Genomic DNA, 126,928 nt, shown 5'->3' on the forward strand with positions numbered 1-126,928 from the left:
GTTGCCCCACATGAATGGCAAAGCGGATGATCGATGGGTTGGTTGCCATTAATGTGCAACAACCATTGACAATAGCTGCAGCTGCAGCTGGAGTTGCACCAACCATGGGCACCCATCCAAAATGTCAAAGGTTGGCAGCCACTATTGTTGAAGAAGAGCTGGAGTTGGCAGCCACCTTTGTTGAAGAAGAGTAGGAGCTGATGGCACCATTATTGCCTATAAAAGGGCACCGGGAGTGAGAGCAAACCTGCTGCCATGTGCAGCAGTGTGAGAGAGCTGAGAGTAGAGTTTGAGTGAAGTGAGCCTCCTCATCCATGTGTGTTGTAATACTTTCTCTATCTGTCTCTAATAATATTGACTTCTCCTGTGGATGTAAGTGGTTTAGCCGAACCACGTTAAATATTGTGTCTCAGTGTTCTTTAGCCTCCTTTGAGCAAATATCAGAACACCACCGGTCCGCGCATGGGGGAGCCGGAATCCCCAACAATTAGGACCAGGACCTCCCCAAAAGATCTTACTAAACACAGATTGCTTGACCCATGATTTCTTCGGCTCTTCCATTAGCATAAGCCTCTGCGTTATCAAAGAAATTGACACCATGGTCTCTGCAACATTGCAACATTGCAACAGTGATCTCGCTTCTTTAACATTTAGCTGGTTCCCAAAACTTACCCAAGCTCCTTAATTATGAGAGCTGGCTCACTTTCAGCCCTGATCTCCCTAGATTCTTGTATTGTATTTTTTATTTTTTCCTTTTGGGGTGGATTGAAGAGAGAGAGAGAGGCGTGGAAGAATGGAGGAAGTGAAGTGTAATAGTGGTGTGTAATGGTTGTTATGGCTGGCTGAGGTGAAGGCTTTTGGTGGTGACTTACGGTGCTTGCGAGTTAGGGAAGATGATGGAGAGGGTTGTTGGTTTGGGTTGTTACGGGTTGGTGCTCGTTTTGCTTACTGGGTCTAGTTTTGTGTGTGTGTGTGTGTGTGTGTGTTGTGTGGGTGATTGCGAGCTGGTAGATGTTCACAGAACACGAAAAATTCTAATTCTAATTCTAATTCAAACACACATTAAATATTTATAATCCAGAACGACCACACATTAAACATTTATAATTTACATTCAATTTTATTAACATGTAACTGATTGAAGCAAGCTTGAAGGCCTGTAATCATACCATTCAAATACCAACCTGTGACAAACTATATATAATACATACTGGCTTCAAGGCCGTCATTGAAAACAGCATAACCACATAATTAAATATCACGAAACTGAATAACAACCATACATGCAATAAAACACAATATATAATGATCTATGGTAGAGGTTCAAACCAACTATAACAAGGAAAAACCTCGATGCCACTTTAATCTCCAATATTAATTAATCAAGTCGAGCTTTTTTCCTTTTTCTTAAGACCGAGCATTTTCCCCCACGGTAGGCAAGGGACAAGAAACGGTGTTCGAGCTTTCCTGGTTTTCTTGAGAATGTTGAATGTAGAGCCCATAAATGAGACGTACAGACGAAATTGCATTATTGCAAATACTAAGACCGGAAGGAATGCAGCAATGGAAAGGAGTAATGTTGTCAACTTTTTCTCTGACTGAATGAGTATCAAGATTGTGGCCCCAAAAGATAGCATGGTCGTTATCACAGCAAAGAAGAGGAAGGTGAAGCCAACAAGAAGTTTTCGAGGAAGAGAGATGTGAAATTCTTGTAGCTCAAATGGAGAGGTCAACAAAGACAGAAATACCACAAGCGAAGTCAAGGAGCTTGCTAAGGAAAGAACATCCGAGACAGTGAAAACCAGAAAATAGGGAGAGTTGATGAAGTTGGGCTTGCCATTCTTATCAGAACCTCCGGGCACAGTGTATGCAGCAGCAAAGACAACAGTAGCAACAAGTGCAGCTACTGTGGAACATGACTGAGTCGTTTCCTTTATCCATTTTTGTGCATTTTTCAGTTGGTCCTGGTGACTCTCTTTGAAGAGCTCATCTGCAGTCTTGCCTTCATCGTTCCGAAGCGTGACATAATGAGAAGGAATCACCTTTTGCACTTGCTGCAATAATCGGGTGATAAATATGATTGTTATATAAATGGAGTTTGTAAATAAAACAACGTATTATTTAATTGTGTATAATTTTTAATAATATTTAAGTTGTTGGTTCGGGTGACAAGGAGAACTAGATCAGCCTGATGTCTTAATTAGGTGACATGTCTACGTTTCATTAGCATTAAAATCGATTTTTTACAGTTCGACGGTTTTTCTATAACCTTAACTGGATTGGATAATTTGATTGAAACAAATGTTTTAATAGGTTTGGTGCTCTAATACACAAGACGGATAATCCTGTACCAAGTACATGAATAATTTTTATCAGGAGGTAAAGAAAAAGGGAAGAAAAGGTCTCACCTCAAACCATTGCAACTCCTCCTGAAGTTTAAGTGCAGGCCCAGGCTTGGTTCCTCCTCTGTAATGCTCCATATCTGCAACATGGTGCAACAATGTGTTGCCCGTCTTATCAACAACTCGATGCAGTCTAGCCAATGGTATTTTCTGATGCTTCACAAGACTGAAGATGTTTTTCTGGCGATGCTTGACGGCCACATTCAAAATGCTCTGCCCCTCCTCATTGAGATGCTCAACAGCGTGGGGATATTGATTTATTATCTCCCACACAATCTCTTCTATTCCATTTATAGTTGCAATAAACAATGGGATATGCTCCTGCCTAGTTAATGACGAGTTCGTTTCATTGAGCAGCACAATAGCATCGGGATATTTTTTCATTATCTCCAACACAATTTCTTCTTTTCCATTTTTGGTTGCAATAAGCAATGGGATCTTCTCCTTCAATGATGAGTTCGTTTCAGAAGTTTCTTCTGTTTCTTTTCCTTTGCTATTGAGTTCAGAGAACTGGTTTTCGCCCTTCCTATGTTCTTTCCCACCCAGTCCTTCCTTTGTTATGCTGACTTTTTTCAATGACTCATCGTTCTCTATTAGGATTTCGGCGAGTCTCAAAGCAAATACATGCTTTATTTTCTGGTTCCAGAATCCATCTAGCCAACATCGTACTTCATGTTCATGCGAAGGGGAATGAAATTAAAAATGGATGAGAGGTAGGCGCCATTTTTAAGAAACAGAAAGAAATGTTAACAATTAATGATAGTAGAAGGATGAACAAAAAAATATCATGATTGTAGAAGGTGAAAAAATAGGGACATGTTAAAGGTGAAAAAAGATAGTGACTGTCTGGTTTTTAACCTTTATATCAGCAATACTTTATATTGGGTAGTCAAAAACTATACGGCTAACTTTCCGTTTTATAAAAAATTTGTAGAAAACAAAACAACACCAACATAATTAAAAGAGAAATCGTACGTAGCTAGAAGAAATGAATCTAAATCGTGCAACCATAAAAGCGAGCCTCAAAATTGTAGAAAACAAAACAACACCTACATAATTAAAGCGAGTTTGATATTTACAGAGAGTTTATCTAAAAAATGAATTATTTGCATAAGTATCTAAAAACAGGATGTGAACCAAAACCTCTTGTTAAGTTAATGAGGATGTAACATCCAATCCCCTTTTTTTACAAGTTCAAGTATAAGGATTATTCAAGTAAAAAAGAAAACATGTCAATGTAATGCACCTTTTTAAATAACAGTGAGATGGTGCTCAATCGGTGGTAGAACCACCAGTCCTAAGTAAATATTGTGAGTGATGCATAAAACTTGAGTCTTTTGAATGAAATATAGAAATAATAATCAAAATCCAAATAGCAGGGGAGCCAGTAAGGACTTAATGGTCCAGTGAAGATCACGAAATTCAAAAGCAAGTTACAATTACAAAGCAATTTAGTTTTGAAATATACACTGTTTTTTGCTGAAATTGTTAAGTTAATTGAAAAAATGAGTGTTACGATTCGAATCGGTAAACATTTCTTATTAAAATGATATTTATTTTTTTATTTTAAAAATAATTTTTTATAATTTTTTTATTTACTTCAAATTAAATATTTTTTTTTGATGTTTTTAAATTATTTTGATGTGCTAATAAAAAAATAAAAAAAATATTATTTTAATAAATTTTCTTAAAAAATACTTTAAAAAATAACTACTATCACAATATCAAACAGAATCTAAATCATTACTAATATAAGGAAGCTAGAATTCAAATTCATGATTGTGTTATAATATCATTTAAAAAATCATTTCAATAAAAACAATTTAAGTTACTTAGTAATACTTATAAGAGAACAACAACAAAAGGTGGTTGTATCATATTAAAATCTGCAACGTGATAGATTATTACTTGTCATTTTTGACGCCGCAAACTGGAAATACAACACTTGTAAAATTTGGAGGAAGGAACATAACCAGTCCATTAAATCTTCCTTTGAAAAAAAAAATGAGAGAGAGAGCGAGAGACTTAATGTATAATACTGGATTCAAATATTGTAATATCTCAAAGGTAGCTCAATATATAATACCACCTAGCCTTGAAACCAAAAAGAACAGGCCTCAATTGTGTCCAATACCTTTAGGGACCTTTAAATATTTGAGTATGCCGCCTCTTTGATTCCTATCCAGCATCTTGCTTTCCTTCAACCAAGTTTCTAGTACCTGTGATTTTACCTTGTGGTGACGTTTAACAGGAAGGCCTGCAACATAATATAGAGTTCAAATTGTGTGTGCATACACATATATACACATAAGAGTATGTGTGTGTGTGTGTCCATGGTATACAGACAAGAAATATGTAGGCAATATTGTAAGGTCTAATAACGTGGTTAGTTTAGGCATACAGCAGTAGATGAGTCTTTCACATATGCCCATGGGAAATCCACTCTCAAAAGCGGTTGGCATTTGGGCTAGAAGTTGAAGAGCAGTTACGCCATTATTGTCCTCCAAGCTGTGGAGCGAGTCATCCAGTTCTAGCAACATTAAAGCTGTTTCTGCATTCATGAAATTAGGCATAGAAGAATTATACGATTTCTTATATATATGAGTATACTTTTTAAAATTGAGAATTATGTAAAGAGAGTAATAATTGTTACCAAAGTGTTGCCCTCTGATAGCATTGCTAAGGATGGACAGGTCATCTTTCGTTCGCTTGATGTGAATTGATAACAGGCGGCCATTATCATCCACGCATTGTTGGGGTTTGGAACGGATTAAAAACTCCACTATTTCTGCCTCAGCAAATCCAGCGGCTGTAAACAATGGAGTTTCACCGTAGTTATTTGTTTCCTTAAGGAGGTCTTCAGACTCTTCACAACTATCTACCAAGAGTCTTACAGCCTCATAATTCCCGAAGATGGTTGCCTCGTGAAGAACCGTATTTCCAAATTTGTTTTTTCTCTTGAGAAATTCAAACTTAGGTAGAATGGACTCTGTCTCAGTTACAAGGGATTCTGTCTCATCAGGTACAAAGAACTCATCACCCTTCACGATTTCAAGTAAATCTTTAAGTGGTTGCTCTTGTTTGCTGTACACAGCTAAATGAAGTGCAGTATCCGCAGAGAGCGTAACTGGCAAGGGCACATCTAGGACACGTTCCTGATAATGGTCAAGCATGCTTTTCCAATCTCCATTCATGGCTGCTCTATAAGGTGTCCCCCTTATAGGAAGAGAACCCATGTTTTCTCTCTGCAAAAAATGATGTAAGTGACTATTGTTAATGAAAAATCTCAATTCAAAGCTAATTAAGGTGAAATCCTAAAAAAAAATTTATATTATATAACTCATTAATATAATGGAAAACAAAATTAGGAAGTGAGCACTCAAGGAGAACTGTAAGTATTTCATACCTTTTAGTAATGGAAATGATCGAAATGCTCCTCCACCTGCTTCTTGGTAAAATCAATGTCAACAAGAAAACTTGTTTCCGGAGAGATGACTACAAAGAAACAACCTAGCCTGTAGTTTTTTTCTGAATTAAGTCGTTTGAGAACCCTATATATACAATCCCTTAATTCCTTTTTCAGAAAAAAAAGTAAATTAGGATCTGTGTGTTGCTTGTTTGGTTTATAAAGTGAAACTATTATGAGAATATAATAAAGATATGTTGATTCTCCTTTCGCTTAAAATAATTTTAAATTTAAATTTTATAAATAATTTTATATCTAACATTCCATACTATCAGCACCCATCTAAGCTTATTATTTATTTTAAATAATTAAATAATGCTTTGTATCGATCTCTTAAAATACACTTTTCCTTTATGGTGAATTCTTGCTGATGAGCTCCTCCTTTGCAGGGATATTTTCTTCCATATTAATAATTTAATTAATCCGTTTCCAGAAGTATATATTAGCTTAAGAACTTGTTTAAATGATCATTATAAAAATAAATATATTAAGATTAGATTTTGGTCAAAAAAAATTTTCTTAGTTTCAGTATGAGTGAAAAATGTATTGCATTTGTTAAACCATAATATTAATTGCAGCTTGAAATCAAGATTAACATTCTTGCTCCTAAAATAGGCAAGCAAAAAAGAAGAAATTAATTTATTACTTGTTTAACCTTTTTTCCTTTTGGAATAATCCTATTTTAATTGTTCTTATTTGCTTCTTTTAGTTAATTTGTTATTTCTTTAATGGCATTGCCTAAATCTTATTAATATGATCTCTCAATTACTATAAAAAAAAAATTTCATTTGCTTTAAAGAAGTATAGAATATAAAATTGTATAAAAAACAACTCTACCCTTAAGTTCCATATCCATCAGTTTCAAGTTAAATTTATGAGGTTTGAATTTCTAATTATTTAATCATTAAGTTCTCATAACATATTAAATTAAATTATTGAAATGGGGTCATTAAAAAAAACTTCAATTTTATAATGTATAGTCCGTTCAACATTTTTTATATTCTCTCAATTGAAATTAGTTGTCTTATATTTTTTTCTAATTTAATTAAAAAAATATAGAATATAAATTTTGAACTCTTCACAGTTTCATCGATATAATTTTGATATTATATTAAATAATTATCAGATTTTTTTTTCTTAGTTCATTATATATGAAAAAATGTATTGCATTTGTTAAACCATAACATCGCAGCTTGAAATCGAGATTCACATTCTTGCTTCTAAAATAGGCAAGCAAAAAACAAGAAAGTAAATTAGTACTGGTTTCCCCTTTTCCTTTTGGAATAGTCCTACACATGTATCATCACCTATCCTTAATCTAATGTCTATGATCATTTGACGGAGTTGATCATAATCCGTCAAGAGTCATTCATATTGTTGTTTCAAGGCCATGAACTCCTCAGATTGGGTGCTCGATACTGATGGAGAGCTTCCAACGGTTGAGACACTACGAGCCGCCCGCAAATTTTTGGTCGTAGTGTTAGAGAGCCCGTAGACCCGATTTTTATTGGGTCCACCAAATGATCCTACCTCCATCCACAAATCCAGATCGAAATCCGGATGGATCGAAGGATCGTCCCCATATCTCTCCCTCAGCCGGCTATTATAGGTCTCCTGAAATTTTTTTAAAAAAAATCATCATATTCAATTCAAGAAAATAATAACTTACAAAATAAAATGATTGAACGAACATACCACGAAGTGTTAAGTACGGTTGTCCACGAACTGCTGCACCCCCTTTTGGTGGTCTTGACTCCGCACGTGCGTCTCTACAAACAGCTCCATTGGGCTCGGCTCACGTCCAAGAGACGTAGTCTGTAAGGAAAAAAAAAGTTGCAAGTTAAATATATTTATAAGCAACAACAAATTAATTAACGATATATTGCATTTAAATTAATTTTACCATCTACTTCGCATGTGCACCGAACTGAACAGAGCCGCTGGTGTGCATGGTCACCGAACCATGAATTTGCCGGTCCGATTGTCGGCACCAAACTGTGAGCATCGTGCGAACTGCTCAGACATCACTTGCTCTTGTGTCCATATATCTCCCGAGATGAATGGCGGTTTGAATTCCCGCCAAACCGCCACCTCATTCCAGCCTTCTAGATCGTTATCTCTCGCATATCTTTTTGCTTTTTTTATATGTCATACCAAAAATCACGCAACCTACTTCCATAGTAACAAATTAGAATTTAGAACAAAAAATTATATTATTTTTGATGTTACCTAATTGCCGCGTGATTCTCCCATACCCTCCTCACAACATTGTTGTTCGCTTTATCCCACTCAAATTTGTATTGTGTATAAATAATTTATTTAAAATAAAAATAGTACAAGATATAAAATTATAAAAATATTTTATGAAAAATAAGCTGGAAATTAAAAGTTAACACCTACCTGAAATCGTCGAAACCATGCATCGATATTAGGTCTCCACTCAGGATGTATGAAACCTGACTCCATTGAAAAAATAGAATCTCCATCGACGATTTAAACGCCGATGTTACTGTCCGGGCAGCCTCAATGTTTGTGAACCTAAAATTAAATAAAATTAATAAAATATTAATTAGTTGTTCATAAATTATGTTATAAGTATATAAAAAAAAAACTAAAACCTAAACAAACTAACATTGAAAAGTCATCCTTCCATTGTGTCTGGTACTTGCGGGTGAATTGACCCCGTTGTGAAGGCACATCGTCTCTGCGCCGTGAAACCGCTCTAGAAGAGGCAGCATCACAAGTTGGTGCAGATGCCTCTTCGTGATCAGCATCTAAGGATAAGTCATCCTCGCTGCTAGAAGAACTAGCTACAACCGTCTGCTGACGACGTACTGTTGATTTCATTCTATGTATCTACACAAATTTATACGAATAATTACATAATTAACTTCGATTATTTAAAAAAAATTCGGCAGCACCTCCTATATATATACTGGAGACTACCTACAGTTTTCAAATTTGCAAATATTTACAACAACCACAAATCAATTGACTCCGTTGGAAAATCTTATATACATCCTAACATCTATAGAAATTTATCTATATATTTTCAACTAACATCTATAGTAATACATAAATGACAATTAAAATTAATAGAAATAATAAAAAACATAACAAGCAATAATAGAATAAAATTGAGATAAAATAATTAAATTTAATTCTTCATTTTCAATTACCATTTCCATGGTAATTAAATTCAACAATAACAATTAAAATTCAACAAAATTTTCAAATAATTATTACAATACAAACAATAAAATAATTAAATTAGTATCTGTGTTTTGCTTGTTCAGTTTATAAAGTGAAATTATGACAAGAATATAGTAAAGCTAAAGTTTTATTTATTTCTTTTATAAGAATATAATAAAAATATGTTGATTTTTTATCAATATTGAAGAATTATATAGAGTTGGTCATCTAATGGATGGAAATCCGGCATGGTAGCATATTACAGGTATTTATTACTCCAATCTGCTACACACTCTCTATTTTTTAATAGAACCATAAAATTATGTATAAAACTAGGTTTAAAGAAATGAATCCAAGATGCTGTGAAATAAAAAAACAAAAAATCAGGGATATTGATTGCTTCTAATAAGAATTAGCTTTAGCATTCCAAATTATAATCTATATTATTCCATATATAAAAGAGTCCTTGCCATACCTTTCACTTGAACTTTCCTTTCATCAATCCTTTCCACTAATGAAACAAATCATCCAATAAATGAGTTATGAACCATGAAAGTCCCCACCAATAAACTATTTGTTCCAGATTTTTCAAGACATTTAATTATAATGAAAACGGATGTGATCTGTAGTTTCTGACCTGGAAATACAAAATGAATATAAATATTCCTGCATTATGATAAAATATTTTTAATTAAAAAAGGTTGGGTGCAGAACTTATTTTCTATAGCTAATCATTATCTTAACTAAAAAACTTAAGTTTTTATATATATAATTTATATCAACTTTTAAAAAACTATCAGCACACATCTTACTTTTCTATTTCTTTTTAAATAATTAAATAATACTTTGTATTGATCTCTTAAAATGCACCTTTTTCTTTTCGGTGACTTCTTGCTCGGATGAGCTCCTCCTTTAAAAATTATACTAATTTAAAAATTACTCTGCTTTTTGTAGCTTAAGAACTTGTTTGATTGATCACTATAAAAATAAATATATTAAGATTAGTTCAGTATAAAAAAAAATGCAGATTATTTGTTAAACCGTATTAATATTGCAGCTTGAAATCGAGATTCACATTCTTGCTTCTGAACTAAACAAGCAGAAAGTAAATTCCTCATCTTTTTCCCTTTTCCTTTTGGAATAATCCTACTTTAACTGTACATACATAGACGCATAGAATATACAATTGTGTTTCACGTTCATGAAAAATTGTCCTTGAAATCTATATATTTCCAACAAGCCATGGGGCTTCATTTCCTTCTACTTGGAGTATAGAGTGCAATGGAAGTGATCACTAACCAGCTACTAGGCTAAAGGGTAATTCCCCTTGCCGCGAAACATCAAGTCAAAATCATTAAAGTTTCAGTCAAGAAACTACATTCTTGAACAAGGCAGGCCGGGAATAATAATATTGCAGTTCTCTTCTATATTTCTGATTGACCAGAATACTATAAATTCTTTGTTATCTTATGTTCTTAGAACTATTTCTTAGACCCTGTTAAGAGTTTAAATTTTGAAGTTGAGATTATTTTTTATATTATATTTAAATTTAATAGCAAAGAAATTAATGTGTCATGGGTTCTAATCTCATTATCCTCTTTATTTTTTATTAAATTGATAAAATCAGTTATAAGATAGTGGTGAGCATGTATAAATTTTTAAATTCAAATAGGTTTCAAGTATTAAGAGTTATTTTAAAATTATTAAATAAACCTCATTTAAAAATTGAAGATTTTAAGTTGAAATAATTGATGTGCAAATGATAAAGGGGTAAATTGTGAATCTTATAAACAAATGATTGGTTTAAAATGGAAAGAGTGATTTTTCGATCAGCTTGTCCGAAAATTCCTACATTATTTTGGTCTACGTTTGATAGAATGAGGATCCATGTTATAAATAGAGAGCAATAAAGCATAGAGAAATGTAAAAGATTTCTACCTTTGACCCATTAATTTAGCTAGCCTCCATCTGCAGATTTTTCTTTTTTTATAATAATCGAAATTTTATAAATAAAACATAGTCTTTACATAGAGAGAAATGAAAAACTCATATATAAAACAATTAAACCAAAAGATATTCAGCAGTTGTTAATTTGTCCAGCATCAGATATTTCTATCGGACTTCTGTAAAGATCCATCCCTGTATATGAGAAATTATTGTCCACAGTGTGCAACAATAGTGCTAGGTGGTGAAGGATTAGTGTAAACACTGCATTCCAATCGGTTTTTTGTTTTCAAAAATTAGTTTATTTCTTGATTTCCAAATGCCCTATAAAATGCCATGCGAAAGCAAAATAAATGCTTTTCGTTGGGAGTATCCCGGTCACCAGTGCACTCCTGAAGCATAATCCAGCTGCAGTCTAACCATTTTGTGAACTTCACCCACAGTTTCCACACATCATCACAGTGCAAGAAAAGATGAACAATTACTTTGACCGGTGTCTATCAGATTCCTGTGGAGAAGAAACTCCCGAGTGCAGACTCTATTCTGAAGCAACATCCAAATGAATTGAACCTTCCTTGTGAGTCTGCCTCCCATACTCTAGTGTCCTTTCTATTCAAAATAAATTGAACCCCACTTAACATATGCACGTAATTCTGGAAATTGATTCGATGGATAGATGGTGGCCATTTCTTGAATTTTTATTTCCAAGAAACAGAGAAGGTTTTCCGGAAACAGAGTATCAAAGATAGGGAAAGGTACAGTTACAACGGCTCAGCAACAAGAAGTTAGATCTTAGAGCTGTCTGGTATGTGCCATGCTTGCATGTAGATGCAGAGAGTAGGTGTAGAAAATATTTTAACACACCAAGTAGGTTACAATTAGCAAACATGCTCTGCATAATTTAAATTATGTACACAGAAAAATTGTGCGATTCATAGTCCTGGGAAATGAAAAAATATTGAGGTGTTTTCTTGGGACAAGATTGGACATTCCAGGTGAAGACGGGTTAAAAATCCCTGTGTTTGGGTTGCCTGGGGAGGCTTTGGGCTACCAAAACGCTGGGGAGGCGCCTGCCCAGTGTTGCCCAGCCTAAGTGCTGGTTGTTGGCGCTTGGGAGGCATCGATGTGCTTAGACCAGGCTTAAGAGCTGGGCACGACTACACGCCATTGGCCCAAGAATCGGACTTCCAGTGCCTGAAACCTAGGCTTGGCCCAAGCATGAGGATTTTTTTATGTATATAAAATATGCCCCATGAGGTACACTAAAAGTAAAAAATAAAAATCTCTCTTTTTAGGTCAGGCCTAAACTTATAGAATTATGTCCATTATTGGAACAGAAATCTGTCAGTTTAGGCTTGGTCGAATAGAAATCTGTTAATTTTATGACTAGACCAGCCAACCAGACTAGTGTCCTATTTTTTTTTTTCTTAAACACCGCTTACATGGCAATCCAAATGGACCACCCTTTCTCTCGATTCTCAAAAAATATATATTTTTTGAGCTCACTGGACTCACAGAAAATCTATAAATTAGCAGACATGACAATGCAAAGTTACAAGTTTAAATACAGTTAATATGGTGTCATACTCTTTTCAACTTGCTCATAATCTTTTCATTAATGATATAACTATCAACAACTTATTTTTTTCTTTTTATTTACAAGACAAATACAGAGAGAACAGGCAACCCAAAAAAGTGAAAAACAAGAAGAAGCAAAGGAGGGAGGAGGAACAGAGGGTTCAAAGCAAACCACCGTCTTCGACTTCGCCTCCCTGCACAGGTGAGTTCTTCATTTCCCTCTCTTTTGTAATTACATGGGTATTGTATGCAAATTTAATTCACTATTTAGTCAACATATAATTTACTGCATTGTGCATACACGTGTGAATTAGTTCACACGTGTCTTCTCTACAGTCAAGTCACTCGCTTAGAACCGTGATCGGGCTAGGCATTGGGTCTAGGCCAATCTATACAGGTTGACCTAGATTCTGCTTTAAAAAATTAAAAAATAATTTTTTAATTTAAATTTTATGGATTTATTTATTAATATCATAATCAAAAATATTATATTGTTTGGATTATGTAATATTTATCAATATCAAAATTAGAAATATTTATAGTTAAATATTTACCGATGCTCGAGAATATTATAGAAAAACTATAAAAAAATAAAGATAAATTTTTAGTAATTTAAGACAATCACCAATGCAAACTACTTCAGATATGATACTTAAAAAGTAGTAATATCTTTTTATATATATAATTAATCATGTATCTTATAATCTTTATTAACTATTTAGGTTTTTAGTGATAATATTAACCGACGACTCTTAAGTAAGATTATTTCTCCTAAGAATAAAATACAGGTACTTGTTCTTATTTTATTTTCTGAAAAAAAAATTGGTAATTGTGATGAACGGGTGTGATAATTAATTTGACAATTTTATATATACGGGTAAATAATTAATCTTGAAAAACAATGTGTGAATTTGCCTTCTAATCCAGGACAGAAAAAATTTATGGCTCCACCATGCACGATTAACCCTTCTCCATCACCTTCACCTGTATGTCATTAAACACTCTTCCGAGTTCATTTCCTTTTTCTCTCTTTACGTAGCTATATCATATAGTAGCTGTAACTTGTTGAAATATGAGTCAACTCAGTGTGTTATTGCAGGAGCCAGAAAGAGAAGCACAAACGTTTCTTGCATTGCTCAGAGATCATATGAATGGTACTGCAGATTCTTCAAGGGGAAGATTGCGAATGAGTCATAAGGAACGGCTAGGATTAAAAGGGTTGGGTTGTTGTGGGGCCACTTGGGGTTTCAGGGCCACCACCATCACCAATGATGATCTTGATCATGAACAAGAAGACATGGAGCTGGTTATGGTAAATTCGGGTGATCAGGAGGGTACACAGGAGAGGGTTTCTTATCCGGTTTGTTTGGATCCGACCCAACAATATTCTTCGGGTATGAACTTAGCTGCTGCTCTGGAAATAATATCATGGAGCCCACCAATGTTACTAACGAATAATGATCGCCCAAGCTCAATTAAGCACCTATCAAACATACATGATTGCCCAAGCTCAAGTTAAAGAATAAAGTATTTCTTTAAAACGAGAAAGCCAATTTCTGAGTGTCATTGAGATACACGTACATGATCGCCCAAGCTCAAGCACCTATCAAACATCTGAATTAATTGACATTTGATGGCAAAATTAAAGGCATGGACATATCACATACGAACTCAAAATTAGCATATATATTGTGGAGAAGTATGAACCGTGAGGTACGTACGTCTCTTAAGCATAAAGAGAGAACAAGAACATGAAGAACAATAAGATGAATAGCTAAAGGGACGGGGCATATAGCTTTTAATGGGTATGAAATGGATGTTTTCATATGATCTGCGAGGTAATATTACATAATTTTGGAAGAGAATGAAAAAAGCCAAAAAAGAAAAACAAAGTAGCTTCCTTTTAAGTTGATGAACTGGCTCTATAATCCCTTTGCCTCCAATTCCATCTTTTGAGAAAAAAAGCCTGTTTTTTTATTTTTTCTTGAATCATGAGTTCTCTATCTCTCCATTGTTTCTGGCATTCACTGTATTGGACTTTATATATTGTGGTAATCTCTTTCTTATCTTTTTCATTGATGTTGATACGCACAAATCTCTCGTGTTTGTGTTTCTTAGAGTTATAGGTCTGAATTATTAGATTCTGTCTGGGAATTTACCTTGACTTTATCGAGTTTTATTATGGGTTAATTTGTCCAGGTTAATTAGATGATAATTTAACTTATCATATTATCTAATCCTGTGTTTATTAGCATATGCACGACAAGTCCATAACTATGCGGCCACTAGTGCGAACCCTCAAATTTTTTTGCAAAGAGTACCCTATAATCCTTGACTGCTCTCATAGTATTTCATTTGATCCCTCTATATTATTAATACCAGCATATGTTATAGATTGAATGTATACAATAGGCTTTCTTGTGTTGGTAAAATTAAGTTCAAAAATGTTCATTTCTTAAGGTAAATTCTATCTTCAAATACTTAGCGCATTTGCATGATTTTAAAATCAATTTCAATGACCATTGATTGAACCATTCTTTCCCAATAGAAACATAATAATTTTTGTTATGACGAATAAATATTGTGCAATTATGATTGATGATATTTAAAAATTTAATATATTCAGAAATAAGATTTAGTGATTGGATAGTGGGTAACCATACATTTATATTAATATTATTATCAATATTTTTAAGCCTAAGTTTAAACTTAAACTTGGACTTAAAATTAAAATTTAAAAATAGAATGATACATCAATAATAATAATTATAACATATTGCATCAAATTATCTCAATATTATAGCCACGATATGAACTTATACCGTAATCAATTTGTAATTAACCAGGTAGAGAGCTTCATTTAATATCCAGTTACGGATAAAGATTCCACCGGCGCCATGCTTAAATATGATTTCATTACTCCAGGGATTGTGTTTCCTATTTTATATATTATTAATCCCACTCCTGACTCCACCTTTACTATAATCAATGATCATATGAATGAAATTATTGATTGATAAATGAATGACAAGTTAAAGTACAATGATCATATGAAAGAAATTATTGATTGATTTATTTGTTGAATTATAGTCGGAAAGGGTCCCATTTAAACGACTCCATGTCTGGTTCGGCCTTGTTAACCTATTCCTAATTTTGGACGATTAATCGATTGTGCAATGGACCCCTTCTGTAAGGGCCTGTTTTTGGAAGACGTGGGCTCAATCGTGCAGCACATCATCTTGAGTTCTTGATGAGGTAAAGAGACATTTTGGATGAAAGCGATGATGATTTGATCAATAAAATTCTACTGTCCCATATGCCATACGTAATCTGTGCACCTTGACGTGGCATCCACATCTAAATTTTGGCAGTCATTGGATACCAAGTGGGATTTATTTTTTATTTTTTATTTGAAAGAATTATTCGTTCTTTTTCTTATTATAATTAAGCATGAAGATAAAGAAAATGTGTTTTTTTTTAAGCAAGGGAATTCGGATTCTTCTGCAAACAAAAAAAATAATCTCAGTGCATATTACGTGTATGAAGGGAAGAATCGATTCAGAAATAATTAAACTCGTGGTACTAATCCTTTTTTTTATTAGCAATTAATTAAGGAACTAAATTTTCAAAGCTAAGAATATAATGAAATTATAATGGTGCTATTTGATCATATGTTATTCTATCATAGCCGCCATAAATTTAACATATCTAGAGAAAAAATCTAGCTAGGGAATCAATGTATATATCTAGAGAAAAAATTAACCTCGTAGCTCTAATCCAATTTTTTTTCTATTTATATGAGTAATTAATATAAAAACATACTAAATCCTCAAATTAAACATAAAAATCAAAATTAATATGATAATAAAATTACGCAAAGTGTAAATAGTATTAATTCTTATATAGCGCGCCATCACATGCATTGTATTAATTTCTTTTCATTTTTTTAAAAGAAAAATAGTGTTTCATTAATACCAAAAATATACAAATACATAATTATTTTAAAGATCTGCTAGGGTTTCAACCAAACGTGTATCATATGAAATTATATATAATATAATAATACTGGATATATGTACGAACAGATTTTAAAGAATTCTCTTTCAAAGTAATTGACGTAATGGTGGCATGTATAGTCATTTCATAATTATAGAAACAACAGAAGAAATCCCAATTTATTAGAAATTAATTAAGTCGTTGATTAATTTCCAGTCTTGCTGTTGAAGGGTCAGTTCCTAGTTTTGCTAGCTTAATTAGGTAGATCTTAGAAAAAATTCAGAGTGATGACCGCTGACCAAGAACTTGTTAATTTTTAGCCATCACCATATCTCCATCCATAAAAAAATCTTGCACCTATTATAACACGTTACCCAAAAGGTTCTTTGCTCTCTTCTCTTTTTCAATGGAAATGCCATACGATTCATCCATGGAACTGGACTTCAATGAATATTCATGATACACATGGACCTCAATAGTTTTTTTTTTTTCCAACTAGCCGTGTTAGTTCAATGTTTCTCTATCAAAGTCCTACACGATTTTGTGCTACATGATGGAGATGAGTAGCCTAAATTACAAGATACTTAACCTTGACACTAAGAATCTATTTTGTATTTTGCTTCAACTTATATTTTACCCCAATTGCGGGGTTGAAAGGATTTGGTTAAACCTGGTATCCACTGCAGATTTGTATGAGTTTCACTGCAAAATCTTTCTTGAAAACTTAGTTCAGAAAAACCTACAATTTATATAAAAAAAATTCTGAGTTATAACCATTTTGATGAGGTGTGTTCGTATCCGCAGCATGGTAGGTCCACTACGAGGTATTGTCTCACATGGCTTCCAGTGGGTTTTGTTCCTTAAAAAACATCTCGCAATGAGAGAAGTATTCTTGGTATCATATAAGCAATCAAGGCCCTCGTCTCCTAACCGATGTGGGATAATAGCCTCATCAGAGCCTTCCATATGAGGGGTTTGGGTAGAGCACATGACTTGTTCCCACAGACGGCATTAACTGATGAAGTATGTCCCTATCCGCAGCATGGTAGGTTCACCACGAGGTATTGTCACACATTGCTTCCAGTGGATTTTGTCCCTTAAAAGACGTCTCGTAGTAAGAGAGGTGTTCTTGGTGCCCATATAAGCAACTAAGACCTTTGTCTCCTACCCGATATAGGATAATGACATCATCACATTTTATCCTGTATTTTATTTTAATGTTAAAAGTGTTTGGTTAAATCTCATCCACTACAAATTTACTTGGATCCCATTAAAAATCATTTCTTGAAAACTTAGCTAAAAAAACAATTATTTATATTTTTTAAAAAAAACTTGTTTTTTAAAACTATAATCACAAAAATTATCATAATATCACATAAAAAAATGTTTGTTTTCAATTGTATTAGTTAATGCTTGGAACATCCTCTTCAACTTGTGTATAGAGTACATTTTTTGTTTTGTGCCAAACACACAACACATAATTAAGGATGATATATAATTTGATCAATCAAACGTGAAATTAGGGTTTGGCATTGAACTTTGCACTGAATTGATGGAGAGACCGAAAGTGGAAAGTTAATGGTCACCTGATCATAAGCCCATAGCTTCTCTTTTGGTTGAAAGATGAAAAAGCCCCTGGTTTGCTAACTACGCATGAAGCAGTTTTGAAATATTAATTAATCAATTTAGCCACCTAAGTAGACCCAACCACCACCGCGAACTGTCACCCCATAGGTGGTCCTGCTGCCTGCTGAGGCTGTCAACTTCCCCCCCCCCCCCCCTTCAAACAGTAAATTTCGAAAATAATTAAATTAAACATCTATTTTATTTTTCTCTTGATTAGACCGTTACCAATTACTGAAATGAATAGATAAATTTTATTGACATTAAGAATTAAACTACTTAACGGTTCACGTCATTGACTATGGCCAATTTTCTCACCTTTAGCTCTTAAGAAATTCTCTCTTGCAGTTTGGTCATTGCATTTTTTTTTTAATTTTACCCTTTAAAATATTGTTTCAAGGTTTTATTAGGTCTTATTAGGTCCCAATATCTATTTCTATTTATATTCCCTTGTATATCTAGTATGTCATGAAGTATTTTAACATTAAATTAAAGATATATTTTACAAAATATAATTTAAATTTCTTGTCAAAATAAAATTGAAAAAATAAGGATCAAACTTAACACAAAAAATAAAGCTAAATTTATAAAAAGCACGAAGTAAACTCAATTTTAGAATATACATGTTTGGTTCTGGTATTTATATATTTTAATTTAAGTTTAAATATTTATTTTTTTATGTTTCATTCCCTGGTTACAAGCTATTAGAAAGAAAAACATCAAAAAATAATAATGAAAGAGAAAGTGTTTATTAGCCCACCATAATTCAACCATTATAATAATTAACTTAACTTAGTGTCAATTGATTCATCCTAAAAAGTAAAAGTGAAATAGGTGTAAAAGTGGAATAGGTAATTGAACTTAGTGTTTTATGTTTTAAAATGTGTTTATTAAGGTTTATATGATGTTTTTTTATATATATTTTTAAATATAAATAAGTTGAAAATAAGTTTCTAGAATCCAAATATCCAAATCCTGATTTTCCAATCACAAAGATGTGATCATAAATTATAAAAGTAGATGACACAGCATCTACCATACTAGATGACATGTCAACTTTTTCTTATAAGTCAGGCACACCGACGTGGCTTGCTGGGCTTAATAACATGTGAACTCTTCTTCTTTTTCTTTCTTTTTTTAATTTATTTTTAATTAATACCTACTATATTATTTTTAAAAATTTTTAATTTAATTTTTTTTTAAAATACCAATTGATATTTTGGATTGTTTCTATGATTTTATAATACTTTAAAAATATTTTTTAATATTTTTTAATTTTTTTCATCTCAAACTTTAGATAGATAAGTTATATTTATATATTTTATTTAGAAAAATAAAAAAAATGAAATGAAAAAGGATAACTATAGTAAACATTTGTAAGTGTATTAATTTTTTGTTTTTTTTATAGAGAAAATCAGCCTTTTTCTTCATCAATTTTAACAACTCATATTTGATTTATCAATTCTTATATTTTTAGTATATTTTATTAAACATGGATCTTATTTTTATATTTTTTAATTAAAAAATTTATGTTACTGGAAAATAAATTTACAATGTCATTGTTTTTTTTTTTTACATAAAAAATTAACTTGAAATCATATTCACAACATAACGTAGATGTACTAACTAGTTTTATTTTTAAATGATTTTTAAGATAAATAAGTGCCTCCTTGAATTTACATGTATAGCAATATCTATGATATTCTTAATTAACACCATGCATTAACATATAGCCTAGTTAACACAAAAGTTTATCTGGATTCAAAACCGGAAATTATGAAAATGCTTGGTTTTTATCCCCTCGATATTCAAACCCAAATGCTATAAATATTTTAATGGATCCATTCATGCGTATGCATTTGATTGTTCACAAGGTTATGGTATTTATCTCTTCCTTTTCCCATGAATATTTGTGCTTGTTTGTTTGTTAAAAAATATTTTTTTTATTAAAAAATAGTTTTTTCAAAAATAAATTTCTAGAAAATAAATTATTTGTTTATAGTTAGCAGTGTCATAGAAGAAAATAAATTGAGAAATAATTTCTAGTATTTAGCTATATTGTAAAAAAATAAGTTAAAAAATAACTTATTTAATAATATATTTTTTAATTTTATTAAAACAATAAGGATTAAATCTAACAGATAAAGGATGAAATTAAAAAAAATATATAATTTCATAAATTATTTGAAAAAAATACAATCAAAAGAAAATAAATCAAATCTTATAATATATTAAAAAATTAATAAATGATGAAATCGAAAAATAATTAATTTCATAAATTATTTCAAATAAAATAAATGATAATCAAAAGAATATAAATTAAACATGATAGATAAAAAAAATTCAATTAAAAAAATAAAAGAAAACAAATATTAATTAAAATAATTAAGGATTAAAGTTGGTATAAAAATCAAATTGTAAAAGATAAAATTAAAAAAAAATTCAAAACAAAATATATAATAATTAAAAAATTAAAGATCAAATTTGATATCATAAATAATTAACAAAATATTTTTTAATCTTTAATAACTTTTAAAAAAATATTTTTAATTAAAATAAAAAAAATTCTTTTCTAGAAACCGAAACAAATTTTCGTTTGACTTCATTAGGCAGGCAACTTTCCCATCTTTTCTTCATTTTTACTCGAAGACAATCTTTTGTGGCATGCTTTGCTTTTATTTGCACTCGATGGGATGAAATGATGTTACCAATCAAATCATGAACCGAAAAGACATGAACCACGCTCAATGCAAGAAAAATACAAAGTACACAAAATAAGAAAAACATTTTTCGTGAAAAGAGAGGCAGCAGGCAAAGATTCATCGGCTGCTTGAAAAATATATCTGGGTGATTTCCATGTTTTTTTTTTCTTTTCAAAACACAATCTTCGTCTTTTTGTGGGAATTACAAGTGGCAGGGCAGAGCACGGGTGCTCGATTTTTTAACATGATCATTAATATGCTCTCGTGAATATGCGAAAGCATGCTTTTATACTAGGACTAGTAATTCTACTGTGAAAAAAACAGTAAAAAGGAAAAAGAACATGCAAATATACATGAGTGGTAAAAGATAAAAAAATAATTTCTCAAGAAATATATACCGAGAGCTCTTCTCTACAATTCAGAGATTGACTAGATTTTTTAAAAGATTATATGACTAAGTAGGGAGTGTAAAGATTTAGTTCTTTCATTATTTGGTTTTGATCCATCTCTCAGATTATGTTTATCAGGTTGCTAAAGGTGCTCCTCTTCATAAGTCCAAATTCATTACAGAGATGAATTGGAGACTCTTGAAAGTTTTTGCTGTGATGGTTAGCTTGTGTAGATTCTAATGGTGCTTTCTTAGGCTAAATTTGTTATTTTGTTATTTTTGTTTGGACCTTTCTTCGTTCGGTAGTTCCTGCAAAATTAATAAAATACAGGTTTTATAATTTTACATGACACCAGGTTATGATATTCAATGAAATCATATATTTCTCAAAAAAAAAATATCAAAGAAATAATTTATATTCTAAATATATTTATTTTTTTAATTTTAGAATAGTAATTAAACACTACACAAAAAATACCATATACTTTACAACACATATAATTAGCCTATCAACACACTTATTTTCCATATAAAAATATACACAAGAGGGAGACTATATATATATCCATATCTAGAGTGCAAAATCAATCAAAAGCTGAAATATTACCACAATATCAACATGAACAACATTTAATTTGTCAAAGAAGAGTAAAATAGCTTATTATACATAATTTAAAGACTATTACGATTTATATTAGTCTGGCGGCAATTGAACCGCCGCCATGTTTTTGGATTTCAATGGGATGGCTTGTTATCTGCACACATTTCATATTATATATACATGGATTAGATGCATTTAATTAGTTAGGGAAAGATTTATTAAGATAAAAAAAATTGTCAACTTGTTGATTATATACACGTTCTAGGTATGTCCATCCTTAATATTTTAAAACAACAATGCTACAATGTGTGTATAAATTTATTGATTGGTTAAAATTCTGATAGCGGTTGCGATTTAAAATATTTTTTTGTTTAGAAATGCATTAAAATAATATTTTTTTTAAAAAAATTATTTTTTATATCAGCGCATCCAAATAATTTAAAAACACTAAAAAACTATTAATTTTAAACAAAAAAAAATTCAATTTTTTTAAGAATACGGGTTGGACCGCATTTCCAAACATGTTTTTAAACTTAAAGACATAAAATTAAATAATTAATTATTTGTTCTGAATTGTATTTCGTGAGTCCTCTTTCTATTCCTCAGTTTATAATGCATTAATTTTGATTAACGGAAGTTATTACTACTCATTCTCGTAATAAATCGTCTGAAATAGCTAGGTTTTGCACAAGTATCAGGAGTTGAAAAGATTATTAAGGGTGTTTGTTTCAAAAATATTTTTCCACTTTTACCACTAATTATATTTAGTTAATGTTCGTTTCGGGTAAATTTGAAAAATAATTAAGGCTAATAAAAAAAAAGTTTGTGAAAATGTATAATAATAATATTTTGATTTTTCAAATAGATAAATAATTACGATGGTCAAAAATAGAAAGTAAGGTGCTTGAGGAGTAATTTTTTGGAAGGCTAACCCGAGCACAAAAATATTTTTGTCTGGGAATATCTATATTATCAAGGAAATTTACAAAAAAAATTTTGGTGGTACGAAAAAGAATGATAATTCTTAAAACAATATTATCTCTTACGGGGATGAATCCATGCATGCTAATGTGTATTTGTTTATGTTCATTTCTTATAAAATATTTTAAAGAAAAATTACTAAAAATAAGAAATTTTACAATAAATTTTTAAATTTATTTTATTTATTAAAAAGTATTTTTAGTTCAATAAAATATCATGAAATATTTTATGAAAAATAATTTACTTTTAATATAATCTAACAATTTTAACTACCACTACATTATCACTTACCCATCACTAATATCATTATCATTTCTACAACCATCATCTCTGCTACAATTACCATTTCACCACTACATTCAACTGCTATCATCACTTTCATCATCATAACATTATATTTTTCACGTCATTATTTACAAAACATTCTAAAACAATAATGTAAAATATTTTATATAAAATAAATACCCTTTAAATTTAAATAAAGTTTCTTATAAAACTTAAAGAAGTTTTCAAACTTTGAAAAAGACACCAAAGCCACCACTAGGCCACTTCCTAAATTCATCCCTGCTTTAACTAGAGTCATTTTCTTACAAATCTTATTTATTGCACAAATGTATATACTGATTTCAATAAAACCTTAATTATTGTGAGTTTTCAAAAAATGATGTCAAACTTAGTTTAACATCTAATCTTTTTTTTTTTTAATTTAACCATGTGGACTATTTTTATAATAAAGAAATTCATTCATCTAGATTTCGTTCCTTCATTGAGGATCAAGTCAAATTTGATCGAAAATATTATAATATATAGTTTTGATTCATTTAATAAGAGAAGAAAACATTTAACCATATCTACAACTATTATAAACTCTAATAAAGTAGAGTAGGGTAAAAAAAAAAAAAAAGACGAAGCAACTTCCTAGATACCTTCCTTGAAATCTTTATATTCTCTAAACAGTCGACATAGATATGCATGATCCTTCACTCACTCGAGAGAAATATAGGGGCATGCATTGAAAAAGTCATGGCGACTGTTGAGTTATTCGTTTGGTCAAGTCCCAAAGAAAGAAAGTAATTTTCGAAGTGTACAACCACGAATGAAGACGTGGGGTCTCCTACCCTCTAAAAGCATTTATAATAGCTAGAAAGGAAGATAACTCCACATACATGCTCCATAAGTCCTGTTCTTCTTCTTTTTTTACCTTGGATTTGGATTTTCTAAGACCCCCAGCTTTTAAGCTTATTCCTTTTTTTGCCTCTCTAGGGCCTATAAATTCCATCTTCCCATCATCTCATTTCACGCACAACTGAGCTACAAACATTAGAGTGGAAAGAGTTAGCACTTGGTGTCGAAGGAGCTCTTATTTAGTTAGAAAGAGAGAGATAAAATCAAGAATGGAGAGCTTCCCAGTTATTGACTTGTCAAAGCTTAATGGTGAAGAGAGGAAACCAACCATGGAGAAGATTGAAGATGCCTGTGAGAACTGGGGTTTCTTTGAGGTGCTTGCAAAAAAATTTAATGTGTATGTGTTTGTCCATAGAATTCACTGAGTTTTGATTATACTAACAATCTGTTTTATGTGTTTGTTGATGTCTACTACTACTCGTAAAGTTGGTGAACCATGGGATATCTCATGATCTCTTGGACACTGTGGAGAGACGCACAAAGGAGCACTATAGGAAATGCATGGAGCAAAGGTTTAAGGAAATGGTGGCCAGCAAAGGTCTTGAGGCTGTTCAATCTGAAATCAGTGACTTGGACTGGGAAAGCACTTTCTTCTTGCGCCACCTTCCTGAGTCGAATATGGCTGAAATCCCTGATCTTGAAGAAGATTACAGGTTACATTTACATTTTTTTATTTTCAATTCTCTTACGGAACCTTAAAGTTATGTTAGGTTTATGTTTGAAAACAGAAGATATAGATAAGAAAAAATCATAAAATTTTGAGACAGTCTCATTCCAAACAGTTCCAAGTACGGAAAACATGTTTCAACTATCTTCATTACATAGTTGATTTTTCTGTTCGGAGACGGAGACAGTAACCAAAGTCTTCGGTGCCTTAATTTTAACACAAAAGAATTGACTTTTCAATTCAACGTTTCAAAACTTCGCAACAATGATTCACAAAGATTGTATAACTGTGACGTTCGATTTGAATATTGCAAATCAATGATACTTGAAAGAAAACATTATAAGCAGATGACTTTGTGTTTCAACCAAGGTATTTAAATAAGTTGCCAAGAAAAGAAGTGGTTATTGACTAATGATGATCATTTAATATTCTTTGTTTACTTGTTTTTGTGAACTTAACAGGAAGGTAATGAAGGAGTTTGCACTGGAAGTGGAGAAACTTGCTGAGCAACTTCTAGACTTGCTGTGTGAGAATCTTGGGTTAGAAAAGGGCTACCTGAAGAAAGCCTTTCATGGGTCCAAGGGACCGAATTTTGGTACCAAGGTCAGCAACTACCCTCCATGCCCTAAACCAGACCTGATCAAGGGCCTCAGGGCTCACACTGATGCTGGTGGCATCATTTTACTGTTCCAAGATGACAAGGTCAGTGGCCTCCAGCTTTTCAAGGATGGCCAATGGATTGATGTTCCACCCATGAAACACTCCATTGTTATCAACTTAGGTGACCAACTTGAGGTATAATTACACACATAGTCCTGATCATTACTTTATTTTTTTCTGTCACTTTCAAATTATGGTTCTAAAGTGTGAGAATATGTAGTTTTAAACATATCATGAGTAGTGGGGAACTTGGTTTTTAAAGGAATCTACACCATGTTAAGGGATGACAAGAGAGTTACATTAATAATGGTATCATGGTATTGTCAAGTGTCATATTAACAATGTTTTTTGGCCATGTAGGTAATTACCAATGGCAAATACAAGAGTGTATTGCACCGTGTCATAGCTCAAACAGATGGTACCAGGATGTCAATAGCATCATTCTACAACCCAGGCAGTGATGCTGTCATGTATCCAGCACCGGAATTGGTAGAGAAGGAAGCAGAGGAAAGCCAAATCTACCCAAAATTTGTGTTTGAGGACTATATGAAGCTCTATGCTGGCCTCAAATTCCAAGCCAAGAAGCCAAGATTTGAAGCCATGAAGGCCATGGAATCTACAGTCAATATGGATCCAATTGCGACTGCTTGAGTCCTCTTATAGAGGAATGGAAGGGGGTGTTCTGTCCCTACTAATGGGGACTGTTGTCGTTCTAGTGTTGGTATTTTAATTTTGTCTTAGTTTACATGTGTTGGTCTAGTGTGGAGCTTAATTGTTTGAATAAGCCGAAAGCTTGGACTAATAATTAGCTCTTAAGGTATGCTTTGATGTTATTCCTGATCATGTCTAAGAGGTCGGGCGTCGAATTACTCGTAATTTTATGTTGTAGAAATTAGAACGTCCAAAATCCTCTTTGACATGCAATTATTCGTCCTTGAATACTATGTGATAGAGTCAAGCTTAAAAATATTGCCTCGCTTGTCTCTTCATCTTACCTCTCTATCTTGAGCTCCACAGGTTACAATGGGCGCCAAAACAAATTCAAAGATCTGCCCTCTTTCTTGCCTTACAAGGATGAGGAAGAAGGCATGAGAATTGGTGTAATTTATAATTAATATCTCAAGGTTTTGTTTGGTTCCTTTTTCAGTTAATATTTCAAGATAAAAAGATAAATATAAAATTGATGGGAACGTGTTTAATTATAAGAATGAAAATATAAAAATAAATTTGTTTTGAATAGTTTTGAGGTGGATTTTTTTCTTTTAGAACTAGAAATACAATACACTTCTCCTCACTTCATGAATACTATTTGGTTTGCATTGCATTTCCTCTGTGCCCTTGCTTTCACCTCTAAACACCATATTTTTGGTGTTAAAAAGAATTAAATGCAATCACAAGGCAAAACAAATACACTCAGGAACAAATATTTAGATGGTGACCTAGTAGTAAGAGCTTGGGATCAAGAGATTTGCTTTCTCTATTGTTTCATGTTCGAGCCTTGTGGTTGCTCATATAATGACCACTAGAAGCTTACATGATCGTTAACTTCAGGGCCCGTGAGATTAGTCAAGATACACGCAAGCTGGTCTAGATACCCACGTTAAACTAAAAAAAAAAATAAAGTCGGGAACAAATTGCGAAAAAAAATCTATAAAATTGACCTACCATTTACTCTTTTTTTTCATTTCAAGCAAAAATGCTCTAGTTTCATAATGGCTCTTGCATCTTGTTGTAAAAAACCTTCATTAATTATTAATAAATATTTCAATAGAAAAAAAAAATTAGATATAACACAAAATTTAATGTCATTTCCGCTATGCTCCACTTCACTACTGCATTTGTCTATATAAGCTACAAATTACAACACATCCCTTTCACAATCAAATATCATTACTTATAAAACTATAACGTGTGGGGTGAACAATGTAAAGTCGGCATTGTTCACCCTCTTACAAAAAATTGTGAATAACCTGTATATTTTTGTTGATTTTATTTTGGTTCTTAAAGTTTTATTTTGTATAATTTAATCCTAATTAAATTCCAATTACTTATAAATGCTTAGTCAATGGTGAAACTAAAAGAAAGTGGACTGAACTGAAGCAGATGCCAAACATGGATGGCGTGCCAAAGATTGCATGTAAAATTCACTTAGGTCCTCGATCTTTAAAAATAATGCAGTATATATCATTTAGGTCCCTTTGTTTTTTCAAAAAATAAATTTTCATACATAAGTTCATTTGTGTTATTTTTTACTTCTTAGTTAAACAGAGGAGAGAGAGAGGGTCACCAAATTTCGACAAGGAGAGAGAAATTCATCGTTAATTCCATTTCTAGCCATTAAAATGGGTTTTCTTGGTGTCCACAGGTTCCATGAGATGAGAGAGACTTTATGGCTATCGTTTAGAGCCTCGATATTGCATGAAAAATTAAATTTGAGCCAAGAAAGCCAACATTAAATTGGTTTGATTTCAGGTTTTTGGATTTTTTTGGGGGTATTTAGAGTTCATGGAATGGTTTGTAGGTGTTTTTGAATTGTTTTTGAGTTAAAATAGTTTGGAAATTGTGTTTTTTAGGCAAAAGACAAGCTACCGTAATTTTTTCAGTCACCATTATAATGACCAGAATTTGGGTTTGTAGATGACACATCGTCTTCCACATCGTTCACTTACATTTTTTAAAAAAAAAGGCACGGATAACACTTTAAAAAAAAATAAGCTCAAGCCTGTCAGCGCTCTTGGGCTCTTCATTTCACTGGTCCCGCTAGTCTAGGTCTTTTTGGCTCTTTTAAAAAAAATGTTAAATATAAATTTAAAGGAAGAAATATTGAATATAGTTGAGTTCATGGTATGAGTCATAAATTTAACAAGTTAAGCCACAATAACCGAACAATTATTGTTTTCTAATATTATTTTTTCTTTACTGATATCTTTTTAAAAAATTCATGTTTCGATTAATATCCCTTATTGATATTGTTTTTTTCTTATTTAACTTTTTTATAGAGATTTATTTTTGATGGTATTATGTGTATTTAATTTTTGAAAAAATTATTTTGATTCATAAATAATTTTATTTTTAATATTTTTGTATACAAGAACTTTATTTTTAAAAATAAAAAATGTTTATTTTTCAGATAATATTTCTGATATGTGCAACCTTATATGATATTGTTTTTCACTTTTATTTTATTTAATCAATTTAATATATGTGTCTATTTTTAATATCATTTCATTGAATAAAAAATTAATTTTCATAAACATAACTGAATAAATGTTTCATTTATTAACACATTTTATTTTTAGTTATAGTTAATACCTTTTTTTTCATGTTCAATACCACACATAGTTCTCGATTTATTTGATTATATATATGTATAAACTTTTCAATTTACACTTTAAATTATTTTATGTAAAAAAATACATTGAAAAAGCTGTATGAAACTTTTGTAAGAGGAAAAAATATTTGTCCTGCGTGCAACATGTTATCTAATTTTTTTTCAAAAAAAATTGAGTGGACAACATGATGCAACAAAAAAAATAAAGGCCCTAACAGGCCGCGTGTGGGCCCTAACAACATGGGTCAGGCCCAACAACATTTGGCCTTTTGTTTTTTTTTTTTTTTTGTTTTCTATATATTTTTTAACAAATTAATGCTTCTTGATATATGTTTTTTTTTCAAATAGTTTTTATTTATATTTAAATTGATACCCTTTCTCTCTTTTATTTAATTTAGAGAGCCTATTTGAAATTACAATTATTTTTTAATTATACATTTAATTTTTGAAGAGATTTTTCTAATTCAACTATTTTTTTTTATCTTTTATATAGATGAACTATATTTTTGAAAATAAAAAAAATTATTTTCAGATAATATTTCTAATATGTGCAGCCTTGCATGATATTTTTTTTCTCTTTTATTTTATTAAATCAATTTAATATATGTGTCTATTTCTATTATCGTTTAATTGAATAAAAAAATTATTTTAATAAAAACATTTTAACAAACACAACAGGATAAATGTCTCATCTTACGATATTAAATATTTTGATCTACATCTATTTCTTGATTTTTTCAGTTTTATTTTTAATTATCATTTATGATTTTTTATTTATTAATACACATAATTTTATATATATATATATATATATATATATATATATAAACCTTTTTATTTTTTTAATCGTAAAAGCATGGCCAAAAAGCCTGTGTAAATTTTATTTTATTTTATTGAGAAAGCAATCTGACTAGTGTCAACGAAGTAACAGTAATATTCTCAAACCTGATATAAAGAAAAATTCCCACTCATTAGCATGATCTCTTATGGTAATTCCTGAGGTTTGAAATGGTACAGAACTTCAACTATTCATTTATTCACATTGATTTAGTGTTATCATTGATCTAAATCCATTCACATAGACATGCCAACTTTCTGATGCATTAAAACCCATTTATTTTTTAGTTTAATGTGGGTGTCCGAGTTAGCTTGCGCGCACCTCGATTAATCCTATGAAAAAAAAAAACCCCATTTATTTTTATATTTTTAAAATATTTTTTTAAAAAAATTAATATTTTTCAACTGGGATTCTCCTACCATGTCATTTACCTTTCAACTTGATGAGTAGAAATTAGGTGGTAAGCATAAACATAAATCAGTACTTCCATCACAGTATATTACCAATTTCTAGGATCACAAGTCACAAGCAAAAATCAATAGGGAGTAATGGAGAGGCAAGCAAGCATTAGCAGCTCTCGCCCTTCTACCTCCTTGGCTAGGCAAACTAGCGGTGGCCATTTCAATGCGCTGCTTCGTACAGAGCTGGCATCCCAGACTCTCTGGGAGGGAACTCTCACTCAGACAACCGGTGACACCCCACCGACACAAACAAAGAACATGGTATCATATCAAACTCAAAAACTTGAGAAACTTGAAGAAATTTAGAATCATGATTCATCCATGGCAACAGATCTAAAGACTAGAGCCATTTTAGTTATCATGAAATCCTCAAGTCGAATGGGTTGTATGGAATGCTCACAGGTATGTTGACATGACATAATACAGAATCCTTTCCTCCCTTTTAAATCTGGGAAGATTTAACTTGATTAAAGGCCAGAAACTTTATATTTATTGTAAGAATGCAACCATGGAAAAAAGACCATCATGCATGCTACAGCCAGCAAATTAAAACGGTAAGAAGACAGCTATTAAAGCGCAACAACTCTAGGCAATTGAATGAGCCAAGTTCCACAAAATCAAGAATTGATTATATGACCACACTAATGTCAAAAACCCTAGGAAAATAAAATTGTTTATGGAAAACTCATTGGTATGCAAACAGGGAAAAAAAATCACCTCCAAGGTTACATGGAGACCTTGCAATGCAAACATCTGCAGAGGAACACTGCTGTTTATCCTCCAGCTGAGAGAAGAACCCCCACCCCAGTTCATGATGATTAATAAGAACACAAGGAGGTTATTCATCGATGCCATTGCACGCTAAAGAAACATCAGTCTCTATCACTTCCATCATACTTTATTTACCTCCTCACTCTTATCAGCTTCATTAACATTATCAGTGTTTGAATTCTGAACCTTCTTGTCATCTCCTTCCGCTGCATCTCCGTTGGAGCAATGGTTCTTCAGAACCATTGAAATGTCACCTTCAGAGGCTCCAGCAAGCCTAAAGCGCTCAACTGCAGCATCGAGTTTTCTTTTCCAATCATCCATTCCTAATTTGCATTCAACTTGGGATCGCTCAAATAGCATGTTACCCCAGAAGAGATGTATCTGTGATCTCATTACTGCTGCTTGTTCAGCTGCTTCCTCTGGTGAAATCTCACCCTGAGCACCACTTTCAGAGGACTCGCCCTCAACATTACTTCCTTGTTTCTTCCTTCTTCTCAACATTTCATCTTTCTTGCTTGCATTTGGATCTTTTAGCTCATTTGCTCTCTGTTCCTCCATCTTCTCCCACATCTCAGTAGCCACTTTCATCTTCTCATCTGCACTGTCAAAGAGTTTAAGCGTTTCCGCAGAGTCCCAGCTCGAAAGATCTATTTTCTTAGCAAGCACAAATGACCAATGAAGCTTGGCCATTTCAAATTGCTGCTGCCCCAGCGCCAGCAAACCCTCATAGAAATCTGGCTTGATCAACAGCGCTTCCTCATACTTTTCTCTGGCCAAAGAATATTTATCCTTAACCCATTCATAAGCTGTTTGAAGCTGTGCAGACACAACCTCCTTTCCAGCGGACTCATCTAAGGGTATGCGTTTCCTTGCTGCACACATATGGACATTTCCCCAATTGAAAAAAGCCAAAGCAGCCACCTCCTGGAACTTTGAGGCAGCCTTGTCGAAAAGGCTTTGAGCTTCTTCACTTGTTACTGTTTCCTCGAGAGCCTCTGAACACAGCTCCATCCCAATCTCATGCAAGTCAACATGAGCATCTGGATCAATACCAACATGGGTGCGAAATAACTGAGCAAACTCAAACAACCAATCATCCATCTCTACTTCCCTGCTTTCAGGATCTCCTGAGGCTTCTAGTTTCTCCTTTGTAGTTTCTTTCTCTGCCTTATTAATTTCAGTATCAATCACTTCTGACACAGATTCACCGAGTGATGAATGAGACCCACTTTCATCTCCTTTGTTCTCCTCGCTCTCAGGAGGCTTCTCCTCCTCCTCCTCCTCCTCTTCTTCCACTAAAGGTGGCTCTTGCTCTGGACTCACCTCAACAACATGCAATCTCAGCATCCCAACCGAATCAGTTTTATCCGTACCAAGCTCCTTTACCAAAAGGCTGTCTACAGAGGACTCTGCTAGTCTGAGTTCGGTTGTGCATGTTATAGTCACCAAATCACCATCAGTATCTTTGTATTTAATCAAAACTGACTTGGATGATGAAAAACGCTTGCTCACTATCTCCCTTAGTACTGTAAAGGTACAATTAACTGGCATCTGTGCTAGCCTTATGTCATGGTCATAGACAAGTTTCAATGGTCTTAATCGAACTGGCACCTCTGAAACCTTTCTAGGCAGTGACACTGAGGAAGATAAGGATCCCTTTCCCTGTCTATCCTTTCCTGGATTGGCAGAAGCTTTTGAAGAACCACTTGAAGGCTTCAACACAAGCTTGGGCAACTGGTTTTTGGTCTCAGGACCATTTTCACTTACCGAATTCATCAGAGGCTTTTCCATCTTATTAATAGGTGATACAAGGGATACCCCAGATGGTGCAGCAGCCTTCTTTGATACCGGTCGGGCTGGTAAACAAGGCCCAAGACCAGCAATTGGAGCACCACGCACTGCAGATGCCCCTAAGGCAGCAGGGGATGGGCGACTCTGGAGGTCCTGCTGAGCCTCTTGGCGAGGACCAAATGCAGTTCTTAATCTCCGAGCAATATCCAATGCATCACGGTGATTCGGATCAGCTCCTAACAAAACCTGAACATCCTGCATAGCCATTTCATACTTACCAATAGCCTCGTATGCCCGAGCCCTCCTAAGAAGAGCCCTGACAAACTGAGGCTGCACTTGAAGTGCCATAGTACACTCAGTAATAACAGTCTCATAATCAATAGGCTTCATTTGCATCAAGCAAGCAGCCCTGTTGCTATGAAATACAGCACGGTCAGGGTGTGTTTTGGGAGTCAAGCGAAGAGCATTGTCATATTGATCGAGAGCACCTGCAAAGTCCTTATTTTGAAACCTCTTGTTCCCTTCTTCTTTAAGCTCATGGGCTCTCTTCAAAAATATTAAAGAGTTTAAATCAATTCCCCCATTAGCATTTGGGGTTGCTACTGAGTTCGTATTACCATTATTTCCCCCTTTTAATGCTTGGTTAGCACCAGCACCACTTCCCTTCTTTTTCCTACCTCCAGATTTCCCCATAGAATTATTCCTTCTCTAACTCACAAAATCTCAAAAACCCAAATTGATAAATACTTATTTGATCTTAAATTCAATCAAAATAACATTGAAAGCTACAATCTTTGCGCTCTAATTATAAAGGAACATAAAGAAAAGAGTACTTACAGTTATTGAAAAGCTTAAAGTTTAAGCCTTTATAGCTTGAAAAGGCTCAAAAGAGCTGAATTTGAGAGGAATTTGAGAGGACTATAGATCATGAGTTCAATCCAGTGGCGGATATGGGGTTTTGGGGACCTTGGAAAGAAACCCTATAAGATGTTGGTAGGGATCATTTTAAAAGTTAAAACAATATTGGGGCAATCATCTAATATGGAATCTGTTGTAAGGTCATTATCAACCGTTGGATCTAATGACCTTGGAGAAAAAAAAATCTCTTGACTTTTGGATTGGCAACCCAATTGGATCATGCGTGGGCCAAAGGATCTTGTCAAGTGGGAGATAGGTTAATTTGATAAAGGGTGATATGGTCATTTAACTAGTCGACAGGCTTCTAGGGTTTTTATTATTACCTTACAAAAGCCTCTGTAAACAAGTGTCTTGCTTGCTTGCAGGCTTTAGGAGCTATAGCTGTCCCTTCAAGATTCATGATTTTTTCTCTCTTTTTTTTTTCCTTTTTTTTGGTGGCCCATGTTTTGATGAGGCTTGTTGATTTTGAATGTAAAGCCATGATATTTAACATCAAAACATCATTTTTATATCCTGTGTCCTGTACTTTAACGGGCTCTGGTCTCTTTGTTGTTTTTGTTCACAGCAATGTTTTTTTATCAAAAAAAGCTTAAGATTTCTGGTCTGAATTTCAATGGGTTGTGTTTCTTTCCCTTAAAGAAATGATCTTTAGCAACAAAACCTCAGTTCTGTTAAGGAATAGGAGAGACAGATTCCTTAGTGTCTCTTTTGCTCGGAAGAACAGAGGTAGAACAAATGCAATGGCCGAGATATCGTTTCAGTCGTCATTCTTTGATTGACGATTCGATTGTTGCTCGCCAACATTTTCTTTAACTTTATATATATATATAGAGAGAGAGAGAGAGAGGTTAATAATCATCTGTGAGGATTTCTTTTATTTACTGATGTGATCTTTTGTATTTGATTCGGTTTCTATTTCTTGTACTTGAAGAGAATATGCATGTGCTATTGTGAAGTGCAATGCTACTATTTCTGCTAATTTAGTGCCTTGGCTATGCAAGGAATCAGAATCACTTGAACTGGATGCTGTGACTGCATATGCTAACATAGAGGTCAGAACTCGTCCTCACCTTTTCTTGATTCAAAGTAATGATAAAGCAAGTTTCTAACAATAACGGGACATAAGTAGTAAAAACTCGCTACAAAAAACTCAGAAGACCAATGTAATGCTACTAATTTGCTCAGGACTCTGCAAACTATATGAAAAAAAGTGGATTGCAAGTTCAACTTGGTTGACATTTGCATCAAGTACAGAACAAGACATCTTGACCTTTATATTCTTAAACAACAGAAGAACCATGTTGATGCCAGAGGATAAATGCCCAGAAAACACGAAGGGCATCACATGTTTGTGATAATTATTGATGAAAAACAGGGAAACAGAGTTTTATAACTCCTGCCGATGTGCCCGCTGGTCCACTCAAAATAGGGTGTTAAAAGAACGAAGAAGAATAAGAGCAATAGGAATACTAGTTCCCTCTAACTTCTATACCCCACTAAACTTGTCTCCATTTCTGGACTCTCCAATCTCTTTCAGGCAGTGTTTGAGTTTCTTTCACTAGGCTTGTACATTCACTTATCTGCTTGAACAAGGAAAGGACAAAGGAAAATTCTTCAAGCTTGAAATGTCAAACAGCTCCATAAACCTCTGATCTGATACTCTAGCTTTGGCTGCTGCAAACCTCTGGTACTCATCAAATATAGATGATAGGCACCATCTTTGCAATTTTCTCAAACATCCCACCAGACATCCAGTTCGGTGCTGGACATACACCAAAGATCCAACAATCAACACAAGCACTAGCATTTTTTCTTTATTCTAAAAAAGCAGAGAAATACAATTACCTTTCCTCGCTTGCAGTGGATTAAAATGGGGTGATTCCTTACATCTGGCATGTGGAAAGAAGAACGTGAGAATATTGTAAAACAAGAAACTTAAAAACTGACAAGTCTAAGAAGTTGGAAGCTTTCAAGATACCAAGGAGTACTTTCAATGCTTCACGGATTGTTTCCTCTGGGATGTTTACAAAAGGCTCCTGTCCAGTCCACATTATCAAATCAATTACTTTCAATTTGCAAACAACAATATTGTTTCAAATGCAAAAGAGCTTCATTCACTCCAACAAACACCAAAATAAAAATTCTTATCTTCTTCCTATAGTCCCACAATTTCCAACTCCATGAGCAAAAACACCTCAATCAATTCAAGCCCCATTAATTGAATGATCAACACAACATTTCCCTCCTAGAGCTCTCTAATGAAATTAAATTTTTTATGTCACATTCAGAAGTATCCTCAGACTAGCTTTCGCACAATGAGATTAAGTTAATAGAAACTAGAGAATTATTACATTAACATGAAATTATGGAGTACCAAAGTTCAAAAATCTCACCCATTTATGATTGATTGATTGATTAATCAATCATTTAAAAATCCCAAGTCATAATTATTCTTAAAATTTAATAAAACAAAATACTTAAGCACAAAAAGAAAAAATACCTTGCACATCTCCATGCCAAACTGAAAAAGCTGAACTCCATTATCCTTCAAAAAATCACTATTTGCTTCTGGATATGGTTCAGGGCACAAATATCTAGAAAAAAGAGGCCATTAAAATTAAAAATAAATAAAACCCATTTATCTTAATAATAATAATAGCAATAATGAAATAAAATAAGGACAGAAATGGTAACCGATCCTTACAGAATGGAACGAAGACTTAGAGACTGCAAGAAGGTGAAGTTAGCAATATCAGGGAAACCCGACCTGAATATTCCATTATCCACCATCGCAAAATTCAACGGTGGCACAAACAGCTCTTCCTCCCCCTCCCTCTCCCTCTCCCTCTCCCTCTCCTCTCCGATCGCCACCTTAGCCGGCGGACTATATCTATAATATTCCGACAACCCCTCAATTACAGTCCCACTCTCTCCTACTAAATCACTACTGCCATCAACTTTCATGTCTTGCTTTCGCGCCAAGAAAGAAGGGGTTTTTAAAATAAAAATTTGGAGGAGAGACAGGGAGAATCTTAGAGAAAGGATTTTTTTTGGATTGAATCTGCAAAGATGGATTTTTTTTCTTTTCCTTAAAAAGAGGGATCGAGGAAGACAGGAGTGCGCCCCTCATCATTGAGATATTTTTCTATTTAGATTGTGTTTGGAATGCGGTGAAAAATTAAAAAAAAAATGTTAAAAAAGTAAAATTTAATCGAGTTCAAAGTTCAAACACCAAATTTCTTGATAATGATGTTATATTTAAATTTACAGAAGTAATTTTTCACCTGGTATCAAATATAATGTCTACGCATTAAATAAAAGTTTGAATTTTAAGGTCCATTGATGTTGACATGAGTTTCATATATTTGCTTTTCTTTTTTATAAAAATACTTTTTGCATTCCTCCATTTTAAAAATGTGATGATAAATGAGTATTTTTTTAGTTTTGAAATAATAAATTTGGAATTAGTACTTAATTAAAATATGACCATATTATATGGTAGGTAAATTTGCTATAGAAAGTTAACTTGAAAATTCTCTTCCTATTAACTTAAATTATATAAAAAGTATTATCATGATTTAAATATTGTTAATGATTTAAAATTATTTTATAAACACATAGATAATATTTTATTATTATCTTGTGTTAAAAAAAATAGATATAGTCTCTGCCAACCAGATGCATGAGATTTGTTTTATACCAAACAACAATTTGCTTATTTAAAAAAAAAATGTTTAAGGGTGGTGCACGGGCCTTAAGCAAGCAAGGGGAAAAAAAACAAGCAAACAATGAAATAATTACTTAATTTTTTAAATTTTAAAGAGTTGAAAATAAATCAAATTAATTTAAAAAAAACAAAAAGAAAAAATAGGCCATATATTAAATTAAATAATATTCTAATAAAAAAAACACCATAAAAAAGCTAACAAAGATTTTCAAAAAAAATAGTTGAAGGATGAAATCATAAGGAAAAAATAAAAAGAATACAAAAAACAAGTGCAAGCATGCTAGCCTGTCCAATCTAAGTCGGCATGGTAAACTTGTGACTTGAGTTGTGAGGTTGGGTTATCTTCATATAAAACAAATTAAAAAAAAACTAAAAAGCTCGATCCTCAATAAAATAAATATTGAAAGATAAAATTGAAAAAAAAATGAGTTTTTTTTTTAAAGTTCAATATCATTTTTGGTCATGAGACCAAATCTGATATAAAAATCAAATTAAATTAACACCAATGAAATATTAAAGGATGAAACCAAAAAAAATTAAAAAGGGATGGAAAGAAAGAAAAAGGCAATTGAAAGAATGAGGATTAAATTCAACATAAAATAAATAAATAAAATGATGAGGGATAAAATTAAAAAATAAAAGTAAATTGAAAAAATGATATAAAAAAACAATTAAAAGAATGAGGACCAAATCAAATGTAAAAATCAAATTAAATTAAAACTCAAGGAATGAAAGTGTAAAGGAAAAATAGTAGTTAAAAAAATGAGGACCTATTTGATATATAAATCAAATTAAATTAAATTTAAAGGGACACGTTAAAAGAATGGTGGTCAAATCTAATATAAAAATCAAATTAAATTAAATTTCAAGAGATGAAATTGAAAAAATAGCAATTAAAAGAATGAGAACTAAATTTAATATAAAAATCAAAATAAATTAAATTGCAATGGATGAAATTAAAAAATAAAATAGCAATTAAAAGAATAAGAATTAAATATAAAATAAAAATCATATCAAATTTAATTTCAAGGAGGTTTTCACATTTTCTCAATATTCTTACACCAAATACATTAATTAACCAATCAATTTCAAAATCATTATTCCCAACAAAATCATCTAAAATTCAATCAATTAAATAATTACCCATAACAATTTATCTATAACATTTCAATCAACTCATCAATTAAACACAAAACATAATCTTCAAAACCCTAATTTTCAATAAATTCAAAATCTCAACTAATAACAACCCTTATACATATTAAAACATAAACATTACCTTAACAACTTATTTCTTTTAATTCTTGTCCTTCTTCTCTTTTCTTTCTCTCCTCCGAATTTTCTCTCTAATTTTAGATCTCTATTTCCCCCCCTTCCTAGTTATATTTATCAATTCATATGCAATTACCTCAATGCCCCTAATTCCTTTATGCTTGATATCTATCTTTTTCCTATCAATTCTTTCTCTTTTTATATTAAAATATCACAAAAGGATTTAAAACAATCAAAGATTAATTAAAATAATGAGAACTATAACTGAAATAAAAACAAAATGGGATGCCACACTTTAATTTTGTTTGGGAAATGTGCATCCCAAGATCATGAGAGAGAAAAGAGATGGGGAATAAAAGACCCTATCGTTGCAAAACTGTAGAGTAACACGATACACATGCCATCTCAAAGAAAGCACCGTCATACAACGATGCTGGTGACACGATGATCAGGTGTTTTTAGCTGTTGGAGGAGGGAGAAAGCGCCGCTTGAATGTGGTAGCTCTCCCACAAGCGCAAACACATGTTCTTCAATCCATAACAACTTTTTTATTATATTCCAAAAGACAAAACTAACCTTCATTCACATAGTATATGGTGAAAAAACCAAGGCAAAAAGTCTGAAAAACCCTTAGATAGTAGTTTAAAATTTGTTGGTTATAAGGGTATGTTAGTATTTACAATGTGAAATAAAAAGGAAATGACAAAAAAGCCCTTTCATGGCAATTATTTATTTACTTTATTTTAAGGGTACTACAGTATTTTTAATGTTTAATTTTTGATGTAAAAAGAATAACCCAAAACAACAATGACCTATGTGTTTCTTTGGAAAGATAACCTTATCCCGAAACCGAGGTAATTGTTTTTTTGAGTGGAGATGCAAAATGATTATGTCGTAGCAATTTCTATGAATATATATCTTGCGTTACAGTGAAAAAGTCACTTCCAACAGCTTAAAACTCACCGAAAACGCACTGAAAACTTTCTTTCTGATATATACACCAGATTCACAGAAGAAAGGATCATGAAGGGGAAATTCAAATTCAAATTCATGAGATACATACTACCTAAAGGAAAACCTCTGTAAAGGCACGAACAAGGATCACCACACAAAGACACAATCTGCCAAGATTGCTGATTATTGCAGCACTTGTTACAATCTGAATGGCCCACCATCTTTTATTGTCGAAAATACAAAAGCAATATCGGCAGCTTAAAGAGAAAAACACATGAATCTAGTTTTTAGTTTTACTAATTCTTCAGGAACAGTAAATTTAAACATAAGCTTAAATGACAATATGACACTCCATTCCTCATCATTATGATGCATCAATGACTTGCAACCTGCAATCAAGAGTAATTCATTCAGTGTTTAGAATTTAATAACTTAACCCCGTCATTTTTTTTTTGGCAAATGTCTACTTAGTTCAGAAAGCTTGACAAACTTTGAAGCTATCTTCTTGATTGCCTTCTAAAAATTTTTTCACCAATAAAATTTCTTTGTATTCATCAAGAAAAGAAGAAAAAAGGAATTTTTACCTGGAGATAATAACTTATATGCAGCATTCACCAGCATCAACTTCATCACCAACTTTGAAGACCCCTCTGGCCTTGGTTGAACCATCTCTCTCTGTTTCCTGCTAGCCTTATGAGATCAGCAAACCATTTGATTCTCATCTCACTTAATATTGTGTATCCTACAGAGAACCCAATTACTATTCCACTTGCATATCCAATCCCCACAATTTTCCAGTCAAGTATATACTCTGTCCATGAATCCTCGTGGTCGACTGGAGGAGTACCAGGTTCATTCACTTCAGGATTGCATTTCCTTGTCAAAGGAGGTCCGCATAGCCTTGGGTTCCCCTCATAAGAAGAATCGGGAAATATATCAAATTGGTTGCCTTGTGGTATCCTTCCTTCGAGATGGTTATATGACAGATTCATTACAGCAAGGAATGTCAACCTTGAAAGTTGAGGAGGAATCTCCCCTGAGAGGAGGTTGCTTGACAGGTCCAAGGACTCCAGCTCTCTCAGGTCACTCAATGATGACGGGATTTGACCAAGGAAGTTATTATGAGACAAGGTGAGGACGATGAGTGATTTGAGAATCCTTATCTCTTCAGGAATTTCTCCATGGAAACTATTGTTGGAGAGATCAAGACATGTGAACAAGGTTATTATTCTATCCATATGCATTTTCAGCCCCTTGTTCGTAATAGTTACCGACTCCTTGTAGTGTCCATTGATCTTGTAGTTATCTCCAACATACCTTGCCCTCGACTCATTGTTGGAGGTCAACTGCATCCCCCCTAAACTTTGAACGAATTCCTTCAAGAGATTGCCAGTGAACTCATTGGAAGACAGGTCCATAACATGCAACATTGGCCAAGTAGTCGCAGTACCACGATTTCCAATTGGACCATAAAATTTATTTGCTTGGAGTACCAGAATTTTTAGTGCAGGCAGCTTCTCCAACCATACTGGAAATGTGTCACGTATCATGTTGCCTCCAAGATCCAAAACCTCTAGCTTTGAACAATTGGCTAAGGAGCGCGGCAACTTCCCTTCCACTTTATTGTCACTGATTTTAAGAGACAGCAGATTACTTGCTATCGCATAACTTGAAATGGAATCGAAGTTATTTCCTTGTAGATTCAGCACCGTGAGGGTAGGAACTTTTCCCAAACAATCAGGGATTTGACTTCTAAGGTGGTTATGGGACATGTCAAGCAAAGAGAGTTGACTGCAATTGCATATAGCTTTTGGGAATGAACCGGGCAATTGATTGGCATGAAGATCAAGAGTAATAAGAGTATCTGAGTAGGGGAGGGAGATGGGATTGGAGAACTGGTCTAAAAAATCAAAATTGTTGCAAGAAAGGTTTAGATATGCTAGACTCATGTTCCATATCCACTTGGGTATTTGACCACCGAGTTTGTTGTCTGAAAGGTCAAGATATAGTAGCGTCTCTTGGTTCTTTATAAACTCTGGAAAGCTACCTGTTATGTTACAGGATGACATTCCCAAATTCTTTAGCGTCATGGGAAAGGAAGAAACTCCATCTTCATTGTAGATTGGTGTGCTATGGTTTACCTTGACAAAAGGAGGAATTTTTGGAAAATCAACAGGATTGCGGGAAAGGTATAATGTGGTGAGAGTTGTTTTCCAAATCCAACTGGGCACATAACCTTGAATTCTGTTGTTGGAAAGATCTAGTTCAGTCAAACTGTTTTGTGTTTTGAGGAAATCTGGAAATTCAGTCAAGTTGCAAGAGGGCAAATACAAAGTTGCGAGCTGGACATAAGCAAGGCTGCTGTTATCACTCTCAACTGACACACCAGAAAGCGCAAGGAATACTAAACCCCTCTGATTCTTGAAATCACCTAACTTCAAGGGGCCAGAAAATTTGTTATATTGAAGATTAAGTTCTATAAGGCTGGGGAGCTTGAAGATTGACCTTGGTATTGATCCGCTCAAATTATTGTTACTCAACTCTATAATCAGCAATGAAGAAGATGCATCTGAAAACTCATCTAGTTGGCCGCTTAATTGGTTTGAGCTGAGATCTAAATTCTGCAAGGATGGAAGAGTAAATATAGAAGAATATAGGATTCCGTTAAGCTGGTTATGCTCCAAGGAAATGAATGAAAGGTTTGCAACTCCATCTCTTTGAAATGGAGGAATGGAGCCGTTGAAACTATTAAATGAAAGATCCAGATTTTCAAGTTGGGTGAGGTTTGCAAGTGATGGTGGGATAACTCCATAAAATTTGCACCTACTCAGGTCTAGATAATTCAAGGACTTGAGATTGCTGATTGACAGTGGGATGTTCCCAGAAAAGTTTGTGTTCTTGAGTGACAAGTATTGAATAGAACTATTCATTGAGAATTCTGGAAACTGACCTGAAAGGAGTAAATTTTCAGAGAGATCAATGTACTGTAGTTTTGGCAATAGGAAAATGTTGTTTGGAAAGCTCCCATTCAAGCCACAATATGATAAGTCAAGAGTTTCCAAGTTGGAGGAATTTGCTAAGAAACTGGGTGGAATGGAAGAGAGTTCGGAATTGCTATGAAGATCGAGTTTGGAGAGAAAATGGAGTTTTGAGAGAGAGGAACAAAGAGGACCAGAAATACCAGAGTTAGACAAACTCAAGACTCTAAGGTTGGGAAGCACATGGGAGATGACTTCACACCAATTGCTACCTTGTGCTGAAATGTTTACATTATCAAGATTGAGCTCTACTAGAAAACTGAGATTCTGGAAAAGCATTCCAAGGTTTGGCTTTTTGAGTGAAATAGAATCTCCAGGTTCATCATACGCAAAACTCAGGTCAAGTCGAGTGGCACGACCAACATGATTACATGCAACTCCTTCCCAAGAGCAACAATCTGTTTTCACGTCCCACAACTCAGCTTTTGAAGATGATACTGGGAATTTAAGGTTCTCTTGCAGCTGCGCGAAGGCCGATCTCTGGTCATCGCGGCATCGGTGGTGGGCAGCTTTTGGTGCTGTTGACAGAGATGAAGCGATACTTGCTTGATACAAAGAGATCAGTAGGAACAAGCAAAGAAACAAGAGTAAACGATGATGAAAATCTCTCATTTTTCCTGTAGGAGAAAGATGTTACAAGTAGTTTTGATACTTGGTAATTTAGTTTCCTGATAATATATAGTAGAGAAAACTCTAGCTGGACAGTTCTTGGAAATTTCTATGGCTGTATAGTCGCAAGACTCAAATTGATTGGATGCATTGTGTAGAAACTAGAAAAACTCATACTAAGAAATTAATATGAGAGCAAGTTGAAGATATTGTTGATGGTTATTGCATGACTAAGTGGAAGTCAAGTTGGATCTGAAAGAATGTTATGGTTATTAGATTCTACAGCCTTCACTTGATTTCTAGACAAGTTCATGCAGCTCTAGGGTATAACTGTTGAAGAAGTCAAGTGTGAAAGACAGTGGAAGTAATGAATGTGTAGAAGTTTTACAAGTTCTGTGGACACAACTCACTAAAGGAAAAGCCTTGGAGTATTCTGCAGCCAACGACTATGGACTCAGGTTGGTTGGATTCATTGATGAGGGGAAGAAATGCAGCAGAAATTAAATTGGAGATGTTGATGGCTATTGACAGAGCGAAGTAAGGACAGGATAGTTAATTTGGAGATGGTAATGGTTGTAGACCAACTTGAAGGTCCAATTTGAAATAACATGTCTTTTAGGTTTGGTTTTACAAAAATAAGAAAAATCTAATAACCCACGTTATATTCACGACCAGTCAAATAAATTTATTTTATTTGAGTCAAATGAAAATAAAAATAAAGGTAAGGATAAAAAAACCAACATCCAACGACAAAATAAAAAAAAAGATTTTAGTTCTTATTAACTTTTTAAATTTATAACTCGAATCATCAGATTGAAAAAACCATATATAAAAATATTATATAGCCTAATCTCTAAAAAATAAAACAGTGAAGGAAGAAGTGGGAAAAAAAAATTACACAAAAAGCTTCATATTCATTTTCACTATTCACTAAATAGTGTAACGGTGATTTTGGTTTTCCATAAAAAAAAACTTAATACTAGATGTAAAGAATATATTCACAAGACACATTGATCATTTTTAAATTGACTAAGGGTAAATAAATATTTTTTATTTTAATTATACAGTAAAATAATCATAATAACATTGGAAGAAAAAAAATAGAGGTTTTTTTTTTCACAACAATTATTATTATTATTATAATGTTAGATAAGAGATAATTTGGTATTTTACAAAACATTAAAAAATAATAAAGAGTTAAAAAACACACCCAAATGCTCTTAAAAAAAATTCAAAACTGGAAACTCAATACAAATTCTCTGTTTTGTTGATGAAGAAATATTGTATTTAAAGATTTTTTTAGTTTTCTATTTTTGGCTATTTTTTTCAGAAATTGAAATTAAAAGAAATTAATTAGCCTTGAAAAACATTGTAGCTTCATACTCATTTTCACTATTCACCAAAAAAGCATAATGATGATTTTGTCTTTTCACCTAAAAAACTTAACACTAGATCCTAAAAATATTGAAGTCTTTTTACATAGTCCATTAGTCATTCTCAAATCAATTATGGATAAATAAGTTTTTTTCTAACTCGATTGCACAATGAAACAATTATAATACCACTGGAAGCAAGAAAAATTAAAAATTTCATAAAGAGGAATATTTTTATTTTCACAATGATTTTTTTTTTTTGTTATTATAGCATAGATAAGAGATAATTTGATATTACAAAAAAATACTAAACAGTTAAAAAACACATTAAAACCACCAAAATGCTCTTAAACGAAAAAAATTGAAGTTAAGAGGTCTTTTCATCTTTTCATAAATACTTTTTGAATAACGTGTGCAACATCTCCTGACATTTAAAAATACCTTTTTATTATGTCATTAGAAATACCGTCATGTTTTTTTTTCTCGTGGAGCAGTGTGTGTCGATGGTCTGATTTGTTACCAAGAAATCTTTTTTTTTTAAAAAAAATATAGTTTGATTTTTTTTATTATTGGTGTTTCAATTTTATTTTTTAATTTTTTGATTTATAATTTTTGTTATTGTTACTTTTGCACAAGTTCGGATAGAATTACTCTATTATTATTGTACTGTCACATTACCTGAAGCCAGCTAATTAGCTGCTAAATTGCTTTTCATAAGGCTCAAAGTGAAGAAGGATTAAATCAAGGTAATGTAAGAACAAGTACAATGGCGGATGCGTATACTTCCAGTCTAGGGAAGGCCTAGGGAGAGCAGGAGGAGAGCAGCACAGAAGCAAGGAGCAGACACCGAGAAGAAGACCTGCTGTTAACCCAGCATTACTTACAGCTAGCTCGAAGTCAGTAGACATGCCGATAGAGATCTCGAGAAGCGTTAAAACAGATTTCACCTACATAATCAGTCTAAGGAATAAACTGGGTCTCTACAAGCATTTGAAATTAAGCATAAGATTAAACGAACATTGCAGAATTCAACAAAGAAGAAGGGTAGAACAAGATTCGAATGGTTCGAGTATATGATTATCTAGCTAATTAATTAAAGATACATAGCGAATATTTTCTACCACACTTCATATGAAAATCTAAGACTTGATATAATAAAATAATGGTAATAGTAAAAAAATAATGAGAACTTGAAAGGTATAGTGTTAGACTCCACTCGATTCAAAGACTAACTCGAAAAAAAATTAGGTTAACGAAATAATTTAGATCAATTATTTTTATTAAAATGATAATTTTTTGTTTTTTGTTTTTTATTTTTTTTATTGTTGAAAAGACTGAGTTTGACTGAATTAATTAAATCACTAAAAACTCAATAGGTGTAAAAGATTTCACCAGGTCAATGTCTTGTCCAGTTCAACTAGAGACCGGGCATGGGTCAGGCTTTGAATATCAGGTTAATTTCCTGGATGAACTCACTAGGCTAGATCAGTTCATAAGATGATATTTATTGTACTTCAAGGGGGAAAGAGCTCGGATAAACTAAAAAATATTGCATCAAGACTAAAATGGACATTCTGCACGTCGAAACTAGTCTAGGCCACCAAGGGAGCTTGATTTCAAAAACATTTTCGACAAAACAGAATTTATCTTCATAAGGCATCTCATCAATGACTTCCAACTCTCCGCTTTGGATGTTGCTCGAGATGATGAGGTAACTGCAGGTACCCCAAGCATACCACATCCTTATTTTCTGCAGGGGGCGTATGGAAAGTCCAAATCCAAGAATAAATTCGTCCTTTTCAAATAATATTTCTAACAAAAACAACAATGACTGTTGATATATGGGGCTAAAATTTTACCAAAGCATTTTATAAGCGATGTTTTCTATAGGGTCAGCTCGCTAGCGCCAACAAAGGCCAGGAATCTCCGCAGAGAGCTGGTTCTTTGACAGATCTAAGGACTCAACCTCTGTTAGGTTCATCATTGATGACGGAATTTGGCCAAGGAAGTTATTGTGAGATGAGTTTGAGGTACCTTGTCTCTTCAGGAATTTCCCCATGGAATTTGTTCTTAGAGAGGTCAAGACAGGGGGAAACGGTCACTGTTCTCTCCATACGCACTTCCAACCCTTTGTTCATAATAGCTACCGACTCCTTGTAGTAGTTGGAGATGGGGTAGTTCATAGAGTAGTCATCTCCGACCTACTTTGGCTTTTCGATTCGCTGTTGCTCGTAATTTGCATGGCCGCTAAACTTTGAACGAATTCACAGTTCCAGAAAGTCCAATTCAACCTAAAATTTATCTTGTCGCAGCACAAGAATCTTCAATGCAGGTAGCAGCCCCAATCAGGATGGGAATGCGTCACGTATCATGTTGTGTCCAAGGTCCAAAACCTCCAGCTTGTTTAGCTATGGATATTGGCAATTTTCATTCCACTTTATTGCCGTTAATTTTGAGTGTCTGCAAATTGTTTTCTAGTGCAAAATCTGGCATGCTAAGATCGATTTCATACTCAAGTTTAGAATTTTCTTTATTTTCCATGTAATTTTTGAATTTCTTACCTAATTAAGCTTAAGATTTTTATTTAATTCAGGTTCGATCGGTTTAACTTTAAATAGTATTGTACTGACATAGAATTATTTTGACATTTAGCTGTAAGTTTATTAAATCATAATTCCTCTTACAGTTTAGCTGTAAGTTTTGGACGACAGTGAAATCCCATCAAGGAGTACACACAGAAAACAGACCTGCGAGAGAGGAACAAATAGGACTAGAAAGAGCAGAGTAAGCCATGCTCAACACTCTTTAAGGTTAGGAAGTGCATGAGAGATGGCTTCACACCAGCTACTACTATGTGCTGACAGATCTACACAATCAAGATTGAGTTCTATTAGAAAACTCAGATTTTGGAAAAGCATCTCAAGGTTTGGCCGACTGAGTTGTTGTGTTTGATAAACTGGAGGGCTCAGGTCAAGTTTAGTAACATGACCAACACCATTACATCAGACTCCCTCCCAAGAGCAACATTCTGTTTTCAGGTCCCACAACTCACCTTCTAAAGAAAAATAGCCAAGAAAGTTTTCTTGCGCGGCAGATTTCTGGTGATCAAGGCATTGGTGGTGGGATTTAGCTTGTGGTGGTGTTGATGATGACGAAGCAAGAATTGTTATCTGGTACAAGGTGAGTAATAAGAAAATCTCTAACGTGCCAACGAAGAACATTGTAGACAAGGAATGGAAGTAGATTCAACTCCTTGGTAGAAGATCCCATTCGACAAACGAAATGAAATCACTAGGAAACCCAACATGACTAGAGGCTTCTTCATAGCCTTAACAAAAGACTCAAGAAAATGATCACCAATATGCATGTTACTTGCCAGTAGCACAGCAAAACTCATTCTTTATCTGGGTATGTACATAGTTAATCTTGAGTAGGATTCGAAGAGTTCAATTATTCAAGCAGAAAGAACAAGTACTTTAATGCTTCCTTGACTATTTGCAGTTAGCATTGTAGGGCTATCACTCTTCCAACACACAGCACTAGTGAAGTGTGATCCAGCATCATCGCCACCATTCTCCAAATCTGTACTAAATCTATGCGAAGATGCAGGTTTAGAGATAGCCTGCAATTGTTGTCAAAACTATATTATTAAAGGATTTTGAAGCCAAAGGAACCAGCTTATTCAAATGTTCTCTAACCTTGTGATACACAAACACTTCATTTGTTTCGCTGCCGCAAGCAATGTATTCACTATTCACCGTAAGACCCACAAAGTTTTTCTCATTCGTATGGCCTCTAAATGTACGCATCTGAAAAAATAAAGGATCATGGTAATTTGGAAGCGCCATGGAAAGAAATCGAAAATGGTACCAAGTATCACAGATGCAATCACAATTCCAGAGAAAGCAATCAAAGTAGTGGTAATATATCATGGACTGTATTCTTTTTTCTTGGAACGGGCCATAACTTACTGCTAGATTTTCCTTCACGTCCCATAAGCGCAATGTGCTGTCAGTAGATGCAGAAGCCAGTTCGTTACTGGATAGAAATTTCACGTATGAAACAGTTTTCCGATGCCCACTAAACACATAAAGTGGTTGGCTAATGTTTCTCAAGTCATAATAGTGAATATGATGATCAGCAGATCCCACCTGCAAGATACCAAGTATCATTTCTTAAACATGAATCCATTCAGGATTAATCTAATGTGTAGTATCCAGTTAGATTTTCAAACAAAAACAGGATGCATGCAAAGGCATTATAAAATTTTATTGCATTCTCTCTAATTGGCAAGAAGAAAGAAGAGTTATATTTCTTTGCTTTAATGGAAAATATGATACTGGTCTAACTTTCCTGACCATACACTCTGGAAGGAAAAAACTCATGTGTAAAATTCTCTATATTTTTTGTGTTAGAAAATTCATAAGAAACATGATTCATCTAGCAAGATTCTTACAGAGACATACCGCCACATGAATGCTGGATCCAGGATTATACTTGACAGAACAGATATTTGCTTTCATATCAATGTTGAGTACACTTGACTCTTGCTTTGTGCTCCAAATTTTGACCTATTAAACTCAGAATCGGATCTAAGCATGGATGCATAATGAAACCAATCATCAATTTATAAGCAATGAAAAAAATATCTCCTGGCTCTGTTCATATTTTGGTGATTGGCTGGATTGAAAGGCTTCTTGATAAATGGATGGTATCAAATTTTGCCTTAGAATTATGGTTATTTCCAATTACCTTGCAGTCATCGCTCCCAGATACAAGCATTGAAGGTTCATTCTGTGAAAAATCAACACTCCAAGCTCGCTTTTCGTGCTCCTCATACTCCATTATGCTCTGGTGAGAAAAGAGTCTTTGTTAAAATAATTTAACATCTCAGTCAGAAAAATTTAAGGAAATGAAAGTTTATAATTATGGGACATGAAGGCCGTTTGACAGAGCAAAGCTGAAATCATAAATTTGCATTCCAGCTTTGCAGGTTTCAGGCCTGAAAACAGACGCTTTGTGTAAGAAATTGAAGGGTGGGGCTACATCCAGAGTTTCCTGCACTGGTGTCATTTCCTGCACTGGTGTCAGTCTGTCATGAGCATATAGTACAGAACAACAAAAATGAAGTATCATGAAGTACCTGGCCAGTAGTTACATCCCACACGATTACTATCCCCTCATAATCACTGCTAGCAATATGATTTTTCATATACTTGTTCCAGCTCACGCAACTGAGTTTAGATCGCGTGGACATTTCGACAACTGGACAATGCACATCTTCCGGTTCATTCATGACCTAGAAAGAAATGATGCAGGCCAAGGCTGATTAGTCAATAGAGACATGATTATCATAATGGATACTGAATTGTAACTTGCTTCGCGATCATCAGCCCTGAGTTCTTCGAAAGACTGATAGATTAAGCACAGGAATCAAAACCAATATTCTTAATCATTTGATCAATTCAATCAATTTGATGAGATGTCTGCTAACGAGGAATTAAGCAGCTAAGGTGCATGATACTTAAGTTGGTAAGATAGTATAACACTCTTCCCACACTTACTTTGGAAAACTCAAAAATCTTAATGCGCCTAGAAACTCCAGCAGTAGCAAACAGTTCATCATCACGATCAAATTCTATACTGCAACACAATGTGATTTCATGATGATTAGGATACTTGATTGTAATAACATATAAAAGTTGGAAAGACAACCTGGGAAATGCAAACTTTATGAACAAAGCAAAAAACATATGAAATCAAATGAATCTACTTGAAAATGACCGATCGAGACCAACTAACCTAGACACGATGTTAGCAGAGTGGAAAAGGTCACCTTGTCTGAGTTCAGCGACAACCCTAAATTGACTATCACAACAACCAACAAGAAGTCAGAAGAAACAAAGCAGTTTTCAAATGTAATAGAGCAAATGAGTGGCCAGGTTTTTGAAAGAAACTAAAGATTGATTGAAAATAACAATATTCAACATTGAGAAATTCATCCACCTGTATCGAGTGAAATTGGTTAGCACAGATTGGAAATCCTCAAGGCCTGGATTGTATCCTTCTCTATTTGAAGTATCTGCACCCCTCTCTTGCTCTTTGCATGCTTGTCTAACCCAATTTCGACGCTTTTGCAAGTAACATTCTTGCAAAGCATTGAGCTGTAGCAAGAGAAGACAAATGAGAACCTATTTAGACATTGAATCAGATTGAATAGTTTGACTACTGCTGCAAGAAATCAAATGATATAACCCCAAGTGTCCAGCAAGACCAGTAGGTTGGAAACAGTGATGCTATCACACAATCACTTAAACAACAAGAGAGTGGCATATATGCAAGTTCAGAAGATCCTTACCTGTGCATGGACCCATTTCTTTTTAGATGCATTTGGTCCTGATTGAGTAACAAACTTAGAATTTGGATCATCAGCGAACATCCCAAGTTTCAGTGAGAATCTGTCATTTTCCCTGGATAACTCTATTCTTTTCTTCTCCACAGAATTTATGTCCTCCTCAATGTACTGGAGATCTGTTTGAATCTGCATAAGGTACAAATGTCTGTTAATCTGCATACTAATGAAACACCAGTAGGCACTCGAACGGGTACCAATGGGAAATATGAGACATTAAAACCCAGTATGTCTAAGACACAAACAAAAAAAAAAATCAAGAACCTCATTGAGATCATCAAGCTTTTGCTTGCTGAGACAATACAAGAAGTCAAGTAAAATTCGCATATTCGTATCTGCTTCTTCTTGCTCCATCTTTCTCTTTTTCTCTGCAAGGAGGGCCATAAGGCCATCTACCACCGTAAATGACACTCCACAACCCTGTATACGAATACCATGAAAGAGTCATTCAAAAATAAAGAGGACATATTAATGCCCATCAATGAATTTATCCAACTACGTAATCATTGAATCCAATCACTGAACCATCAAAATTACAATAACAAACCTGTTGTAATGCCTGGCGAAGATGTTCATAAGGTGATGCAGTCTTGGCTACTTGACGAGCATAAGTTCTCTCCAATAACTACATCATTCGTTCAATACTTGTAAAGCAGTAAACAAGCTTGAACATTGTATATGAACACAATTTTCTAAGAAAGAAAGCACCCGAAACACCAGAAAAGATAAGGTAAAGATGAGCAAACCTTATTTAGAAAAACATTAGGAAAGTTATGGTTGTAGGTGAGGTAATGAGCGCAACAAGGACAATCATTCTTAAATGAGTAGTAATGCACATGCAACAGAAGTGATGTAATCGCCTTGAGATAACATGTTATTATGCGCAGTTAGGTGTGCATCTATTAATGAAAATTATTACAGATTATGTAAATAGTCTAACAGAACGTGTTTATAAATTGATAGGATAGGTTTATATTTAAAAGAAGATCTAGTCACATCAAACTAAAATAATTACTTAAAAAATCATAATTTTTAATCTAATTATTAAATCAGCTTAAAGTTATATAGAAGTTTTCGAAAGCTATTTTTCTTATGGTAACTCTTACAGCACTACGCAGATATTGGATTTTTAGATATCTAAAATTTCTCCCCGAGCTCTCGGTTTGGGAAAATTTTGTTATTTTTTTTAATTTCATGCATTATTTTAGATTTTATGATTATTTTCTTTGTATTTTTTTTTCTAGTTGAAATAGGATCTCTAGAATTAGATTTTATAAACCTTGACAGACTTCTTGAATATTATTTTTAAAGAGAATAAAATTGTAAATTTAGAGTTATATCTACAGTACTTTTCACTCATCAAATTTTTTATGTTCTACGCAATCTTTAGCTTCCACGGGCATCAAGAAGCTATGTCCACAAGAAGTGACGGAAGCATCCTGAATATCTGCATGCAAATAGGAAACATATCCTTGTCTAACTCCTCCGTTGGTGGTGGCATTTTGGAGATAGTTGCCTCGGAATTCACGGTGAGGACTAGTGCCCCTACTGAGCTCTCTCCTTCCATAATGAATAATTGCTAGAATATGCTATCCTTGTCTATCTTTGTTTTCTTTCCTTAAAAAGAAAAAAACCAAATCTTGTGGTGTGAGTGAGTGATGTGAATGTGATCATATATAGGAAGAATTGGTGAAGGGAGAGCTTGCTTTGGCATTTGTTAGTGGAAGAAGGAAGAAAGGAAGGAAAAGGGAGGAAGTCAAGGTGTTTGTCAGCAAGAGAGAGTAAAGAATGTTTGTGTTACGAGGATGGAAACGGCCCACGTTGGGCAATCAAAACCCACTTCTTTAGGGTCATTAGATTAGCAATCAAAACGTAGAAAAGTTATGGCAAAAGGATGTGGCTGGTGCTGCTTCTTTCTTTCTTCTTTTAAAAAACAAATGCAGTGGTGCATGCTTTTCTTGTCAAGAAAATTAAAACCCACTTGTCTTCCGTCGTGTTTTTTATATATATATAGATGGGACATTAAGATTAACTCTCCCCTTCTGGAAAAGAGTTTCTGATAATGTTTTAATGTCTCTAGTACGGTTTCTGGTGGTAGTTGTCAATTGACCAATTAGATTGTTACTAGCAGACTGCCCGCGTGATGCCACGGGCTCGTCTAAGAATTTTTTATTGTCTACGAATATTTCGTCCATTTTTGAAAGATGCATCTTGAAGTACTCGAGAAAATTTTGGACATGCCGTATCCTCGTCGGGACAAGTGCTAAGCACAACCAGCTTTCTGTGTTGGCATTGGTAACGCTCTGTTGAAGATCACCAGGCACGTTGTGTCCATTTCAATCGATGACCTCATTCTGGGGATGGAACTACTTAACAGACAGCGCACATCTCAAAAAATTTAAATGTTCATAGTTCCAGTCAATCCAACAAGGATTCTTGTTAATAGATGGTTGAAAGGGTGGCCCATGATCATGGAGAAGCTTTAAATGTTCATCGTTCCAGTCAATCCAACAAGGATCCAGGAAAAGCACTTGGGCCAGGTTTCTGGATTGAAATTCTGGCTATCACAGGCTATGCCATTTAAGCAGCTAACAGAGGACCATGTGCATCAAGATTTGCAAGCTCTGTTGTCCAGGAAACACCGTTTCTAAAAATACAATTTTAAGATGGACTAACCAAGCTAAAAAAATTATTCAATTTTCATTTATGGCTTTAAGGCATGTAAATTATGTAAATTTGTAATGTTTCTTTCTATGTATACAATATCTCACTATCCATCACCTGAAATGTATACTGTTTCCTTGTTCTCCTTCAAATATTTTGCTTTGATGGAGGAGATGTTACAGATTTCTTTATACAATCAACAATACCTTCACAATCTGCTTGAGGAAGATCACAGCCAGTATCATCTTCAAAAGCATCCTCTGGATATGAATGTGGAGAGCGGAGATTTCCATGAGTTTGGCAGGCCTTCATGGTCTTACAATGTTCAGCCTCATCATCTCTGACGTTCAGAAATACATCATACAAATTCTCTGGAAAGAAAAGGAATTTGACAAGAGAACACAAAAGTTCTGTTAGTGTCACTTTAATAGTTCAACTCCTATTTTTTCCCTTAATTCTCTTTAAAATGAAAATTTTGACAACAGAGTGAGTTTATTCTTACCTATTTTTGGCCTACGAGAATGGGGAGCTCTGGAAGTTTGAAATTCATCTGGAAGTGATCAGAGTTGTTATCCCAATGTCTCACATCATATAAGATGCAACCATTGTTTGTTAAATAAAAAAAAACTTACCAAACAAGTACAAATCACCCTCGGTATAATATTTTACAGCAACCTCAGGTGCAGGCAATTTTTTCAAATCATCTACAAAGATTAGAAGCAAACTTAATGTATCAGAATAAAGGTCGTTGATGTTGGACAAGATGAATCTATAAAGTTAAGCATATGATAGGGATCATTCATCAAACTGTTTTGCGTGCTGATAGATTTTTGGGGTGACCCATGACCTGAATACATATGCATAAAGATTTTTGGTATCATCAAGCCGTTGGTTTAATAGCATCCAAGGCATCCTAACTCAGAAGTTATCAGTCAAATTATAGATGACTGCTAGTAATTAACTGTATCACATGAAAAATCATAAATGGTTGTCTTAAGGGTTAGCAACTCTATTCACATAATTTAACTCAAAAAAATAAGAAAAGGAAACGTGTACAGAATGAAAATATGAAGTGACAGTAGCCAAATGACAAACACAAGTGAAACAGAGGAAACGGAAATTGATTTTTCTCAACATCTATACTCACAGATGATGGACGTGCAAGCAACTACTCTAGTATCATCAACCAACATATGAAACTCTTAACATACCTCCTCGGGCCTTGATAAATTTGTCATAAGTTGCAAATGCATGGCTCTCAACACATTCAGAGAAGTGATCTGAAAAAAATGATCAGGTTGAATTGATCAAATTCGACATTTTGAGATAAATGACTACGTGTAGGTTATTCTGCAAAAGACTCATCCATAAGACGATTTATTTTGGGTGCTTTTCCAATGGGATTAGAGCAATATAAAGGAATTGAGTTATCAAAATCACCAACTTGAGCTCAATATCAAAATATCAATTTGAGATAAATGACTGTAGATTTTCAGCAAGACAATTTATTAAGGGTGCTTTTCTTGTGGCTTGAAGCAACATGGAGAAAAGAGTCAAAAAAAAAAAAAAAAAATTAAAAGTGGCTATAAAATAAATCATGTTTATCTGTTTCAAACTAAAATAGAAACCAACAAACATGGAACTTTTTAGAGCTCTATGAGATCAAATAATGCTTATGAGAGTTCCAAAAATATGTTCAAAATTGAAATTTTTAGACAGGCATACCTGGTTCATCATTTCGTTTCAGTTATGTTCTCATAAATTGATAAATTCTCATATCATTCAATCACTCAAACTAAAGAGGATTGAATGAGTGGGATGTTACAATGCAAGGAAGTTATTAACCAGAAAACCAGATGTGCGTACTTACATGCCATTCTTGGGCTCAATGCGTACATTAAGACTGTCATGAAATAATAAGAGGTTGCTATAACTTGAGCAAGAAGCCGGTCAAACCACCAAGAATTACCACCCAATTCCTGCAGCCAAATCAAGATGCCATCAGAATCATGAGAATTATGCTATAGTGTTTTGTATTTGGAGCCACTGAACCATATATAAATAACCCTAAGTGTCATGGGTTGAGTTTGCATATTCTGTATTTTATGACCAATCTTCATTGGAAAAGGAGCATGTTTATCCATTTTCTTCCTCGATTTTCTTTCATCTTTACTTCATCTATATTAAGTTTACAGATCATCTCGTATTCAAATGCCATCCCATGCAATAAATGACAAATTGAAACAGTGAAACAACATTTACTGGACTTGAGACCATGACTGCTGACCATAATCAACAGAGAAAACATAAAAGACAAAATGTCCCACTAACAGAAATCAATAATAGAAACATGCAACCATTAAACTGCAAAAGATACTTACTTCCATGATAAGCAAGTGATGCATCTCATTCCAGCTCTCAGCAAAATGCACTTTGAGATAATCAGCTCTTCTCCACCAACCAAAACTCTCATACATGTGAAGAACAGATATAAAGGCTGCCATTGTTCAGAAATCGACAGTTACTATTAAATTCAATATTTGTACAGCATAATGAAAGCAATTCAAAGAACGCCAAAATCAAGTCAGCAAATTCAATTTTGACGAACTGCAATAATTTCTCATCGCATCATGGAAGTATGATATATACACTAATACAATGTGCAATCAAATTTTCTCTTGTTGAAAGCATAATCACACCCAAAAGATCATTTTCTACATGACCATCGATATTCCAACCCATCAATAACCCCAGTTCTAAAATTTAATAACATAAGCCTTGTTTAGTTTGAAACTAATAAACCCTTATTGGGTTTTATCAAAATTGAAAGAGAAATCAATATATATTAGTAATACTGACCAAAATAAGGAACTCTAGCAATAGTTTCCAAAACAAAGAACCTAGCATAATCGCGGTCGTGATAAAGAGTATCAAGAATTTTTATCACCGAATCCTGCCAATAAAAAACAATCAAGAAATGAAAAGCACAATCAATTACATACAAAAACCCCAATTTCCTTATGCAACAACCAAATTGGGAACATTGAAATCAATTATTAAATAGAAATCAACAAACCAGAAACCCTTGCAATTCAATGCAAGAAAATGAAAGTAAATCAGTAAATCATACAGTGAGAAAGACATTGACAGATTGTTCAAGCTTGATAGCCCAAGTCTCTAATCCACTAGGCGAAGAAGATTGTGGTGAGCCCCGAACAGGCTCATGAGTGAAAGTCTTTGGTTGAAATGATTCCTCAACAACAACTTTCTTCTCTTCATCTTCTCTCAAAATTGTTGCTTGAACTCTACACAACTTTCTATATATATAAAAAAATAAAAAGATAAAAAATAAAAACTTTCATCAGTAATCTCAATCAACATTAGAAATTTGATGATGATTAATGTTCTTGATTAGCAACTAAAAACAACAAAAGCAAATACCTGGAAGGAAGAAAGGGATGTGAAGTGGGGTTGTTGCTGTTGTTGCGTTTGAAAAGCAAAGGGTTTTGTGGGGTTTTAGTGAGATGTCTTCTGGTTTTAAAGGATGAGGAGATTGTGAATACAGTACATGAAGAAGAAGAGAGACCTGCTGCTGCCATTTTCTTCTTATTTTTGAGAGATTAGCTGCTGAGAAGCTGTCTGAACATAAATGAGAACAAATTGCAGAAGTTGTTAGAAGAAGAAGAAGAGTGTGAGTACGGTTGATTGATTTAAGGCAAGGAAATGGAAACGGTCGTAACGGGTAGTGTCGTCGTTTATAGTGTGGCAAGCTGGGCGTTTTCTGTGGCCGAATCCATGGTAGTGGTATATTCCTCAATTTGTCTTCGTCGTTGCTGCCTACCGGATTGGACCTTACTTTAAATTGGGTTGACTAATTTAAAATGAAATTTAAAAAAAAATTATAAAGTTAAATTCAGTTTTATTCAAGTTTTAATTTAAGAAATGACTGGTTTTGATCAAATTAACTGATGCAGGAGAGTTTTTAAGGAAAAAAATTAATTATTATTTTTTTATTTAATTTTAAAAAAAAATTCTTATATTCAGTTTAGGAAATAAAATATTGAAATTGATAATTTTATTTTTCTAGTTTATTTATAATTTATATTACTTTATTTTATTTTTTAGTTTCTTAGTTTATTTATGATGGTTTTTAAAATTATTTAAGAAGTTGTAAATATATTAAATAAAAAACCATATTATAATTTTCTATTTAATAATAAAATTATGAATTATAGTTCATATATTCTATTATATTTCGGTGATTAATATGTTTTTTATTATTATTATCTTATTTTTTATGTTTTTCTTTACATTATTAATTTTCATCCAATTTAATATAAAATTCAGCCCAGGTCAATTTTTTTAAAATTGATGAATCACCAATTAGATTAATAATCTATTTAGTTAGGGTTTAATAACATTATGTTTATACATATTCCTCTTTATGTTTAGAATATAAATTTGAATATTTCTTTTATAATACCACTACACTATATGTATTTTTTATGTTTTTTTATTTATTCTATTTTTTATTCAATTCAATGACAAAAGATTAAACAAATAAATTTATGATTTACTTTTTAAAATAATTTTCTTTAATAATATATATATATATAATAGCATTAAGAGGATTATTGATTTAAAAAAAATGATAGTATAGAAAAAATTATCATGGAAAAAATATAAAAACACATAAAAAATCTAATATACTTCACTGTAAATAAATTATAAATAAGAGAAATCAGAAATTAAAATAGAGGATATTATTAAGAAAAATCAAAAACTTAGATAATAATATATAAAAATCTGAAATTAAAATAGAGGAAATTATATATATAAAAAAAAAAACCTCAAAAACTTGGAATAATAATATAGAAAAGGAAGGACCCTAGGCTGAGAGCTGAGTTGAAGTGCGTCTGGGCTCTCTCCAAGTGCACCTAAGGTCAAGTCCAGCCCGCTTAATATTTTAAAAGAAAATCCATCAATGAATGACGCGTCGTTCATGCATCATACTTGTAGGGAAAAGACTTGAAAGAAACTTTCTGAGTTTGGCCTTTGCTGCATGGAGCAAGGCACTGAGCTGCAAGTACTATGCCAGGTTGAATGAATTTTCGGACAGTCTCTGGTTTTTTTTTTTTTGTAGAAATGGGTGAGATGGTGGTTTTAATTTTTAGTAAATTATAAATAGTTTTACAAAACAATTAAAAAGATTTATAATTATTGCTAAAAATCTGCAATTATATCAAATTTAAAGGAAGAAAAAAAAAACACCCCCTTGCTATTTTGAAGCTGTAAGATGGGTTTTGATCAGGTTGAGAATGCGTATTATCTTTTCGAGAACCCAGCCCGAGCATGTGACAATCGGTTAGGTCATGAGTTAATTTGTCAGTTGGGTCGGTTTTAATAACATTAGTTTTAAATGATCCCATTTAATTTGATTTTTGTTAAATATGAATTATTGTTAATTAGCTTGGTCCATAAATCAAGTGCTTGTGTGTGCAATCTTCTGCATAAAAATTCATTGAAATAACTGGATTCATTGAAACAGAAAATACGAAAAGAGGCCATATATATATATATATATCATTTCATTGACACAGTGCTTGCCCTAAAATATGTACAATGCATCATATTGCATGCATACACATAACAGGGAAAGGCTCTAAATATGATGGCATTAATCTCTCCACAGTAACACAACGCTACTAATCTTTCCAGTTTATTCTTCTAAGCAAACATCTCTACTCCTCAATCAATGGAAGACTGGATCCTGCACACATCATGAACAAGAACAGATTAATTAATGTGAGGAGAAATTCAATTCACTTAACAAAAAAAGAAAAAGGAAAAGAGAGAAGTCAGTCGTTTACTTGTCACAGTCGATTTGGGGTAAGATGGGCACGGGGACAGAGACTTTGCACACATCAGGAAGTTCCTTAGCTCTGGTAGGATCAACCTTGTAAGCAAGAGATGCGCTCTTTAAGCATTTACAGAGGTCCCTACGGTCTTGTGTGGTGGTAGCATGTTGACTCACCCATCCCACAGCTTCGCAGCAAGCAAGAGATGGTGATGGGGCAGTAGTAGTCAAGAATTGGAGGCAGTTGCGCAACCTAGTAATGGCTTCTGTGCAAATGTCGTTAGCCACGCTTGTGCTTCCACTCCCAAAAGAAAGCGTTAGCCAAAAAGCAATCACAGCCGCCACTATTTTCTTCTCCATCTCTCTTCACTCTCTAGACTAATGCTACTTACCTATATGATCAACTGGGCTTGCTTAGTGCTGAATGCTCTGCACAAGCTGCCTCTTTATAGTGCAGTAAGCCCACAGGATAACACTGTTCAGTGTGCATGGAGTTGCTTTTACACACTTTTTCTTTCTTTCTGGTTTTGGATTTGTGTGGAAAGTGGTTCGATTTTCAATTTCCAAAGCCTGATTAATTAACTAGGTGACAAAGTGTTTAATGTGTTTTAACTGCTTTAATACGTTTTACTTCTAATTTCCTCCAGCCATTTGCCTTTTAGGGTGTCATGGATTCTGGTTTTAATGTTGTTTGGATTCTACCTTTGAATGTGCATGTATATTCTTTCAAATTTTCAAGCTTTGTGTAACTGAAAGTAGTTCAAACAATTATATTTTATAGGTGATTTATGGCAATCAGTTTCACTTATTTTGTTTTTATTATTACAATACATGTCATTGGAATATTTTAAATGGGATTTATTTCATTTAGAAATTTGATGATTATCATCTCAAGAATAGCTCTAATATTTCATTAGATACCTATTGAGTAAAAAAACTAAAAAACTAATTAAACCGAGAAAACCGGAAAAAAAATAATAAAAAAAACCAAACCATGAAAAAAAAACGATTAAACCAATTAAAATTTTGAAAAAACCGACCGGTTTCGTTCGGTTTTGGTTTTATAAGCCTGAAACCGAAAAAACTGAACCGAACCCAAACCGGGAAAAAACAAGGAAAAAAACCAAGCTTAATAAAAAAAACTGAGCCAAACTAAAAAAATCAAGCCTAACCGGTACTGGTTTTTGTCCTAAAAAACAAACTGAAACTGATCAGTTTGAACCGGTTTCGGTTTTTTTAAATAAAAAATTCGGTTTGGTTACTTTTTTTATATAAAAACCAAACCGAAAATAATCACCCCTACCTATCACTTCGCATCCATGTGTAAGTTTAATAATGTAGTGTAAGGTATTTTTTAAAAATATTTTTCACTTGAAAATATATTAAAATAATTTTTTTAATTTTTAACATCAGCATATTAAAATTATCAGAAATTAAACACTAAAAAAACTAATTCAATGTTTTTTGAAATAAAATATATTTTTAAAACATATCCAAACACAATTACAAATACAAAAACAAACAACCTCAATCCAATTATACGACATAATTGACCAATATTATATTATAATTAATATGATTTAAAAAAAATGTAAACAATATATTACAACAAAAATAAAAATCACATCAACTCTTATTATAATTGGTATGATTTTATGCTATTCAAAAAATATAAATCGATATAAAAATATAAATCATGTTCGAGTATATATTTTATTTGATCCCTCTATCATAAAAAACAAAACAAAAAACTGCATCAAAGGGTATTATATCATAATTTATTGATTCTGTACGACTTATTTCATCTTTTTTCCCACAATAAAGAATTGAGAATCCTTTTTTATTTTATTTATTCCACAATGATTATCATAGAGTTACTTCGGATTGGATGTTTCTCAAGGAGGAAGGGAAAAGATTGGAACCAGCAAATTCATTGAAAAGTTAACAGTTAAATTCTGTATTCACTGGTTTTCTTCCATGGTGAATGAAGGGAGAAAAACAGTCAAAATGAATCTAATCTATTTAGCTTTCGTAAAAGAGTTTAGCACAATATGTACAAACACTACATGCTGTGAGGATGAGAACAAAGCGATTGATTCATAGCAAATGAAGGACAAGATTCTGGCAGCATACCTCAATTTTTTATACTGAATTTAGCTTTTTCATTGGCTTTTGTAAACTTTGTAAGAATCGATTACTTGTTGTGTCAAACTTTGCCAGCAGGTTCCTATACGTCTTCAAATTAAATGACCCCCACCCTAAGCTAAACTCCTTTGATCTCCACAGCAAAATCAGCCAGTTCTTTACATCACCTGCTCCATCAATGGCTGTAAGTGATCTCGCAGCTAAAATATAATACTTAGTTCTCTTTTTCTTGATCTTTTTCTCCCTTGTTTTAAAGATGTTTCTTGCTGTCTAGTCTCTAGGTTTGTTTTTCTTCTTCAACTTGCTCTATGTCGGATCATCTTTGCTTGAACTGGTATTTTGTAATGAGATGATTTCTCCAATCTATCCTGTGTTATCTTGCAATAGCTTTGCTGACGCAGCGTATAGCGAAAAGACAGAGCTAGCTTGGATTTTAGTATTTCTTAATCATTTCTATATCAATCTATTATTATTACAGAAAATTAAGATATGGTAATAGCCTTGTTGATCCAACGCGTAGTGAAAGGAAAGAACTAAGGTTTCTCACGCCAGATGCTACGCGTTATGTGTCATCTGTGAGCAGTATAACAACCTACTATGTTAATTTGAAGCCTTAAAGAATCTAAATACATTGGTGGTACTGAGATTGAATTTATCAAGTGTGTGTCTGCACAAAATTTTCCCATTCTTACACATGATTCTTTCACAGCAACGTCACCATGTCCCCAAGTTTGGTGGCTGGGATAATGATAATGTTCCATACACTGCCTACTTCGACACTGCACGCAAGGAAAAATCCGGCATGAGGATGAACCCAAATGATCCGGAGGAGAATCCGGAGGCCTTCATGCAGGCTAGAGGGGGCATGGAAGATGATGTCGATTTCTCTTCTGGCGCCTATCAGGGAATTACTGCAGAACATCACAGCCTTGATCAGAGACTCAAAGGGCACAATGCACAGGGGACAAGATCTGCTAATGATCATCAGAAGAGTGCAAGCCACAATAGCATCACATCAGAATCAGGAAGTGAGAAGAGTAGTTCCGAGGGAAATAAAGCCTTGTCTTCATCAAGACACTCTAGACAGAGAAGTAGAAGAACTCATTCAGCTAATCATGACGGTGTAAGCCTTCTTAATTCCTAGCAAAACTAAAAGGCATTACTGTTTTCTTCTTTTCAACATCTTTATATTGTATGCAGTCGTTCTACCTTTTTTCTTTTTCGGAATTTTGTTGGGTTAGTACAAAAATCCTCCTCGCCTATTACTTAAAAATTATTGTGCATGTTCGAATTGTAATTATCAATACGTATTGTATAAAAGAAAGATAGACACAAGAAAAAAAGAGAGAGAAATATGACAGAGAAAATTAGAAAAAATGATTTTTAAGGCAGAGAGAGATATTTTTACTGTCACTTAAATTTAATTTTCTTAAGTTCCATGGGGATGACAGCATCAGAGGGGAGCATCAATTCCCAAATTTGGAGCATGGGATGAAACAGATCCAAACTCAGGTGAAGGTTTTACTGTGGTTTTCAACAGAGTGAAAGAGGAGAAACAAATTGCATCAACGACATTTCCTTCTGTGCCAACCCAACCAGTAAATCGTCAAACTAGTCAAAGAAACCAAGGAAGTTCTTCCTCTCTATCAAAGGTAAGCACTGCGTATGATCAACTCCATACCATATAACCTGTAAAATATTCTGCAGCATGCAGCACAAGCACCAGGCATTGAAGAAGTTTTATGCTGCCTTTTCTAAGATAATTTCAAATCTAAAAATCTTAAAAAAAAAACCCTTACGAACTCCAATGTTCTCCTCTTCCATGCTTCCATTTTCTGTCTCGTTTACGAGAACAATACTACTATCATGCAGTTCTGTTGCTGTTTCTTTCCGCGAGGGAAATGAGTGACTAGATGGCTACTTCAGCTTCTTACAACCTTTGCTTAAGACCTGGAGATACTTCATTTGCTGGCATGCATCAACGGTTTCTCACAACAGTGCCCTTTGCCCAAGGACTCAAGAAATTTGGGGTTTTTATTCTTTGTAGTATTACATTCATATTGTTCCTTATTAATATATATCGAAAAAGAGAAGAAAAAAACAAGAATCTTGGTTTTTGCTCTTTGTATGAACTTCGATTACAGCTAGCTCTATTTTCTGCAGGTAAAATAGAGTTCGATCTATCATTTTGACGTCGTAGAGTTCGATCTATCTAGTTTTTTTTCGCAAATGAATACAACGAGACAATTTCCTATAGTTTAAGCCTTTGAAAATGTCTTGCCCTTTCCATATATTCTGTTTTTCTGGTGGAGAAGATTTAGGTTTGAATTCTTAAGGGATCCCTCCATGCACGAGTCTCGTTTTGGTCAGAAGTTGAGCTTGTTCAGGGTTTACTTGACACACATCATGTCTTCCCTTCAATTATGATTAACGCAAATTTTGACTATTAAAATGATCAATTATGATTTCAATGACTTCCCTTCAATTAATGTAAGAGTTTCCACTTCTATATTTTTTATTTTTAAATTGCCTTGTAGACCAGATTCGACATTGGAAAGTTTTTGGATTTTAGATTGATTTTTTAAAAAAAATTAAGTTAATTGAAGGTATAAATAAATTTATTTAGATTTTTAAATGTTTTTAAATAAAAATTATATAAAAAATAGATTTTGGGGGTGTATAACACCCCTTGCTCCCAATTAACCAGTGGATCGCCGGATTCCAGGCACGCAGGCTACATATTATTTGCAAATTTTTTTCAAAAAAACACTGGGACATCCTGTTATCCACTCTTTAATAATAATAATTAAAAAAAAAAAACTAATTGCGTGAGCTGGAGATTTTTTTTATTATTATTAAGAACTAGACGTGTCGGGCCATCCGAGCACATTCTGCCAGGTTTAAACATGAGTTTCAGACCTCCTCCTTTCAAACGTTTACACTTGTTAAGAAATGCTAACGTGCACGTGACTGTACATGGGAGTGGTTAACATGCATGCGAATCCAGTGAGCTCCATCATTCTCGTTCCACTCATATGTCGTGAATCAAATTCCGTCTACGCTTTCTACTCGAAAATCAAAGATGACGAAGACAGTGTTTGAAAATACAATATAAATTATATTTTTTAATTAATAAATTTTTATATTTTTAGATTATTTTGATATGCTGATATTAAAAATAATTTTTAAAAAAATAAAAAAGCTCTATTTTAATTATTTCTAAACAAAAAACACTTTAAATCATCACCGATAATATAATTTCAAACAATCTTTAAATCTTGATGTTCTTGCCGATACTACCTTAGAGCGTGGTTGGCAGTGTGGTTGCAAGTACTTTTCAAATAACTTTTCATGTCAAAATGCATGCCAATGATGTTTTTTTATTTTTTAAAAATCATTTTTAATATCAACACATCAAAACGATTCAAAACGTACAAATCATATTAAATTTTAACTAAAAAAAAATTTAAATTTTTTGGGAACGCAGCCTCAGCCGTGTTCCCAAACGCTCCTTTAATTTCCATGCCTAACCTCTAACCTTTATTGTTTATCAATCTGAGAAATTATTGTCGTAATGCATTTTTTTTTAAAAAAAATAGAAAATAACACTTAAATTCTTAACATATGTTATGGATTTTTTTTTCTGCGTTAACTATAAAAATACTAGCTATCAATGTTACCATTCATATCAATCGTGCCCTTAATGTTATGCAACGTTTTCAATTCTAATCTCTTCCATAAACTATACATCCAAATCCATTAACAAAAATCATTGAAAACCCGTGCGAAAGCTCTTGAATTTTTTTTTAAATAATGATAAAAAGAAAACTGTAAGTTAATCTAAACTCTTGAAAATATTTTGAAAATATAAGGTTAGCGGTTTAAAAAAAAACAAAAAGAAAGGGAAAATCTGAATCTCATTCAAACTCAAAATTAAAAACAAATTAAATTGAAATTTTCACGTTTTTTTTTTTCATTTTTTTGCTATCATCAATCATGTTTATCCCACATTAAATTAATAAACCTTAAAATTCTGAAGTTGCCTTATAGGCGTTGAAGGGAATATTTTAATTTATAGTTAATCCATTAATTTTAATTTATTTTTATTAGCTCCTCCTATCAGCGTGCATGAAGTATATATTTCTTAAGCGATACTGACGTGCGGGTGATTAATTGTATATGTGATGGTTAACATGCTAATCGAATGAGCTTCAACATTAATTCATTCTCGTTCTACTCATATATGCTGTGGAGCAAATTCACCCTTGCAAGTCGTGTTATTCTTGCCAAGACTGCCTTGAAATCTATGCCTATTTATTCCATATTGCATTAATCTTTAGGGTTCCTCAATCAATTTATGACTATTGACAAATTAATGAGTGTCCAAATTAACACATAACTTCTTTTGTTTATTGAGAGATATAAACACTTAAATTGTGTATTTAGAATTAAATAAAAATAATTAAGATAATTAATGGCAACACAAAAACATATTCATGAGAAAATATATAGCAAAGCTAATCTTTTGTAAAATATAATATTATAAGGGTGATGTGGTTCTTCTCTTAAAGCATAACTAATCACTTATATGAATATTTGAAACTACTGTATATTTTAGAATTTATAGTTTTTTTTAATCATTGGATGTCGATTCTTAATTTTTCTTAATATTACTTTTACCCCTCAATTCTGGAGAGTTTCTGGATGATATATGGATTTTTTGGGTTATATGTAAGAATAAAAGACAGCAGGCAACAAGAATCATGATATTATTTGAAACAATATCACCATTAATTTCGAAACCATGGAAATTTTATATAAAAAGAGACTGTATTATTTCAATAATTTTCTTTATTTCTTTATTATTTTATTATATATTGTGTTGTTTATAAAATTGCTTGGACTTCTGTAATGAGCTAGGAAAGGCTCTAAGATATCTAGGCACCATGCCTCCATGCAGTTTATTCCTTTAGTATTAAGCAGACATCTCAATTTACTCCTCATCAGCAGCTTTTATCCTGCCCGTCACAAAGAAAATAGATCAATATATTAGCAGCCAGGCAGAGATCATGAGAATTAAATTAAACATTTAAAAATAAATTCCTGGAATAATATTTAAAGAAGCAAAATAAATGAATGAATAAATAAAGAGAAATAATATCAATGTTTACTTGTCACAGTCTATATTATCAGGTATGAGCGGCGCCGGGAGCTGGACTTTGCACAGGCGAGGGAGTGCTTTGGCTCTATCGAGGATAACGCCCTTGTGCTTCAAATCTTCTTCCTTTAAACATTTACAGAGTTCCCTTTTGTCTTCCCTGTTGATAGCATGCTGACTTAGCCATTTTAGAGATTTACAACACTTGGCATCAGGTGATGAGACACTACCCAGCAAGAACGGGGCGCAGTTAAGCAATCCAGGCAAGCCTGTGCATGCATCGCTGCTATGGACAGAGTTTGCACTCGCAAGCAAAATCACTGCCCAAAAAACATAATACAACCCCATCTTTCTTTGTTCAGAGAAAGGTGCTAATATATTGAAGCGAAATAATATTTTCTTATTATTTCAATCAACGAAAAGATTACAATTTATACTAATGGTTCTACATCAGGATCCTGCACTATTGTCTATAATCAAGCCTCATTATTTACAAACAAGGAAACTAATAATTTAACGATTCAATTACAAGTTTATTGCCTATTCAGTGTTGATTTGGTTTATTGTCTAGTCAGTGCTAGATTTTCTTAACACTCCCCCTCAAGTTGAAGTGTATATTAATTATACCCAACTTATTAAATAAATTCTCAAACTGTGTGGAACTTAATGGCTTAGTAAATAAATATGTCGGTTGCTGTGTAGTTCGAATGTAGGATGTCTGAATCATTCCTGCTTGAATCTTCTCACGTATCAAGTGACAATCTATTTCGATGTGCTTTGTTCGCTCATGAAACACTAGTTTTGATGTGATGTGCATTACTGTTTGATTATCACAAAACAGAGTCATTGGTTGTCTGTGATTTATCTTCAAGTCCTTTAAAATATTTTTCAGCCATGTAATCTTGCAGCATGTAGTAGCCATGGAGCAATATTCTGCCTCTGCACTTGAACGCAATACCGTCGTCTGTTTCTTGGTCCTCCAAGAAATAGGTGCTCCTCCAAGTAAAATGCAATAACCGGTAACTGATCTCCTTGTGTCCTTACAACGAGCCCAATCAGCATAACAAAATGCTTGTAACTGAAGGTTACCCGTGGATGGTAACATGATGCCTTGTCCAGGTGTTTGCTTGATATATTTGAGGACTTGATGAGTTGCTGCCAAATGGGGTTGCCGAGATTTGTCCATGAACTGACTTAAGATGTCCACAACATAAGTTAAGTCGGGTCTAGTTATAGTCAATTATATCAACCTTCCAACTAACCTTCTGTATGTTGATTCATCCTCTAAGAGCTTCCCATCATATTGTGTTAATGATACATTTTGGTCCAAAGGAAACCGGATGGCTTGGCACCCAAAAATCCTGTATCATTCAAAATGTCGAGGGCGTATTTTCTCTATGACAAACTAATCCCATTCCGTGATCTTGCAACTTCTATGCCGAGAAAGTACTTAAGTTATCCCAAGTTTTTCAGCTTGAATTGTCTAGACAAGAAAAGCTTGGTGTTCTCTGTGTCCTGCAAATTGTTTCCAGCCAATATCACATCATCCACATTGTCATCACCCAATTTTGGGTGATTCCCTAAAATTCGTTTTTTTCCCAAAAAAATCAAAACAAAATAAAAAATCAAAATAAAATAAATAAAATAAAGGCTGCAAAAATAGGCGAAAATCAAGCTGCAATTTTCAGAAGAATTTCAAGGGCCAAGTGTATGCTGTTATGCCCAAAAATAGAAAAATGCAAATTCAAAGGTCAAATTAAATGAGTATTGGACGAATTTGCATGAAAATTAAGTTCAATGGCATAATTAAATTTTTAATGGGCCAATTTGATTTAATCATGGGCCAAATTGAATTTTAATTATGTTCAAGAATTAATTTAGGTCCAATTGAAGGAGTTAATTAAGTACAAGGACTTAATTACACTTTAAGCGGGTCAAAATTAATTTGAGGTCTTAATCGGTGAAAAATTAAGTTTGGGGGCCTAATTTGAACTTAATTGAAATATTGGAATTTTGAAAGACCTAATTTAATTTTTACCAAGTTTTTGCAAAAAAAAAAAAAAAAAAAAAAAACGGGTCACTGTTCATCATCTTCCCCGCGAAACTGCCCGAGTGGCAGACTTTAAGGAGCATTTTCGGCCTCGTTTCTTCCTCCAAATCCGACAACCCGTGCACCAAAATGTCCACAAGAAACCCCTTTATCCTCGAGAATGGTCCGGTCGGGTCGAAAAACTTTGAAACGGCTTCGTTTATTGGCCCAAAGTGGCCACCTCGTTCAGTCTGCAGCCTTGGATTGCCAAAATTTGGCAGCTCGAGGTGCACACTTTGAACCAACGGCTTGGATTACTCGAGTCGAATCAAGGGCTGAGACTTTTTCCACATTGAAGACAAGATTACCCTCTTTCCAGCCCTATAAATAGGAGCAATTTTTATGCTCAGAGGACGGAGGAAATCGAGCTCAAAGTTGGCCGAAAACCAGCCTTCTGTATTCATTTTTCCTGCAAACAATCCTTTTTCTGCTTCCTCTCTCCACCGTGGCCTTCAGCCACCACCACCTTCATCACCTGGCTTCTCACCATCATCCCCACCTCCAGTAGCCATAAAACCATCTCACGTGACAGTTGCACCACTTCTCTCCCTCTCTCCTCTGTAAAAATCTTCTCCTCTGCCACCGTGACTCCAGCAGCGGCGGCGACAGCAGAGGTAGCATCCACCACCTTGCCCAGAAGCTCTCTTCCTTCCCAAAGGCAGCCGGGGTAGCAGTTCTCTCCTCAGCCACACCAACAGCTCCAGCCGTGAGCTTTCCTTCTCCTCTGCAGGACTCGTTTCCTTCTTCTTCCAGCCGTGACCAGTGCACGCCGCCGGCCTCACCACCTCCAGTTGCACCGCGCTCCACCAGCCAGGCCGCCAACTCCCTCCACGCCAGGTAATTCTCTCCTCCCCTTCCCCTTCTTCTTCGTCGTCTCAGTTCTCTGTTCACTGAGTGAACAGTGGACGTGAATTATAATTCACGTCCTACTGTTCACGCATGAATAGTAGACGTGAATTATAATTCATGTCTACTGTTCATGCAGTGTATTATTATCTTTTTTTTTTTTTTCAAAAAAAAAAACAATTTCAAAAATTAAAAAAAAAAATCCAAAAAAACTCAAAAATCATTTTAAAAAAAACTTATGACTCTTTTAAATATTTTTCTGCCAAGTTTGCTTAATATTGGATTGTATACTTACATTGTAAGATACAAGTCCGATATTAAAATACTCGGTTTTCTCTGAAATATTTTTTTTTAAAAAAAAAAAAAATTTCAAAAAAAAGAAAAAATATTTTATAGCATACGGCCAAGTCCTAAAGAATTTTCCAAGCATGTTTTCAAAAGAAATTCTATCTTTCTCACATTTTAAAAATCCAAAAAAAATGGATATCATAACTAGTTATGATCATCCATTAGGGTTTGGCCAAAATATCAAAAACCTTTTTCCAACCTTTTTTTTAGGATCCAGATGTAGGCTTTAATATTTGTGGGGTGTAAAATTACACGATAAAGTACACCCTCGGGTATTAAAGATACAAGGTGTAAATAAATGCAATCCTAAAATTTAGATTTTAGAATGGTTAGGATTTAACCCAATAAGATAGAGACTCCCTCACGAAGGGAGATCTGTCTTGAACCTTAGAAAAGACCAACGAATAGAAACTCGACCTAGAAAAAAATAATCAAACAACAATGCAGCTTACCTTAGGTAGGGTGCACTGGGGGTGATGCGTCTTCCCCTTGCACAACCAGTCCCTTACTCAGACTCTCGCAGACCATAGGTTCCTAGTGACCATAATACTAGGTGGCGACTCCAAAGAACCAAGCAAAACACAAATAATAGAAAAAATCGCCAGCGGACGCCGCGCGAATTTCCGACGTGCGACAGAATGGCGACTCCACTGGGGATAGCCATGTCTGGTCGGACTAAGCATTGATTGTTTGATTGTTTTCCTTTTGTTGGTCTTTAATTTTAGCTCGCATTTTTACTGCTTTAGCATGCATTTTAATTTTGCGAATAAACCCAATTCTAGGATTAGGTGGGGAGTAGCGGTCTGCCTCATGACTTTCAGTCGGGGTTCAGATTCGTGAAACATCCAACTATAAACTGAGTGTTTACTCGGTAATGGCGGTCACAATGTGTCCCAACCATTCCTTGTAAACCCCTATACTGCCTTCACGTGAGGTGGTCACTGGGCAGTTCATAGACCCTTTTAAGACTAGGTAGAAAGTCTACCCATCATGTAATGACCTAAAACCTTCCTTTAGAGCATGAACCCCTTACATATTCATTTTGCATGGGTGTACCTACATTTGCATCCACACACATACATCCATCCATTGTAAATAACATACATACATGCAACAGGTTGAAATATAGGTCCCCAAATAGCCTATAACACCCGACTCTGAACACAAAACATGGAAGGTGAAGAGCGTGCTCACTGTGACGCCCATTTCCAAGAAGAGTTAGAATCTCTGAAAGCAAGCGTGGCTCGCCTCACTAGCTTACTTGAGCAAACACTTAGAAATGCCTCTGGTGAAGGTCCTTCCAACCGGCCTGCTATTTTTGTTCAACCTCCAGCAACAGTTCAACTCGAAGAAACAATGAGTGAACATGGTCATGAACCTCCACACAATCCAGCTTTTGTGCACTCAATGCCACCAGCACCAACCCCCACAGTCATAGATGCATTTGCCAATAAGTCCCACAAGACCAAGTCATCTGATAACATTGATAAGATGGCAGCGCTAGAAGCCCGAATCAGAGCCATTGAGAGGGTAGACTTGTACGATCCAGTACGAGCAGTAGAAATGTGCTTGGTCCCAAATGTGGTTGTCCCGAAGAAATTTCGTGTTCCTGAATTTATCAAATATATTGGGACACAATGCCCCACAACTCATCTCAAATCCTACTGTAACAAAATGGCAGAAGTAGTACATGATGAAAAACTACTGATGCATTTTTTCCAAGATAGCTTAAGTGGGGCGGCATTAAACTGGTACATGAGATTGGACAACACCAAGATCCAAAGATGGAAAGACTTGGTGGATGCTTTTGTCAAGCAATACAAGTATAATATGGACATCACTCCTGACAGAACCAGTTTGTCCAACTTAGAGAAAAGGGACATGGAAAGCATAAGGGAATATGCTCAAAGGTGGAGAGACCTAGCTGCTCAAGTACATCCTCCACTCCTGGATAAAGAGATGGTCACTCTATTTGCCAACACGCTCAAAGACCCATACTACGAGCATGTGATTGGTAGTTCGGCCCAACAATTTACTGACGCTGTGGCAGTAGCTGAACGCATAGAGCAAGGAGTAAAGAGTGGTAGAATCTCTGCATCTGTGGAGAAAAGAGGCTTTGAAGATAAAAAGAAAGAGGTTGACTATGTTGAAAGTGGATATAGGGGTAGGAAGAACCCATTCCAGAACTATCACACTCCATCCCCTTCACCCCAAATTTCTAACATCAATCTCAGCCCTACATTCCTCACAAGAAAACCTAAGCCTCAAACCAAACACCAAAGAGTCCAAGAGCAACTACCTCCATTACCGTTGCCCTTAAATGAGATGTACCAAAAGCTACTGAGCATCGGGCATATAGCTCCAGAACCTTTGACACCTTTGCAACCACCTTACCCCAACTGGTACAAGCCTGACCTCACTTGCGAGTACCATGCTGGTGCTGCGGGACACAACATTCATACTTGCAGTGCCTTCAAGAAGAGGCTCATGCATTTGATTAAAGCTGGATGGATAACCTTCGAAGGAACTCCAAACGTGAGTTCGAACCGTTTACCCAATCATGCTTCAGGTACCGGATCGGTGAATGCATTGGAGGTGGAATGCTCCGAAAACCTCAAAGCACTGATGGCAAGAGCAAGGTGTGAAAAAGGAAATGTGCACTCTCAAGGATAGAGGACCAAGTTCTGCTATAGAATGGGAAGATGGAGCCTACCCAATTATTTCCTTTTGTTTGATCATGTCTGTTTCAACCTGTTTTAGTCTTATTAGCAATTTAGCTCATAATGCCATAAGACTTTCTCTCTCAAATGAGCCTTTCCTGTTAATAAAACCATGTGTTTTCCTGTGTTCATGACATGCCTTCATTTTTTTGTTGTTTCATGCAAATAACACATTGAACATAACCTTTAAACATGAAACCATTGCGCCAAGAATCTTTGGGCGTGTTTCCCCTTTCTTCCAAAACTATGCATGTTTTCACAAGGATTTTTGGGAAATCAAAGTTTAGTACAAAAACAGAAATCATGTTGGTGTCTGTTCAAATAAACGAGTTCTGAAAATTCAGGTGATTCCTTAGAGAGGTAACCATACACCTAAAAAAACCCAAAAAAAAACAACAGAATGAAGTGACTCTAAAAGCTGAGCTTTATTTGCATGACTAATGAGAAATCACTCTGCATACTCGCATGAAAGCAAGGCTTACCGATCCTAAATGCATGCATTTGAGATGAAGAAAGGCCATCTTTGATAATCCTTTCACAAGGCTGAAATATATCCTTTGCAATCCCCTTTTGAGCCTAATGCATTTTCCTTGAAAAATAACCTTAGCTAGGATCACACCCTACACTGGGGGGCAAGTGCCAAAAAAATCCTCAATGATTGAAAGTGCCCAAATAACTCTTGGGGGCATGAAAAACCTTAACGATTGAAAGTGCTCGAACAATACTGGGGGGCATAAAAGAAAATTCTCAATCATCGAGGGTGTCCATACAAAGCTGGGGGGCATGAAAACAAAATCCAAAGGATCCAAAATTCTGAGCATAAAAAAGTCAAGCCAATGCAATGATGCTCAAAATCAAATGAAAAGAGAAAGAGCTCAAGTCCAACACTGGGGGGCACCGTGGACCATTTTACAAATCAATTCCAAGGTCCAGAAATGTATGAACAAAAAATGTTGGGATATAAGCACTAGTGATCCTTAGTCTTAAAGTCCCTTAAACACCTTTTGAGCCTACAAATATCCTTTTCTCTATAGCCAAGAGCCCAAGCCTACATTACGTGCCTAATCAAGCCCTTTCTGATCAAAGGCAAGCAATTTGGATCGGTAGGCAGTGCTTTCTCATGCGAAACAAAATCATTATTCATGCAAATAAAATGAATGCTTTGAAAGACGGTTCTCAATAACCCTCAAATTGACATTTCAACCCTTTTGTGACCAACCAGATGTCACTTCTTCACATTTTCGTCGAAAGACAGTTCTCAATAACCCTCAAATTGATATTCCAAACTTTTGTGACCATCCAAATGTCACTTCATATTTTTCACCAAAATCAAAACCAAAAGTTTTCATCACATCTGAAAACCTCTCAATAGGAATCACTTGATTTTCTTCAGAATGAGTTTGCTTTCAACAAACATCAAAATGATTTCTGTGTCTGGAATAGCTTTGAAATTCCAAAAATTCATCATGGAAACAATTCCTTGTAAATAACTAGACCTTCCTTCACCTAGCCTCATCCTCAAACCTGATTTGAATACTTGGGGGCATGATCAAGCTAGGCGGCAATCAAAAACATCTGGTAGAGTCGGCTTCATGATTCCCTTTTCCCTTTCTAGGAAAAATGTTGGGCAAAATTGGCAACCCTTGAGGTAAAGGGGTGGAGGACAAAGAAGTGTGATGGTATTCAATCCTTCCTAGAGGTCAAAATCACAAGATATGACTCGAGTAAGCAAGAGCGAAAAGAGCCATCGAAGCTTACTATCAGAGACTCAAACTTTTGAGAAAATCAGAACTCCATGAAGAAAGGAGAACTCCATGAAGAAAAAAAAGGGACCTACATTTCTCAGGTAAGTATACATGCATATTGATCATGATGCATAACCTTCATCTTGATAGATTAGTGTCTCACAATCACCGCTTTTTGAGTGGGCTTTCGAGCCCTCACCTTTTAGGTAGTGTGTTCTCTAACCCTACCTCCTCTTTTTAGTGGGCTTTCGAGCTCTCACTTCTTAGGTAGTGTGTTCTTTAACCCTACCTCCTTTTTTTAGTGGGCCTTCGTGCCCTCACACCTTAGGTAGTGTGTTTTCTAACCTTGCCTCCTTTTTTGAATGGGCTTTTGAGCCCTCACCTCTTAGGTAGTGTGGTCTTTAACCCTACCTCCTTTTTTAAGTGGGCCTTCGTGCCCTCACATCTTAGGTAGCGTGTTTTCCAACCCTACTTCCTTTTTCGAGTGGGCTTTCGAGCCCTCACATCTTAGGTAGTGTGTTTTCCAACCATACCTCTTTTTTAGTGGGCTTTCGAGCCCTCACATTTTAGATAGTATGCTTTCTAGCCCTGTCTACCATCCTTTTTAGTGCGCCTTAGAGCCATTAACCACCTTAGGTAGTGTGTTTTCCAACCCTGCCTCCTTTAGTGCGCCTTAGAGCCATCACACCTTAGGTAGTGTGTTTTCCAACCTTACCTCCTTTTTAATGGGCTTTCGAGCCCTCACACCTTAGGTAGTGTGTTTCCCAACCATACCTCCTTTTAGTGTGCCTTAGAGCCCTTACCTCTTAGGTAGTGTGTTTTCCAACCCTGCCTCTTCTTTAGTGTGCCTCCGAGCCATCACACCTTCGGTAGTGTGTTTTCCAACCATACCTCCTTTTTAGTGCGCCTTAGAGCCATTAACCACCTTAGGTAGTGTGTTTCCCAACCATACCTCCTTTTTAGTGCGCCTTAGAGCCATCAACCACCTTAGGTAGTGTGTTTTCCAACCATACCTCCTTTTTAGTGCGCCTTAGAGCCATTAACCACCTTAGGTAGTGTGTTTCCCAACCATACCTCCTTTTTAGTGCGCCTTAGAGCCATCAACCACCTTAGGTAGTGTGTTTTCCAACCATACCTTCTTTTTAGTGCGCCTTAGAGCCATCAACCACCTTAGGTAGTGTGTTTTCCAACCATGCCTCCTTTTAGTGCGCCTTAGAGCCATCAACCACTTTAGGTAGTGTGTTTTCCAACCTTGCCTCCTTTAGTGCGCCTTAGAGCCATCACACCTTAGGTAGTGTGTTTTCCAACCATGCCTCCTTTTAGCTCTCCTTCGAGCCATTAACCATCTCAGGTAGTGTGTTTTCTAACCATGCCTCCTTTTAATGTGCCTTTGAGCCAACCATACCTCCTTTTTAGTGCGCCTTCGAGCCATCACACCTTAGGTAACGTGTTTTCCAACCCTGCCTCTTTTTAATGTGCCTTAGGGCCATCCACCATCTTAGGTAGTGAGTTTTCCAACCCTGCCTCTTTTTAAGTGCGCCTTAGAGCCATCAACCACCTTAGGTAGTGTGTTTTCCAACCATACCTCTTTTTAATGTGCCTTCGAGCCATCACACCTTAGGTAGTGTGTTTTCTAACCCTGCCTCCTCTTTTGAATGTGCCTTAGAGCCATCAACCATCTTAGGTAGTGCGTTGTCCAACCCTGCCTCTTTTTAAGAGCTCCCTCGAGTCCTAACCTTTTAGGTAGGGTGTTTTTCTAACCTTACCTCCTTTCGAGTGCGCTCTCTAACCCTCAAGAGGATTCATCATTCCTCAACAAGATGAGTCAACCATATCTCATCCTTTTTTCTTCTTTACAACGCTTACTATCTAAAGTCTTTTACAAGACTTTCTACCGTAAGCATTGTAAAGAGGGGGGCAACTGTCATCACCCAATTTTGGGTGATTCCCCAAAATTCGTTTTTTTCCCAAAAAAATCAAAACAAAATAAAAAATCAAAATAAAATAAATAAAATAAAGGCTGCAAAAATAGGCGAAAATCAAGCTGCAATTTTCAGAAGAATTTCAAGGGCCAAGTGTATGCTGTTATGCCCAAAAATAGAAAAATGCAAATTCAAAGGTCAAATTAAATGAGTATTGGACGAATTTGCATGAAAATTAAGTTCAATGGCATAATTAAATTTTTAATGGGCCAATTTGATTTAATCATGGGCCAAATTGAATTTTAATTATGTTCAAGAATTAATTTAGGTCCAATTGAAGGAGTTAATTAAGTACAAGGACTTAATTACACTTTAAGCGGGTCAAAATTAATTTGAGGTCTTAATCGGTGAAAAATTAAGTTTGGGGGCCTAATTTGAACTTAATTGAAATATTAGAATTTTGAAAGACCTAATTTAATTTTTACCAAGTTTTTGCAAAAAAAAAAAAAAAAAAAAAAAACGGGTCACTGTTCATCATCTTCCCCGCGAAACTGCCCGAGTGGCAGACTTTAAGGAGCATTTTCGGCCTCGTTTCTTCCTCCAAATCCGACAACCCGTGCACCAAAATGTCCACAAGAAACCCCTTTATCCTCGAGAATGGTCCGGTCGGGTCGAAAAACTTTGAAACGGCTTCGTTTATTGGCCCAAAGTGGCCACCTCGTTCAGTCTGCAGCCTTGGATTGCCAAAATTTGGCAGCTCGAGGTGCACACTTTGAACCAACGGCTTGGATTACTCGAGTCGAATCAAGGGCTGAGACTTTTTCCACATTGAAGACAAGATTACCCTCTTTCCAGCCCTATAAATAGGAGCAATTTTTATGCTCAGAGGACGGAGGAAATCGAGCTCAAAGTTGGCCGAAAACCAGCCTTCTGTATTCATTTTTCCTGCAAACAATCCTTTTTCTGCTTCCTCTCTCCACCGTGGCCTTCAGCCACCACCACCTTCATCACCTGGCTTCTCACCATCATCCCCACCTCCAGTAGCCATAAAACCATCTCACGTGACAGTTGCACCACTTCTCTCCCTCTCTCCTCTGTAAAAATCTTCTCCTCTGCCACCGTGACTCCAGCAGCGGCGGCGACAGCAGAGGTAGCATCCACCACCTTGCCCAGAAGCTCTCTTCCTTCCCAAAGGCAGCCGGGGTAGCAGTTCTCTCCTCAGCCACACCAACAGCTCCAGCCGTGAGCTTTCCTTCTCCTCTGCAGGACTCGTTTCCTTCTTCTTCCAGCCGTGACCAGTGCACGCCGCCGGCCTCACCACCTCCAGTTGCACCGCGCTCCACCAGCCAGGCCGCCAACTCCCTCCACGCCAGGTAATTCTCTCCTCCCCTTCCCCTTCTTCTTCGTCGTCTCAGTTCTCTGTTCACTGAGTGAACAGTGGACGTGAATTATAATTCACGTCCTACTGTTCACGCATGAATAGTAGACGTGAATTATAATTCATGTCTACTGTTCATGCAGTGTATTATTATCTTTTTTTTTTTTTTTCAAAAAAAAAAACAATTTCAAAAATTAAAAAAAAAATCCAAAAAAACTCAAAAATCATTTTAAAAAAAACTTATGACTCTTTTAAATATTTTTCTGCCAAGTTTGCTTAATATTGGATTGTATACTTACATTGTAAGATACAAGTCCGATATTAAAATACTCGGTTTTCTCTGAAATATTTTTTTTAAAAAAAAAAAAAAATTTCAAAAAAAAGAAAAAATATTTTATAGCATACGGCCAAGTCCTAAAGAATTTTCCAAGCATGTTTTCAAAAGAAATTCTATCTTTCTCACATTTTAAAAATCCAAAAAAAATGGATATCATAACTAGTTATGATCATCCATTAGGGTTTGGCCAAAATATCAAAAACCTTTTTCCAACCTTTTTTTTAGGATCCAGATGTAGGCTTTAATATTTGTGGGGTGTAAAATTACACGATAAAGTACACCCTCGGGTATTAAAGATACAAGGTGTAAATAAATGCAATCCTAAAATTTAGATTTTAGAATGGTTAGGATTTAACCCAATAAGATAGAGACTCCCTCACGAAGGGAGATCTGTCTTGAACCTTAGAAAAGACCAACGAATAGAAACTCGACCTAGAAAAAAATAATCAAACAACAATGCAGCTTACCTTAGGTAGGGTGCACTGGGGGTGATGCGTCTTCCCCTTGCACAACCAGTCCCTTACTCAGACTCTCGCAGACCATAGGTTCCTAGTGACCATAATACTAGGTGGCGACTCCAAAGAACCAAGCAAAACACAAATAATAGAAAAAATCGCCAGCGGACGCCGCGCGAATTTCCGACGTGCGACACACATATATCAGTATTGCTAGAAAGTTACCCTGATAGCTACGGAGGACTAAAGAATAATCAGATAAAGACCGGTGGAATCCTGCAACCTTGAGTGCATTGGACATGTAACAACTCGGCTTTTCAAGCCCAAAACAACAGGAAAAAATTTTTTTTGTACTTGACACACATCGTGTTGATTATCGGCGAACATGTTCCCTTCACATCATCAATATACAATCTATACATCAACAACAATCAACATTTTATTTAAAAGTGAATCTTACGTAAACTCATAATATTATGTTTGCATGATTAGAAGTTCACATTTAAAATATACATACATAGACATGAGTTTGTATTCTATCCTACAAATAGTCATCACAAATTTAATCTAAAAGGATCTAATAATAGTTATACATTCAGTACATTGATTCATATAAAATACATCATGATTTAAAGTGCAACTACATGATTCCTTGCAAAAGTAGGTTCTCGTGTATTGGGTTTCCTAGGCACCTTATTGGTATGACGTCCCTACTGCAGTATAAAATATTTTCAAGAATGCAATTACTTAATAATAATAAGAAGAAGAAAACAAGACATAACAAGTATAAAATTATACATTCGTATACTACAAGTTTGTTTGAGAAATAACAATAAAACATGTACATCTACTAACAAAATACATATACTAAAAAAACAATAAAATTGACATTTAAATGTTAGAATTTAAAAAGATAGAATTATTTACGAAAATTGATAAAATCCGTCGATAAATCAGAACACGAATGATGTGACCACAAAACTTCAAAAAATATAACTTGTTGTGCTGAGATGAGGGAGATTTTTGTTTGGAGGGAGGGGGGCTGGTTGTTTGCAGATGGGGAGAGTTGGGATTAGGAAGAAGAAGGATAAATAGGGGAGAAGAGGGTCGGGAGAGAGGGCATATATTAACTTTTTCCAACAGTTTCACCGATGGAATAATCTGTCGGTGCGTCCATCGGCTATTCTGACGGAAAAATCAACACGTCACCGTACGGATCTGCCATTTCGAATCCCTCGATAATTCCGTCGGTATTTTAAATGGTGAACCGGTCACATCACTGTACGGAGCTGCAGTTTTGAATCCGTCGGTGATTTTGTCGGTAAAAATCACCTGCAAAAACCTCCACGTTAGCGAACCGCCTTGGGACAACTGTATAGTAAAGATAGCAGGCAACAAGGATCATAATATTATCCAAGCAATATCACCATTAATTTCAAAACCATAGAAATTTTATATAAAAAGAGACTGTATTATTTCAATAATTTTCTTTATTTCTTTATTATTTTATTATATATTGTGTTGTTCATAAAATTGCTTGGACTTCTGTAAGGAGCCAGGAAAGGCTCTAAGATATATCTAGGCACCATGCCTCCATGCAGTTTATTCCTTTAGTATTAGGCAGACATCTCAATTTACTCCTCATCAGCAGCTTTTATCCTGCCCATCACAAAGAAAATAGATCAATATATTAGCAGCCAGGCAGAGATCATGAGAATTAAATTAAACATTTAAAAATAAATTCCTGGAATATTTAAAGAAGCAAAATAAATGAATGAATAAATAAAGAGAAATAATATCAATGTTTACTTGTCACAGTCTATATTATCAGGTATGAGCGGCACCGGGAGCTGGACTTTGCACAGGCGAGGGAGTGCTTTGGCTCTATCGAGGATAACGCCCTTGTGCTTCAAATCTTCTATCTTTAAACATTTACAGAGTTCCCTTTTGTCTTCCCTGTTGATAGCATGCTGACTTAGCCATTTTAGAGATTTACAACACTTGGCATCAGGTGATGAGACACTACCCAGCAAGAACGGGGCGCAGTTAAGCAAACCAGGCAAGCCTGTGCATGCATCGCTGCCATGGACAGGGTTTGCACTCGCAAGCAAAATCACTGCCCAGAAAACAGAATACAGCCCCATCTTTCTTTGTTCAGAGAAAGGTGCTTATTGCCTTTATGAACAATTTGGTTGGCTGGACTTGATGCTTTGCCTACTTCTCAGGCATGCCCTCTGTGTTTTTATACTACTGTTTGCTACCAACAAGCAAAACCTATTCCTTGGATTTATACATGTAGTGTTATCGATGTTGCAAACACTAAACATCCAAGTATTTAACTTTCCAAGCTATTAATTACTGATATTCAACATTCTTCAACACGTACTAATTGAATTCTGAATACATAACAGATTATCCTCTTACTTGCAATCTTTAGCTAACAAGCATATATGCTTTATATTTGTCAACTTCACTATTATCCTTCAATTTTTTTCTTATACACCAATGATCTTATGGGGTTTTTGGAAGCTTTATCAACTCTCAAGTGTTGTTTTTCTCAATGACATATTAATTTCATCCATGTAGGTCTTTTCTAACACGTTGTGATATTTAATTAATAGAAGTGCAAATTCATATGAGTTATAATCATCACCATGATATGTTTGAAGAATATTTATTGATTTGCTAACTTCATTCTCAAAAAGTGATTTATACCTCTTAAAGCTTCAAAAAAAATTTGCAAAAATTAAACTCAATTTTTTATTATAATCATCAATGAAGATGATTATATATCTTTTCCTTCCATTAGAAAGTGGAGTTATTATCCCACAAATATCAAAATGAACAAACTCAAATGCTTCCTTGCTTTCCATGATTTTTATGGTTGCTGTTGTTACTAGCTACCGCTATATGGTTGCTTTTTATGCCTTGGAAGGTCCCTACTGCTGCTGCAATTTCAAGGATGATCTGTTGCCTTGAAGATTGCTACAGATGCTGCGTTTTTCTGCTGCGTACGACTACAACAGGTACTGCCAAAGAAGAAAACTTTGCTGGAATTTTTATGTTTGATATATGTCTATTTGTGAACAATATGCTGCTATAATTTCTGCGTCTGTGAAGGAGTTGCTGCTCAGAAAGTCTGTTGTAGCTTCAACTTCATTAAGCTATTGTTTCGTGTCCGTTCTGCTAATTTGTTTTTTAGTCGTTATGTCTACTGCGTTTACAGGTTTGTTATAATTTTTTTTATTAATTTAATATTTTTTTTGAGTTTTTAGATCATATTAATATATTAATGTTAAAATTAATTTTTAAAAAATAAATAAAACTTTATTTTAATGTATTTTTAATTGTAAAACATTTTAAAAATTAATTATTAGTACACTTCTAAACACTTTTTAAATTAAAGAGTCCCTCTTCTATAAGTATACACATGAGAGTCGAGAATATTAGAATGTCAAATTATTTTATTCTAATTAAATAAGGATATTTTTTTAATAAAAAATTCCTATTTTGCTTTGGATAAACAAGTCTTGATCTATCTCTTGGAAAAGAAAAGAAAAGAAAATCCGGATGCATTCAACGTCTAATAAGGCTACATTTATTTGTAGGAAAGTAATTAACTTATTTATGAGAATAAATTTCATGATATAAATTATTTGGAAAATAGATTTTAATTTATGTTTTAACTTAAAATTAATCCTTTTTTCAAATTAAATTTTCTAAGAAAATAAATTGTTTTTTAGCTAGATAACTATAATTGGTTAATTTATTTGATCTATTTTTTCTTCCAGCATGCATGAAAATAAAAAAAAATGAAAAAGAAAAAAACCATTTAGTGTGAGTCCTGCTAAATGAGTATACAAAGTATATTTGTTAAGAAATACTAACGTGCACGTGAATTTAGTCGATGAGAGTACTTATTAACGTGCTAATCCAATGTGCTTCAACATTAATTCATTCTCGTACGTGATGCCTACTGTTTATTTTTATTTCAAAAATGTTTTTTAAAAAAATTTATTTTTTCTATACTTTAAATTAATATTTTTTGTTATTTTTAGATCATTTTAAAATATTAATTTTAAAAATAATTTTTAAAAAATAAAAAAATATTATTTTAATATATTTTTAAATAAAAAAATATTTTAAAAAACAATTAAAATCATAATCACAAATAGGTCTTCAGCTTATTTCCTGCCCATTACAAAAAGAAATAGATTATTAGCAGCTAGGCAGAGATCATGATAATTATATATCAACTGGAAATATTATTTTTTCAAATAGTTTTAAGAGAAATAAGTTCTCTTAAATAATGATTTCAACTTTCAAGGTTTGCATTAAAAAGAAATGAGAATTATTCTTTATTTTCTTTTCCTTAAATAGCATTCAATTTATCTAGTCATGATTTATTTTATTTTTTATTTAAAAAGCAATGCTTCTGATAACAAGATATACTTTTATTGAAACAAAAAATAAATACATTAATAAATGAAAAAAAGTCTTGATGGAAGAGATACATGTTTTCTATTTAATTAAAATTATTGGACTTTTTAGAAATATTTATTTCAATTGTCTTTAGTTTTTACTCCAAAAACATGCTACTAATAAAAAAATACATGTTTTTGTACTATATATATTTTCAAAATTAACATATTTGAGAGCGTGGTTATGGTTATTTTTTAAAGTGTTTTTCATTTAGAAATGTATTAAAATAATATATTTTTTATGTTTTAAAAATTATTTTTATATCAGCGCATCAAAATGATCTACAAAAAATAAATAAAAAATTAATTTAAAGTAAAGAAAAAAATAAAAAAAATTAAATTTTTTTAAAAGTATTTTTATAATAAAAAAACAAACAAGTTATTAAGCTGAAAAATGATGGGAAAACTCCTATTCAAAATTATCTCTAGATTTGCATTTTTTCCAAGGTGTAGATTTATTCTGAGAGAAAAAAAATTCACCGTCCACTTTGTAAAAACTTGCATTTGAATACAACTACCGTCTCAATTTGTATTTTTATATATCTGCTTAAAATTAGAATAATAATTCACCACTAAACAACTCCTATATAACTTTAATATGAAAACATAAATATGTTTATATTTTATTATATTAATGAATTATTAATCAAATCAACTAAATTATTTTTATAATTATCAAACCTGACTAGATCTATGAATGATTTACAAAACTTATAATATAGAAGTTAATTAATATCAAACTTTAATTTAAAACAAAAAAAACCACTAATTTTAATAAACTCAATTGACTTGCATGTTTATTTTTAATTTAACTAACTCGTAAAACCTGTTATGTTATAATTTTTTATATTTGAATTAATTTAGTTAAGTCAATTTTTAAAATAAAAAATTAATTGAGGTTGATGATACGCTGGCAATCCAAGACTAGAGGTTTTTTTAAAACTGGGATTAGACACGTGGCGGGACCAAACAACTATTTCGGACTCTCATATTTTCAAATTTCAAATACCATTCACAATAGTCCCAGGAGCCCACAATGTTGATAACATGCCAAACCGACGGCGTGTTTTCCCTGACAAATACCCTACAAAACGACGACGCTCCCGAAAATACCTCAGCGCCAATCCAAATAATAATAATAATAAAAACCACTTAAATTTCAAATTCCCGGCTCTCTCGCTTTAAATTTTGAGAATCCCAAAACATTTTTCTTCTAAATTTAATAATTATTAAAAAGTAATAATATTTAAAACAACTGCTACCAGCAGTAGCAAGCAACTCTCACTTCCCTTGAAAGGAGAGCAGCACAGCAGCAGTTTCTCTTGCTAGCATTTGAAAATCCAAGAAGAAGAAGGAATGGAGGAGATAGGGAAAAGTGCAGGCAGTTCCTTCTCAAAAGAACAGAAACAGATCTACAAAGAATGGTTCAATTTAGCCGATTCAGGTTTGATTTGATCCCTTTCTTTTCTTTCTCTTTTCATTTCAATCCCTAACTTATTAATTTGTAGATGGAGATGGCCGCTTTACTGGAAATGACGCTACGAAGTTTTTCGCCATGTCCAATCTTTCTCGCCAACAACTTAAACAAGTACTAAGAACTTCATCTTTTAATTTATTATTATTATTATTTGGAGTTGCTTAGGTTTTTTTTATTAATTGATTAATTTAATTATTATGAAGGTCTGGGCACTGGCGGATTCGAAACGACAAGGGTTTTTAGGGCTTACAGAGTTTGTTACGGCAATGCAGGTCCTCCTCTACTTCTAACCTTCCTTCCTTTCCCTTAATTAATTAATTAAACCGTAAGAATCTGGCTTAATTAATTGATTAATTGATTGCAGCTTGTTTCTCTGGCGCAAGCAGGGCATGAACTAACTCCAGATACTATTAAAACCGCATGTACGTTCAGATAAATTGATTTTCGACTTTTTTTCATATTTTTTAATTATTTAGCAGTTTTTAAAACCCTAAGTTTGCGCTGTAAGTAGTGCTTTTTTTTTTAATCTTGCAGCTAAAATGGAGGATGTGAAGCCGCCTTTGATGGATGGCATTGATGCCTTACTAGCTGTAAGTGGTCTGCTTTACCTTATTTTGTATGGTTGGATTACTCGGTTGAACTAAAAAATGTTGTTTTTTTTTCCAGAAAAATAAGAGTTCGAGGATTAGTGAGAATGATATCAATGGTAAGTTGTTCTTTAACTTTGGTGTCACTTGTGGCATTGATTGTTAGTTAATTTGATTTGTGGTCATAATGTAGGATCCACGCAGCTAAGGCTATCAACGGGGACTCCTCAAGTTGGTGCAAAATCATCAAGAAAGGTGAGCGACATGTAACAATGTGCCATCATTTGTTAAAGAAAATATGACCTCTGTGTTTGGTTTGGTGTTGTTTTCTTCTTAGTTTGGGTTATCGGACCATTTTTTGTTGCCACCTTGTAATTTACACCGTTTAGGAATTGTGTCCTGCACTTTGTGGGAACAGTTATCTTGCACTAGATTCTGATTTTGAAAGATGCCAATTTATCTCGTGACATGAGAAGCTCAACGTATTTCTATATCAAAGAATTCAAAAATTTATTGTTTACTTGTCTATATATAGTAGCGTGCTACTTGTTCTCATCTTTCCCGCAAGGGATGTTTGTATGTTTATTTATTTTTTAATGAGTTCCCTTTTTTCATTTTTTGCTCAGATGCCGCTCAATGCAGTTACATCAATTATCGATGGCTTAAAGCGATTGTATATAGAAAAGCTAAAGCCATTGGAAGCTACCTATCGTTTTAATGACTTTGTTTCCCCATTGTTGGTGAGTGGTTGAGCAGACACTTAATATGTTTTATTGTTATTTCAACATTGATAATTCTATGTGATTTTGAAAATTATGATATACCCATTTTTTTTAACAAAGTCATAAGCACCAAGTACAAATGATATATGATGCCAGGGCAAGCTAAAAAGGGTTAAATGTCTGTTTATTCTCTGTCTTGGTCATAAATCAACTGGTATCATAGCTTCTCAACTCCCACACAAATACTACTTGGGGATATCGTGTTAATTGAGGTGCAAGACTCTTGTGTGCATTATAGTGGTTGATTAATTGCACTACAGGGATTGGCTATTGTTGGGCAGGCATTATCTAATTACTATTGCTCTATTTCCAAAATATAGATAATTGGATTAAACTAGTTAATTCTAATATAAATACAGTGATTAAAAGCTGATAGTTGGGTATTTAATTCTCGTAGTTGCTTATATCTTGTTTTCTTCCCCGTCTCCTTTTTTTTTTCTCCCACTCTATTCCTTTCTTGGTTTTAATGTTGCTTTCACCAACTGTTTGCATTGATTTTCCAGACAAACAGTGATTTTGATGCTAGACCTATGGTTATGCTTTTGGGTCAGTATTCTACTGGGAAAACAACATTTATAAAACACTTGCTTAGATGTAACTATCCAGGTTTGTTTAGTACTTCCATTTCTCGTTTCTTTTCCTATTGGTAAATATTTCCAGTCATCAATGAAAAAAAAAATCTTGCTCATTTTTCTTTCTTTTTTTCTTTGCAGGAGCTCACATTGGACCAGAGCCGACAACTGACAGATTTGTTGTTGTAATGGTATAAGCATTTTCATGCTTTATGTATTCTTAAATAAGCATTCAAATGGAGTAACAAAATATTTTATTTCAACATGGATGTGATCTGGAGTTGTTTGAGCATTGTTTTTTCATAGCTAGAAAACTGAACTTGAGTGCAGATTTGAACTTTCTAAATCTGATTTCTTTGTTTGAGGTTGTAAAGTAGCTAATGTCTGTCTAAATGAAAAGGGATTTGTTATCTTTATGTATATGACTTCTCACATGTTTTTATATTCATGGCTTTTGCATTTTGTTAACATCTATCAAGCTCATACCAACATGCCAAAAGCCTAGAAGTAACCCATTATTTTGAGTTGCTAATGATTCTTGTGATTTGATGATCATCAAGAACAGTTGCTTCATTTTATTTTCATGATATCATGGTGGTTTCCACTTGCTGATAGACTTTTTATGCTCAGTCTGGACATGATGAAAGGAGCATACCTGGGAACACTGTTGCTGTTCAAGCAGATATGCCATTTAGTGGCCTGACACATTTTGGAGGAGCATTTTTATCAAAGTTTGAGTGTGCACAAATGCCTCATCCAGTAAGTTTGGCTTTGTGCTTATTTTTGGTAAGGCTGTTGTATGCTCTCCATTCTGTTATTTATCACCTTTACTGCTGCTGATGCACATGCAGTTGCTAGATGAAATCACAATTGTTGACACTCCTGGGGTTCTCTCTGGAGAGAAGCAACGAACACAAAGGAGTTATGATTTTACGGGGGTTATATCATGGTTTGCAGCAAAATGTGATCTGATTCTTCTTTTATTTGATCCTCATAAACTTGATATCAGTGATGAGTTTAAGCGAGTAATTGCATCTTTACGAGGCAATGATGACAAGATACGAGTTGTGTTGAACAAGGCTGACCAAGTTGATACACAACAGGTTGGATGCTTGTTTTTCTTCCACCTTCACTTTAAAAACTGAGTTTAACAGCTCCATATGACTTGCATATTTGTTGTTGTATAGTTGATGAGAGTTTATGGGGCACTAATGTGGTCACTTGGAAAAGTTTTGAACACCCCTGAGGTTATGCGTGTTTATATTGGGTATGTACTTTCTCTTCGCTTTTTTTCATTTTTGCTGTTTAAATCTTATCTTCTCTTTAGACTACCATGCCACCACCTTGCCCATTTCATTTGCTTCTGTCTTTTCTTATTATTATATCCATGTGATTCATTTTTATCATCTTATTGCAAGATTTTTCTTTTATGTATGTACAATTTCTGTCAGCTGTGGAACGTAAATCCAAATGCTCAACCCAAGATGTTCTATTTGTTCAGTGTATTTGCAATGTCATTTAAGTTGTGCTTGCATTTTTCAAAGTTATATATTTTAAGTTCATTAGTCCTTTGTTCATCTTGCAGCTCGTTCAATGACAAACCTATCAATGAAGAAACTGCCAGCCAAATGTTCTGTGAACTTTTTGAAAAAGAACAAAATGACCTTCTGATGGACTTGGTTGATATTCCTAAGAAAGCTTGTGATCGTCGAGTATGTGGTTTTTGATTTTTTTGCTTATTCTCACATTCATATTTGTATGTGATTTTCATTGTTTTGTGCATGAGGCTAATGGGTACCCGTGTCTGTGTCTGTGTCTTTGTATAATGTGTTCTTTGAATATTGGTGTATGTCATATTCTTGGGCAGTTATAATGTTATTGTAATTATGGTATTTGTATATTGTAGATCAATGAATTTGTAAAGCGTGCTAGAGCTGCTAAGATGCATGCGTACATAATTAGCCATCTCAAGAAGGAGATGCCTGCTATAATGGGCAAGGCTAAGACTCAACAACGTCTTATTGATAATCTTGAAGATGAATTTGCAAAGGTTTCTCTTTTGACCTTTTTTCTCTATTCACCCTTCCGTCTTTACATCGTGTATGAACACCAACTTTTCTGTAAGCAGGTCCAGAGGGAATTTCATTTACCAGCTGGAGATTTTCCAAATGTAGAACACTTCAAAGAAGTCTTGAATGGTTACAGCATTGACAAATTTGAGAAACTGAAGCCTAAGATGATACAAGCTGTTGATGATATGCTTGGCTATGAAATCCCAGAGCTCTTGAAAAGTTTTAGGAATCCTTATGCATAAAGTCCTATCCTCCAGGACATATCTAGAATCGAAATAGAGCGGTGAGATGAAGTTTGTTTGTTGCAAAAGTGCTATGCTTATGATTCTTGAGTAAATATATTTTATGACATTCTTGTTAATATACATTTGGAGCTTTCTGTATTTAGGGATCTGCTTGGATTTTAAGCATGATTGTCAGTTTTTGAAAGTGATGATGCCTTGACGAAAATTTGGATTTTGAGCAGGTACAAGATAATTCATGAATATCCATTTATTGTTTTGGTTGATTGGATCTCAGGGCAGATGCGATTGTGCTCCCTTTTTGTCGTGAATTGAGTTGTTTGCAAGTTAAAATATAATTTAATCATTATTGTTGAATAGGATTAATTATTTATCTTTAAGTGGTTTCAACAACTTTATATTTAATCAATATGTTTTGAAATTCGTTTATAAATCAGTAACGTTTCTAATTTTATGTTTTTTTTCATTTCATTTTATTTTTTTGAGAAATAGAACAAGGGATAGAGAAGTGGGTAAGTTCAAGAAATTTAATTAGGAAAAGAACAACTGTCAAACTCAGAATAAATAATGCCTCGAAAATTTTATTTCATCATTTCTCTACTTCAATTATGGATGCATAGTACAGTTTACAGGTATTGAATAGTGACATCAATAAAGTTTAAAAGCTGTGTGAAATGATGAAGATATTTCCTTTATATATATATATATATATATATATATATATATATATATATATATGTTTGGTATTGTGGTAGTTTTTATGGTTATGGTTTAATTTTTTTTTTATATAAAAAACATATTTTTAGTTGAAGTTGTTTTGATATTTATATATATTTGGGTAAAATTGTGTTTGAAATTGAGGTTGAATAAGAAATAATTTAATGTGTTTAGTTAAGAATGTTTTTTAAATTGAGGTTATAAAATAACTAAAAAAGATATATATTAATATTAATAGTTTTTAATTTAAATATTGTAGATTTAACTTCTGTTATTACATCATGAAATAAATGATATTTTATATAAAATATTTTTGTTGTTCCATTAAACTATTTAAAATTCCATTACTTATGAAATTTATCTGACAATAATTGTAATTTTCATGGCTTTTTGAGTGTGCAACAAAATCAGGAAAAATATTATCGTGAATAAAATTTAGATTACAATTAAATTCTGTAAATGTTATGTCATTATACGATCTTCTTCTAATTTATGTAGTGTTATTGAATAATATTAAATACTAGTTTTTTAAATAAAACATAATTAAAAATAAAAAAAATAGTTTTTTTCTTAATAATGTTAAACACTAGTTTTTTAAATAAAATATAATTAAAAAAATTAAATTTTTTTTCTGTTCATGTGAAGGTGTGCGGAGTGAATTAATTCACTTTATACTGTTCACTTTTGTTATGCACTGTTCACTTCACAAAAGTAAACAGTGTATAGTGAATTAATTCACTCTGTCGGCCATATAAGAAGGTTGAACTTGCAAAAAGCAATAAAAAACTATTATTTTATAATTGAGATCTTGTATTAAATAAATGATGGTACCTACAATTTATATATTACTTTCAATCGATAATCAAATACTATTATTAGTGTGTTTAGAAAAAATACAAATGCTGTCTCATAGACAAATAGGCCTAGTGTCATTGTTTTGCGGTGTGGTGATTTAAAAAAATATTAAATTATTTTTTTTATAATTTTAATATATTGATATTAAAAATAAATAAAATAAAAAATATTATTTTAAAATAATTTTAATTCAAAAATACCTTACATTACATTATCATCACATTATAAAAACATATACTTAAAAAAAACATATTCTTAAAAATGAGACTTATTATAATTTTAGTAATTAAACCCAGCTTGATCTAATTACTTATGTATAAATCAACTTACAATTTAATCTTAATTTGATTAAGCTTGATGAATTAAAAAGATATGCTTTTGTAAATAAAAATTTTAAAATCAAACCTTTCTTTGACACTCAATCAAACTAGATGTTGGGTTAATTAGATTAAATTGAGTTTAATTTCTTTTAAAAAACTATTTCATTAAAGGACATTCAAGTTCACTAAGATTCATAATACAATTTATTATAATAGTGTAGTGACATAATTACCTCTTACCCATTAAATCTTAACTAGGTATATCAGGGATAATATGGTTTTATACCATAACACAATTGTTATTTTTATAAATTGCATGGGGCTAGATTGGTCCTTTTTTTTTACTAATTTAACCTTAAAAACATATATAATGCAAGGGGTGTTTTGATATTTTCAAAATAGCATAATGACTTTAATGTCTTTAAAGACAATCAATATAACTCTCTCACAATGATTTCTATCTCATTTTACATTATTTTATTGTAAATTTAAAGTTTACTCATAGATATTATTATAATTGATATATATTATATGTTATTAAAAAAAAAGTTATTGGTAAGTGCTACATCCACTACCAAACACCTCTTTCTAGAGCGATATTTAAAAAGCCTCAAAATCCTCAATACAAAAGGGTTATGTGTGTCACTAATATATATCGGGAGAACTTTTTTTTTTCTCTTCTTTTCTCACCTTATATTCAACGTCAATCCTTTTAAAAAAATCAAACCAGCCCTTGCAATTTATTTTTTTATAACATTTGATTTATGCCTTTTTATTATATTTTTTCTGAATAATCTATAAAATTACAAATATTTTCTTTAATTTCACCCCTATTATTTTTTAATCTATAAATAATATATCAAATTACAATTGTTTTTTAATTTTACCCCTTATGATCTCTTAATCTTTAAAATTCAACCCATATTTTTTTATTATTATTTGTTTGGTTCAAGATAATTTTTATTTATTTTTTCAATTTTCTCATTCATGGTTTTTTTTCTATTAAATTTTATCCCCATTATTTTTGTTGATATATGTTTTTCTTTCACAAGATTCTTTTATTAATATTTTTTCACAATTTTATCCTTCAAAATTAAATTAGTTGAGAATTAATCTTCTTGATTGAACTCGGGTCCAAGATTTTACGGGTTGCAAATTTTAAAGATTAAACCAGATTTAGAAGGTTCATCCGTGTTTTTTTTCTTTTTTTTTAAGATGATGTTTTCTTATTTTTTATCCTTTTGTTTTGTTGTTTTTTTAAAAAAATTTATCTTTTAAGGGGTTAGCCCCATGTTTATAACCTGAATAATTGATTTCAAAGGTTAATGCTAGTTTATTTTTTTTAAATTGATTTATTTCGACTTCATCTTTCAAACTTTTTTTCCTATTTTTTTAAGAAAATTATCTAAATCTTATACTCATGATCATAAAATTTGCTAGTTCATTCGGTCTAACATGGTTTTTTTTTGTTTTTTTAATTGTTTTATAATTTTACTCTTTGATATTGAGTTATTTAGTAATTTAGATAGACTTATATTTGATTTTTTTTTCTTCTTTCATTGTTTTTTTAAATTTATTTATTAGTTTTACATTTTTTTTCTCATATTATTTAATTTTAATTGAATCAAAGACTTGAATCTTAAATTTTATACTTTAACATTCTTTTTTATATTTAAAAAAAAATATTCAGCGCAACGGTGGAACATGTGCACCAAATCTAGTAATTAACATAATAGGTACTTTTAGGGGTTAGATTCAAATAGTACAGCTTTGTATTTTTTTTAAAAAAAACTGTTCATAGAAAAAGATTGAGCCAAAAAGTAAGGAAAAACATGCGAATGGTGCAGTGTGAAAACATAATGATTGATAGCGACCAGTGGTTTGGCGATATGTTGATTGTGTGTTTCCCTATTTAGTCTCTCTACTCTCAATTTTATCTCACTTTGGTCCTCCTTCTATTGTTTATCCTCATATCATTCATCTTTCTTCTTCTTCTTTTTTAATTTTTTTTTAATTTTTTTATGTTCAACGACAAATTGGGCATATTTAAATAAGATTGTATGAACTGAAATTAAATTCTCTTCACAAGTGACCTTAAAAGCAAATTTCTAAATCTATGATCAATTCCTACAAATGTAATTGTTCTTGATCTGTACTTGTAAAAAATTGTAGTTTTGATTTTTTAAATTTAATTTCAATTATGTGGCAAAGCCAAAAGGTTGACAATGATAACATGTAACAATTGCTGAAAACCTTTATCTCTACTGTAAATGATTTTCTAAGGTTGACGAAGGCTAAAAGGCTGACAATGTTGGGTTTGAACAGCTACAATACCTACAAAAACATGTTTTTTTTTTTTTTTAATGAATTTGGGAATTCTTTGATATCAAAGTTAGTACAGGGCTTTGTAAAGTTAAAAGTGTTTGTGTTTAGATGCTAAAAAAAATATTAGGGCTAGACAAGAAAGAAAAAAGGTGAAGTCATTACCAATTTTCACGTTCTTTGATGACAATGAGGAAAGGATATCATTATAAAAGAGAGAACAAGCATGGAGGGATGAAAGAAAAACTTGGAGGATCGAAGTAAGATAAAACTAAGAATACAAAGACCTTTTAAAAAGTCAGATATTCTCAAGTGGCATGATTCACCCAGAGAATAAAGAAGCATAAACATCAACGTGTGAACCAAATTACAGAACAGGTGTTGGAATCCCCACCGATCCACTATATTTCCAACTTACTCTAGTCTGTATCTTTGATCATAGTAATAGCAATATCTTCTATAAGAAGCTCAACATTGTTTCTCAAGCTTGCCTTGTTTTGTAATTTGCAAACGACAGAGAGACTAAAGAAGGAAGATGAGTAGCAAGATTATCAGTGGAAAGAGGTTTGAAGGGAGAGTGGTAATTGTGACTGCTTCAACACAAGGCATTGGCTTTTCCACAGCTGAAAGGTTTGGATTGGAAGGTGCTTCTGTTGTCATCTCATCTCGGAAGCAGGTGCTCTTTCTGTTGCTTCAACATTTCCTTCCTTTTCTTTTTCTTTATCATATCATTTCTTGTTTTTCAGGGATCAAGGTTGATTTTTTCTTTCTGGGTTTGTTTTGTTTTCTGGTTGTTTTAGGCTTTCTCTGGTTTCTGCTGGTATTGGATTTGGGGAAGTATATAAACTTTGAACTATACTCCACCTAAAATGGTTTAAAAAATCATGTTCTTTTTAAGAGCAGAAAGGATATGCCAAATCCTGCTCAGTTGAATGACCTTAACTCATCACTTTGAATTGAATTTAGTTCTGTTTCCCATGCACACATCATGGTTTGTATTTGCTTTGTTGTTTGAAGTTTGATCTCATATGGGATGAGCTGAAAGTGATTCTATAAGTACTGTTAAATGGAGTGTTGCAAGAAATATTTGCCAAGGCCAAAATATACTGTGATAGAGAATCAAAATAATGATGTATCAATACATAATTTGCTACTTCCAGATGCCATCCTTTCCCATCATTCATTCAAGTATCAAGTGGTTTTTGGTTCTTTTTTATCACACGATATTTGAAAATTTAAGCACTAAAGTTAGCTTTTTTATGCTATTTTTAGCAGTAACTGATATGGGCTTTTTTCTTCGGGTTTATTTGGATTACTTCCGGGATGAAATTTCTTTTGGTCTTTTGTTGAATTGATCCAGAAAAATGTAGATGAGGCGGTTGAGAAACTCAAAGCTAAAGGCATCAAGGTGGTGGGTGTTATCTGTCACGTGTCAAATGCGCAACAGAGGAAGAATCTCATAGAGACTACTGTACAGGTGAGAAAGTCAGCTTCGTTTCTTATAGTATGCAAGTGCGTCTTAATATGATGCTGCATATTGGACTACATATTGGTTAATTCTCGTGAATATTAGACTATTCCAACAACGGGTTAGTCTTCTTCTAGGATGACGGTGTTATATGAAAGAGGATACTGCGTTTAATCTTTATTTGTTTGCTTCCAATAGAGAGTGATTTCTCTTAAAATGATCTATTACTGCCCGGTTTTCGAGATGTCTAGCCATTTAGCTTGTTTGTTCTGTTTTCTGTGCACGTGATATGTTTCTACCTATTTATCTGGTTTCTTTTTCCGAGCTCCTAAGAGTGTTTGTTTGCCATGAAAGAGCAGGTTTTTTGTTTGATTATTTAGTCATCTTGATTGATAGAAAGCTTCTGGTTCTGGTTTCAGAAATATGGAAAGATAGATGTTGTTGTATCCAATGCTGCTGTCAGTCCATCTTCAGACTCCACTTTGGAAACCCATGAATCTGTCCTTGATAAGCTGTGGGAAATTAATGTTAAAGCAGCTATCCTCCTACTGAAGGTAATTTTTATTACAAAGGTTTGCTTGTAGAAATCATTATCCAAAATGTCATACCGGGCCACACTACAGGGAAATTTTGATTTTGGTTGTAGTGAAGATGGCTAACATCTTGGTTTTGCTCTGTGTTACCTGTGATATTCTGTTCATTGTTTACACCCCTAGAATTTCCTTACTCACAGCATTGCAATACACCTCCACTAGTTTTAGTTCATAACTGATTTTGCTACAAATCTATGTGATATCCCCACTTGCAGGATGCGGCCCCTCACATGAAGAAGGGTTCTTCAGTTATTCTGATTTCCTCTATTGGTGGCTACCATGTACATGATTCCTTGGCTATGTATGGTGTCACAAAGACAGCGCTTTTTGGGCTTACCAAGGTATCCTCCAGTTGTGCTCTCCGTTCATATCGGTTTCATCAAGAACTTGACAAATCCAACTCGCTGAAATATGATGATGAACTTGAAGTTATTACCCTTGTTTGAAATAGCAGACCATGGCTCTTTTCCTAGCAGCCCATCTCTTATTATAGATAACCTGGAGCACCGGCGTGTTTCTTTTCTTGTGCTTATATGCATGTGTGCTTCTTGTTCCCTTTATCAGGTTTTTCTGCTTGGGTCAATGAACTCGTGAAAAAGAGAATCCAGTTCCTCTTTTATTTTATGAACAATAAGTTGGACAAATGCACGTAACAACACCATGCTTTTGTTTCTAATTTTTTTGCGCGTAATACTTTCTCGATACTTTGTAGGTGCTTGCAGCTGAGATGGCTCCTCACACTCGAGTGAACTGTATAGCTCCTGGGTTTGTACCAACACACTTCACTAGTTTCATTGCAGGCAATCAGGCTCTTGTAAGTTCACATTTCTTTTGGCTTTGATGTGTTTCAATGATTTCAAAAAAAGAACAGCTGCTGACCTGTCTTCGATTCAATTGGATTCCTAATTACTGTAGAAAAAGTCCATTGAGGATAAGACCTTGCTGAAGAGACTTGGTACCACTGACGACATGGCCTCTACAGTCGCCTTTTTGGCTTCCGATGATGCTTCTTACATAACAGGAGAAACTCTGGTGGTAGCTGGAGGGATGCCGTCCAGACTGTAGCTCCCCTCCCTTAAAGTTTACCCAAATAAAAAGCATGCTATGATTTTTCATGGTACCAGCTGAAAACCCACGTCAATAAATCCATGAAAGAAAAATTCATGCTGATGCTCTTTGTTCATTTCTTCATGGCAAATTGACATTGTTTCATTGAGATTTCCTTGTCGGATAGATTAGAGTGTGATATGCTTGTCGAACATAACAAAATGTAAGAGGAGGAAGCCATAACTTATCCCCTTCATTACATAATTTCCAATTCCATGGCAGATTGTGAGGGAGTCATGCATGCTCCCACTTGACGTGTGGCCCGTTTGTCTTCGGCTTCAAGATTTTATTTCCTTTCATAACATTTAATTGCCACTTCATTACATTTATGTATACAAATGGTAGAAGAATGGGAAAAATACGTTAAATATACTTTACATAAATCAGCCAAAATCAAAATGCTTTAGCACCATCACTGTTCATGAATGGAGACAAACAGCTGCAAATCAAAATGGACGGAAAGGGAAGATTTTCAGGGAAAAGATTTGAGGGTTTGTGAGTTGAGTTGAGTTGAGTTGAGTTTCTCCTCCTTTAGTGTAATTCCGTATTTTCTCTCTAAATAGTAAAAACCAGTGCTAAATCTGGGAAGGGAAATTGAGGGGATTCCATTAAAGGATCTAATTGCTTAAAATAAAAATGACATGGGAATGGATTGGCTATAGTTAGATAGATGCTGATTTTATCTTACCTTGTTTTTTTTAGATCATCAAAATGAAAGTTTTTTATTTTTATATTTGGCAAAGATAGAAAATGTAGATTTTATACTATTTCTTCCATATCACTTACTGTATACTTATAACATGTTTCGTTGCTACATGGCGCCTTCATTCTTTCATCTCTGCAACTTCTGTGCCATTTACATGCTCCTTAAAACCTGAAAAAGAAGGTACAGAGTGGTCTGGGGGTGCTTGATGATTGCCATGGTTGGCACCCTTCAAATATTTACCTGTGAAATCCAGTTCAAAAGAAACTTACATCAAGATGAACAGCTAAATATCTACACAAGAACGGCATCAGCACTTTGATTATCATCACATGTCAAAACAAGGCCTTCAACACGGACTGGAAGGAGGCATGGGAACCACTGACAACCTGTTGAGACGGCTCTTGTGGCGGAACGATCATCAGCAAATTATATATCATGTCGTCGAACAACACCCATCACGCTAACAGTGCTCCCTTCTTTGATATACCTGAGATCGATGCAAGCATTTCTCAGAAGTATGCAACTCAGAAAACTTACTACAACTGCCAAGGAATCAAAGAATCAGTTTGCCGCACCTCTCTTAAGCCATACCCTTCTTTGAGACGCATGATCCGGTCATCACTTGAGAGTTTGCGTTCAGCTGAGCAACGTCAAAAGCTGGGAGGGTATATCTTCGTTATCTTTTTTGTACACCCATTACTGTAGCTGGCTTGACAAATGGAGCAGCCTTGAACAATACACATGGAAAAAAAGGCTTTTAATTTGTGTTTGATTATTGTTACTTTATTTTACTTTTTACAATAATCATAAATCAAATCATGCAGTATCTACCTGCATATCATTTAACTTCGGAATGATCTCCAGCACCCCAAATTTATTTGAAAACATGTAATTTGAAAAGAATGAAAATAAATTAAAAAATAATGAAAATAAAACTTATAATTAAGAACTAAATTGAATAAAATAAAGTTTGATATCTTGTTACATGATGTGTTTTTCGTACAAATATTTGAGAAACTTAAACTCCATTATCTTTATTTAAATAAATAGATTTGAAAAGAAAATGTCATTTAGTGGTTCTACTTGTTCGAGAATGTGGTTGCGGTTGTTTTTTAGAGTGCTTTTCATTCAGAAATGTATAAAAATAATATATATATTTTATTTTTAAAAAATTATTTTTGATATCAATGCATCAAAATGATTTAAAAACACAAAAAAAATTAATTTGAAGAAAAAAAATAAAAAAAATTCAAACTTTTTCAAAAATACTTTTAAAACATAAAAACAAACAGGACCTAAATTTCTCACGCGATCATACGAATTAGCTTGATTTATCTTTATATTTTATGTCTTCTCTTCAATCTCTCCCTGCAAGTCTAATTCCTTAATTTTGACTTGTTCATGTATTGTAGTTGATTCTCCTATCTATTTTTCTAATAGACATTTTCATGCAAATGGGTATAAATACTCTCATTTAAAAACTCGATCAAACTCCACTTAATTTATCGAGAAATATATAAATTTGAAAAGAAAATGACATATTTTTTTTGATATAATTCATTGTTTTTTCATGGTTATTTGTTTAATGAATTATGTTAGTTCATTGTTTTTTCATCGTTCTTGTTAGTTTAGATAAAAATATCTAACATAATGACAAGATTGAAGAAAAATCCAATACGAAAACGATGAATTGAAACATTTGACTTTCATGAATGTGTCATGTTTCTGTACCCTTAAATCCATGTAGATGTGGGACCTTGTGGTTATGCAATTACGTGATTATATAGTAAACTGGTTAATTTTTAAATTTATATTTTAATAATTATAAGTTTGAAATCCTTTAAAATTACTTAAAACTTGTATAATTATTAATTTGACTATGTTAATTCTGAGCTATATGTGTTAATAACAAACATCGGAATGTCTACTTAGTTTATGGCTGATGGACCAAGTTTGATTAGGGTTGTTGTCGGTTCGTCAATAAACCTGAGCGGGTAGTAAATTTTAAATGTATATTTAGTTACATAGCGTTTGGTAATATAGTAACAGTTATTTTTTAAATTTTTTTTATTTAAAAATATATTAAAATAATATATTTTTAAAAAAATTTATTTTAAATATTAGTATATTAAAAAGATTTAAAAATATAAAAAGTTAATTTTTTTTATAAAATATTGTTTGGAACGCGTTTCCAATATATTTATACTCTGCCTAATGCTGTGTAAGGATTTATACGCCTTCTTCAGGGATCATAGACCCCATGCCATCATCATGGAGTAAATAATTATATGAAATGAGTCAGCACCAATCTTCATGTTGTTGGATGGAAATGGGGAAAAAGGATCTCGTTAGTAAAACATCATCGGTGTGATCAAATGACATAACAGAAGGTGTCATCCTCGTCCGTCCGTCCTTTCATTTTATAAAGTGGTCGAGGGTGGTCAAAATTTATTTATTTTTAAATTAATTCATTTTTTATGTTTTTTTATTTTAATATATTTTTAAATTATCACTAATCTGTTTCATTAATCACAGTAGTAGCAATATTTCCATTAAAAACCAACTTTGTTTTTGAAGCTTGTCTTGTCTTGTAATTTGCAAACAAGAGAGAGAGATCAGAGAAGGAAGGATGACTAGTAAGATTATCAGTGGAAAGAGATTTGAAGGGAAAGTGGTAATTGTGACCGCTTCAACTCAAGGTATTGGCTTTTCCATAGCTGAGAGGTTTGGATTGGAAGGTGCTTCTGTTGTTATCTCTTCTCGCAAGCAGGTGCTCTTTCTCTCTCCCTCTTTTTTTCTTCCATATTCATTGCTTTTAGCATTTCCTTTCTTTTCTTTATCATATGATTTCTTGTTTTCAGGGATCAAGATTGATTTTTTTTTCTGGGTTTGTTTTGGTTTCTTGAATCTTGATTGCTTACGCTTTTTCTGGTTTCTGCTGCAATTGGATTTGAGGAAGTATATAGACTTTCGACTAGATTTCACCTAAAATGGTTTAGAAGATGTTGATTTTTTAAGAGCAGCAAGGATATGCCAAATCCTGTTCAGTTGAATGACCTTAATTCATCACTTTGAATTGGATTTAGTTTTGTTTCCCAGTGCACACATCATGGTCTGTATTTTGTTGTTTGAAGTTTGAACTCATACGGGATGAGCTGAAAGTGATTCTATTAGTACTGCTAAATGGAGTGCTGCAAGAAAAAATTGCGAGGGCCAAAATATATTGATAGAGAATCAATGCTGTGATAGTGTTGTTTTCCAGAATTGGCTAAGCACACAACGGGGTCTAGAAAAGAATCGGCCTATAACAGAGAGAGGGAAAGAGAGAAACAAGAACATGTGTGAGAGAGAGGACTTTCATACTTTCATTGATTGATTTCCCATATCTCTCTAGATAAGTTTTGTTACAATTATATAGAAATACGAAATTCCTACAAGATAACAATAGGATATCCTGCTAAGTGATAAAATCACAGCACCCTCTTCTCCCCAATAACGATGTATCGATACATAGTTTGCTACTTCCTGATGCCATCCTTTCCCATCTTTCATTCATGTATCACGTGGCTTTTGGTTCTATTTGATCACAAGATATTTTGAAAATTGAAGTACTAAAGTTAGCTTTTTTATGCTGTTTTCTAGCCGTAACTGATATGGGCTTTTTCTTTGGATTACTTTCGGGATGGAATTTCTTTTGGTCTTTTGTTGAATTGATCCAGAAAAATGTAGATGAGGCAGCTGAGAAACTCAAAGCTAAAGGCATCAAAGTGTTGGGTGTTGTTTGTCACGTCTCAAATGCACAACAGAGGAAGAATCTCATAGAGACTACTGTACAGGTGAGAAAGTCAGCTTCGTTTCTTATAGTATGCAAGTAACCAGGAAAGGGAATTGGTGCCTAATTAATTTGATGCTGCATATTGGACTATTGGTTAATGCTCGTAAATGTTAGACTAGTCCAACAAAAGGCTGTGGTTAGTGTTCTTCATCCACCATGCTCGTGTAGGATGACTGTAAGATGAAAGAGGATAGTGCATTTAATCTTTATTTGTTTGCTTCCAATAGAGTGATTTTGAGATGTTTAGCCATTTAGCTTGTTTGTTCTCTTTTCTGTGCACGTGTTATGTTTCTGCCTATTTATCTGGTTTCTTTTTGCGAGCTCCTAAGAGTATTTATTTGCAATGAAAGAGCAGGGTTTTTGTTTGATTATTTAGTCATCTTGATTGATAGAAAGCTTCTGGTTCTGGTTTCAGAAATATGGAAAGATAGACATTGTTGTATCCAATGCTGCTGTCAATCCATCTACAGATTCCATTTTGGAAACCCAGGAATCTGTCCTTGATAAGCTGTGGGAAATTAATGTTAAAGCAGCTATCCTCCTACTGAAGGTAATTTTGATTAACATAATGTTTACATATAGAAATCAATACATGAAATGTCATCAAGAACAGATGTGTTTCCTGTGATATTCTGTTCATTGTTTACACCACTAGAATTTCCTGCTCTTGTTCCCATGGTCAGTCAGGTTTACTCATTAGTATCCATGTGTTGTCGTTTTTTAATATAAGTCCTATTTGATATTCACTTGTTTTTTCAGGATGCGACCCCTCACATGAAGAAGGGTTCTTCAGTTATTCTGATTTCCTCTATTGGTGGCTACCATCCACATTCTTCCATGGCTATGTATGGTGTCACAAAGACAGCCCTTTTTGGGCTTACCAAGGTATCGTCCAGTTGTGTTCTCCTTCCATTTCTGTTTCATCAAGAACTTGACATATTCAACTTACTGAAATATGATGATGAACTTGAAGTTGTAACCCTTGTTTGAAATAACAGACCGTGGCTTTTTTTTTTAGCCTATCTCTTATTATAGATAAGCTGGATCAGGTGCATGTTTCTTTTCTTCAGCTTATATGCATGTATTGATTCTTCCCTTTACCAATAAACTCATGAAAAAGAGAATCCAATTCTTCTCTTATATTTTATGGACAATAAATTTAAATGGACAAACACATGATTATTTTTTAGTCTTTCTTGATTGCATGCAAAAACATCAGGCTTTTGTTTCTAATATTTTTTTCCGTAATACTTTCTCGATACTTTGTAGGTGCTTGCAGCTGAGATGGCTCCTCACACTCGAGTGAACTGTATAGCTCCTGGGTTTGTACCAACACACTTTGCTGATTTCATTACAGGCAATCAGACCATTGTAAGTTTACATTTTTGGCTTTGAGTTGTTTCAATATTTTCAAAAGAAGAGCAGCCGCTGACCTGTCTTGGACTCAATTGGATTCCAAAATATTGTAGAGGAAGACGATTGAGGATCAGACCTTGCTTAAAAGGCTTGGCACCACAGACGACATGGCCTCAGCAGTCGCCTTTTTGGCTTCCGATGATGCGTCTTACATAACAGGAGAAACTTTGGTGGTAGCTGGAGGGATGCCGTCCAGACTTTAGTTTCCCTCTCTTAAAGTTTACCCGAAGAAAAAAACTCGTTATGATTTTTCAGAACCCGCACCAATAAATTCATGAAAGGAAAATTTACTTTGACGCTCTTTGTTTTATTTCTTTTTGGCAAATTGACATTGTTTCATTGAGATTTCCTTGTCGGATAAGATTGGCTTGTGATATGCTTGTTAAATATCAAAGTGGAACAGAATGTATATGGAGGAAGCCACAATGTATTCCCTTCATCAGATAATTTCCATGGCAGAATGTTATGGAGTCGTGTATTCTCCCACCTGACTTGCGGCTGGAACCTTTTGGTATTCTGCTTCAAGTTTTGATGGGAGTTCGCCTTCCTTTTGGTAAAGATTATTTTTCCTTTGATCCAACTTCTCCCAATTTGATTATATGCCGGTGGCTGTGTGTGAAAATCATGCTGAAGTCTTGAAAAAGAGTTTGATATGAGACGGATCCATATATTTAGACGCAAGGAAAACATTTGATAGCCATAATGCAAGTGTCCTGAATCCTGATTCATTACAGAATGGGTTGTTAAACCCATTTGACAGGTTAACTGGTGATTCGATGATGTAGTGGGATAGTCGACCTGACAGAGTAATCCCTGATGAACTTAGTTAAAGCTAGTATGACTCTTGAACAAAAAAATTTGAATAACCTGCCCACCCTGTAAATCAAGCCTTCAATCGAGTCGTGTTATTTATCTGAGTTTAACAACCTTCAGTTGACTCTAATAACTTTCACAATATTAAATAAACATGGATTAACAAAAAATAAAAGAGATAATACTTTTATTATTGTATACCACCTCGTAAGATATTATTTATTATAATAATGTTTTGTTTTTTTATTTTTTTAGTTTTTTTTATTTAATTTTCAACTTTTTGTTTATTGATTTATTTTAATTTACTTTTTATATGATTATTCCAATCTCCTTACTCCAGTTGCAAGCTTACAGGGTTGGTCCAGTTAACTTGAATATTTTTCATTATTTATTTGGTTTTTTTTCCTTTTAATATTAAATTAATTGAAAATTAAGCTTCATAATTTGTTTTGATTTGTTTTATACGAGGTTATCTTGGTCTCATGACCTTAACGGATTTACCCGAGTTATTTTATTGTCTTTTTTAAATTAATTTTTTTTTTAATTTCATCCTTCAATAATTGATGGATAATAAATTAAGTTTTGTATTTTATTGTGATTTGTTTTCTATGAGGTTATTTTAATCTCATGACCTGGATAGCGCATGAGCTTAGAAGGTTAACTCGAGTCTTTTTTTAATTTGTTTTCTATGAAGTTATCTCGGTCTCATGACCGGATTCATGGGTTTGGTCGGTTAACTAGGGTTGACGCGGGATTTTTTTGTCTTTTTTTACATTTTTTTTCAATTTCATCTTTCAACATTTGATTTATTAGAAATTAAGCTTCATAATTTGTTTTAATTTACTTTCTATAATGTTATCCTAATCTCATAACTTAAGTCATAGATTTGACATATTAATTCGGATTAACTCGAGTTTTTATTCTTTTTTAAAGAGAATTTTTTTTTAATTTTATCTTTCAACATTAAAAATGAACTTTAAATTTGTTTCAATTTATCTTTTATGTTATAATAATCTCATAATCTGGATCAACTATTTAACAAGATAATTTAGATCAATCCATATATGTTATTATCTTAATATTTTTTTAAAAAAATATTATCTTAATTTTTTTTAGTCTTTATATATTTTTATTAATAATCTTAGATAAGCAAGTCACGCAAGCCAAACTTTATTTATTTATTTTCTATTAGAAAAGAACAGATTTGCATTGGACGTGCCAATAATATAGTAAAAACCATAGAAGAACGAAAAAAAGTAGATTAAATACTAGGGTAATTATCCCTTGAATTTACTAATATATATGCCTCCTTCAGAGCACAGCACGTAGACGCCATGTTCACAATCCAAGGCCCTAGTGGGCTCCTTCAGACCAAAGAGAAAACAAGCAATCCAAATACAACACACCTAAACCTCTATAACTTCTAAATGGAACCTAAATACAATTACAGCACATTTGCTAGATTTTAGTTCAGAAGAACGCAACAATTTCCGTACCCCTTGGGGGGATTTATGTACACAAATCAGCCAAAATCATAATTCTTCAGCACTATCACTAGAATATGTTTCGTTGCTGCATGGCGCCTTCATTCTTCCATCTTTGCAACTTCTGTGCCATTTACATGCTCCTTAAAACCTGAAAAGAAGGTACCAAGTGGTTTTGGGGTGCTTGATGATTGCCTTGGTCGGCACCCTTCAAATATTTACTTGTGAAATCCAGTTGAAAAGAAAGCTTAGATTATGATGAACAGCTAAATATCTACACAGGAACCACATCAGCATTTTGATTATCATCACATGTCAAAACAAGGCCTTCAACATAGGATGGAAGGAGGCATCGGAACCACTGACAACCTGTTGAGACAGGCTCTTGTGGCGGAACGATCATCAGCACATTATCATGTCGTCGAACAACACCCATTACGCTAATAGTGCTCCCTTCTTTGATATACCTGAGATGCAAACATTTCTTAGAAGCATTCAACCCAAAACACTTACTACAACTGCCATGGAATCAAGGAATCAGTTTGCTGAACACTTTTCTTATGCCATACCCTTCTTTGAGACGCATGATCTGGTCATCGCTTGAGAGGTTGCGATCAGCTAACCAGCGTAGAAAGCTGGGAGACATATCTTTGTTCTCCTTTTTTACATCCACCACTGTAGCTGGCTTGACAAATGGAGCAACCTTAGCTCCATAGCCCGCCTTTACTAGTGCTCTTAGCCCAGATTGGAAATCTGATATGTAAAAATCAGCGACAAACTTCTGTTCACCAGAAGCAAAGCATCACCACAATGCTGGAGGCTTTTTTTGAAAAGAAAAACAGAACTTTGGAAAACAAGAACTGAAATGTTGCAATTTGCAGAATTAGCTACTGTAAATGGCGGACACGCAATTACAACACAGTTGCAATATTAGATGCCAAAGACTATCTTCCCAGTTTTCAGTAATCATAGGGAGTCAGATTATGTTGTCATTAATGACACATAAACTAGAACTATCTGCATTTTCTGGTTCATTAAATAGCTATGTACTGAATCATATAAAGAACTCCTGTCGCCTATCGGCTTATCGTCATGCAAGTGTTAACAACTTAAAGCATTCAGTAAACATGAAGTGCTGGTCAACTTATTGGTTTCCGATATCATATAAACTTGCCCCAAAACCTGATATGTTTTCCCCTAGTCAGTAACTTACATTTTCTCGGTCAGCATCTCGGTATAAAAAACATAATTTAGGTATCAGGTGCTTTGTTTATTGCTCAAACATTTGTTGGCATTTGAGTAAATTGAACTCATCATGCTTTCATTAATGAAAACCTAAGTGCCATGAGCTGAAGCTGAATCATCATTTCCTAAACCGTTTTCCACATCAATATTTGGACAGATCAACATGAGAGCTCAGCAAACTAACCTCTGAATGTCTCAAACCCCATGAGAAAAAACAGTGCTTTGCATGGGCAGACTTTCCACCCAACCCTCTATATTCATACAACTCTGATGAAACATATACACATCTGGATACCCTCTGGTAAGATGACTCCAAAGGTATACTGCCACACGTGACAACCTACATAAAAAGATAAATCAGACATTATTTGTGACATTATACTGCAAGATATAATACAAATTTGTTGCAATTGCAAAAAAAGCTAGCTTAAACAAGCTCCAAAAACTTAATTAATGATGAGTTCCATATGAGAATGAGCATTCAAAGTTTCACATAACCACAATGGTGGAGATCCATATCTTATGAGCCCATGTTGCCTCTAGCCCTTCACTCTGTTGAACTTTCTCAACACCCCTTTTCATCTTTTAATTTTGCCCCCTTAAATTTTACTGCATCACTGAAATGCAGAATGTAGACTTTTCAGGACGTGATACTCTACAAAAAAAATGGCAGCGACAGACTCAGGCTGACTGGTTTTCATAGCAACAAATGATTTCAGCACTGCCTTCAACCTATTAAATCAGACACTGTTCACCATACAAATGTCTACGGTGTGCGCGAAATGACATGGACTTATTTCCACTTTCCATGTTGAAACAAAGTCACCAAGAATACCTTTAGTGTTCAAGACAATGATAGGAATGATAGACAAGGCATCCATTTGGTCATCTTCACATGGCTTAGTTCTTATAACAAAAAAAGGAAGTTATTCAATCAAGCCTCTCTTATATTTGTATAGAAAGAGCTGGACCACCCATGCCTATTATTAAGAAAACGCCCTTCTAACTTCAACTCAGTAGATCTATGACATATTTAAAAAATCAGTTGTCAACCATCTTGATCCCCTACTCCAAAAAGTTAACAGTATGTCATAAAAAAAGCAAGCATTGATGTCATTACTCTTTAGAAATTTTCTTCCAGGTAACAAAACTTTTTTCCATGAGACTTGCCACAGGAATTGTTTCTACACCACAGAACTCACTGGCATTCTTCCTTGTAATATTTTTCCATATAAACCAAATGATTTGAACATATACTCCAAAGAAAATTTAGGGGAAGAATCAACTGCTCTTCTAGAGAAAGAATAAGAACCTCACAATAATTCTTCCAGCAGATTTGAAAGTCATCTCACATTTTCCTATCCTTTAACCCTGACAGAAGCAAATTATGATTCCCTCCAAATTCCAACTTTGCACATGCAACAATAAAAATCAACCATGACAGCTGCACTTCCTTAACTTTTGTTGTCATGTGAATTCTAAACCGACAAATTTGCCTCCACCAAAAATGTAAATTCCTAAAGTGGCATAAAAAAATATAATCACTTCGCAATAATTCATCAAGCAAATTGATGACAGCTTTCAGAATTACATACTTTAACCCCTAAGAAGTAGATTATGGTCCACTCACCGCCTCAACATACAAGAAAGTAAAAGCTCATAACAGCTTTGCCGGCTCAACTCCACCCCATCAAGTAGATCAAATTTCCTCTTTTTGGAAAACACTCACAATTAATAACTTTCAGAAAAGAATCCTGGATAAAGCATCCAGGCAAACAATGATCCTATACCACCCAAATAATATGCAAGTTTGCGTCTACATCCAAAAGGATATGTCCTTTGGTACTAAATACACAAGCCTCCTTTAAATTTCTCCAACCAAAAAAAGTCCCCCCTTTCTACAAGCCACTGGAACCACTTTGACACCACCGAAATAACCCTTGATGGATGAAGATTCGTGTCCATAGGTCAAAATGGCCTTTCATCCAAAATCTGCTCCATAAATCTCTCCGTTAGGTAGTTTTCAATTTTCTTCCCCTTGCTGCCTTTCTTCATCAAGCAACCATTGAAAGTGAAATTCAATAATGACAAATTCCATACCCATGATAAATCTTTTAAGTTAAGAGCAAGCCACGAAAATAGACCTGCATAATGTCAGAATTGACCAGAAGATAATAAAACAATAACGGCAGGCACACCGGTTTAACATTCTTTGGAATTAGATTAATGGATGGTTGGATACTCTTACCATAATTAGCACTAATCTAATCACAAATAAGACAGAGAAACACAATAAATAATAGTAGTGAAGAGAAAGAAATTGAAATTACCCCAGTAACCTTGACATACTGTCCATCAATAGCACCTCTAAGCTCAGTATCAGGGTGCCTCCTCACAAACCCTAACAACCCTCTCCTTCCCCATGCACAATTCCAAATCAATCCCACAAATAAAGGCACCAAAACAGCCCCAACAGCCACCAAGATCACAGCTTTTTTAACTGCAACCATCAAAAAAGCACCAACAAGCAACCCCATCAAAACCACCACCATCACCACCCACACCACTGGCCTAGAAACCCTTAGCCCCACCTTCACATCATCAGCCAAGCTCGTCACTGCTGACCCGTAAAGTGCCTTGCTTGATCCGGATCCTGTACCAGAACCGACAGCACTGTTGTCAAGCTGACCCGATCTCTTTTGTGAGCCTGAGCCCAGTGGGCCGGAACCAAGGGGTCCGGAACCAAGTGGTCCGGAAGTGAAAAGCCCTGTCGGCAGGACGACGTTCAGGGGACCTGAAGAATTTCTCATGGGACCTGAAGAAGAGTTCCTCATGGACCCGCTTGAAGAAGTAGAAGCACGTGAAGGTGGTTGCTTTGGAGGGTCAACCGCCGCCGGGATGTCAAACATTTTCCCCAACTCACCGGATTTCTTAATGTCACCGCCTGTATAAGGAACCGCGCGTGATGCCATGGTGGGTTGTTTCTCTTTTTGTTGCTGTCCAGGTCGACCCGACACCACCAACCCGCTTTTGAGCTGGTGAGACTGAATTCGGGTACCCATTTGCTCAAAGCTTGAAACTTTACAGCGTTTTTGGAAGACACGGTGCTGTGATCAGTTGCTTGGTGGTGGTGGTGGTGGTGGTGATGGTGGAGAGGGAGTGAGAAAGGGCGTAGTGAAGGGAGAAATGACAAGAAAGGGCTTGGAGAAATGTGATAATGATGTGTCTTGAAAATGGAACTGAGACCTTTTTTTGTGTGTGTTGTTGAGGTTTTAATTAGGTATGGGCACTATAAGCATGGCATGGTATGGCATGGTATGGCATGGTATGGAATGGACTATGAGGGTTATTTTCTCTTCGAGGCTCATGTCCAGGGGTGTCTGTGATTATGGTATCATTAGCTTTTTATTTTTTTAAAAAAATATTTTAAAAAAATATTTTTTTATTTTTTAAAATTTATTTTTAACATTATTAAAATATAAAAATATAATTTTAAATAAAAAAATTAGTTAGCTTTTGTTTGGGTCGTACTCCCAAGCAAAGGTTTTGAGGTATTTGTTAATTGTATTGAAATATATTTTTTAAAATATTTTTTATTTGAAAATATATTAAAATAATTTATATATATATATATATATATTATAAACATTAATATATCAAAATAATTAAAAACCATTAAAAAAATCAAATTAATGATTTTTCAAGTTAAAAAACACTCTTAAAAATTACCTCAAAACATAAACAGAAATTATATTAAACACTCTTTTATCATGATACGGTGTGCTTAAAGATATTTTTAGATTAATCATAATTTCAAAAATTATTTGGTTTTTATTGTTTAAACCTATTTTTCATTTTAAATTATAATAAAAATTTAAGTTTGAAAAATATTTTTTTTAACCATAAAACTACTACAATATTAACCACACTTTTCTTCCAAAGAAAGAGAAGGGGAAGCTTATTCGTGATACTTGTTTTGATAACTGATTTTAAAAGAAAAAAAAAAGATTAGATTATTAAATTTCCGAGTTAACTCATTGATTATCGAATGAATTTAGAATAATTATTTTTATTAAAATGCTGTAGTTTCATTCTTAAAAAATATAAAATTTATGGATGTTAATTCGATCGTGTTGGAGAGAGTGGAGGTGGGGGAGCACTGCTCCTTATCATCTGTCAGCGTCTAGCTGCTTGCAAATGGTTCTACGGTGTAGATCTGCTTGCCAGAAGACCTTGTACATTCTATAATCTGTATCGTTACTTTATGCAATTTGATTAGACATATTGAACGGTCAGGATAAATCCAATCATAATTAGACTAACCAAAATAAATTAAATTTGGATGGTAGAGAGTGTCCAATATAATCTTCGTATATATTGACTTGTTGAGTAATCGTAGTATACTAGTAGATCTACCGTCATAGTATAAGTACACAGTTAGATATCTTATTTGTAAAAAAAACACTAATTACTTAATTGTTGGATTAAATTATGAATAATTGAGTAGGGATAAGTAAAAAAATGAGTAAAAAAAATCAAGAAAAACTAGAAAAACTAATTTATAAAACTTTAAAAAATATTAATTCAGTTCAATTTCAATATGAGAAAGTTGAAACCAACTAAACCAAGATGAATCAAACCGGTTTGATTTTGAACCCCTAAACATTGCGAATGCCAGCAAAATATTTCATGCACATAACAAAAAATTAAAAAAAAACTAAAAAACACTGTAATTCCATTGTAAAATAAAACAAAAAAAAAGTTTTGAAACTTTATTCCATGATAAAAAGACCCAAAAGGCCAATTAAATTGATATAGGTCTAACTGGTTTTTAAAGAAAAAACCACAAATCAAATCAAATCATTCAATTTGAAGCGGTTCATCGGTTCAGCTCATGATTTAAAAAATATAAATTTTGATTTAGCTAGTTTTTTACTAAAAACCAAATTGAACCAAAAATATTCATCATTGTTATCAAGTTGATTTAAATATTATTTTTTAAAAATAATGTTATTTAATTTTATTTAAAAAAAAATTGAGTTTCGCTTCACAAATGAATCAATCAAATTATAGATTTAATCAAGTCAATATCAAAAATTAATTCAAATTAAAATTTGAATATGATTAGTCTTCTAATTGCAAGTTTGGTCAATCAATCCATTAGACTGGATGTAATATACATGTCCATAATCCCCATCAATTCACATTTTATATATATATATATATATATATATATATATAAAGGCAGTTAAAAACAAGAAGATGGCCACGCTCCCGCGAGCAAAATGAAGGGGATATACTGGCAGTAGATTTTATTGCATGAATGGTTTTTAAGCTGTGGCGGGAATTTCCCAATACTTTGAGGGCATTTTTGGAAAGTTTCTATCCAAGCTAGTCGGTGGTGATAGAGATAGCAGCTCCAGTGGTTCCCAAAGTTTGTGCCATAGGTCGAATATATCCTTGTTCCGGAAACAGTTAAAAGATTCATTCTGCTGACAGAATCCGAGGTTCAAGATAACAGCTTCTCACCAGATTTAAAGTTTAAGTTATAGATTGAGGAAGTTAATTCGATTAATTAAAATAATGTTATTTTAATTAAAAAAAAGTTAATATAATATTGCTTTAAAATTCTTTATCTAGATAATAACTTGATTGACTAAATCATAAATTAATATATCGAGTTAATTCAGTCAATTTTAAATTAAATTTTTTTACATTAAAAACAAGCCACGTTTAATAAATACAATAATACAAAATGATTTAGCCCTGTAAAGGCTTTGCTTAGAAAAGGGACAACAAGGCTTTGTTTGATTAAACCTAATAATTACACGTGCAACTTGGTGGGTGGATTATTGATTTTGTAGTGATTTGTTTTCCGATGATATTATAATTGATATTATTTTTATAATTAAAGTATATTTTTAAGCAATAAATATTTTAAAAATTAAAATTTAAATAAGTAAATCTTGAAAATTCGTCTATCTTCCACTCGAAATTTTTTTACATATTCATCGACCATGGCAGGAAAAATCAAAGCAATAACAGAAGAAGCAAGATTTTTTAGTGTAATAATAATAATAATAATAATGTAAACGTGTTTGTTATATAGCAATGATCCTCTAAAGTGGGAAATGATTGGGGTTAGGTTCCATGGACCAAGGAAGAAGTAGTTAGGGTTGGACGCGACCTTGATGTGTACTAACATAACTTGGGCTGCCTGTGGTTGCAACCACACGGACTGTCACAGCTAGGAAACAACACCATCTCTTTGATTAATTTGTTCTGTTTGGCATCTTTGGAGATGCTTTTTAGTTGTTAAACTTGGCTCAAATCGAGTCTCGAAGCTTAACATGGCTCGGGTGATTCAAGAGTTTTTTTTAAAAAAATAGATATTTTTTAAGTTAATTTTTTTTATTTTGTATTATTATACTTTTATCAATTTTATTTCTTTCTGTTTAAAGTGAATAATTTTTTTATATATAATTCATGTTATATCCAATATCTATCTTTTTATTATCTCGATTAACATAACAAGTAACATGATTAAAGAATAACATTCTTTATATAAGATAACTTAGTGATATGAAGTTTAAAGATAATTTACACAACCGTTATGTGAGTTTTTTTTTATAGATATAGATGATCTCTCCATATGAAATTCTCATTTGGGTCAATTCAATGTACATGTTTTATGACAAGTACTTGCATATTAGTTTTAGATATCTCTTAATTATACCTCAACTTATGAGAATAATTGATTCATTTCATAAATAAAAGAACATAATATGTACTAATCTTTACGGTTCTAATAAATATCCAATATTTAAAAGAGTATCGACCAAGAACATTTTAGGAATAATACTTTGATACAATAGAAATCTCATAATTATAATAACTTTATAATTTTCTCTACAAAATACTTTTTTTCCAATGGACTTTATCTTTACTCTATATCCATAAATCAAATATTAGATTTATTAATCTAATATTATATGAATACTAAAGATTAATTAAGTATTTATTAATAATAAGTATTTATTTGTATGAATATAATAATATCACGTGTAACCAATCGATTGACTATAGGGCGTATTAAACTATCATTAAAACCCAACGATTCTTAGTCGTTAAGTGTGTTGTTGAATAACCATGACTGGAAGAGTTCATAAAATAAGACATGCTTATATAAAAGGGGATGAAGAGGTTCCCTGTCGGGAGAGAGATGCCAAAAACCAAGGGTGTTATTTTCTTTCGCCTTAATTGCTGATATTGAAAATCCTAATAGTGAGACTCGTGATGGAGAGGCACCCACAAATGTCTTGTATTAGAGATTCACAGTGTTGTGCCAGAGATCCATGATATGAAGGTTCTCACAAAGGTTTAGGAATTCATGATGGGATGACCTACACACAAAAAAATATTTGTGGTGGAAGACAATTTCTGAATGAGGTCTAAAATTAAAAACAAGTTCTTTCCAACCTGAGAAAATTAATGCATGAGCTTTTTAGAAAAATAAATATTTTTATTAGTTATTTTTCTCTCTCTATTTTATACTTATTATTTTGAATTGGTATGCTTTTCTAGATTTTTTTTCTATTTGAAAGGAATTGTTTTTTTATTTTATTTTTTTTATATTCAATATCACTAGGTTTTTATAGTTTTTTTTTCTTTTTATATAAAGGGTTATAATAGCTTTTCGTTGAGTGGAGACCTAGATGAATAAAATTTAGTATGTTAGATATCTCCTCGTAATCATGGTGTTTTTGGTATTTAAGGGTTTGGATTTCTAACAAACTATGTTATCATTTACTTCCATTTGCATCAATTAGTATCATGACTCAACAATCCCTAGTGATTAATCGTTGTCTGTTATTGAATAACCATGGCTAAAAAAGATCACATAATAAAACATGTTCATGTAGGAGGGGATAAGGAGGTTACCTATCAGGAAAGAGGTGTTTAGGTGCTGGCGTGTTGTTTCTGTTTATGTTATTTGTTGTTATTAAAAATCCTGGTAATGAGATCCATAATAGGACAATCCTCACAAAAGTATTGTGACAAGGACTCATGATGAGAAGGCTTACACAAAAGTACAAATAAAGATATTCATGGTGGAGGATTGTTTCTTATTAAGGTATAAACTTGAAGACGAATTTCTTCTAACGTGGAAAGATTGATGCAAGAGCTTTTTTAAAAATATAAATAATTCTTAGTTAATTTTTTTTTCTTTTTTGTATTACCAGGTTTTTCTAGTTAGAAGGGAATAGATTTTCCTATTTTATTTTTTATATTAATAATCGCTTGAGTGTTCCCCTTTTTTCTACATAAACCATTATAATAACATTTTGTGGAGTGCAAACATTGATAAACAAAATTAATTATATTGTGTCTATCATTATAGCTATGATATTCTTGGACTTTGAAGATCACGACTTGTAACAAATCTGGTTAAAACCCTTTGCTATTGTCCATGTCATTGAGTTTTTGTTAAATCAAACCATACATTGACTCAATAAAACCCAATTAACATGGTTAGGTTTTTAGTAACATGGTATACCTGATCGAACTCAATTTAAAACTAGTTGGATCAATACCAAGAAAATAAAAATAAAATCACATGGTTTTTTTTTTTTAAAAAAAGAAGAGGTTAGCATAATGATTTACAGGTTTACCTAATATCCCGACTCTTTTTTACATCGGTGTTCGAAAGGGGTTTCGATGACTATATCTCCTTTTTTCTTAAAATCAAATCAAATCAAATCAAGCCAAGCCAAGCCAATTACAAGGGTGTGCCAATGTGAATATAATTCCATTCCTCCTAGCTAGAAAACGGTGTGGTAAGCTTCGTTGCTGTCACTTTGCTGTGCCCATTAAGCATATTTCCTTTTACAAAAGGATTCTTTGTCTCGTTGCTCCCACCCCTTCATAATTACGCTAGCCTTTACTAGCTTTGCATCTTTTCTTGTCCTCTTTGCTCTATAAAGAACGGAAAAGAATGGTTTTTCTATGCAAACTTGTACTGATAACTCGAGGAATTAGGGCATAGTGCTTGAGAAAGGTCGTTTCATTCTTCCTTATCCTTCAAGTTTAAATCTCTAAACTTGAAGTTTAATGATATTTCTATATTATAATCTGTCTTTAGAAGACTCACAAATCCAACACTACAAAAGTTTACGTAGTATCATACTCTTTCAGTTTTTAAGGTCTTAGATTTCAAGTTTTGCCGCTGCTTTATTATAAAACCGATATATGTCTATGTCAGTTCAGCTAGATTTATTCAAAGAGATATCTTAAACTTTGACTCTATCATAAATACAATAAAAATCCCTTCACACATGTGTGGACGCGATGAACCAGAGTGTTTTTATATAAAATTCGAGTATTTTTTAATTAAAAATATATTAAAATGATATTTTTTTTATAATTATTTACATGGGCATGGAAAAACCATCAAGAAATACTTAAAAAACACAGAAATAATCTAAAAACAAGAAGCTAGTGGGGGTGACGAACGGCATGAAATTGGGGATGGCACTTGTTGTATGGCATTGTTTAGTTTATTAGCCTATGAGCTTTAAAAGCGTGGATTGATCATCGATTGTTTGGAGGCTCATTTCGTGGAAGATGGTCGGCACCTCAAGCCTAGTCTAGTGGCTAGTAAATCAGAGACGAGATGCTCTCAGATGCATGGACATGCATGTCGATCAGTCGATGGGCCACAGGTTAGGTGGTAGGTTGCTCTTAGCTTGCATAGGACCACCAATATAAAAACAATGGTGTATTTACAAAAACTCGGGTCACTTTCTCTTGGATCGATTAGGATTTAGAGGAGAGAATTTGATTAATATTAAACTGCACAGGGAGCTCATAATCAAGATCCTGTTAAGGAAACACAGGGCTTGATTTGTATACTTTTTGGCTGGTGTCAGTGAGGTTGAGTGAGAGAGACAACGTTTTCAAGCGCTGTTCTGGAATCCTAATTAAGTATAGTTTATATTTTGCTTACATTCCCATCGCTTTCGGATATCTTTTGCAGAAGCAAGGTGGGTGATCTTCAAGTGACATAGCAAGAAAAATACACTTGATTTATTCTAATGCAATGGCATGTGGTTGTTCATGCTAAGTCTAGTGTTTAATGCGTGTTTTGTAGAGTGATGTCGAAAGCTTTTTTTTAAGTGTTTTTTTTTAAATATTTACTATTTGATGATTTTTTATTGTTATTGTAAATTTTATTAATCTGACATCTAATTTTTTAAAAAATAAAAAGTAATTTGAAAAAAATAATTATGCATCGTAAAAAAGAGCACTTGAAAAAATTGTAATCTCATTGCAACCGCTAGGTTGGTTGCAAATGTGTTTTGATCAAAGTCCTTTTAGGGTTAGGGATCGTTCCACCACAGATTTTCTTAACAGATGCCTTTATAGCTGGCAATAGTACATACACCGTTGCTCTCGCTACGCTCCACCATTGATGCAAATGGAAGTTATGATTATGTAGCAGTGATAAAACCAATTAACATAAGGTTAGACCCGCAGGATGTAAAACTTGATCCGGGATGGGCCTGATCACTGGTTAGAAAAGTCTAGCCAGGTTTTGATTGGATGATGTATTAGGTTAATCGAGTTTTTTTTCCTTATTTTTTTTAAAAATAATTAATTCATATCTTGTATTTTATGTCTCCAATTAGATGGATCACGAATCAATCAGTCAGACAAGTCAAGGTTTTACCTCTATAGTTTGGTAAAATACAAAACCAATTAACAGACCCACAAATGTAAAACTTGATCTGAATTGCAACTTGATCACATGTCAGGAAGGTCTAACCGAGTCAACCCTGGTTGAGCCCGAATTGTTTTTATTAGAAAACCAAAATAATGTTATTTTAACCAAGTTGTTTTCATTAAAAAAAAATAATGAATTGAAAGCCAGGTTTTCACCAGATTTATCAGGTCAACTAAGTTTTTTTCTTCCTTTATTTTTCTTAAAACTAGATTAATTCATGTTCTGAATTTCATGTTTCAGGTTCAGTCACGAATCGAACCCGTCCTTCAGGCAAGTAAAGGTTTTACTCCTATAGTTAGGTGCTGATGATACGGCAGCATGGCCATAATGGTGATCGTGGGTCTGGAGGCAATGGGTCCAATTATCGTTCCTGAGCTAATTAAGGACGAGCTGGACCTGGAAGACGCATTAGCCTCAGCACAGACCTTACCAGATGTGGCCTCTGGAAGTGATATTCCAGCTCCAGAGAACCTCTTGCACCTCTCACATATGGTCCAGTTTCGAGCTTCTGGTTCTCTCATGGCCCATAAACCTTGCCTAAATTGAACTGTATCTTTTCTTATCGGTCCTGCCTTGGCATTTTGAAATCAAATTACATGAAGGGAAAAGAAGGCTCGTAGTCTAAGCTCTTGCAGACCGAGTTTTGACCCTTTAGCACCATCCCACCCAGCCCACAATGGCAGAACAGCTGACAAAGACGATGCATGAAGCCACAGCTTGCACAGGATTGTATCAAACTGGGTCTTAAATAATTTGATTTTTAAAAAAAATTGTAACAGTAAATTAAAAATATTAGCAGAATAACACGATTTGAAAAAAATAATAATGATGGTGAGAACACATTGCAGCATAAAAAGGAGCTAGAATTAATAGGTTAAATAACTATAGTGTAAGTCGTAATTAAAAAATAATAATTTGAGGATAAAATTGACATAAAAGAATAGTTTGGGTATAAAATTGATACTCCCCTGGTAGTTGGAGAATATATGTGTTTGCCCAGTAATAAAAGAAAGAACCAAAATCTTTTTTTCCCATTTCTTTCTAATCAAAAGATGGGAATACTCTTTTGTAGGAGAGAGTTTGAGAATTAGATCCTATCTGGGAGAGTACGTGGTAGCTTTTGTTCTTGATAAGTTTTAAAAAATATTTTTTTTATAAAAAATATTAAATTAATAGTGTTTTAGTAATATTTTTGTATGATCTTGATAGATTAATATTAAAAATAAAAAAATAAAAAAATAATATCCTTGCTTGGCCTGATTCTGTCCTCGGAATGCCTGTGCTGTACTCATGGAATAGTGTTGGACATGGACCAGAAGCCAATCATATGCTCTAATGGTTTGGAATAAAGTAGCGATCATGAGAGTGGCGAGCAAGAGTAGAATATGCACTTGGCTCCTTCTCCCCTCCCCTCCTCCTCCTCGTCATATATATATTCCTTTCAAAGTGGGAATCTTAGACATTTGATAAAGTTTGCTTTTGTAATACAATTCAGATTTTTTTCTAAATTGATTTTATATATATATAATTTACATAGTTATATGTGTTAAATAATATTTATGTAGTTTTATTTATTAAAAGTAGAATAATATTTTTAGTTTGACCTATATATACTTTATTTGTATTTAAATTAAGACTAGACATTCATAATATACAAATTATTCAGAATTCTAATCTTCTTTCTCTATTTGATCTCGATTCATTTAATAATATGTTCTATTTAATGAAAATACCCTTTTACACTAGTTTTATAAGTTGATTTACTTAAAAAAAACTTAAATAGTTGAATAATCTTATTAATCTATAATTTAGGGTAATCATTTTTATTTTTATTAATTTTAAAAAAAATTATTGAAAGTAATCCAGTCAAACTTGGATTAGATTTGATCTGGTTAACTGGATCATTAAAAAACACATAAGCTAACTGAATTTTACTATGTTATTGTATTTTTATTCAATTTAAAATCTGATTTTATTCGGGTTTTGAGTTATATATTTTTCATATATGTTATTAGTCTAATCCGAGTTTAATAATTATAATTTTTTTAATTTAAAATTACTATTGAAAACACTCTAATTACAAAACCAAATCATGCATAACTAACTGGTGTAATCGAATACCATCAACTAAAATCTCAAACAAGAAGACAGAAATGAAGGGGGAAAAAAGGAAATTGAACTTTGAAGGGATGCCGATGTTCATTAGTATGAACTTAATTATCGAATATGCCACTGCTTTTGCTTTAGAGATATTAATCATAAAATTATAGCCTATGGTACGTAACATCATTGACTGCTCTAAATCACATGCAGACTAGCAAAACAGTTGCCAATAGCCCTTGGATGAATCCCTTCCTTTCTATTCTTCGTAGACTGAAAGGGACGACCCACATAAATGAGTTCATTTCACATCAAATCCTTAAACATATGTTAATATATATAGATCATAGCTAGTTAATGTTAGAAGATAGAAGAAGATAAACTTAAATATCTAAAACAACAAGGGATTTATCTTACAATCATAGTCAAAATGAGAGAGGTTTAGTTGTTTTATCTAAAATCTGGATCCTGGGCTTAGTCAGAGATCTGATTGCGTCTTGTAACCATGCACAATGGCTAGATTATGACTGTTTTTGTGTGTGAGCAATTATTTAACCAAATATAGAGGGATTTTGCTATATTTGAAGATAGTTCAAAGACATCACAAGAAGGAATTAAGAACAGACAGTGGTGTCAGATGGTGTATGATTTGCCACTTGTGAGGTTTCCACCTGTAAAAGCCACTTGTATGTGGCGCACAAATGGTAGTGTAGCAGTAATTAAAAGATGCGTATCCTAAAGTTTGGATTTTTCTTTATCCTAATGTTGAAGGCAAAGCTTAGCTTAAGAGGTGGAGAAAATCAGAAGATGTTAATCAATCAGGATCATCTGATGAACATAAGCCACACTTTGCCACTGTACCCACTTAGTAGCATTAATGATGATAAAAACGAAGATTAGATGCAGCAGAAAACAGAGGAGTTGGCTTCTGTCCAGAAAAGAGCTCCCCTCTCTTTCCTTCTCTCTTGATATCTTTTACTTTTCATTGGAGCATTCACGAGACCCCCATGAAGTTTCTGCTTTGAATTCATCTATATTTCCACTGCCAAACGACCTAATCTCTTGATCCTGCCGTGAAAATCTCTCTTCTCCTTGTTTTTTTTTGCTACAGTCACACCCCTGCATTTTCATGAATTGTCTTCTTCTCTTTACTTTTCAGTTCTTCATGCCATGAATCCTCATAACCTTTCTTTGTTTGGTCCTTGTCTTTATTGGTAGTTATCATCTTCTGTTGACAAATTTTCAGCATGGAAAGTAGTCATTTAGCTGGTTTTTTCATGCGCTAAAGAACTTGATCAGCGTGTTTTCTTTGTTGTGTGCATGACTGTTTCTTGTACTGGTTTTGATCAGTTCATGAAAATCCATCTTTCCTTTTCAATTTTCTGCAGAACCCATGTTTCTGAATCAGTTCATGCACTTTCTAAAGTCAATCCACACTTTCAGGAGGAAAGCTCCTTTTGATTGTTTGATTTGACACCTTTTCTTTTTTTTCTTAATCATATCTTTGGCAGTCATATCAAACACAACAAGAGAGGTTCTTCAATGGCGAGTTCATGTTTCCATGCATTTCGTCTTCGAAGACCGAAGAGCAAAACATTAACAATTCCTTCCTCATCAAAATCCCATTTGAATTCTGAAATGGAGAACTTGGAGAGGAAGAGATTTGACAGCATGGAGTCATGGTCAATGATACTGGAATCTGAGAATGTAGAGACTTGGGAGGCTTCAAAGGAGGACGAAGAGGAATGGACTGCTGACCTTTCACAGTTATTTATAGGCAACAAGTTTGCTTCTGGAGCTCATAGTAGGATTTATCGTGGAATTTACAAGCAGAGAGCTGTTGCTGTCAAAATGGTGAGGATTCCAAACCAAATGGACGAGACTAAAACTTTGCTTGAACAGGAATTCAAATGTGAAGTTGCTTTGCTTTCGCGTCTCTTTCATCCCAATATAGTCCAGGTCTGTGCGGTTTTGCTTTCCAATTCAGTTAAAAGCACAAAAAGCATTTCCTTTTATTAATTAGCAATGATGTAGTTGATATGATTAATATGTTAATGAGTAATTAGTGAAGGTATAAAAGGTAATCAATGTATCCTGCGGGTATTTCCTTGGTCTAATGTGCTTAATTTTGTAACTTGACTTGGACAAGGAACTCTGTTCCAATGTGAAAGCTTTGTTGATTTATAGAATTCTCTTCGTTATCCTAAGTTGTCTTCAAGCTTTGGAAGATGCCATACTGGGTTGGCCTGATTTTTTGAGACGGCCTCAAATTTCTTACCTGTATCTGTGCTTTGTACCTCAACCTGAAGCTTCGATGAGTTTCTGAGCTCATGCTATTGATGCTTCTGAAAAAAATTAGGCTTTAGTCTTGCTTTATAATCAATTTCCATAGGCGGAGAAAGGATGTTCAATTAAAAACTCATCCTCGCTTTGGTTATAGCAATATGGTAAAAGTTCTTTCTTTGCAGTTCATTGCAGCTTGTAAAAAGCCACCTGTGTACTGTATCATCACAGAATACATGTCACAAGGAACTCTGAGGATGTATCTCAACAAGAAAGAGCCATACTCACTTTCAACAGAAACAATACTGAGATTAGCTCTTGATATATCACGAGGAATGGAGTATCTTCATTCACAGGGAGTCATCCACAGAGACCTGAAATCAAATAATTTGCTTCTGAATGATGAAATGAGGGTTAAGGTTGCTGATTTCGGCACATCATGTCTAGAAACACAGTGCCAAGAAACCAAAGGGAACAAGGGAACCTACCGCTGGATGGCACCTGAGATGATCAAGGAGAAACATTGCAGTCGGAAAGTTGATGTGTATAGTTTTGGTATTGTGTTATGGGAGCTAACTACAGCTTTGCTTCCCTTTCAAGGAATGACCCCTGTCCAAGCTGCATTTGCTGTAGCCGAGAAGGTATGCAGATTATTTTTGTTCGATTCAACTCGCATTTGCTAATTCCGAGCTCTCGTAGAAAAAAGATTTGCCTGCATGCTTCTTTTATCTTACAATTTGATGTTTCCAAAAAGAAAAATAAAACGCTCATCTTGTAGCAGTGGGAGTTTCCCATAATATATTAGGTAGTGTTTGGTTAAAGTCTTGAAACTAGAGACGCGGATACAGTTAGAATAGAGACATGTCCTTTCTGTTTTGAAATAATAGAAATTCACTCCAAAACTATTATAAACATGGATTTATGTCTCTGTCTGTCTTTGTCTCTGTCTCTTCTACTAAGTATTTGTCCCTTCTATCGTGTAAGCTAACCAAAAGCAACTGTTCATAAAATCAACGATATCTATTATCTCAAAGACCAATCATCTAAAACAGTAAAATTTGCACGAAAAACTCGGTAGGAGAAAAGAGGCGATTTTGTCTGTTATTTTTGTATTGCTATGTTATTGATCATCTGCTAGTTTCAAGATGTGTATCTTATTTAGCAATGCACCCCTTCTAAACTCATGCTTTCTATTAATTAGGTGATATCTGAAATTTTTTGTGAAATCACTCATTGGTGGCCATTAGATAAACAAAAAAGTAACAATGAACTATCTTGGATGGGTTCATTCAATTTGGTATCTGCTTTGAAGAATAATTTTGGAGGGCAAAAGCTCTGAGAACTTGGAAATGATAAGAAAGATAATTTCCAGAATCTAGCTACAAACACAGTACTACAAAACAAGTTTTCCTAAATTAGTTCAAGTTGAAAACTAGTTTCGATGAGTATGTATCACACAAAGTTGATATTCAGCTTTATTCCTCTCCATCCTTAGGGCATATGAGCAGAAGGAGCATCTCCTTTCTTTATATGCCTGAATTTTTCCTCATGGAGGGAGAGACTAATTCTGTTATCCCCATGATACCGTAAATTTACATTGCTTTATGACCACTTAAGCCTTAATAAAATGATTCGGGGTTCTGCTGCTTGTTGCCACTACTGTTTCCAAAACTTAATGTTTTCCATCTGTTATGAGGCTGTAAACTTTAACTTTGTTACTGTTGTGTTAAATTTGTTTCAATGGAGATTCTAAAAGGCAGACAATTACCAGTTTTGGTTAGGTTGATCATGCTGTATTTTCAGGGTAAGACTCAGAGATTGCTCATCAAAACTCTTGCTGCTGGTCTAGTTCTCTGAAAGAACATTTGATCCGTGTGTACAAAAATAAGATTTGTAGACATCAATTGAGCCATGTCGAAATGCTTATAAAAACTGAAAATGGTTACTTATTTTAGGGACTATAAGGATGGAACCTGAGAGCTTCCACTTTGGTCATTTGAAATATGAAAGGGCTCTGCTAGGCATATTAGCCGGAGCATAATTTTAGATGAAATTGAGCAATATGAGGCTCTGTGAATAACTGGAAGCATGCCATACTTATTTTTTCAAGTTCTGTCATAATCATGGTTCTTAAACTTGGCCCAGCCCGGTGGTTGACCTGCCGACCCAGGGCTTAGACTAGGCAGAGTTAGTGGAAAACCCTGGATTCAAAAATCCTGCAGTTTGATGCCTGTTTCAGTTTTTTTTTTTAAAATAAAACTAGGTTAACCTAGCCAACTCGTGACTGAGCCTTAAGCAGGGTCAAACTGCAGGTTGGGTGTCTTAACTATGGTCTGGAGTAATTTTCTGTCAGTTTTATGGGAGCAATCGTCCTCTGGTCTACCATTTGTAAGTCTCCTATGCTCAAATTATGGGGGAAAGCTGTGGTAGCAGAAGATATGTGATGGAGCTTAGAATGCATATGACTGATCTCACAATAAAAGGAAAACTCTCTGCGGGATAAACATATCTGACCCATTTTGTTTCCATTGAAAATGATCCTTTTGTTGCTAACTATATTTTTAACTCTGAAATGCAACCTGTGGCCTCAGAACTTGGGGCAACAGACCAATTCTATATAAATTGTTTTTGTTTCCATGGCAGAATGAGCGGCCTCCACTGCCAGCAAGTTGTCAGCCAGCACTTGCACATTTGATAAAGCGCTGTTGGGCAGCCAACCCATCCAAGCGACCAGATTTTAGTCACATTGTTTCTGCTTTGGAGAAGTACGACGAGCGCGTCAAAGAAGGCCTTCCTCTTGCTTCACACTCGGGGCTCGTCAGCCGGAATGCCATTCTGGAACGCTTGACAGGCTGCGTATCCATGAGCTCATCTGTACCTGTACATGCCTAACTCCAATTCAAGGTACTGCCATGTATCTAGTCCTTTATAACCATTCACTTGTACATGATGTTCTTCCAGTAATCTAAGGTTATGGTCTGCTGGAGGCATATCAATAAGGTTCTCTCAGATTTGGATTCACCTTCCAATGGTTCCATACTTTGGACAGACCAAGGAAGGCTGTTTCACTTCTTAAGAACTATAAAGAATGCTAAATCTTTTAGAGAAGAGACTGAACATGGATGCTGCTGTTACGCTTAAGTTAGATAATGTGGCATGTCTATTAGTGTTTGATTCCTGTCTTGATACAGAAAACAGGAAATCCACTTCAAAACTATCCCAAATATATATTTATTTTATATCTTCGTCGCTATCTCTTCAACCAAACACATTTCTGTCTCTTATACACATGTTCGTATACCTTTACATACTAGCCAAACACAAGAAGGCTAAAAGAAAACTTATGTTTAAATTCTTCAATGAACAATGTTGTTTTCACTATGTATTAAGCTCATGCATCAGGAATTGAATGAAGCCTTGCTTCCCTTGTAGCAGGTGAAATGTTAGGCAGGCTGGACCTGTTGTGGATTCTCCACAGCAAGGAAGAAAGACTGAATTATCCAATAGAGAAGAGGAGGACCCACAGTAGGCCCATCCCACAAGCAATCATCTTGAAAAGAGCTGTAAATATATGGTGTCTGTGTCTCCCAAAAAGAAAGAAATTTTCAAAAATTTCAATCATGGATGAATATGATAGCTAGCAATCCAGTTAGAGGAATCTCCACCTAATGCCACCATTTTTCAACCTTAATTATTGATCATCATAAAAGTTAGGGTTAGCCCTAAATCACGATAGAAGAATATCTATCACGTCTATGCATCATCCAATTAAAAATAAAAATTGTGCTAACTAGCTATTGCTTTTTTGTTGCCCTTTCTCTCTTTTGTTTTTCTCCATGATTCTCCCTCCAACAGTCGTCCATGGTAACATCATCCAAGCAGTTTTTAGTTGTTCTCCATTTGTATTGGATAATTTTATATCATATCGCCTCTATATCTTACTCATGATGTTTGATAACCAGACAATATTTTTGTTTTTTTTAATAATCATTACCATGTTTTGTCTAATTAAAGTTTTTTTATATATAAATTAAGAAATGTGATTATAAACTCAGAGGAAAAATAATTTAAAGCTAAACAACGTATCGTCTGGAAATCACTAATTTAGTTGTAATTATAATGTTGGTTTTTAAGTGATTGATAATACTTTAAAAACTAATATTAAAATCATTTCCATGTGTTATTTTCATTTGTAGCTAAGAAATATGCAAAGGGTTTAAGCAATAATAAGTGATTATGTAAATTGTGTTGGTTAAAGAGCCTTTTAGGCAGCTGGCTCACATGCCATTGTATTGAGAAAAGCAAGACAATGAGTCAATTCCACTAGATAGCATGGGCATCATGAGTTACCCTTTTCAAAGTAGATGACAAATATATATATATATATATATATATATATATATATATATATATATATATATATATATATATATATAATCTTACATGAATTTCTCAACTTTTGACTGTGATGAGACCAGAAGTTGGCTGATCCAATGAAGCAAATGGATGGAGATGCAAGCTGCTTATGTGTTTTTGCAGTGTGTTAATGATTATTTTTCAAATAATTTTTTGTATTGAAATACATGTTAATGATATTTTTTTTATTTTTTAAAAATTATTTTTGATATCAGCACATCAAAACAATCCAAAACATATAAACCATATTAAATTTTAGTAAAATAAAAAATTTTAAATTTTTTAGGAATGCGGTTTGTATAGCGTTCCTAAACACATTCATCTATAGTTGTGTGTGTGTGTGTGGAATATAACCACTCTTTTTATTTCAATGAAAGACAAAAAAAAATCAATGTCAAAATAAAAACAAAAAATACCTGATTTTTTTATCTAAAATAAATAGGTTGAAAGGGGGCACATGTATGGAAACTTTCATAGGATCCATCCAAATATCTAAATTTAATAGGCTAATTTGTTCATCTCAATTTAAGTCAAGGTGAGCAAAGAAAAAAGAGAAAGATACAAAGTTGTATTGAAATATAACTGATTATGAGAGGATGTTTAGAAGTGTAATTGCAGTTGATTTTTAAAATGTTTTTTCTCAGAAACGTATTAAAAAAATATTTTTTTATTTTTTAAAAATTATTTTAAATATCAGCACATCAAAATGATTTAAAATTATAAAAAAATTAATATTAAATAAAATAAATTTAAAATATCATAAAATATAAATTACACCGCAATCTCAAACAGATCACGAGAGGGTAAGGTAAATACGGATGAAGTTGATGTTGATGTTGCTTTGCTGGGGTCGACTTGCACCGAAATTAACTCTATGATTATTGACTAATTCCTAACAAAGAGAGAGTCAAAGTATAATCTCATTGTCATAAATGGGAATCACCAAGAACATTATTGGGTTTTGCTTTACCATTTCAAAAATCAATTCAAACTTTTTATTCCAATTAATACACTCTATTAAGATGAATGAGACATTTAGTATTGACTTTTTCGTTAATTAATTCGAATGAGATGCTCATCTTGGCAGCATTAAGAAACCCACCAGAAGCATCATACAAGTACTTGACAAGTTCAAGCACGCCTTTGTGAATAGGTTATTCAAGTCCAGTCCAGTGCTTTATTTATTTATTTTTTAATCAAGCTTGGTGTTTTTAAATTTGGGAAATAATAATATAGAAATTGCAGAGCAAGTTGATGAATTTTATAGTTTTCTAGCAGTAAACATCGACAATTATTCAATAAAAAAATAAAAAAATAATAGACACGAGAAGAAAAGAAACATAAAAAAATGAATAGATAAAAATATGTATGTCATTTTTTTTTATTAATATGGATGTTCAGGTTAACTTGCGCTCACCTCGACTAATCTCACATATCATGAAATTAACGACTATGTAAGTCTCCAGTGATTCTGAAATTTACGAGACTCAAACTAATGATCTTTAAAGAGCAGATCTAAAATCTAATTAGTTGAGCTATAGATTAGTGAGAATGAATATATTTATAGGTTTGATCAGTATATAACTTTTTCTAATATATGAGGGTTTGGGAGCATTGAAATGTTTAATGAATGACAACTGCCTCGCGGGTTTAATGAGAATAAGTGATAATTTAATATAATATAAAGTTAATCTTAATGTATATAATT

The 126,928-nt window shown here is 33.6% G+C and overlaps 14 protein-coding genes, 1 long non-coding RNA gene, 1 other non-coding gene and 1 pseudogene across 18 annotated transcripts; 8 read left to right on the top strand and 9 right to left on the bottom strand.

Moving 5' to 3' along the window:
• Window positions 1–1,135: 1,135 nt before the first annotated feature.
• On the bottom strand, window positions 1,136–5,965 carry LOC133703160 (uncharacterized). The gene is made up of 6 exons (XM_062127606.1): window positions 5,809–5,965; window positions 5,056–5,647; window positions 4,804–4,953; window positions 4,537–4,659; window positions 2,409–3,070; window positions 1,136–2,054 (listed from the first exon to the last, which is right to left on the bottom strand). The coding sequence occupies exons 2-6, from the start codon at window positions 5,636–5,638 to the stop codon at window positions 1,383–1,385; spliced, it is 2,190 nt and encodes a 729-aa protein (XP_061983590.1). The 5' UTR covers window positions 5,639–5,647; window positions 5,809–5,965; the 3' UTR covers window positions 1,136–1,382.
• An 18,148-nt stretch (window positions 5,966–24,113) lies between these two features.
• LOC133703230 (1-aminocyclopropane-1-carboxylate oxidase) lies at window positions 24,114–26,353 on the top strand. The gene is made up of 4 exons (XM_062127687.1): window positions 24,114–24,372; window positions 24,485–24,711; window positions 25,187–25,520; window positions 25,746–26,353. Exons 1-4 carry the CDS (start codon window positions 24,268–24,270, stop codon window positions 26,034–26,036), a joined length of 957 nt encoding a protein of 318 aa, XP_061983671.1. The 5' UTR covers window positions 24,114–24,267; the 3' UTR covers window positions 26,037–26,353.
• Window positions 26,354–30,478: 4,125 nt separating this feature from the next.
• On the bottom strand, window positions 30,479–33,596 carry LOC133703524 (protein CLMP1-like). The gene has a single exon (XM_062128105.1). It carries the CDS (start codon window positions 33,268–33,270, stop codon window positions 30,907–30,909), a length of 2,364 nt encoding a protein of 787 aa, XP_061984089.1. The 5' UTR covers window positions 33,271–33,596; the 3' UTR covers window positions 30,479–30,906.
• Window positions 33,597–34,166: 570 nt separating this feature from the next.
• Window positions 34,167–34,299, top strand: LOC133704004 (small nucleolar RNA snoR111). Its single transcript, XR_009843972.1, has one exon. It is a non-coding gene; the product is annotated as a small nucleolar RNA snoR111 (small nucleolar RNA).
• A 393-nt stretch (window positions 34,300–34,692) lies between these two features.
• LOC133703525 (probable tyrosine-protein phosphatase DSP4) lies at window positions 34,693–36,628 on the bottom strand. Its single transcript, XM_062128106.1, has 5 exons — window positions 36,200–36,628; window positions 35,996–36,089; window positions 35,474–35,531; window positions 35,341–35,384; window positions 34,693–35,257 (listed from the first exon to the last, which is right to left on the bottom strand). The coding sequence occupies exons 1-5, from the start codon at window positions 36,457–36,459 to the stop codon at window positions 35,072–35,074; spliced, it is 642 nt and encodes a 213-aa protein (XP_061984090.1). The 5' UTR covers window positions 36,460–36,628; the 3' UTR covers window positions 34,693–35,071.
• A 2,885-nt stretch (window positions 36,629–39,513) lies between these two features.
• LOC133703523 (receptor-like protein 50) lies at window positions 39,514–43,515 on the bottom strand. The gene is made up of 2 exons (XM_062128104.1): window positions 40,033–43,515; window positions 39,514–39,837 (listed from the first exon to the last, which is right to left on the bottom strand). The coding sequence occupies exon 1, from the start codon at window positions 43,096–43,098 to the stop codon at window positions 40,078–40,080; it is 3,021 nt and encodes a 1,006-aa protein (XP_061984088.1). The 5' UTR covers window positions 43,099–43,515; the 3' UTR covers window positions 39,514–39,837; window positions 40,033–40,077.
• Window positions 43,516–47,847: 4,332 nt separating this feature from the next.
• On the bottom strand, window positions 47,848–52,591 carry LOC133702911 (E3 ubiquitin-protein ligase COP1-like; annotated as a pseudogene).
• A 970-nt stretch (window positions 52,592–53,561) lies between these two features.
• Window positions 53,562–57,367, bottom strand: LOC133702910 (ubiquinol oxidase 4, chloroplastic/chromoplastic). The gene is made up of 9 exons (XM_062127242.1): window positions 56,986–57,367; window positions 56,675–56,861; window positions 56,404–56,497; window positions 55,926–56,041; window positions 55,415–55,523; window positions 54,756–54,824; window positions 54,177–54,248; window positions 54,047–54,094; window positions 53,562–53,915 (listed from the first exon to the last, which is right to left on the bottom strand). Exons 1-9 carry the CDS (start codon window positions 57,141–57,143, stop codon window positions 53,692–53,694), a joined length of 1,077 nt encoding a protein of 358 aa, XP_061983226.1. The 5' UTR covers window positions 57,144–57,367; the 3' UTR covers window positions 53,562–53,691.
• Window positions 57,368–59,292: 1,925 nt separating this feature from the next.
• On the bottom strand, window positions 59,293–59,761 carry LOC133703611 (non-specific lipid-transfer protein P3-like). Its single transcript, XM_062128233.1, has 2 exons — window positions 59,415–59,761; window positions 59,293–59,314 (listed from the first exon to the last, which is right to left on the bottom strand). Exons 1-2 carry the CDS (start codon window positions 59,759–59,761, stop codon window positions 59,293–59,295), a joined length of 369 nt encoding a protein of 122 aa, XP_061984217.1.
• A 2,479-nt stretch (window positions 59,762–62,240) lies between these two features.
• On the top strand, window positions 62,241–63,738 carry LOC133703612 (RPM1-interacting protein 4-like). The gene is made up of 3 exons (XM_062128234.1): window positions 62,241–62,669; window positions 62,998–63,198; window positions 63,691–63,738. Exons 1-3 carry the CDS (start codon window positions 62,241–62,243, stop codon window positions 63,736–63,738), a joined length of 678 nt encoding a protein of 225 aa, XP_061984218.1.
• A 7,419-nt stretch (window positions 63,739–71,157) lies between these two features.
• Window positions 71,158–72,660, top strand: LOC133703613 (uncharacterized). Its single transcript, XM_062128235.1, has one exon. The coding sequence runs from the start codon at window positions 71,158–71,160 to the stop codon at window positions 72,658–72,660; it is 1,503 nt and encodes a 500-aa protein (XP_061984219.1).
• An 11,534-nt stretch (window positions 72,661–84,194) lies between these two features.
• LOC133702863 (EH domain-containing protein 1-like) lies at window positions 84,195–89,021 on the top strand. The gene is made up of 16 exons (XM_062127184.1): window positions 84,195–84,469; window positions 84,534–84,613; window positions 84,706–84,774; window positions 84,867–84,924; window positions 85,037–85,092; window positions 85,169–85,208; window positions 85,283–85,344; window positions 85,716–85,829; window positions 86,375–86,477; window positions 86,585–86,634; window positions 87,074–87,202; window positions 87,295–87,546; window positions 87,631–87,710; window positions 88,029–88,155; window positions 88,350–88,493; window positions 88,572–89,021. Exons 1-16 carry the CDS (start codon window positions 84,382–84,384, stop codon window positions 88,755–88,757), a joined length of 1,638 nt encoding a protein of 545 aa, XP_061983168.1. The 5' UTR covers window positions 84,195–84,381; the 3' UTR covers window positions 88,758–89,021.
• A 4,303-nt stretch (window positions 89,022–93,324) lies between these two features.
• Window positions 93,325–96,441, top strand: LOC133702861 (tropinone reductase-like 3). Its single transcript, XM_062127183.1, has 6 exons — window positions 93,325–93,647; window positions 94,332–94,448; window positions 94,859–94,993; window positions 95,248–95,373; window positions 95,745–95,846; window positions 95,948–96,441. Exons 1-6 carry the CDS (start codon window positions 93,507–93,509, stop codon window positions 96,095–96,097), a joined length of 771 nt encoding a protein of 256 aa, XP_061983167.1. The 5' UTR covers window positions 93,325–93,506; the 3' UTR covers window positions 96,098–96,441.
• A 453-nt stretch (window positions 96,442–96,894) lies between these two features.
• On the bottom strand, window positions 96,895–97,510 carry LOC133702862 (uncharacterized). Its single transcript, XR_009843796.1, has 2 exons — window positions 97,421–97,510; window positions 96,895–97,332 (listed from the first exon to the last, which is right to left on the bottom strand). It is a non-coding gene; the product is annotated as an uncharacterized LOC133702862 (long non-coding RNA).
• Window positions 97,511–99,279: 1,769 nt separating this feature from the next.
• LOC133702554 (tropinone reductase-like 3) lies at window positions 99,280–102,676 on the top strand. Its single transcript, XM_062126861.1, has 6 exons — window positions 99,280–99,615; window positions 100,565–100,681; window positions 101,096–101,230; window positions 101,440–101,565; window positions 101,950–102,051; window positions 102,150–102,676. Exons 1-6 carry the CDS (start codon window positions 99,475–99,477, stop codon window positions 102,297–102,299), a joined length of 771 nt encoding a protein of 256 aa, XP_061982845.1. The 5' UTR covers window positions 99,280–99,474; the 3' UTR covers window positions 102,300–102,676.
• Window positions 102,677–104,166: 1,490 nt separating this feature from the next.
• On the bottom strand, window positions 104,167–108,974 carry LOC133703567 (uncharacterized membrane protein At1g16860-like). Its single transcript, XM_062128166.1, has 4 exons — window positions 107,969–108,974; window positions 105,823–105,978; window positions 104,963–105,174; window positions 104,167–104,860 (listed from the first exon to the last, which is right to left on the bottom strand). Exons 1-4 carry the CDS (start codon window positions 108,698–108,700, stop codon window positions 104,668–104,670), a joined length of 1,293 nt encoding a protein of 430 aa, XP_061984150.1. The 5' UTR covers window positions 108,701–108,974; the 3' UTR covers window positions 104,167–104,667.
• A 9,815-nt stretch (window positions 108,975–118,789) lies between these two features.
• LOC133702954 (serine/threonine/tyrosine-protein kinase HT1-like) lies at window positions 118,790–124,703 on the top strand. Of its 3 annotated transcripts, XM_062127303.1 has the most exons (5): window positions 118,790–119,594; window positions 120,033–120,480; window positions 120,990–121,445; window positions 123,448–123,708; window positions 124,240–124,703. In XM_062127303.1, the coding sequence occupies exons 2-4, from the start codon at window positions 120,064–120,066 to the stop codon at window positions 123,694–123,696; spliced, it is 1,122 nt and encodes a 373-aa protein (XP_061983287.1). In that variant the 5' UTR covers window positions 118,790–119,594; window positions 120,033–120,063; the 3' UTR covers window positions 123,697–123,708; window positions 124,240–124,703. The 3 variants fall into 3 exon arrangements, with proteins under 3 accessions (XP_061983287.1, XP_061983286.1, XP_061983285.1); XM_062127302.1 differs by having other exon boundaries at window positions 118,790–120,480; window positions 124,220–124,703; XM_062127301.1 differs by having other exon boundaries at window positions 118,791–120,480; window positions 124,237–124,703.
• Window positions 124,704–126,928: the final 2,225 nt, after the last annotated feature.

Source organism: Populus nigra, chromosome 9, assembly GCF_951802175.1.
Source record: "Populus nigra chromosome 9, ddPopNigr1.1, whole genome shotgun sequence".
In the NCBI taxonomy this organism is placed as follows: domain Eukaryota; kingdom Viridiplantae; phylum Streptophyta; class Magnoliopsida; order Malpighiales; family Salicaceae; genus Populus; species Populus nigra.

Bases quoted from the DNA above. Each gene is read 5' to 3' on its own strand.
- LOC133702910 (XM_062127242.1), bottom strand. From the start codon at position 57,143: ATGGCAGCAGCAGGTCTCTCTTCTTCTTCATGTACTGTATTCACAATC. The intron at 56,042-56,403 runs GTCAGTATTACT...GAACAATGGCAG, and splicing joins TGCTAGAGTTCCTTATTTTG to CCTTTATATCTGTTCTTCAC. The intron at 54,249-54,755 runs GTATGTTAAGAG...TAATCTTTGTAG, and splicing joins ATTTATCAAGGCCCGAGGAG to ATGATTTGAAAAAATTGCCT.
- LOC133702554 (XM_062126861.1), top strand. From the start codon at position 99,475: ATGACTAGTAAGATTATCAGTGGAAAGAGATTTGAAGGGAAAGTGGTA. The intron at 101,231-101,439 runs GTAATTTTGATT...TTGTTTTTTCAG, and splicing joins CAGCTATCCTCCTACTGAAG to GATGCGACCCCTCACATGAA. The intron at 101,566-101,949 runs GTATCGTCCAGT...GATACTTTGTAG, and splicing joins CCCTTTTTGGGCTTACCAAG to GTGCTTGCAGCTGAGATGGC.
- LOC133703524 (XM_062128105.1), bottom strand. From the start codon at position 33,270: ATGGGGAAATCTGGAGGTAGGAAAAAGAAGGGAAGTGGTGCTGGTGCT.
- LOC133703567 (XM_062128166.1), bottom strand. From the start codon at position 108,700: ATGGGTACCCGAATTCAGTCTCACCAGCTCAAAAGCGGGTTGGTGGTG. The intron at 105,979-107,968 runs GTAATTTCAATT...CTTTTTATGTAG, and splicing joins AGTATGTCAAGGTTACTGGG to GTTGTCACGTGTGGCAGTAT. The intron at 105,175-105,822 runs GTTAGTTTGCTG...TCTGGTGAACAG, and splicing joins GGGGTTTGAGACATTCAGAG to AAGTTTGTCGCTGATTTTTA.
- LOC133703523 (XM_062128104.1), bottom strand. From the start codon at position 43,098: ATGAGAGATTTTCATCATCGTTTACTCTTGTTTCTTTGCTTGTTCCTA.
- LOC133703230 (XM_062127687.1), top strand. From the start codon at position 24,268: ATGGAGAGCTTCCCAGTTATTGACTTGTCAAAGCTTAATGGTGAAGAG. The intron at 24,712-25,186 runs GTTACATTTACA...TGAACTTAACAG, and splicing joins GATCTTGAAGAAGATTACAG to GAAGGTAATGAAGGAGTTTG. The intron at 25,521-25,745 runs GTATAATTACAC...TTGGCCATGTAG, and splicing joins ACTTAGGTGACCAACTTGAG to GTAATTACCAATGGCAAATA.
- LOC133702863 (XM_062127184.1), top strand. From the start codon at position 84,382: ATGGAGGAGATAGGGAAAAGTGCAGGCAGTTCCTTCTCAAAAGAACAG. The intron at 84,470-84,533 runs GTTTGATTTGAT...ATTAATTTGTAG, and splicing joins GTTCAATTTAGCCGATTCAG to ATGGAGATGGCCGCTTTACT. The intron at 88,494-88,571 runs GTTTCTCTTTTG...TTCTGTAAGCAG, and splicing joins TTGAAGATGAATTTGCAAAG to GTCCAGAGGGAATTTCATTT.
- LOC133702861 (XM_062127183.1), top strand. From the start codon at position 93,507: ATGAGTAGCAAGATTATCAGTGGAAAGAGGTTTGAAGGGAGAGTGGTA. The intron at 93,648-94,331 runs GTGCTCTTTCTG...GAATTGATCCAG, and splicing joins TCATCTCATCTCGGAAGCAG to AAAAATGTAGATGAGGCGGT. The intron at 94,449-94,858 runs GTGAGAAAGTCA...TTCTGGTTTCAG, and splicing joins TCATAGAGACTACTGTACAG to AAATATGGAAAGATAGATGT.
- LOC133703612 (XM_062128234.1), top strand. From the start codon at position 62,241: ATGATTCTTTCACAGCAACGTCACCATGTCCCCAAGTTTGGTGGCTGG. The intron at 62,670-62,997 runs GTAAGCCTTCTT...TGGGGATGACAG, and splicing joins ATTCAGCTAATCATGACGGT to CATCAGAGGGGAGCATCAAT. The intron at 63,199-63,690 runs GTAAGCACTGCG...CTTCGATTACAG, and splicing joins GTTCTTCCTCTCTATCAAAG to CTAGCTCTATTTTCTGCAGG.
- LOC133703613 (XM_062128235.1), top strand. From the start codon at position 71,158: ATGGAAGGTGAAGAGCGTGCTCACTGTGACGCCCATTTCCAAGAAGAG.
- LOC133703160 (XM_062127606.1), bottom strand. From the start codon at position 5,638: ATGGGTTCTCTTCCTATAAGGGGGACACCTTATAGAGCAGCCATGAAT. The intron at 4,660-4,803 runs GTATGCCTAAAC...ATTATGTTGCAG, and splicing joins TGAAAGACTCATCTACTGCT to GCCTTCCTGTTAAACGTCAC. The intron at 3,071-4,536 runs GTATTGGACACA...ATGAACATGAAG, and splicing joins ATATTTAAAGGTCCCTAAAG to TACGATGTTGGCTAGATGGA.
- LOC133702954 (XM_062127302.1), top strand. From the start codon at position 120,064: ATGGCGAGTTCATGTTTCCATGCATTTCGTCTTCGAAGACCGAAGAGC. The intron at 120,481-120,989 runs GTCTGTGCGGTT...CTTTCTTTGCAG, and splicing joins TTCATCCCAATATAGTCCAG to TTCATTGCAGCTTGTAAAAA. The intron at 121,446-123,447 runs GTATGCAGATTA...TTTCCATGGCAG, and splicing joins CATTTGCTGTAGCCGAGAAG to AATGAGCGGCCTCCACTGCC.
- LOC133703611 (XM_062128233.1), bottom strand. From the start codon at position 59,761: ATGGAGAAGAAAATAGTGGCGGCTGTGATTGCTTTTTGGCTAACGCTT. The intron at 59,315-59,414 runs GTAAACGACTGA...TGATGTGTGCAG, and splicing joins CCCCAAATCGACTGTGACAA to GATCCAGTCTTCCATTGATT.
- LOC133703525 (XM_062128106.1), bottom strand. From the start codon at position 36,459: ATGAAAGTTGATGGCAGTAGTGATTTAGTAGGAGAGAGTGGGACTGTA. The intron at 35,532-35,995 runs GTATTTTTTCTT...TGGACTGGACAG, and splicing joins TTGGCATGGAGATGTGCAAG to GAGCCTTTTGTAAACATCCC. The intron at 35,385-35,473 runs GTATCTTGAAAG...TCCACATGCCAG, and splicing joins AGCATTGAAAGTACTCCTTG to ATGTAAGGAATCACCCCATT.